The 110,468-nt window shown below is 42.1% G+C and overlaps 10 protein-coding genes and 6 non-coding genes across 17 annotated transcripts; 9 read left to right on the top strand and 7 right to left on the bottom strand.

Moving 5' to 3' along the window:
* Positions 1–4,508: 4,508 nt before the first annotated feature.
* Positions 4,509–6,733, bottom strand: LOC118796057 (sialic acid-binding Ig-like lectin 14). Its single transcript, XM_036554891.1, has 4 exons — positions 6,403–6,733; positions 5,163–5,471; positions 4,873–4,995; positions 4,509–4,639 (listed from the first exon to the last, which is right to left on the bottom strand). Exons 1-4 carry the CDS (start codon positions 6,731–6,733, stop codon positions 4,509–4,511), a joined length of 894 nt encoding a protein of 297 aa, XP_036410784.1.
* A 5,943-nt stretch (positions 6,734–12,676) lies between these two features.
* On the bottom strand, positions 12,677–17,542 carry LOC118796037 (flap endonuclease 1-like). The gene is made up of 7 exons (XM_036554871.1): positions 17,528–17,542; positions 16,396–16,445; positions 15,810–15,876; positions 14,541–14,672; positions 13,519–13,670; positions 12,970–13,084; positions 12,677–12,754 (listed from the first exon to the last, which is right to left on the bottom strand). The coding sequence occupies exons 1-7, from the start codon at positions 17,540–17,542 to the stop codon at positions 12,677–12,679; spliced, it is 609 nt and encodes a 202-aa protein (XP_036410764.1).
* Positions 17,543–26,652: 9,110 nt separating this feature from the next.
* Positions 26,653–30,318, bottom strand: LOC118796029 (B-cell receptor CD22-like). Its single transcript, XM_036554864.1, has 7 exons — positions 30,254–30,318; positions 29,658–30,017; positions 28,494–28,802; positions 28,060–28,326; positions 27,881–27,974; positions 27,652–27,709; positions 26,653–26,925 (listed from the first exon to the last, which is right to left on the bottom strand). The coding sequence occupies exons 1-7, from the start codon at positions 30,297–30,299 to the stop codon at positions 26,653–26,655; spliced, it is 1,407 nt and encodes a 468-aa protein (XP_036410757.1). The 5' UTR covers positions 30,300–30,318.
* A 3,243-nt stretch (positions 30,319–33,561) lies between these two features.
* Positions 33,562–41,230, bottom strand: fen1 (flap structure-specific endonuclease 1). Its single transcript, XM_036521855.1, has 12 exons — positions 41,167–41,230; positions 40,278–40,371; positions 39,142–39,244; positions 38,849–38,951; positions 38,565–38,628; positions 38,348–38,457; positions 38,039–38,175; positions 37,454–37,520; positions 36,124–36,255; positions 34,962–35,113; positions 34,415–34,529; positions 33,562–34,199 (listed from the first exon to the last, which is right to left on the bottom strand). The coding sequence occupies exons 2-12, from the start codon at positions 40,357–40,359 to the stop codon at positions 34,122–34,124; spliced, it is 1,143 nt and encodes a 380-aa protein (XP_036377748.1). The 5' UTR covers positions 40,360–40,371; positions 41,167–41,230; the 3' UTR covers positions 33,562–34,121.
* A 1,333-nt stretch (positions 41,231–42,563) lies between these two features.
* LOC118773165 (transmembrane 9 superfamily member 1-like) lies at positions 42,564–50,409 on the top strand. The gene is made up of 9 exons (XM_036521964.1): positions 42,564–42,826; positions 43,542–43,762; positions 43,879–44,010; positions 44,371–44,493; positions 44,685–45,037; positions 45,165–45,319; positions 46,405–46,590; positions 46,858–47,131; positions 49,981–50,409. Exons 2-9 carry the CDS (start codon positions 43,550–43,552, stop codon positions 50,372–50,374), a joined length of 1,830 nt encoding a protein of 609 aa, XP_036377857.1. The 5' UTR covers positions 42,564–42,826; positions 43,542–43,549; the 3' UTR covers positions 50,375–50,409.
* A 2,076-nt stretch (positions 50,410–52,485) lies between these two features.
* On the bottom strand, positions 52,486–54,488 carry nanog (nanog homeobox). The gene is made up of 4 exons (XM_036554852.1): positions 54,113–54,488; positions 53,296–53,648; positions 53,076–53,192; positions 52,486–52,806 (listed from the first exon to the last, which is right to left on the bottom strand). The coding sequence occupies exons 1-4, from the start codon at positions 54,486–54,488 to the stop codon at positions 52,486–52,488; spliced, it is 1,167 nt and encodes a 388-aa protein (XP_036410745.1).
* A 3,076-nt stretch (positions 54,489–57,564) lies between these two features.
* LOC118773466 (importin-4-like) lies at positions 57,565–81,499 on the top strand. The gene is made up of 30 exons (XM_036522405.1): positions 57,565–57,630; positions 58,131–58,217; positions 58,699–58,778; positions 59,006–59,047; positions 60,189–60,318; positions 61,976–62,155; positions 62,236–62,301; positions 62,399–62,500; positions 62,623–62,706; positions 62,860–63,015; positions 74,271–74,324; positions 74,430–74,539; positions 74,765–74,873; positions 75,534–75,663; positions 75,787–75,900; positions 76,029–76,142; positions 76,282–76,405; positions 77,314–77,425; positions 77,565–77,680; positions 77,821–77,898; positions 78,025–78,082; positions 78,172–78,277; positions 78,822–79,015; positions 79,324–79,374; positions 79,462–79,587; positions 79,811–80,037; positions 80,186–80,318; positions 80,556–80,660; positions 80,805–80,874; positions 81,008–81,499. The coding sequence occupies exons 1-30, from the start codon at positions 57,565–57,567 to the stop codon at positions 81,136–81,138; spliced, it is 3,255 nt and encodes a 1,084-aa protein (XP_036378298.1). The 3' UTR covers positions 81,139–81,499.
* Positions 64,755–64,873, top strand: LOC118773876. The gene has a single exon (XR_005004786.1). It is a non-coding gene; the product is annotated as a 5S ribosomal RNA (ribosomal RNA).
* LOC118773849 lies at positions 65,896–66,059 on the top strand. The gene has a single exon (XR_005004762.1). It is a non-coding gene; the product is annotated as a U1 spliceosomal RNA (small nuclear RNA).
* On the top strand, positions 67,816–67,934 carry LOC118773847. The gene has a single exon (XR_005004760.1). It is a non-coding gene; the product is annotated as a 5S ribosomal RNA (ribosomal RNA).
* LOC118773867 lies at positions 70,674–70,792 on the top strand. The gene has a single exon (XR_005004777.1). It is a non-coding gene; the product is annotated as a 5S ribosomal RNA (ribosomal RNA).
* On the top strand, positions 71,814–71,977 carry LOC118773848. Its single transcript, XR_005004761.1, has one exon. It is a non-coding gene; the product is annotated as a U1 spliceosomal RNA (small nuclear RNA).
* Positions 72,556–72,674, top strand: LOC118773855. Its single transcript, XR_005004767.1, has one exon. It is a non-coding gene; the product is annotated as a 5S ribosomal RNA (ribosomal RNA).
* Positions 81,500–81,951: 452 nt separating the features above from the next.
* si:ch211-196f5.2 (uncharacterized protein LOC556372 homolog) lies at positions 81,952–84,441 on the bottom strand. The gene is made up of 3 exons (XM_036522780.1): positions 84,129–84,441; positions 83,371–83,600; positions 81,952–82,720 (listed from the first exon to the last, which is right to left on the bottom strand). Exons 1-3 carry the CDS (start codon positions 84,248–84,250, stop codon positions 82,629–82,631), a joined length of 444 nt encoding a protein of 147 aa, XP_036378673.1. The 5' UTR covers positions 84,251–84,441; the 3' UTR covers positions 81,952–82,628.
* A 2,998-nt stretch (positions 84,442–87,439) lies between these two features.
* On the bottom strand, positions 87,440–97,875 carry rec8b (REC8 meiotic recombination protein b). The gene is made up of 17 exons (XM_036554842.1): positions 97,820–97,875; positions 97,210–97,278; positions 96,830–96,972; positions 95,960–96,035; positions 95,412–95,532; positions 95,076–95,148; positions 94,912–94,979; positions 94,670–94,748; positions 93,848–93,926; positions 91,194–91,392; positions 90,760–90,894; positions 90,263–90,363; positions 90,032–90,111; positions 89,049–89,142; positions 88,867–88,962; positions 88,318–88,424; positions 87,440–87,447 (listed from the first exon to the last, which is right to left on the bottom strand). The coding sequence occupies exons 1-17, from the start codon at positions 97,873–97,875 to the stop codon at positions 87,440–87,442; spliced, it is 1,584 nt and encodes a 527-aa protein (XP_036410735.1).
* Positions 97,876–99,153: 1,278 nt separating this feature from the next.
* Positions 99,154–107,952, top strand: pdcd6 (programmed cell death 6). Of its 2 annotated transcripts, none has more exons than XM_036522336.1 (6): positions 99,154–99,333; positions 102,183–102,244; positions 105,279–105,323; positions 105,988–106,146; positions 106,590–106,699; positions 107,304–107,952. In XM_036522336.1, the coding sequence occupies exons 1-6, from the start codon at positions 99,251–99,253 to the stop codon at positions 107,400–107,402; spliced, it is 558 nt and encodes a 185-aa protein (XP_036378229.1). In that variant the 5' UTR covers positions 99,154–99,250; the 3' UTR covers positions 107,403–107,952. The 2 variants fall into 2 exon arrangements, with proteins under 2 accessions (XP_036378229.1, XP_036378228.1); XM_036522335.1 differs by having other exon boundaries at positions 105,988–106,155.
* The last annotated feature ends 2,516 nt before the right edge of the window (positions 107,953–110,468 follow it).

Below are 110,468 nucleotides of genomic sequence, written 5' to 3'. Positions count from 1 at the left end.
TGTCAGATCTTCTTTGTCACACAAGTCAGACATTAAGAGGGAGTTTGTGACAACATCAGCTACCTAGTCAAACAGAAAGAACAATCGATAACAGAAGAACAAGATAACAGAAAATTTTTTCTGAATACTCCCATTTTTGTTCAGAATTTAGGCTACTTGTTTTATATTAGGATCATATTTTCATAATCATTAATGAATTGTTCTGTCTTTGTTTTTACAGTTCCTCAGTCTGAAAGGAGGCTAATTACACCATATGCTTGGCCTGCGCCCGATCATATAAAAAATAAATGTCAAGTACTTGTGTTAACTAGTAACATTTTTATTTGCTTCTATTTTATCTGAAACAATCTACAATAATTAATTTGACAAAAAGCTCTGTCTTCACTATGCTCATCAGTACAGACAGCAGGACCATGGTTCAAAAAGATCAACACCAATGCACAATTAATTGACATTACTCACCTGGTGTTTTCGAGTAAATAGTTTAATGTTTTTGTGCTACACCCCTACTGAAGAAAGTCTAGAAGTCATTGCCAAATTGTCCGACAGACAGAACACAAACCCATATTTACATTTCATGAATGAGGCTGCTATTCTCACAACATCAAGGTGGCAATTCCAACCCTTTTGCAATCAATTTATAGTGATTTAGCAAAGGATCATCCACAGCTTTGTCTCTCTCTGTCTCTTAGTCTCCGTCGTTTCAATGATGTTCACAGTTGCAATGAACAATTGACACAAAACCCCATTTAGACATATTTTATCTGTATGATCAAAACTCACTTTCAGATTTCTGTTAATCTGTGTCACTGTTTTAAACGCTATCGTTCAGATGTGTTTCTAGAGGCCACTGTTTTTGCTCTTTCCACTTTTTACTTTTTTTCTTGGAGTTGCTTTTGTTCGTACGGCAACATGGCCATGAGTCAGGGTGCTGGAATGAAATCAACAGAATTTGTCCTGAATGCACTTGGAAATAATACCATTATCTACAAGGTTTATCCATACTTTGCACAACCTGTCTAAATACTTTTTATTTACTTTCTATTTGCACCACTTCAGCTCCCCACTGACTTTCTACTAGGTGCAGGTGCCCCTGAAAGTGCATCGGGTCCCTTGGAGGAGTGGATATGCAGACACACGGAGTGGCTTCAGACAGCGTGTGACACAGCAAAGAGTAACCTGGAGAGGGCAGCAGAGCAGAGGAGACAGGCTCACAATGAGCTGGTGCGGGACCCCAGCCTGACTTCAGGTCAGTTTGTTTACATGGAACAGGTTAGGTGCAGGCCCAGAATGAAATCCAGGATGAGTGGGCCCCAGCCCTGCATAAATGCATGAACACACCTGCAGAAAGGGCTGGAGTCTGTGTAGTTGTTCCAATCACTGGTGCCGAGGAGACACGACTAGTACACAGGTGTGAGATGAGGACTATGAATTTTCCAACCAGCCCAGCAGGGGGGACAGAGCCATTAGAACACTTTTTAGCATGCACTAACCTCACAAATGGTTAACAGTGCAACGGTCCTCATTGAATTTCATACATTGCTGGTGTATTATTGGTAGGCTTGCAGTGATATTACTGGTGTACATGTGGCATGCTTTCTCACTTCCTCCCTCTTCTCCATCTCTCTCTCTCCGCTACTTGTGGTTTGGGGGCAGGGTCACATGTAGTCCAGTATCACAGGCTTGTGCCCTTTCTGGAATCTAGAAGCTGCTTTTTGTAACTGTCTTCATATTTTACAAAAAAACCTTTAACAATCATGCCAGCACTAAGCCTTTGAACTTGAAGCAAGTGACAACATGAAATCAGAAAAGTGAGGTGGGAAGGGGTGTAACTTCACTACATTTAGGGAGATTGTAGACAAGTCATGCAGCTGCATTCTTAGTTGTAGGGCTTTGATGGTACATGCAGGCAGGCACAGACAAGCAAAGAGGGAGTTACAGTAGTCCAGGCATGAGAGGACCAGGGCCAGAACTAAGAGCTGTGTAAAATACATAGCGATGTAGGGACAGATACTTCAGATGTTGCACAAAAAGAATCTGCACACTGGCTCACCCCTGCAAAATGAGAGAAGGACAGTTGGCTATCAGCTATTACGCCAAGGCTTTTGACAGCGCTATTGGTAAAAGAGCTTGTAGAGTGTAGGCTGAAGGAGGGGTCTTGAAATGGGGAGGACCTGGACAGGATGAAAAGCATCTCAGTCTTCGCCGGGTTAAGCTTTAGGTGGCGGTCCACCATCCACTGTGAAATTTCTTTCAGGCAAGACCTGTGTGTCAAATGCTTGTGCCAAAGTGTCTTAGCAGTGCATAAGCAGAATTAAATGCAGTGGTCATTTCAACTCTTTCCTGACTTTTCTGGTTTTGCCAGCATTAAACCTAAAAGTAAAAGTAGTTTTTTGTTCAGATGTTTCGTCCATGCTGGGAATTTGACCATAATAACAACAGCCTTAAAATAACAACAGCAATGCTTCAAGCTGCCTTAAGAGCAGAGCCAGAGCAAGGCCTATTTATGGTAACTACAGGTAACTAGTTTTGTGAAAATGGCAAAATGTATATGAAATAATTGATTCATTGATTAATTACTCTGTTATTCTGCTTGCTTAGTTTGTGTGACCAAAATTTGTTGTAGTAAATCTATTTCAATAATAATTTTAATGGCAAACATATTTTTGAAAGCATTCATTCACTGATTTAATTCATGCAGAAAAACACTTTCCAATAACAAAAGTATTTTATTTTTTTAGTTAGTAATATCATATCATATATCATTGTGCTCTTAGCCATTTATCTGTAGGACCTATACAACCAATTGCAGCAGTATATTGAAAAAAAAAAAGAATCTGGTGGTCTTATCAGCAAGAGGTGAGTATGAGCAACTCTTGAACTGAAGCTGGAAAATTAGGGCATATTTTAGTCATTTATTCTTCATGTAAATTGAGTGAGACATATCGAACAGAGCAAGAACAGTTACTGTCTGTTCTTAGTTCCCATGCTCTCACACCTTTCTCTCTGGGAGAAAAGCAACAGAATGAAGGACATTCTCATGGACATGTGACTGTGCAGGTCTCAGTGCGTACTGAGTGCATATTTCAGGGTGGTCTTAGTCCATTAGAAACCTCATACAAATGAAAGAAAAACATTACCTCTCAGTCCAGTCATAAATATACTATAATATTTTACGAAAAAGTTTGAATTACGTTTGTGAGACTTTTAAGCTTACTCATATGCTAGTAACAAAGCCGATACAGCAGGGAAAAAACTAATGGTGTTGATTGTACAATAATTTGTCAAAGCTGTTGACAAATTATTGTACAATATAATGCCATAATATGAGGAAAGAACATTAGCGATGGTGCTTTGGATTAACCTGTGTGTAAAGCTCCTCTAACTGCCTGTTGTGGTTACTGTCGCTTTCTCACTGAAACTCTGACCTCGGTGTAAACAGACTCCTGTCCCACTCCCTCCTCCTGGCCTCTTTTCACTTTGGCCTGCAGCTGGGAAAAACCACCCTACTGGACTTCTCCCAGCTCACTTTCCAGGACCTCTGCTTTCTCCCCAGTCTTCATGGCTTCGTTGGTGTCCAAAGACTCATTGTTCTGCAATGTGTGTCAGCAGAGAACAAACTTTTGTTTTCTCATCCAGGTTCCATACAGACTCAAAAACCTATGAATTATACATTTTACATAGACATTACATGATGAAAATGTCATGAAAGACCCAAAAGTTGGTCTTTGAGGGTGAAGAGCAATATAGACAGTGAATTAATGTGTGCAGTTATGCAGCTCATAAAAAGAACCTTGCAGCTCTTTTCATGCAGTGTCTTTGTGTGTTTTTTTCAGTAACAGTTGTATAGCACTTAAGTGCTTCTGCCATATTTCATTTTTAGAGCTCTATAAAAACTGCTGTTCAACTCTGTTCCATACATGCAGTTCTGTTTAGGTAGAGCAGAAGAGCAAGGAAATGACATACAGTGTGTGACAACTGAGGTTAAATGTGGGTTGGACTTGGTGTGTCCTTCATCACTGTCAAAAATAGAATGCATTTGCAAGACTGAGCAACATAAAGCCATAAACATTAATTTGGAGTGTGATGAGACTGTAACTGCCTTTAATGAAATTGGTTGTGTGTGTAGGTCCCTCATGTTGCCTTGATTTGCCATTTTAAATACGCAGGGGAAATGCAACTTACAGTGGCATTTCCACTAACCCATATCTTTAATCAAGAAGCAACTGCATACTTCAGTGATATACAGTGGGTCCTCTGGACCAGGGGTGAGAATCCCTGATCTAGAATTGTATGAGGCACAAGAATGCTTTTACCTGCCGCACTGTGTCCTGTGTCTTCATACTGACATTTGACTCTCCAGATTTTCTCTGCCTGAAAAACAAGTCAGATTGTAATTACAAAATGTATAATAATACTGTATACTAATAGCACAATTACGATTCGAATGATATTAACACATGGAAAACCTATTGAGAAAATCTGATGTGTGTTTTGAAAGGTCTGTGTTACATGCAGGCATTGAAATATCTGGAACAACATAACCTCCAGAGAAACAGCAGCAGGATGGTTAGCAACAGCATGCCTATGGCTCCTAGGGCTCCTCCAATCACTTTGACGACAGATGGCTTCTCTGGGTCTGCAAGAAAAAGAGAGAGAGAGAGATCTAAACATTAGATAGAATTGCTAAGTTGCTGGTTCCTCTTTTGTCCTTGATGAAACACCCACCAATCACAGTCAGCAGCACATTTGCCGATCTCTCTCTTCCATGTTGATTTTTAGCTTCACAGTAGTACCAGCCTCCATCACTGTCAGTTACATTGAAGGTGAGAGTCTGTCCAGAGCCTCTCTCTGTGGCCTCATTTCCTGTACCTCTAAACCAGGTGAAACTCTTCACTGGAGGGCTGGCCTCGCTGCTGCAGTAGAGGGTCACAGAGTCGCCCTTTTTCACTGAATCAGATGGACCAACTGAGGCTGTTGTGTTCTTTGGAGAGACTAAGGAGGAGAACAATGTTAGCAGAGATCACAGGCAAAAAACCATTTTGGTCAGCCTGTGCCCTGAATGTACAATTGTTGCAGCACTATGATTAAATTCTTCACAGGGCCATATGTATATCTAACGGACCAAAGAACAGAATGAGAGTCAGTCAGAGCTGTCTTACACAGAACACTGAGAGTCCTAGTCTCCTCCACACTCTTACTGCTGGTCTTCTCTTGCAGTGGGTATACTGCAGTGCAGGTGATGGTCTTCCCGTGATGGAGGTGGGAAGCACTGAAGGTCAGGACAGATGAAACAGATTTGGTTTCGTCTGCATTTTCACACAGCTGATCCAGGTGGTCCCCAAGCTGGGGGGTCCATGTCAGGACAGGGGGGTGTGTGTGACAGGGGGCTGCAGCAGTGCAGGTCAGATTCACCGGAGTATTTTCCAGCACTTCTGTTATTCCGGTCATCTTGGGTTTCTGTGGAGAATCTACAAGACACACAGGTACTTTTTCATGAAAAAAATTATCCTTCATTCTTCAATGTGACTGTCTAAAAGGCAGAAAATATTTTCCACTTGGATTCAATTCTTTAAATTCCATTAACATAATCAAATGACAGGATTCTAAATGGCAAATAATTAGGAACACATTTCTTCACACATCCCATTAGAACACTTACATTATTGAGTTGGGGCAACTCAGTTCCATTTTTTCCAGATTAATTATTTCCACTAAATTCTAATCCAATTGTGTTACTTAAATGCAATAGAGCCTACTAAGTTCGATTTTGATTCCTTTTGATAAAGATCATCAAAAATAAAAAAAGACAACTCAGATTCACGAAATGTGTTGACTTTCTTTTAAAAGTAATTCTTAAAATATGTTTCTCTGTGATACTTGCTGCTATGAAGGTCACAATGCCATGGTGCAATCATTGATCATAACCTCACCTAGTGCAGCAAGTGCTGCTTCATAGATCACGGTTTGTGTGCTGTTTTATTCATCCTTTCATCTCTCTATGTTTCAGAATCTGAGAGAGTTTACTAGGTACTGTCAATTGCTGAGGTTTCTTTGATTGGTCATCAGAAGACCATTGTAAGACTTGACAAGATGCTGCATTGATAGAAGGTATATTTTATTTTCCTGTGGACTGGCATCCAGGCATTTGGCTGAAGTGAACAACTTTCTTCCTCAAAATATTTTATTCTATATTATGCAAAGCAAAATTCACTGTATTAAAATTTTGAATGCCTGTTTGCTCATTGCACTTGATTGCACATTGTGAGTAAGCATGATAATTATAAGACCGGTGATTTTATGGCTTTTGAAACATTAAGTTGATTCTTACATCAATAATTTTTAAAAATGCAGTGGACTAAAATCTGGAGAAAGTCATAGTGATGTGATGTATGTCTGTACCTTTGACATTAATGTTGACTGGTGAGTTTGGAAATGTTACACGGAAACGTCCAGTCTCAATTCTGAAGAAGTATTTATCTGTAAAGCTTTGTGGTATGTTGTCCAGCACTGAAGTACAGTTTTTCTGAATCAAATCTCCAAGTATCTCCCCTCCAAGTTTGTTCTTAGTGTTGCTGCTGTTAAACACAACAGTGCCTTCAGTCGCGAATTGTGCTGCATGTTTAATCCACACTCCATTGGCTGGTTTACTCAGGCTTTCATCTTCAGGGATCTTGAATTTGCATGGAATCAGCACACAGGAGCCACTAAGTGCTGTTATGTGCTGAGGCATCCAGGCTGTCCACTCACCACAAACAGCACCTGAAAAAATCAGAATGATGTGGATTTAAGTCATAGATATGTGTCTGCCCATACAGAATAACACATGAAATATTTACTTGCTGTAAAAATAATAAATAAATAATATGTGTCTCTACAGCAGATCTCAGTCCACACTGAGAACAGTGGTCCCACGCTGATCTCACATCACAGCTAATCCTTGGTCACTAACAGTCTGTATAGCTCAGTGCTGCATGTAGTGCCGGCAGAGACCCACCTGGCAACAGGCAGAAAATGAAAAACAGGCTCTTAATTCCAGCCATGTCCTCCAATTCAGTGCAGAAATGCAGCACAGAGGCAGTGAAAGGAGGTCACCTAAAAACACAGCAAACAGAGACCTTATGAGAGATTTATTACCTTCTGTGGAATCTGTGGAAAACAACATAAATATTAGTGATTAGAAGATAAAACATTCTGGCAATGACTTTCCCCTTCACAGGTCCAGCAGTGAACTACAGAGCAGTAGATATTAGTTTCAGGACACGTGCTACTTAACATTATCCAAGCACCTTGCACATGGTAAGTAGCCTAGCCCTCCTAGTGGAATGAAGCCAATTTATTCTCCTGTTCTGACCTTCAGGTCACTGTCAGCAGATAGCAGGGGTGGTTTTGAGCCTGCGCCATAGGGTTCAGTTCATGATTGGAACAATTTCCTTTACCCTTTGAACCATTCAAGAGGTCTACAGTTGGAAATTCCTCTAGAATTTTTTTTTTAAATTTTCCCCTACAGCAAACATGAATCAGTACCTTGAACAGAATATCACGTGCAAACCATCTAAGGCTTTCATGATCAGTTTCTCAGACCAGCATTGCTCTGCATTCACAGAGTCCCATTACTTCCTGCCATAGATTATCTACAGTACTTCTAAATTGATGAAACTCAGATTGTCTTGACATGACTTCCTCTTATACAGACTTTCTCACAATGACTTCAGTACCCCTCAAAATTCTACTTTGTGTACGCAACTGCTTTGACCACTGAGTCAACCTACGACTTGGCCCTGCTCTTGGTTTGAGCTCCTCTAATGCTATATTGTTCCTTCGACACCACTCTCTGTATTTGAGTTGACTGCTCTGAAAGACAACAAATTCTCACTTCAGCCGTTGTCAGACACCTTTTTCATTGGCACACATCTGTTGCAATGCCTAATGAAACATCTAACCACCACCAGTTCCTTTCATGTTCCTTTCAAAACCCTTACTTTTGTGCCCAGCTACTTTGACCACACAGTAAACCTACTTTCATGGCTCCATGGTAGAGTTCCTCTACTGCTATATTTTTATTTCTACCCCACTCTGTATTTGAGTTAAAAGATAAGATGAAGACTGAAGATTCTCACTTTGTTTGATGCCAGATACCGTTTTAATTTTAACCCATGTGTTGCAGTCCCTAATGCACTATGTGAGCCACCCACTAACAGTCACAAGTTCCTTTCACATGTGATAAACTGTGTACAGAAACCCCACTTGAATTAGCACCAATGATACTTGAAGAATTAAATCTTCTAAAAGAATATCTTTTGTTAATAAAAAAAAAAAAGTTAGGAAAAACTTTTTAGTTTATTGTGCATACCTTCAATGTTTCTTTAACTTTGCAGGTCATCTAGTAGTATATCAGTGATACAACATTACACTTCTTTGCATATTCTTTCCATGATAGGTTACACAAAAATAAACCCTATGAATTACATCTGGTGCGCAAAATAATGGACATGAAAAAGGGCTCATATTTTATGGTAGCTGAATCACAATTAAACAGTTAATCAAACTACATTTGTGTTTCATGTTAATGTTAATATTAATTCCAGCCATGCCTCTGCCATTTTAAAAGATGTTTTAATCAACACTTTTAAATGTGGGTTTCTTAACTAACATGAGAAATCTAAAAGATTTTGGAGGAGATCAAACAGTTATTGCCCAAATTGCAGGTGCATCAGTCAAGGCAAAATGATTAATTTAATGTGTCCAGAGAACACTGTCATAAATTATGACAGCACACTCCAAACAAGGAAAAACTGCATCACAAAACAGGAACAGAGTTTACAGGTTGAAGCTCAGTAACAGGGATAGATGGATACTTAACAGGGCAGACAAAAAAAACACAAAAACTGTCTCAAAATGACCACAGAACTGAATCTACACCTTTGTGACTCAATCTCAGCAAATACTTTATTTTGTGAGTTTCTCAAGGCTGATATTTATGGTAGCGCTGCAATTCAGCCTCATAGCATGGTGTAATGAGCACAAAACCTAGATGTCTGAGTAGTGGAAGAAAGTAATATGGTCTGATGAGTCACATGTCACTCTTTTTCCAGCATCTGGATGGATGTGTGTTGGGAGAAACCCATATTGCCTGTTTCCAACCATTAAACATGGTGATGGATCTGTTGTGGTATGGTAAACCATCTCATGGGAGTCATTTGGTCCGATTATTGCTCTACATCACAGGATTATGACAAAGGAAACCATTTTAGGTCAATTGGTGCACCCTCACATTGTTTGCTGAAGACGTTCCTATTTTCTGAGATGGTGAGACCCCCTTACACACTGCTAAATGGATTGAGTGTTTTAATGAGTACCAGGGTAAAGTCAAACACCATCCTTGCCCTCCCCAATCACCAGATCTAAACATTGAATCTTTATGGGTAGAAGTTCTGAAACGTAGAGCAGAGAGCAGATTTATACCTCCGTTTCTCAAAGAACTGGAGGCTTTCCGTCTCAAAGAACAGGCCAATATCCCTCTAGAAACAGTTCAGAACTCGTAGTAATAGCATTCTAAGAAAAGCTGAAGATGTTCTAAAGGCAACTTATTTGTTAATAAATATTCTTGCATAGTTTGGCGTTTCCATTTTGTTGGAATTAGCTTACCCTGAATCATGGCACAAACAGCAATATAGATCTATTAAAACTCATAGAAAAAATGAATACTTGCCTTCTCCTCAGCAGGCTGTCATAACTCCACGCCCGAGTTGAATGTGTGTGTGAAAAGCAGAAAGATACTACACTGCAGGCACACCACAGCGAACACTGTAATGATGCAATCAAGCATTGCAGCACTTGTCACATGAATGACATCCCCAACCCGAAACCATGACGAAGTTATAAATATGGCTGTGACTGTGCCAATGGACAGATATAATCAGAATGCAATTTTTGTGCGGCAAGTTCATTTTTAAATCAAGTCAATCATTTTTATATACACAGGAACAGTGGAATAAGTGAGTTACTATAATGTTAATTGACATCTTATTACACTAAGACCATATTAATTTAACTAGAGTATCAAAACCTGGTAGACATCAGCTGATAAACCATGAATCATCTATACAGTCTCTGGTACACTGAAAACCAGTTTTACCTTGCTTGTTCCACATATGCACAGGAAATATACTAACCACACTTTTGTTCAAATTCATATGTAGCACAACTGTTGACATGTCAAACACCTCCCACAGAACAGGGCAATGGTTTAGTATGATATATTAATGAAAGCGTGTGGGTCAATGGTTTATGTTATCTTGTAAGCAATTGTTAACTAAGCCCGATTTGCAGAAGCCGTTCAGTTTCCTCTGACTGGTGACCAAAATAACATTTGTATCTTAAATTTAAAAAAGAATGAAAGTATGAATTACATGTGGTGCGTAAAATAATAGAAACAGCAAATGAAGAAGGGCTCATATTTTATAGTAGCTGAATCACAGTTAAACAGGAGTCTACACTTGTGTTTCATATTAATGTCAATATTAGTTACAAATATGCTCTTGCTATAATATATGTTTTCATTAAGACTTTAATATGTGAGGTTCTAACAACATGTGAGATCTAACAGATTTTGGAAGAGATCAAACAGTTAGGCAAAATGAGTAATTTAATGTGTCCAGAGAACAGTGTCATAAATTATGACAACACACTCCAAACAAGAAAAAAACTGCAGAAGAAAAAAGGAACAGCGGTTACATGTTGAAGTTCACCAACAGGGATAGATAGATACTTAACTTCAAAAACAGAACTGAATCTATACCTTTATGACCCAGTCTCAGCAAACACTTTACTTTGTGAGTTTCACAAGGCTGATATTTATGGTAGCGCTGAAATTCAGCCTCATAGCATGGTGTAATGAACACAAAACCTAGATGTCTGAGCAGCACATGTCACTCTTTTTCCTGCATCTGGATGGATGTGTGTTGGGAGAAACCCATATTGCCTGTTTCCAACTGTTAAACATGGAGATGGATCTGTTGTGGTATGGTAAACCATTTCATGAGAGCCATTTGGTCCGATTATTGCTCTACATCACAGGATTACGACAAAGGAAGCCATTTTAGGTCAATTGGTGCACCCTCACATTGTTTCCTGAAGACGTTCCTTTTTTCAAAGATGTTAAGACCCCCTTACACACTGTTACTTGGATTGAGTGTTTGAATGAACAACAGGGTGAAGTCAAACACCATCCTTGCCCTTCCCAATCACCAGACCTAAATACTGAATCTTACAGGTAAAAGTTCTGGAACGTAGAGCAGAGAGCAGATTTATACCTCTGTTTCTCAAAGAACTGGAGGCTTTCCGTCTCAAAGAACAGGCCAATATCCCTCTAGAAACAGTTCAGAACTTGCAGTAATAGCATTCTAAGAAGAGCTGAAGCTGTTCTGAAGGCAACGAGCAGCCAGACTTCTTAGTTAATAAATCTTCTTGCATAGTTTGGCGTTTCCATTATTTTGTTGGAACCAGCTCATCCTGAACCTGGCACAAACAGCAATATAGATCTATTAAAACTCATAGAAAAAATGAATACTTGCCTTCTCCTCAGCAGGATCTCATAACTCCACACCCGAGTTGAATGTGTGTGAAAAGCAGAAAGATACTACACTGCAGGCACACCACAGCGAACACTGTAATGATGCAATCAAGCGGTGAATGACATGAATGACATCCCCAACCTGAAACCATGACGAAGTTATAAATATGGCTGTGACTGTGCCAATGGACAGATATAATCAGAATGCAATTTTTGTGTGGCAAGTTCATTTTTAAATCAAGTCAATCATTTTATCAAACAAAGGGACAGTGGAATAAGTGAGTTACTATAATGTTATTAGACATCTTATTACACTAAGACCATATTAATGTCATTAATATCAAGACATCAGCTGATAAACCATGAATCATCTATACAGTCTCTGGTACACTGAAAACCAGTTTTACCTTGCTTGTTCCACATTTGCACAGGAAATATACTAACCACACTTTTGTTCAAATTCATATGTAGCACAACTGTTGACATGTCAAACACCTCCCACAGAACAGGGCAATGGTGTAGTATGATATATTCATGAAAGTCATTGGTTAATGTTACCTTGCCAGCAACTGTTTACTGAGCCTGAATTTGCAGGAGCTGTGCAAATTTGTACCTTAAATTTTACAAAATGAAAGTACATTTAATGAGAAAAAAATCAGAATTGTCCTGTCTTGGGGAAACTGCAGTGAAAAAGCAGATGACAGCAACCAGAAATGTCAGTACTGACTATTGTTTCCCATTTGTAAGAATATTTCACTGTTACACAATTCATGTAGCAACAGCATTAATGACTATCATGACCAGAATATCACAGACCAACCATACATTTTTATTAAAGGAACAAACAAGAAAAAAAGATAAGGCATAATTGAAATTGGTCCTGCTGCAATTATTATTACTAAATAATAATAATAATAATTGCTAAAATATCCACACTATTCTCAAGTTGAATGTTTTGAACAGATAACGTCCATACTGTGCTTTCTTTAATATGAGGAAGTGACCATGAGAAAGCAGAGATGAATGTAAATGGAAGATGAGTGCTGCCCCCTTCCTCCATTCTTTAACTTCCTCTTGATCTTGTTCATGTCATCTTTTTCTCTATTTGGCTTTTTTGAATTTTCCTGGAGTTGCAGTTGTTTTCAATTTCTCCTTTGCTGACCCCTTTGAGTCCAGTTCCTAAGAAAAATAACAGACACAGTCAAGAGTAAGAACAGAGTTCAAAGAAACAGGTAGTTGAAATGCAGGGCACAGACATTGTAACACTAAAACAGACCCCAAAATCTTTCCCAACACAGTTTACACAGCATGATCATCCCCAAGAACGTGAGGTTGAAATGAATTACAGATTAGTTCACAGGCAAGCACACATGCACGCATGCTGTCTCATGTACCTTGCGTTTGGATGACAGTGAGCCTGTGACAGTGAAGAAGGAGTCCAGCCTGCCCTGGGTGCTGCCCTGTCTGCTTTTCATGATCTTCTTACAGCCATTCCTAATGCGCTCCTCACTGCAGGTGCATCGATTAGAGCACAGAGTCAAAATATGAGCCACACTGTACATTTCATAGGGGTCCCCCTTTAAAACAAGCAGCAACTGGTCTCACTCCTTTCAAATGAGACAAAACAAATCACTTCACCATTCAATTAAGAGATTAAAGTACAGATTATTTAATATAGGGTCACAGACTCCCCACAGGGTAAACCTTGACCAAATCAACTTTCTGAATGAGTGGAAATTTCATTTTAAAATTTGCACCACAGTAATTTCTCCCTCGCATTTTTTAAATTCTGAATTATAATTCGTACAGTGAAATCAGACATGAAAATTATCACCAATGCTGGAAACCTTATTGTATGTACGTAATTGCTAATTAGTTTGTATGATTTTTATCCAGTGTTTGACACAGTTTCTAATTCACAGCACCGAGATATGCAGTGATACCTGAACTGTTTCTCAGCACACATGAACTGGACCAGTCCCTCTTCATCAGGATCAGTCCACTTCAGCTCTACAGAATCACTGTCCACCACCTCTGGCTCCAGGAAGAGCCGGCGGGCCTCTTTATACAGCCAGTCCTCTGGAGCCGGGTGTTTCTGTAAGGGACAGTTCAGTACAGTGTCAGTGCTGATTATTACGGTCTCATTAACAGACACTGTCCAAAAAAAGACAGTTCCAGTCCAAAGAATACTGACACATTTAACTACTTGCTCTGAAGGTTTCTGCATTTTGTATTTTGTATAGACACTGTGCAAAACAGGCATTTCCTGAAATTTCATGCCTACAAACCTCGAAACAGGCTCGAGATCTACTGACACTGGTGATTATAAAAAACCCGGTAGCATTCAATTCACAACTGCTAAAGAAAGCTCTCTGGTCCACACAACAATACAAAGGGGGACTACTCTGGCATTTTACCATTGCCCCATTCAGCCCCTGCCAGTCCATTTTGTGTATGCCATTTCCTGTAGCATTAGACATTGTCACCACACATTAGTGAAATGTACACATTACCATTAAGCTCTCTGTGTCACTACAGTCAAGTTATGTGATTTCCAAGTTGCCAACTTAAATACAATTACACAGAATATTAATAGCTAACTAACATTAATTAGGCAGCAGCAATGACAGACAAAATGCCTGTCATCGCTGCATGTGAAATTAGTCGCAAGCTGAACCGTTTTTATTGCTGTCAGTTTCCATGTTTCCATTCAACTGCGTTACATTTTTCAGGCTACTGCTCAATGTGTGAAAAGTGTGAAAGGAGCAACACAGCATTTTTATAGCGATGAAGCCATTTTGTCTGAGGACTGAACTTCAAAGGATACTTCCATCCATTCTCTCAGAGTGTACAGAAATTCCAATGCGAAGAAATCACAAACCAAAACCACTGCAAATGAAGCATCCTTAGAAACAGGAAAAACATCCCACAGCAGAACTGTAAGCAGGCATACAAACAGACTTACAGCAGGATCGATGTTGTCCAGGATCTCCTCAATGGAGCCATGCTGCTTAATGAGATCGATGGCTCGCTTGGGTCCAATTCCTTTTATTGTGCCACAGTAATCGCAGCCAAGCAAGATGCAGAGGTCTATGAACTGAGAGAGAGAGGGATACTTACACTTACAAATACACCTATTTAGAACATTAAAAAGAATCAGGCACTGTACAAAAACATACATTCTGTACAAGGTTTACATCAGAAGAACTTCAGATTTCGAATCTATGCGGTTTGACCTTCACATTGAGTAACAATGTAGGACACTGATTCTCGATCCTGCTCCTGGGGGCCCCCTGCTCTGCACGCTTTCCATCTTTCCCTGCTCTACCCACCTGACTGAACTCATCAGTCGCACTTTTGATTATCTGAGCACACCTGATTTAATCGAGAGCATGTTAGTCATTTCAATCAGGTGTGTTTGGAGCAAAGATAGATGGAAGATATGCAGGACAGGGGGGCTCCAGGAGTAGGACTGAGAAACACTGACGTAGGACATTTCCATTTTTGGCATTCAATTGGTAGCCCTCCACCACCTGATGTATCACCTATGAATAAGAATAATTATAAGAAATCTTTTTTTTTTTTAGTTTTGGTGTTACAAGAGAGACACTTGATATGGTTCACATATTGTACTGTAGTTCACAGAGGACAAAAATCTTGCTCAAAATCAAATTGGTCCTATGTAATATACCTCTCATTGAGCCATGCAGCTTATATGGTCTATGGTACGGACTATATGGGTGAGAAAGAGGAACTGCAAAAACACGATTTCCTGTGGCCGCAGTGTGAAGTAGTTGCGAACAGTAAGGCTCCCAACTCAAATGTTACTGGTTTGATTCCCATGTTGGGGTACTGTCGTAGCGGTCTCAACTTAGGCAACATGCTAAACCAGAAATGCCCCAGCAAATGCTCAGATAAAGTGTAAACATTTCACACCAAACAAGCTGCTCTGGATCTAAGCATCTGCTCAGCAACTCGAGGTTTCAAAAGAGAAACGCATGAATCCTGCTACCTTTGCTGGAAAAGCAGGAATCGTAAACACTAAAAGGTGGCAGAAAACATCTAACGAACTTTTGAATTTTTCTGGCTCAGTTGCCTGAGTACAGATGCAGACTTTTCTCAAAGAACTTTCTTTCAGGCGAGACAACAAATGAGTTCACTGCTGGGAAAAGCAGATTATATAATCATGAAATGGTTACACCCACACTGTGAAAACAGCAGTGAACACAGGTACCTGCTGGTGGGTCAGACCGGTTTCCTGCAAAATGCGACTGAAATGGAATTCCTGAATGGGAAGTTTCCTTCGAGAGGAGAGAGAGAGAGAGAGAAATGTGACTCTAATAAGTGGCTAGAAAATATATCACAACAGAATTGCTGGTAGAGCTGTGGTCTTTCCTCTCCACTTTGGCTGAAGTGAGGATAAAAGAAAGAGGATAAAGATACGAGGAAGAAACTACACAGTAAATGTTTGTCAATTCAACACAGTGAAATGAAATTGCTACTTTATATACTGTACTCAGTAAATAAACATCACATGAAACCACAAGATGGCACTGTGTGTTCACTTATTTACACATCTACATCTTTCAATCACTATAAAAGTCTGCTTGAGCTGGTTCCAAGTGCCTTGAGGAGAAAACAGAAAAAAAAGCAAAAAAGACAAAATATATTGAAATTACGTTTTATATTTGTCAAATATCAATTTTGCTCCTCTGCATTAATAAATGCAGAAAAATTCTGAGGTAGTCACACTCTGCATCTGTAATGGGCTACATGTGTATGAACAGTGGTATATAGTGGGGAGGCTGTCCAGGCAGTACTTGGCTTCACTAGCAGTAAGGTGTCTCAGCAGGACCCCTGTCCCAAACCCCTTTCCCAACACAGTTTACACAGCATGATCATCCCCAAGAACGTGAGGTTGAGATGAATTACAGATTAGTTCACAAACAAGCACACATGCACGCACACTGAGTCATGTACCTTACTTTGACAGTTGACAGATGACAGTTTCTCAGACACGATCTCTGTCTGTAGGCCTACTGGTCCCTCAGTGGTGGAATGAACTCCCCACAGGGGTTGGGACAGTGGAATCACTAGCAATCTTCTGACACAGCCTGAAGACCCACCTCTCTGTTCCACTTCTATCCCCACCCCCTAACACCTGCTACTTCTTGCATTTGATGTTATTTTTATGTTTAGCATTATGATGTATTGCGAATTTGTGATCTAGGGACTGTTGTCTTGTAGTATACTTGGCTTTTGTCAGAGTGCACAAGTTAACTTGTGGTAGGGCTTGAATAGTGTTATGCTTGTGAATAGCGTTATGCAGAGCTGAAGTGAGTAGCTTGTGTGAGCCCTGCGTAAAGCCTGTGGGGAAGTGGGTAGGAGGTAGCCGAGCGGTTGCAGTGGTTACGTCACTCCCTGAGACCTGGTTAACTAGCGTTGTTGCCGACAGGCTTGGGGCAAAAATGCCTTTAGCTCAACTGGCAATGACAACAACGCTGGCCGTAAGGGGGTGGTAGTGAGCAGTAAGAACCCAGGTTCAAAACTCGCTTGCTCACTGACCCCTGTAATACACAATGCACATACACCCCTTACATTCACATTCACTGGTCTGGAAGTGTTTTGAGCCTGGTCTGATGCGGTTGCTCGTTTAAACTGAATGGATACACTTATGTTCTCTTATGTTCCCACTTATTTCATAGGGGTCCCCCTTTAAAACAACAAGCAACTGGCCTCACTCCTTTCAAATAAGACAAAACAAATCACTTCACCATTCAATTAAGAGATTAAAGTACAGAATATTTAATACAGGATCACAGACTCCCCACAGGGTAAACCTTGACCAAATCAACTTTCTGAATGAGTGGAAATTTCATTTCAAAATTTGCACCACATTAATTTCTCCCTTGCATTTTTTTTATAAAATTCAGATTGAACTATAATTCATACAGTGATATCAGACATGCAAATTATCACCAATACTGGAAACCTTATTGTATGTACGTAATTGCTAATTAGTTTGTGTGATTTTTATCCAGTGTTCAACACAGTTTCTAGTTCACAGCACCCAGATATGCAGTGATACCTGAACTGTTTCTCAGCACACATGAACTGGACCAGTCCCTCTTCATCAGGATCCGTCCACTTCAGCTTTACAGAATCACTGTCCACCACCTCTGGCTCCAGGAAGAGCCGGCGGGCCTCTTTATACAGCCAGTCCTCTGGAGCCGGGTGTTTCTGTAAGGGACAGTGTCAGTGCTGATTATTACAGTCTCATTAACAGACACTGTCCTATATTTATATTTTTCAGGCTACTACTCAATGTGTGAAAAGTGTGAGAGGAGCAACACAGCATTTTTATAGCGATGAAGCCATTTTGTCAGAGGGCTGAACTTCAAAGGATACTTCCATCCATTCTCCCAGAATGTACAGAAATTCCAATGCGAAGAAATCACAAACCAAAACCACTGCAAATGAAGCATCCTTAGAAACAGGAAAAACATCCCACAGCAGAACTGTAAGCAGGCATACAAACAGACTTACAGCAGGATCGATGCTGTCCAGGATCTCCTCAATGGAGCCATGCTGCTTAATGAGATCGATGGCTCGCTTGGGTCCAATTCCTTTTATTGTGCCACAGTAATTGCAGCCAAGCAAGATGCAGGGGTCTACGAACTGAGAGAGAGAGGGATACAACCTTGTACAAACACATACATTCTGTGCAAGGTTTACATCAGAAGAACTTTAGATGTAAAATCTGTGTGATTTGACCTTAACTTTGAGTAACAATGTAACATTTGGCCACCTAAAACTGACCTACCTGCACTGTATGTTAGATATTAGAACTACGGTAGCCAACTCTGTTGACCCTGCTTTGATTTCATTGAACAACAACAACCCATCACTTGAGGGTGGGAGTTAGGATGAGTGGATGAGAACAGAATGACAAAAGGGAGAGTTATAAAAAAGAGAGCATGTGCTCAGAGAAAGAATACGCACAGACTCTGAGCCTTAAGTCCTCTCCTGTTTCATGCTGTAGATTGCAGGAATCTGATCCGGTGGTGCCTTCAGAAGGATCCCAGCAAACGGCCAGTCCTGGAGCAGATACTCCAGCATGATTGGATGAGGTTTTAGAGGTGAGTGGAGATCCAGAACTATGTAAGAAGCCTATATGGATATATCTAAAAAGCAAACAAAAAAAACAATAACTGAGGCCAAGCACCAGTCACATGTTGAATGTATTTGCTAAAACATGTAACTCACATTAGCCTTCTGTCACACTGGTCTGAAATGCATTTATTATCTTCTTAGGTCATGTAACACAATTCAATTCATGCACAAATTTAGGCTGCATTTTCTTTATAATACAAATGTTCAGATTAATGCTACCACTCCATTACCTTAATAGGGAGAGAGAGGCTAGAATCTGACTGATTGGTTTCTGAGTTGCTTTACAGATGTCGTTTATGTTTCCCTGGGTTTCTGTTTCTTCGCTATATATTTTCACTGCTGGTGCCATGCATGGCTGAGTAAACAATTCCTAGTGAAATACAGAGCAGCAGACTTTGATATATCTACAGGGAGAACAGACCTGTTCTGAATATATGGCACTTCTTAGCTGCCATATGTCAGATCTTCTTTGTCACACAAGTCAGACATTAAGAGGGAGTTTGTGACAACATCAGCTACCTAGTCAAACAGAAAGAACAATCGATAACAGAAGAACAAGATAACAGAAAATTTTTTCTGAATACTCCCATTTTTGTTCAGAATTTAGGCTACTTGTTTTATATTAGGATCATATTTTCATAATCATTAATGAATTGTTCTGTCTTTGTTTTTACAGTTCCTCAGTCTGAAAGGAGGCTAATTATACTATATGCTTGCCCTGCGCCCGATCATAAAAAATAAATGTCAAGTACTTGTGTTAACTAGTAACATTTTTATTTGCTTCTATTTTATCTGAAACAATCTACAATAATTAATTTGACAAAAAGCTCTGTCTTCACTATGCTCATCAGTACAGACAGCAGGACCATGGTTCAAAAAGATCAACACCAATGCACAATTAATTGACATTACTCACCTGGTGTTTTCAAGTAAATAGTTTAATATGTTTTTGTGCTACACCCCTACTGAAGAAAGTCTAGAAGTCATTGCCAAATTGTCCGACAGACAGAACACAAACCCATATTTACATTTCATGAATGAGGCTGCTATTCTCACAACATCAAGGTGGCAATTCCAACCCTTTTGCAATCAATTTATAGTGATTTAGCAAAGGATCATCCACAGCTTAGTCTCTGTCTCTTAGTCTCCGTCATTTCAATGATGTTCACAGTTGCAATGAACAATTGACACAAAACCCCATTTAGACATATTTTATCTGTATGATCAAAACTCACTTTCAGATTTCTGTTAATCTGTGTCACTGTTTTAAACGCTATCGTTCAGATGTGTTTCTAGAGGCCACTGTTTTTGCTCTTTCCACTTTTTACTTTTTTTCTTGGAGTTGCTTTTGTTCGTACGGCAACATGGCCATGAGTCAGGGTGCTGGAATGAAATCAACAGAATTTGTCCTGAATGCACTTGGAAATAATACCATTATCTACAAGGTTTATCTATACTTTGCACAACCTGTCTAAATACTTTTTATTTACTTTCTATTTGCACCACTTCAGCTCCCCACTGACTTTCTACTAGGTGCAGGTGCCCCTGAAAGTGCATCGGGTCCCTTGGAGGAGTGGATATGCAGACACATGGAGTGGCTTCAGACAGCGTGTGACACAGCAAAGAGTAACCTGGAGAGGGCAGCAGAGCAGAGGAGACAGTCTCACAATGAGCTGGTGTGGAAGCCCAGCCTGACTTCAGGTCAGTTTGTTTACATGGAACAGGTTAGGTGCAGGCCCAGACTGAAATCCAGGATCAGTGGGCCCCAGCCCTGCATAAATGCATGAACACACCTGCAGAAAGGGCTGGAGTCTGTGTAGTTGTTCCAGTCACTGGTGCCGAGGAGACACGACTAGTACACAGGTGTGAGATGAAGACTGTGAATTTTCCAACCAGCCCAGCAGGGGGGACAGAGCCATTAGAACACTTTTTAGCATGCACTAACCTCACAAATGGTTAACAGTGCAACGGTCCTCATTGAATTTCATACATTGCTGGTGTATTATTGGTAGGCTTGCAGTGATATTACTGGTGTACATGTGGCATGCTTTCTCACTTCCTCCCTCTTCTCTGTCTCTCTCTCTCCGCTACTTGTGGTTTGGGGGCAGGGTCACATGTAGTCCAGTATCACAGGCTTGTGCCCTTTCTGGAATCTAGAAGCTGCTTTTTTGTAACTGTTTTCATATTTTACAAAAAAACAATCATTGTGATTCATGTCTCAGTGTGCCACTTTCAAAACAAATTATTTCTGCTCCTGGGTCACCACACATGATTCTTGATTTTTTTTTTTTTAACACAAAGGGCTTAACCATTTTTGCATCTTTTTGCCAAGGTTAACCCTATCGCACGGAACTTATTTTTATGCTATGTTGCACGCGTCTTACGTTACATGGTTTGTAATGTTTTCATTAGCGTTATTAAGCTTCTCATAGTTTTCAGTTAGCATTTGCTATATTTTTTAATGTTAAATTGCTGTTTCCTCAAAGATAAAATTAGCTAGAATTTTTCCAATCTAGTGTTCTAATCGCACCAGATTTAGCATACACGTTAAATGGCAAATCACACCGGTGTGACCATACGCGCGAAAGGGTTAATAATGTTGCATCAGCCTGGGTCTCCTGTTAGAATTAGTTCACCCCCAGGATTCCAATGTGTTGAAAGCTGAAGAGAAGCAAATCTTACAGGGGGAACCACAACTGACGCAACACTGGCATTGCTGTTACCACATTTTCCGAATAGCGGCATTACAAACCAGGAAACACCGTTCACCTACACTGTTGTAATTGTAAGGCAAGGGGAATTACGTACATTTGTAGGTAGGTTGCTTAAAGTAGGTAAATTTGTAGGTAGGTTGCTTAAAGATTAACACTCATTCTAGATAGTTTTCCATAGTGGCAGAACACACGGTTTGAAGGCTGATTGTAGGCATGCAGGTGCTCTCCCATTCATTGTCCTGTATGCCAGCACTAAGCTTTTGAACTTGAAGCAAGTGACATGAAATCAGAAAAGTGAGGTGAGAATGGGGTGTAACTTCACTACATTTAGAGAGATTGTAGACAAGTCATGCAGCTGCATTCTTAGTTGTAGGGCTTTGATGGCACATGCAGGCAGGCACAGACAAGCAAAGAGGGAGTTACAGTAGTCCAGGCATGAGAGGACCAGGGCCAGAACTAAGAGCTGTGTAAAATACATAGCGATGTAGGGGCAGATACTTCAGATGTTGCACAAAAAGAATCTGCACACTGACTCAGCCCTGCAAAATGAGAGAAGGACAGTTGGCTATCAGCTATTACGCCAAGGCTTTTGACAGCGCTATTGGTAAAAGAGCTTGTAGAGTCTAGGCTGAAGGAGGGGTCTTGAAATGGGGAGGACCTGGATAGGATGAAAAGCATCTCAGTCTTCGCCGGGTTAAGCTTTAGGTGGCGGTCCACCATCCACTGTGAAACGTCTTTCAAGCGAGCTGAGATGTGCACAGACACCTGTGTGTCAGATGGTGGAAAAGACAAGAAAAACTGAGTGTCGTCCGCACAGAAGTGGTATGAAAAGTCATGAGTGGAAATTACAGAGCCAAGAGAGTCCGTTTCTTCAGCAGGGGCATGAGTCGTGTCTACTTGAAGGTTGCAGGCACACAGCTGGTGAAGAGTGACAAATTCATCAGAGCAGAGATGAATGGTAGAAGGCTGGGAATGGCAGTCTGCGGGTAAGGTGAGGGATCGGGATCCACGGCACAGGATGTGATGTAAGGACATGAGAAGTGACGTCAACATCTGAGAGAGGAGGGGTGGAGAGTGGGGTGGAGGAAAAAGAGGAAGAGACAAGAGATGAAGACTGTGGTCACTGGAGGGAGTTGTGTCTAACCTCTTGGTTGAAGTGACCTGCGAAGTCATCCGCAGAAAGATCAGAGGAAGGTGGGCGAGAGGGGGATTGAGGAAGGAAGAGAAGGTAGAAAATAGGCCATGTGGGTTAGAAAGTGAGTTTTGAATCTTGAATTCATAAAAGGAAGCCTTAGCACGAGTCACACTTGCAGAGAGGTGTGTTAGATAGTTCAGCATATCTACATACAAAAATATGTCAATCTTCTCATGCTTGTAAGTACTTTTAACAATAGTATATACATTTCCCAAGGATTGACAATGATTAATAAGAGTAATAGCAGAGTAATAGCAATAGCAAGAGTAATAATATCATCAATTTTGTTCATCAAGAATGCTGTTAATGTGATATTTCCTCCACATGAGTTATGCCAGTTGAAGGGGTCTGTTAGTTTTTCACAGGAAGTAATGTTCTGTCTAGAATGGCAGGAAATCAATCTAAAAGATGCAACATTTTTCAGGCGAGGACATTTGAACATTAATAAAATCACTGAGGCCTTCAGTAAAAACGGGCAAACATAAAAAAACTACTTTTTATGTCTAGGTTTAATGCTGGCAAAGCCAGAAAAGTCAGGAACGTCATGAAATTACCTTTACATTTAAATTCTGCCTATGCACTGCTAAGACTTTTAGGCACAATCATTTGATACATGCTATGATACTTTAGCTGTATTGGGTTACTTCATGCAGCAGGTACTCACCTCTAGGCAAAATTTTGAAGATGTTAAGGAGAATCTTGAGAGTCTACCGAGTTGTTCCAGCAGATGGTAAAACTGTTCTTTTTGACAGTGGTAAGAAAATGATGTGTCCATTTGACTCATCTCAAACAGCAAAGTATATAGTTTTCAGAGGACTAAAGAGAATAACCATGTACAGTGCCCTCAAAAAGTATGTTAACAGTAGAACGGAATGTGTAATTTTGGCCATTAACTTTTATTCAATGGTCTTCACATATATTTGACCTTTTTAGAGAAATGGCTGTTTTTGTGTTGAGTGCCCCCATTTTCAGGTGTGCAAAAGTAAGTTAACAAATGACTGACAGGTGTAACTTGTTCCTCAGGTGTTTCCTTTTGCATGGATTGTTCACACATAAAAAGGCAGTGGGTGTCTAGCCTTGATTTCAGCCTGTCTTCTCATCTGTGGAGATTGCATTTGGAGCAAGAAGGCATACATCAGCATGAATACCAGAGAACTGACTATGGCAGAAAAACAGCTAATCTGTAAGAAGAGAGAACAAAAAAAGTCATTAAGAACCATAGCAAAGGAAATGGCTATATAAAGTACAGTAGTTTGGAAAGTTCTGAAAAAAAGAAACCACTGGTGGACTTCAAAATAAACACAGAGCAGGTCACCCACGGAAAACAGCTGCAGTTGATGACCGAAAAAATCCTAAGAGCTGTGAAGAAAAACCCTAAAACATCGGTCAGTGACATCACCGTCAGTCTACAAAGTGCAGTTCTAAAAGTATCACAATCCACTATTCGCAGAAGACTTCAACAGCAAAATTATAGAGGGTATACTGCAAGATGCAAAACTCTTATCAGCACCAAGAATCGAAAGGCTAGATTAGAATTCGCCAAAAAATACAGAGACGAACCAGAAGAGCTCAGGAGCAAGGTTTTATGGACAGATGAGACCAGAATAAACCTTCACCAAAGTGATGGAAAGCCAAAAGTTTGGAGAAAGATGGCAACTGCCCATGATCCAGACTTATTCCACCTCATCTGTGAAGCATGGAGGAGGTAATGTCATGGCCTGGGCATGTATGGCTGCTTCTGGAACTGGCTCACTCATCTTTATTCATGATGTAACAGATAATGGCAGCAGCAGGATGAATTCAGATGTGTACAGACGGATTTTGTTTGGTTATGTACAAAGCAATTCCTCCAATCTCATTGGCCGGCACTTCGTTCTGCAACAAGACAATGACCCCAAACACACTGCCTGTGCAACCAAAGCTTTTGCCAATGACAAAAAGTGAAAAGTTTTCGACTGGCCAAGTCAACCACCAGATCTAAATCCAATTGAGCATGCATTTTACTTGCTGAAGATGAGATTGAAGACAGAGATCCCCCATAACAAACATCAACTGAAAGCAGCTGCAGTGAAGGCCTGGAAGAGCATTTCCAAAGAAGATACCACACGCTCGGTAACGTCAATGGGTCATAGACTTGATGCAGTCATTGCATCAAAGGGCTATGCAACTAAATATTAGACCTTATTGCTTTGATTTGTTTTGAAATTCATCTGTTCACTTACTTTTACACACCTGAAAAAAGGGAACTCAACATTAAAATGGCTCTTTCTATAAAATGATAAAAACATATGTGCACGTAAATAGCATAAAATAAAAGCTAAAAGCTAGTCTCTACTTTAGTCTCATAGTCATTTGTTGTTCTCAAATGCAAAGGTCTAAAGTAGCAAAAATATCAAATTCCAATCTACTGTGAACATATTTTTGGAGGGCACCGTATAGACAAGGATATAGACCACAGATAGAGGTCTGAATTTAGGACAAGTTAGTTAACTATGAAAAAGCTGCTGTCATGTGAACCAAAGCACTGGAAGCACAATATGGAAAGTACACTGAAAAAGACATTCACAAAAGGCGTAAAAATCATTTTAACAGCTGCCATGATACTTGAAACCATGATAGAAAAAAAGCAGCTGAAACACTTGAGACAGTCCTGAAGAGTAACTACATGTGACTGACAAGTTACCTTGTAAAGCAAGGTATTTAAAAATTCATTCTTCTTAGACATTGATTGATTCATGAAAGTTGTTACATAGACTTGAGCAATTCTGTGTACTGTTACTTTCTAGTATGTGACTGTTTGATTTTCTACATAAAAACATACTTGGCCATTCTCCAGGATTACTTCGGGACTGAAGTTCACTTTGAATGAAAATCTCCATCAAAAATTATATATAGACAAGGATATGGACCACAGAGAGAGGTCTGAATTTAGGGCAAGTTATTTAACTTGAAGAAGCTGCTGTCATGTGAAGTAAAGCACTGGAAGCACAAAATGGACAGTAAACTGAAAAAGCCATCCACAAAAGGCATAGAGTTATTTTAACAGCTGCCATGGTATTGTGGAAACCATGATAGAAAAAAGCAGCTGAAACACTGATGTGTACATTGATGTGTATCTGTAAATGAAAGACAAGTTGCCTTGTAGAGCAGGGTATTTATTTCATTCTCCAGTTCATTTCGTAATCAACTTGACAAATCAACTGATGTAAGTTAGGATGCACTGCTGATTGCCTTTGCGCAGTACAGAGAGATTGCTGTTGCAACACTGACTCCCAGGGTCTCAAAGTTCACAAGTGAGAGACAAGGTCAAGTTAGTCAAGTTATATTAGAATATGCGAAAATATTTTTAACGTTAATAGTAAGGTACCTTGTAGTTTTAAGTATTTTGCACTGCACTTAAAGATTGACACTTGTATACACTAGTTATCTCTGCACTGTTAAGGGGAGTATACATGCCCAAAAAAAAGAAATGTGGTGGTCTAATCACCAAGACATGAGTATGAGCTACTAATGAACAAAAATTGGAATTTAAGGCACATTTTAGGCACTTGTTTTTTATGTAAATTGGGTGAGATAGACTGTTCAGAAACAGACAGTTACTGCCTGTTCTTAGTTCCTATGCTCTCACACCCTTCTCTCTGGAAGAAAAGCAGCAGAATGAAGAACATTCTCATGTCCATGTGACTATGCAGGTTTCAGTGCACTCTCAGTCCATATCTCATGGTTTGAAACAGCTTTGTGAGGTCTTAGTCCATTAGAAACCTCATACAAATGAAAGAGAAACATTACCTTTTGGTCCAGTCATAAATATACTATAACATACATAAATATAGGATAATATTTTTATCAAAAAAATTTGAATTACATTTGTGAGACATTTAAACTTACTTACATACTCGTAACAAAGCCAGTACATCAGGGAAAAAACTGATGAAAAAAGCAATTACATTACTATACAATATACTGCCAGAATATGAAGAAAGAAGATGTTTGTATTAGCGACGGTGCTTTGGATTAACCTGTGCGTAAAGCTCCTCTATCCCATGAATTGCCTGTTGTGGCTCCTGTCGCTGTCTCTCTGAAACTCTGACCTCGGTGTAAACAGACTCCTGTCCCACTCCCTCCTCCTGGCCTCTTCTCACACAGTCTTTGGCCCGCAGCTGGGAAAAATCAAGTTCACCATACTGGACCTCTCCCAGCTCACTTTCCAGGACCTCTGCTTTCTCCCCAGTCTTCATGGCTTCGTTGGTGTCCAAAGACTCATTGTTCTGCAATGTGTGTCAGCAGAGAACAAACTTTTGTTTTCTCATCCAGGTTCCATACAGACTCAAAAACCTATGAATTATACATTTTACATAGACATTACATGATGAAAATGTCATGAAAGACCCAAAAGTTGGTCTTTGAGGGTGAAGAGCAATATAGACAGTGAATTAATGTGTGCAGTTATGCAGTTCATAAAAAGAACCTTGCAGCTCTTTTCATGCAGTGTCTTTGTGTGTTTTTTTCAGTAACAGTTGTATAGCACTTAAGTGCTTCTGCCATATTTCATTTTTAGAGCTCTATAAAAACTGCTGTTCAACTCTATTCCACACATGCAGTTCTGTTTATGTAGGAGACCAGAAGGGCAAGGAAATGACATACAGTGTGTGACAACTGAGGTTAAATGTGGGTTGGACTTGGTGTGTCCTTCATCACTGTCAAAAATAGAATGCATTTGCAAGACTGAGCAATGTGAAGCAATGAACATTAATTTGGAGTGTGATGAGACTGTAACTGCCTTTAATGAAATTGGTTGTGTGTGTAGGTCCCTCATGTTGCCTTGATTTGCCATTTTAAATACGCAGGGGAAATGTAACTCACAGTGGCATTTCCACTAACCCATATCTTTAATCAAGAAGCAACTGCATACTTCAGTGATATACAGTGGGTCCTCTGGACCAGGGGTGAGAATCCCTGATCTAGAATTGTATGAGGCACAAGAATGCTTTTACCTGCCGCACTGTGTCCTGTGTCTTCATACTGACATTTGACTCTCCAGATTTTCTCTGCCTGAAAAACAATTCAGATTGTAATTACAAAATATATAATAATAATGTATACTAATAGCACAATTACGATTCGAATGATATTAACACATGGAAAACCTATTGAGAAAATCTGATGTGAGTTTTGAAAGGTCTGTGTTACATGCAGGCATTGAAATATCTGGAACAACATAACCTCCACAGAAACAGCAGCAGGATGGTTAGCAACAGCATGCCTATGGCCCCTAGGGCTCCTCCAATCACTTTGACGACAGATGGCTTCTCTGGGTCTGCAAGAAAAAGAGAGATCTAAACATTAGATGGTAATTGCTAAGTTGCTGGTTCCTCTTTTGTCCTTGATGAAACAACACCCACCAGTCACAGTCAGCAGCACATTTGCCGATCTCTCTCTTCCATGTTGATTTTTAGCTTCACAGTAGTACCAGCCTCCATCACTGTCAGTTACATTGAAGGTGAGAGTCTGTCCAGAGCCTCTCTCTGTGGCCTCATTTCCTGTGCCTCTAAACCAGGTGAAATTCTTCACTGGAGGGTTGGCCTCGCTGCTGCAGTAGAGGGTCACAGAGTTGCCCTTTTTCACTGAATCAGCTGGACTGACTGAGGCTGTTGTGTTCTTTGGAGAGACTAAGGAGGAGAATAATGTTAGCAGATATCATAGGCAAAAAACCATTTTGGTCAGCCTGTGCCCTGAATGTACAATTGTTGCAGCACTATGATTAAATTCTTCACAGGGCCATATGTATATCTAACAGACCAAAGAACAGAATGAGAGTCAGTCAGAGCTGTCTTACACAGAACACTGAGAGTCCTAGTCTCCTCCACACTCTTGCTGCTGGTCTTCTCTTGCAGTGGGTATACTGAAGTGCAGGTGATGGTCTTCCCGTGATGGAGGTGGGAAGCACTGAAGGTCAGGACAGATGAAACAGATTTGGTTTTGTCTGAATTTTCACACAGCTGATCCAGGTGGTCCCCAAGCTGGGGGGTCCATGTCAGGACAGGGGGGTGTGTGTGACAGGGGGCTGCAGCAGTGCAGGTCAGATTCACCGGAGTATTTTCCAGCACTTCTGTTATTCCGGTCATCTTGGGTTTCTGTGGAGAATCTACAAGACACACAGGTACTTTTTCATGAAAAAAATTATCCTTCATTCTTCAATGTGACTGTCTAAAAGGCAGAAAATATTTTCCACTTGGATTCTATTCTTTAAATTCCATTAACACAATCAAATGAATCAAATTTTTTCCAGATTATTTCCACTAAATTCTAATCCAATTGTGTTACTTAAATGCAATAGAGCCTACTAAGTTCGATTTTGATTCCTTTTGATAAAAATCATCAGCAATAGCCAAGACAACTCAGATTCGTGTAATGTGCTGACTTTCTTTTTAAAGTAATTATTCTTCAAGTATGTGTCTATGTGCTAATTGCCACAATGAAGGTCACAATGCCATGGTGCAATCATTGATCATAACCTCACCTAGTGTAGCAAGTGCTGCTTTGTAGATTCCTTATCGGTTCACCTTTGTTTGCTGTTTTATTCATCCTTTCATCTCTCTATGTCTTAGAATCTGAGAGAGTTTACTAGGTACTGTCAATTGCTGAGGTTTCTTTGATTGGTCATCAGAAGACCATTGTAAGACTTGACAAGATGCTGCATTGATAGAAGGTATATTTTATTTTCCTGTGGACTGGCATCCAGGCATTTGGCTGAAGTGAACAACTTTCTTCCTCAAAATATTTTGTTCTATATTGTGCAAAGCAAAATTCACTGTATTAAAATTTTGAATGCCTGTTTGCTCATTGCACTTGATTGCACATTGTGAGTAAGCATGATAATTATAAGACCGGTGATTTTATGGCTTTTGAAACATTAAGTTGATTCTTACATCAATAATTCTTAGAAATGTAGTGGACTAAAATCTGGAGAAAGTCATAGTGATGTGATGTATGTCTGTACCTTTGACATTAATGTTGACTGGTGAGTTTGGAAATGTTGCACGGAAACGTCCAGTCTCAATTCTGAAGAAGTATTTATCTGTAAAGCTTTGTGGTATGTTGTCCAGCACTGAGGTACAGTTTTTCTGAATCAAATCTCCAAGTATCTCCCCTCCAAGTTTGTTCTTAGTGTTGCTGCTGTTAAACACAACCATGCCTGCATCTTTGAATTGTGATGCATGTTTAATCCACACTCCATTGGCTGGTTTACTCAGGCTTTCATCTTCAGGGATCTTGAATTTGCATGGAATCAGCACACAGGAGCCACTCAGTGCTGTTATTTGCTGAGGCATCTGGGCTGTCCACTCACCACAAACAGCACCTGAAAAAATTTAGAATGATGTGGATTTAAGTCATAGATATGTGTCTGCCCATACAGAATAACACATGAAATATTTACTTGCTGTAAAAATAATAAATAAATAATATGTGTCTCTACAGCAGATCTCAGTCCACACTGAGAACAGTGGTCCCACGCTGATCTCACATCACAGCTAATCCTTGGTCACTAACAGTCTGTATAGCTCAGTGCTGCATGTAGTGCAGGCAGAGACCCACCTTGCAACAGGTAGAAAATAAAAAACAGGCTCTTAATTCCAGCCATGCCCCTGATTCAGTGCAGAAATGCAGCACAGAGGCAGTGAAAGGAGGTCACCTAAAAACACAGCAAACAGAGACCTTATGAGAGATTTATTGCCTTCTGTGGAATCTGTGGAAAACAACATAAATATTAGTGATTAGAAGATAAAACATTCTGGCGATGACTTTCCCCTTCACAGGTCCAGCAGTGAACTACAGAGCAGTAGATATTAGTTTCAGGACACGTGCTACTTAACATTATCCAAGCACCTTGCACACGGTAAGTAGCCTAGCCCTCCTAGTGGAATGAAGCCAATTTATTCTCCTGTTCTGACCTTCAGGTCACTGTCAGCAGATAGCAGGGGTGGTTTTGAGCCCGGGCCATAGGGTTCAGTTCATGATTGGAACAATTTCCTTTACCCTTTGAACCATTCAAGAGGTCTACAGTTGGAAATTCCTCTAGAATTTTTTTTTTTAATTTTCCCCTACAGCAAACATGAATCAGTACCTTGAACAGAATATCACATGCAAACCATCTAAGGCTTTCATGATCAGTTTCTCAGACCAGCATTGCTCTGCATTCACAGAGCCCCATTACTTCCTGCCATAGATTATCTACGGTACTTCTAAATTGATGAAACTCAGATTGTCTTGACCTAACATGACTTCCTCTTATAAAGACTTTCTCACAATGACTTCAGTACCCCTCAAAATTCTACTTCAAGTACACAACTGCTTTAACCATGGAGCCGACCTACTTTCTTGGCCCCACTCTTTGTCTTAGTTCCTCTAATACTATATTCTTCCTTCTACACCACTCTCTATATTTGAGTTGACTGCTCTGAAAGGCAACAAATTCTCACTTCAGCCATTGTCAGACACCTTTTTCATTGGCACACATCTGTTGCAATGCCTAATGAAACAGCTTCTAACCACCACCAGTTTCTTTCATGTTCCTTTCAAAACCCTTACTTTTTGTGCTCACCTACTTTGGCCACACAGTAAACCTACTTTCATGGCCCTGTTTTTGAAGGTCTGAGTTCCTCTACTGCTATATTTTTTTATTTCTACCCCACTCTGTATTTGAGTTGAAAGATAAGATGAAGACCGAAGATTCTCACTTTGTTTGATGCCAGATACCGTTTTAATTTTAACCCATGTGTTGCAGTCCCCAATGCATTATGTGAGCCACTCACTAACAGTCACAAGTTCCTTTCACATGTGATAAGCTGTGTACAGGATCTCCACTTCAATTAGCACAGATGATACTTGAAGAATTAAATCTTCTAAAAGAATATCTTTTGTTAATAAAAAAAAAAAAGTTAGGAAAAACTTTTTAGTTTATTGTGCATACCTTCAATGTTTCTTTAACTTTGCAGGTCATCTAGTAGTATATCAGTGATACAACATTACACTTCTTTGCATATTCTTTCCATGATAGGTTACACAAAAATAAACCCTATGAATTACATCTGGTGCGCAAAATAATGGACATGAAAAAGGGCTCATATTTTATGGTAGCTGAATCACAATTAAACAGTTAATCAAACTACATTTGTGTTTCATGTTAATGTTAATATTAATTCCAGCCATGCCTCTGCCATTTTAAAAGATGTTTTAATCAACACTTTTAAATGTGGGTTTCTTAACTAACATGAGAAATCTAAAAGATTTTGGAGGAGATCAAACAGTTATTGCCCAAATTGCAGGTGCATCAGTCAAGGCAAAATGATTAATTTAATGTGTCCAGAGAACACTGTCATAAATTATGACAGCACACTCCAAACAAGGAAAAACTGCATCACAAAACAGGAACAGAGTTTACAGGTTGAAGCTCAGTAACAGGGATAGATGGATACTTAACAGGGCAGACAAAAAAAACACAAAAACTGTCTCAAAATGACCACAGAACTGAATCTACACCTTTGTGACTCAATCTCAGCAAATACTTTATTTTGTGAGTTTCTCAAGGCTGATATTTATGGTAGCGCTGCAATTCAGCCTCATAGCATGGTGTAATGAGCACAAAACCTAGATGTCTGAGTAGTGGAAGAAAGTAATATGGTCTGATGAGTCACATGTCACTCTTTTTCCAGCATCTGGATGGATGTGTGTTGGGAGAAACCCATATTGCCTGTTTCCAACCATTAAACATGGTGATGGATCTGTTGTGGTATGGTAAACCATCTCATGGGAGTCATTTGGTCCGATTATTGCTCTACATCACAGGATTATGACAAAGGAAACCATTTTAGGTCAATTGGTGCACCCTCACATTGTTTGCTGAAGACGTTCCTATTTTCTGAGATGGTGAGACCCCCTTACACACTGCTAAATGGATTGAGTGTTTTAATGAGTACCAGGGTAAAGTCAAACACCATCCTTGCCCTCCCCAATCACCAGATCTAAACATTGAATCTTTATGGGTAGAAGTTCTGAAACGTAGAGCAGAGAGCAGATTTATACCTCCGTTTCTCAAAGAACTGGAGGCTTTCCGTCTCAAAGAACAGGCCAATATCCCTCTAGAAACAGTTCAGAACTCGTAGTAATAGCATTCTAAGAAAAGCTGAAGATGTTCTAAAGGCAACTTATTTGTTAATAAATATTCTTGCATAGTTTGGCGTTTCCATTTTGTTGGAATTAGCTTACCCTGAATCATGGCACAAACAGCAATATAGATCTATTAAAACTCATAGAAAAAATGAATACTTGCCTTCTCCTCAGCAGGCTGTCATAACTCCACGCCCGAGTTGAATGTGTGTGTGAAAAGCAGAAAGATACTACACTGCAGGCACACCACAGCGAACACTGTAATGATGCAATCAAGCATTGCAGCACTTGTCACATGAATGACATCCCCAACCCGAAACCATGACGAAGTTATAAATATGGCTGTGACTGTGCCAATGGACAGATATAATCAGAATGCAATTTTTGTGCGGCAAGTTCATTTTTAAATCAAGTGAAATCATTTTTATATACACAGGAACAGTGGAATAAGTGAGTTACTATAATGTTAATTGACATCTTATTACACTAAGACCATATTAATTTAACTAGAGTATCAAAACCTGGTAGACATCAGCTGATAAACCATGAATCATCTATACAGTCTCTGGTACACTGAAAACCAGTTTTACCTTGCTTGTTCCACATATGCACAGGAAATATACTAACCACACTTTTGTTCAAATTCATATGTAGCACAACTGTTGACATGTCAAACACCTCCCACAGAACAGGGCAATGGTTTAGTATGATATATTAATGAAAGCGTGTGGGTCAATGGTTTATGTTATCTTGTAAGCAATTGTTAACTAAGCCCGATTTGCAGAAGCCGTTCAGTTTCCTCTGACTGGTGACCAAAATAACATTTGTATCTTAAATTTAAAAAAGAATGAAAGTAGATTCTCTGTAAAAGTCAGAACTGTCCTCTCTGGGGAAAGTTTAATGAAAAAGCAGATGACAGTAAAGAGGAAATGTCAGTACTGACACTCTTTCCCATTTTTATGAATCTTCCATTGTTACACAATGCATGTAGCAACAGCATTAATCACTATCATGAACAGAATACCAGCGACCAACCACACATTTTTATTTAAGGAACAAACAAGAAAAAAGACAAGGCATAATCATTAAAACTGGTCCTGCTGCAATTATTTTATTGCTAAAATATCCACACTATTCTCAAGTTGAATGTTTTGTACAGATAACGTCCATACTGTGCTTTCTTTAATATGAGGAAGTGACCATGAGAAAGCAGAGATGAATGTAAATGGAAGATGAGTGCTGCCCCCTTCCTCCATTCTTTAACTTCCTCTTGATCTTGTTCACTTCATCTTTTTCTCTATTTGGCTTTTTTGAATTTTCCTGGAGTTGCAGTTGTTTTCAACTTCTTCTTTGCTGACCCCTTTGAGTCCAGTTCCTAAGAAAAATAACAGACATAGTCGAAGGTAAGAACAGAGCTCAACGGAACAGGTAGTTGAAATGCAGGGCACAGACATTGTAACACTAAAACAGACCCCAAAATCTTTCCCAACACAGTTTACACAGTATGATCATCCCCAAGAACGTGAGATTGAAATGAATTACAGATTAGTTCACAGGCAAGCACACATGCACGCATGCTGTCTCATGTACCTTGCGTTTGGATGACAGTGAGCCTGTGACAGTGAAGAAGGAGTCCAGCCTGCCCTGGGTGCTGCCCTGTCTGCTTTTCATGATCTTCTTACAGCCATTCCTAATGCGCTCCTCACTGCAGGTGCATCGATTAGAGCACAGAGTCAAAATATGAGCCACACTGTACATTTCATAGGGGTCCCCCTTTAAAACAAGCAGCAACTGGTCTCACTCCTTTCAAATGAGAAAACAAATCACTTCACCATTCAATTAAGAGATTAAAGTACAGATTATTTAATATAGGGTCACAGACTCCCCACAGGGTAAACCTTGACCAAATCAACTTTCTGAATGAGTGGAAATTTCATTTTAAAATTTGCACCACAGTAATTTCTCCCTCGCATTTTTTAAATTCTGAATTATAATTCGTACAGTGAAATCAGACATGAAAATTATCACCAATACTGGAAACCTTATTGTATGTACGTAATTGCTAATTAGTTTGTATGATTTTTATCCAGTGTTCGACACAGTTTCTAGTTCACAGCACCGAGATATGCAGTGATACCTGAACTGTTTCTCAGCACACATGAACTGGACCAGTCCCTCTTCATCAGGATCAGTCCACTTCAGCTCTACAGAATCACTGTCCACCACCTCTGGCTCCAGGAAGAGCCGGCGGGCCTCTTTATACAGCCAGTCCTCTGGAGCCGGGTGTTTCTGTAAGGGACAGTTCAGTACAGTGTCAGTGCTGATTATTACGGTCTCATTAATAGACACTGTCCAAAAAAAGAACAGTTTTTACTACACAGGGGTAATAAGTACACTACAACTGTATTCCAAATTTTAATACGAAATCATTGAAAAACCTACAATAAGCACAATGTGTGTTTGCATATTTGTAACATAGTGTCACAGCATTGTTAAACAAAAATGGTTCCAGTCCAAAGAATACTGACACATTTAACTACTTGCTCTGAAGGTTTCTGCATTTTGTATTTTGTATAGATGCTGTGCAAAACAGGCATTTCCTGAAATTTCATGCCTACAAACCTCGAAACAGACTCGAGATCTACTGACACTGGTGATTATAAAAAACCCGGTAGCATTCAATTCACAACTGCTGAAGAAAGCTCTCTGGTCCACACAACAATACAAAGGGGGACTACTCTGGCATTTTACCATTGCCCCATTCAGCCCCTGCCAGTCCATTTTGTGTATGCCATTTCCTGTAGCATTAGACATTGTCACCACACATTAGTGAAATGTACACATTACCATTAAGCTCTCTGTGTCACTACAGTCAAGTTATGTGATTTCCAAGTTGCCAACTTAAATACAATTACACAGAATATTAATAGCCAACTAACATTAATTAGGCAGCAGCAATGACAGACAAAATGCCTGTCATCGCTGCATGTGAAATTAGTCGCAAGCTGAACCGTTTTTATTGCTGTCAGTTTCCATGTTTCCATTCAACTGCGTTACATTTTTCAGGCTACTGCTCAATGTGTGAAAAGTGTGAGAGGAGCAACACAGCATTTTTATAGCGATGAAGCCATTTTGTCAGAGGGCTGAACTTCAAAGGATACTTCCATCCATTCTCCCAGAATGTACAGAAATTCCAATGCGAAGAAATCACAAACCAAAACCACTGCAAATGAAGCATCCTTAGAAACAGGAAAAACATCCCACAGCAGAACTGTAAGCAGGCATACAAACAGACTTACAGCAGGATCGATGCTGTCCAGGATCTCCTCAATGGAGCCATGCTGCTTAATGAGATCGATGGCTCGCTTGGGTCCAATTCCTTTTATTGTGCCACAGTAATCGCAGCCAAGCAAGATGCAGAGGTCTATGAACTGAGAGAGAGAGGGATACTTACACTTACAAATACACCTATTTAGAACATTAAAAAGAATCAGGCACTGTACAAAAACATACATTCTGTACAAGGTTTACATCAGAAGAACTTCAGATTTCGAATCTATGCGGTTTGACCTTCACATTGAGTAACAATGTAGGACACTGATTCTCGATCCTGCTCCTGGGGGCCCCCTGCTCTGCACGCTTTCCATCTTTCCCTGCTCTACCTACCTGACTGAACTCATCAGTCGCACTTTTGATTATCTGAGCACACCTGATTTAATCGAGAGCATGTTAGTCATTTCAATCAGGTGTGTTTGGAGCAAAGATAGATGGAAGATATGCAGGACAGGGGGGCTCCAGGAGTAGGACTGAGAAACACTGACGTAGGACATTTCCATTTTTGGCATTCAATTGGTAGCCCTCCACCACCTGATGTATCACCTATGAATAAGAATAATTATAAGAAATCTTTTTTTTTTTTTTAGTTTTGGTGTTACAAGAGAGACACTTGATATGGTTCACATATTGTACTGTAGTTCACAGAGGACAAAAATCTTGCTCAAAATCAAATTGGTCCTATGTAATATACCTCTCATTGAGCCATGCAGCTTATATGGTCTATGGTACGGACTATATGGGTGAGAAAGAGGAACTGCAAAAACACGATTTCCTGTGGCCGCAGTGTGAAGTAGTTGCGAACAGTAAGGCTCCCAACTCAAATGTTACTGGTTTGATTCCCATGTTGGGGTACTGTCGTAGCGGTCTCAACTTAGGCAACATGCTAAACCAGAAATGCCCCAGCAAATGCTCAGATAAAGTGTAAACATTTCACACCAAACAAGCTGCTCTGGATCTAAGCATCTGCTCAGCAACTCGAGGTTTCAAAAGAGAAACGCATGAATCCTGCTACCTTTGCTGGAAAAGCAGGGATCGTAAACACTAAAAGGTGGCAGAAAACGTCTAACGAACTTTTGAATTTTTCTGGCTCAGTTGCCTGAGTACAGATGCAGACTTTTCTCAAAGAACTTTCTTTCAGGCAAGATGTTTTGGCCCGTCAATCAACAAATGAGTTCACTGCTGGGAAAAGCAGGAAACTTTTATATATAAAGATATATATAAAGATTATATAAAGATTATATAATCATGAAATGGTTACACCCACACTGTGAAAACAGCAGTGAACACAGGTACCTGCTGGTGGGTCAGACCGGTTTCCTGCAAAATGCGACTGAAATGGAATTCCTGAATGGGAAGTTTCCTTCGAGAGGAGAGAGAGAGAGAGAGAAATGTGACTCTAATAAGTGGCTAGAAAATATATCACAACAGAATTGCTGGTAGAGCTGTGGTCTTTCCTCTCCACTTTGGCTGAAGTGAGGATAAAAGAAAGAGGATAAAGATACGAGGAAGAAACTACACAGTAAATGTTTGTCAATTCAACACAGTGAAATGAAATTGCTACTTTATATACTGTACTCAGTAAATAAACATCACATGAAACCACAAGATGGCACTGTGTGTTCACTTATTTACACGTCTACATCTTTCAATCACTATAAAAGTCTGCTTGAGCTGGTTCCAAGTGCCTTGAGGAGAAAACAGAAAAAAAGCAAAAAATACTAAATATATTGAAATTATGTTTTATATTTGTCAAATATCAATTTTGCTCCTCTGCATTAATAAATGCAGAAGAATTCTGAGGTAGTCACACTCTGCATCTGTAATGGGCTACATGTGTATGAACAGTGGTATATAGTGGGGAGGCTGTCCAGGCAGTACTTGGCTTCACTAGCAGTAAGGTGTCTCAGCAGGACCCCTGTCCCAAACGTCAAGCCATCCATGTCCTCGGTTGCCGTGGCGAAGACCTTGCCTGCCTTCACTAACGCCGCGCAGCTGGCCTCTGCTTCACACGGAGCCTGTAGCGAGAGTCGACTTTCAGCACACATGCTTCCTGTGTTGACTCCAGCACACACAATGCAACGTGGCTCAAGAAGGCAAGGACAATCAAGGAAACAAGAGTGAAAAGACTCATGAAAAATTAGTGGGAAGCCACCGCCTCCAGGGTATGAGGCTGAGGCTCAGGCTTACTTCGATGTAAGGGACTCCCATCAGCGTCAGCAATTTCTTGCACTCGTCATTGTGTTGCTTGGTGACTTTCACAAGCCGCTTGCTGAACTTGTCGATATTCTCCTGCTCCCCTGAAAGACAAAAGACAGTACTGTCTCCTCATCTCCACAGTTAGAGGTAACTGTCACGCAGCGAGGGGAAGCAGCATGTGTTTAAATAACCGTAACTCTGTCTGCACCTGCTTCCTGCGCCTGTGCCAGAAGCTTCTCTGCTTCTGCTCTCCTCTCTCCTCTCTTCTCCAGCTGTAGAGAGGGGGATGATGGGAAGGGTGTCAGACTATACAGACAGCTCAAACGACAGCTTACACTTCCCTCAATACAATGCGAACTACAGCCCTTGGGATTTACATATGAACAGACCTGACAGTTCAATGTCCAATATGACAGTGAGATTATAAAAATGCCCCAAAGAATGAAGAAATCCAAAAAGCTGTGACACGCCCAGCGCAGAGGCGGTAAGTACCTCGCCTGACTTCAGCTGTGGGGGTTTGCCATCAAACACGTAGACAGGTTTGATTCCACTCTCCAGCATGCGTATCGTCCTGTAGAACATGCCCATCAGGTGGCTGAGGCCATGAGGGAAGAGGCATTGAGAAAGGGTGAGACAATGTTATAAACACTGGTAAACAGAGACTTAATCAAACGAGAATGTAGGCACCTTGCAGGTGAATGTACAAATTCAGCCCGCTTTTTAACAGAAGGGCAATAGAGTGGGTAGGTGGAGACTGAAATAACTGCGTAGGTGTCAGGAAATACCTGGTTGTCTCTCCATCCTCATTTTGTAGAACATTGCCATCCTGCCTGACTGCAATCAGGAACTGATAAATACTCATGGATGCATCTATTGCTATCTTTCGCCCTGAGAAACAGAAAGGTGAGAAATGATTACAATGTGGCAAGTTGTTTTGAAACATGTCATAACACTCAAAGACACCGTTGCAAATAGAGACAACTGTGTAGACAGTAGATAGATTCTTTGTGTACTGTACCAGGCCACAGTTCTCCCTCGACTGGACTATTGCAATGCTCTCCGCGCAGGCCTCCCAGCCTGTACCACCCAGCCTCTCCAGCTCATCCAGAATGCAGCTGCCCGACTAATCTTCAACCTCCCCAAATTCTCCCATGTTACTCCCCTGCTTAAATCCCTCCACTGGCTTCCTGTCGCTGCCAGGATCAGATTCAAGACCCTGACCCTCGCCTTCTCTGCAATCAACAAGACAGCCCCTGCCTACCTCCAAGAACTCATCCAGCCCTACCCCTGCGCTCAGCAGCAACTGGACGCCTCGCTCCTTGCATGGTCAAGGCAGGAGGTGCACGTTCTGCCAGACATTGGCGTTTCACCTACATCGCTCCCCAGCGGTGGAACGAACTCCCTGTCTTGCTACGGACAGCTCCTTCACCCCATTCTTCAGACGGGGCCGGAAGACGCACCTCTTCAGAGTCTACCTGGACTGACCCAGCACACAATAGCTGCCCCCTCCCCAATCAGTGCTGGCATAAATTGCTGTGCTTTTAAAATTGTTTCTTGTTGCCGCCTTTACCCTGACGCTCATTGCACCGTTTGAAGTTGTTGAAGTTTGCTGTTTGAAGGTGTATCGTATTAGTTGCCCTATAGGCTGTAATTGTACAAATCTGATAGTATTGTGTCCACGAACAGACCTTGCTCTCAGCTGAGAACTGTCTCATTATGGAACTGTACACTTCCTGTCCCCGTACTGTCGCTATACTTACTGTATGCACTTTTGTAAGTCGCTTTGGATAAAAGCGTCTGCTAAATAAATAAATGTAAATGTACTTCACCCATCCTGACACAGTAATGTAGAGTACCACAACGATAGGAGGCGACTGCAAGTTTACATGCAATAAGAGACATAAAATCAGATCCACCTTACCAAAGTAGCTTTTGATGTCGTGTTCTTTGATGGCTGAGGGAGCCTGGTCCGCAATTAACTTGGCAAGTCCGTGAATTCCCATGGCCACAGCGTACTGTGCTCAACATGCATGACACCAAAGTACACAAAAGACCAGTTGGTTACGTGCTCGATTCACCAGCCCGTGTGAACTGCTGCAATAAGCCTTGAAAGTTTACTGATGCCATCTCGCACTGGCACTGGCGCAGAAAAAAGGTAGCTAGCTAACCGACCATGTTCGGTTTCGCTAGCAGATCGAACCACCCAGCAAAAACTGTCTAGGGAGCCAATATTTATTAGCTATCAAGGCCACAGCCACCAGCCGCACTGTCATACACTGCAGACTGCGGTAAAGCTACTGACAACATTTGAGAGTAGTTACACACAATACAGCTAGCTGGCCAGTTACCTAACTATTAACAGACGCAAATGGTCAGTAGTTAGGTAGGTAGCTATACTTTTAGCCATAGACTATATCTTGCTGATTATGGTGTGGTTAGCTAACGGCTAGCTATCTTACATTGATATTACAAAGATGTAGCTAACAAGCTAAACACACATCGTCGAGATGGCATGCCTAAAAAACAAAACTCTCCAGATAGCTTGCTACTTCTAAACTAGTTGGTGCTAGGTACGACTGTTACAATAAACAAGTCACTTAACACGTAACACGAGATGATATTACGAAAACACCAATGGATTAGCCAGGCAAGATACCTAGTCGATTAGATAACTAACATATCTGAAGACGATTTTACCTCCCGTGGCTAACTAGGTAGGTTACCCATTACATGTAACTTAGTTAAACACACTGTTGTCTTATTTATTTTGTACTTCAAGACCTCTTAGAGTTAGCGACTTGACCACTTACCAAAAACAGGATTAGCCAAACACGACTCTGCTCAGCCCTAGACTTTTGAGCGCGCCAACTGGATTTGTTTCGCGCGAAGCCTCGCGACTAGGCATTACTAGTGGCTAAAGTGTTTCGATCGCGTGGGGATGTCATAGATCAAGCCACAGCGGGTAACGCGATCAAATACATCGCTGTGAAAATGCTACAAATCGGTATTCGATTATTTAAAATCTCTGAAGGCACCCAATGCCTCACTCATTACGTTCATGCTTGTAAATATCACTACATCTTACAAAACTACAGACTGATCCAGCACCACTGCACCCATCAAAAGCGTTTTGACAGTTTATGCTCAGAAAGCTTTGACTACCTTGCCTTGCTCTTTGTACCATGTTTTGGTTTATTAAGAACGAGCTAAACCTAGCTAAACCCAGCCATATCCAATTAAGTTATTGAACACTATTTATCTATATACAGCATACACTGCTTGATCATGCTCAGAGTTGGCACATTCATTGTTCATTGTGTCTAGAAAAACTCTTAGCCAAAATTAGCCGAGAAAATTAGCCATGCCCATTATGGCCAGCAAGCAAATTTTTCATGTTAGTAACTTTTGATAACATTAATCATTAATTTCTCATTTGGTTAAATTAATCAGGAACGGATATGTGCAAATTGCTGGTCACGGTTTCTGAACCTTGGCCATACCTAGTATGGAGAATGTTGCTACAAAGGTTACCTTTTATAATCAGAATTATTTCCACATTTTTCAAATGCTTATAGATACACTCTTGATTTTAGTTCACATAAGCCACAAGCCATTCAGTTTTAAAATCTTGTGGTTGACATCCATTTCAGATGACTGACTTCTGAACCAAAAAAAAAAAAAAAAACATCACCAGAATGCTAAAGTTTCAAGGAGGGGAGAGGGAATATTACATCAGCATTTCAGAAACATGGTCCTGGGAGCACTCTGTGCTTGTTTGTATTTCTTGTTTTAGATGCTTCTAATAAATTTGGTATGATTCTGCTGCTAACTAAATACTGCTCTGAATTTGACATCACCTGATCGTTACCTGCTTTCAGTGCTTGAAGACAGAAAAAAAGCACTTATTCAGCTGGAATGTGACCTGTACCAAAGTTAGTGCAGCACATCATGAAATTTCAAATCTATATGAATATTAAATTAACAACTCACTCGAATTTAACTACCAGCCCATTCTGGCATAAATTCAACACACACATAATTCCCCCAGGACCAGGGTTGGGAAATATCTTATGTAATATAAGATCCAGTAATTCATTTTCAGATCCCCAGAGCATTTCGTTCTGTACGTCCGAATCCAATCAGTACCCACACCGCATGGAGGCGTGTTACCTCACCCCGCCCACCCCGGAAAAGTCCATCGCTACTCTTTACGGTGACGTGGTGAACGGGTAGCTGACCCGAATTTGCCTGATCTCCGTATTTTTGAAGTCCCTTTCAAATAATGATATAGGGCACAGCATATTTATTTTTTAAATGTATTTTCATTATACTCACGAAGATGACACAAAACGTTTAAACGAAGTCCTGGAAGAAAGAGACCGAGGAAGCAAAAGTGTAGAGGAGCGAAGTGGTACCGGGCCTGGAAGCGCTACACAGACTGACTTGGGAGGCTGCAAAGGGGAAACTGCGGTAATGTGGCTGGCTAATATAATTATTAAGTAACTAGGCAACACTGACATAATCTGAACATAATTATGCGTTAATGGTACATGTGCATACAGTTAACACTCACAAACGTATATATGCTTTTGAAGACAATGTTAGAATAGAAGAAGTATACGGACGATGTTGAAGTTGTCACTGAAAAAACTATTTTGAGAAAGAAGAGCTGCATTAGCTAGCTACAACAACAAAAACAGCCAACCTAACTAGCCATCTAAAACAAGTATAGGGAAGCAATTGTCATTGTGCGGCTGCAATGCTTAGTGTCAGCTAGCTAACGTTAGCTAATGAATCGATCTCGAACTCGCAACAGACCAGAATAGCTCGCTAATTTACAGTTAGCTAACCAGCTAATAAAAAGAGGGACACCTCCGATCATTGATACTGACTTAAGCTAGCTGTCTTTACACAGCTCACGGAGGCAGCCGCTCCGTGAACAACTGAAAACAAACTGAAAGTTATCTTGGTGAAAAATTTTTAGCTATCGAATGCCCTTTGAGCTGTAATGGACGTGTAAGATCTGAGTTAGAGTCTAATTGCAGATGTAAATACAGTATTTTCCTCACTTCATAGGTTGCATATTTTGCAAAAATTGCAGAATATTTAATCTGTGTCAGGTCTATTGAATATGTGAAGAATCATGTTTAAAATGTAATCTTTTAAAAATATGTTTTATCATTAGGGGTTGTCATGACCACAAGCTGGGGGCTTCCAACTCTGCGGTTTGTTGGTGGGAGGTTTGGAGTGTGCATACTGGCCCTGTTAGTCCTGCCCCAGGCAGGATGGGCAGTGAGCTACAAGCCTGGGGAGGCTGTGACTTTGTATGTCAACAAGGTCGGTCCCTACCATAATCCCCAGGAGACCTACCATTACTACACCTTACCTGTCTGCAGGCCCAAAGAGGTCAGTGAGCTAGAGGTGGTCCGCAAGTAAATTGTGTGTGACCCTGTGTGATAATGTGTAGCCACTGTGTGATCCGGTGTCACTATACGTGATTATGTGTCATAATTCGTTCTCAGGTGCGGCACAAGGCCTTAAGTCTTGGAGAGGTGCTCGACGGAGACAGGATGGCGGAGTCCCTGTATGAGATCCGCTTCAGGGAGAACACAGAGCGGCAGACCCTGTGTGAACTGACCCTCAGTGAGAAAGAGGTAGCTGCAGTGCATTCTGGGATGACCAGTAATTAGAAGGAGTGATTAATTTAACTGGTGCTTTAAGATGTGAACTGAATTTAAAAAAAAAAAAAACAGAACTTTTTTTTTTTTTTTTTTTACATCAATGCTCTGAACACAAGGAAAATAGACAATTTGGTGTTAATGCTAAATTCTAAAGAGAAAATCGATGTAAAAATTATTGCTATAAGAGAATATGACTGTAATCCTTTTCTTTTGTATATATTCAGTCACTGTGGATGGATTTGGTCGGGAATAGGATCCGATAGTATGTTTTTTTTTCTGTCACCATGGCAGAGACTAGCAGTCAGCCATAGGGTTATTTTTTCTCTCTCCCAGGTGGAACAGCTGCGAGACGCAGTGGAGGAGCTGTATTATTTTGAGTTTGTCCTAGATGACATTCCCATATGGGGCTTTGTGGGATACATGGAGGAGAGCGGCTTCCTGCCTCACAGCCATAAGGTCTCTTTCTCTTTCTTTCTCTCTTCTCATCATCGTCATAATCTCTTATCTGTCAGTGTCTTTTCTGTCTTGCTGGCTGTATGAGTATGCCTCTCCCCACTGTCCAGCGGTGTAATTTTACACTTTAGCCACTATGTCTAAACATCTACTTTTTCACCCTCATCTCTCCATTGTACCCTCTCTTCCCTCAGGTAGGACTGTGGACACACCTGGATTTCAACATTGAGTACAATGGGGACTCTGTGATCTTCGCCAATGTGTCTATGAAGGACGTGAAGCCTGTGCCACTGGATGGGGGTGGTGGGGTGGTGCCCGGAGCAGGGGCCGGGGGGGGCTTGGCAGTGACCCATACCTACAGCGTTCGCTGGTTCGAGAGCCCCCTGCCCCATGGACGACGGGCAGAGCGGCTGCGGGACTATTCCTTCTTCCCTAAAACTCTGGAAATCCATTGGCTGTCCATCATCAACTCCTTGGTGCTGGTGGTCCTGCTGCTGGGCTTTGTCATCATCATCCTCATGAGGGTGCTGAAGAATGACTTTGCAAGGTGAGAGGGACTGTGGCTGTAGACCCAGGGTGGAGGGAGAGACAGAGGTGGGGGTGTGGGGGGGTAAGAAGGTGTAGGAGTATTTCGTCACTGTCCCTCATCCTTCTTTGTGATCTGCTTCCCTCAGGTACAATGTAGAGGAGGAGGGGGGCTGTGATGACTTAGACCAAGGGGACAATGGCTGGAAGATCATCCACACTGACGTCTTTCGGTTCCCCCCCTACAAGAGCCTGCTATGTGCTGTTCTGGGGGTGGGCGCACAGTTTCTCACGCTAGCCACAGGTGAGTACCTCATAATATTCTGCTATCTTGTTCACGACGGAGCCTGCGTGTCACTACCACACATCTCACACTTTGCTCACTATCCACACTTACTGAGGCGTATTCTTGTTTTGTTCCTAAATCCTGTAGGTGCCAATTTACTTTTGCAGTCACCCAGTTATCCTGTCTTTAATCCAGTTTTAATTTTGCGAGTAATATATGCTAATATTATGATTGTGATAAGCCAAATCGAACTGCTGCAATGGAATTTTTACCATCAATGACTTGGCTTGTGTGACAACAGGCTAATAATGTGTTCACACACTGTCACTTTCAGTAAGTGTCTGAAGAAGGCAACAAAACTGCCATTTGTTAAATAAGCAAAACGCAAGTCTCCTGGGAGGAAGTAAAGTGAATTGTTAAGGTTAATGTTATGATTTTAAGTTGACAGCAGAGTGCATTATTACTTGGCAAAATATTTGTATTCACATGAAAAAGATGACAAGAAGATGCAACCACTAAAAGGGTTTACCTGTGTTTGTGTGCAAAAAAATTGGTGTCATTCAATATCGTTGAAAAACTTGGCCCCTATTAGCTACTACAGTGACAGTCACGGAGTAATATGCTTAAAATGTATCAGCAGTTTACAATGAAAGCTTCTGTTCCACACTTTGTCCTTTACTTCTGACACTCCGCTGGCTTCTGACATGATAATAATCACAGGAGATAAAATGGAAACAATTATTGTGGTGATGGTGACTCTGCTGTTTCAGATTTCTTTAACCTGAGAACATTAAACATGTTCTTTTTAATACTTCACGTTTTGTTCACATTAGGCAGAGGTTCTGGTTATTTTGAAATGACTGAACTTGACTGTAGAGGCCACACCATCTAGCATAACCTTAGAATGTATCTTTAAAAAATCAGCTGTGACAGTTCTAATGGCCGTTGGCATGTTTATTTCTCCTCCAGTGCAGATTGGCTTAAGTGGAGCTCCAGACTGAAGTGACATAGTGTGCTGTCAAATTGTCCTTCAAATACACAAGCGTGTACAAAAATATAATCCCGCTGCACGTGTGTAACCCCGCTGCTCCTCTCTGCATCAGGAATCATTGTCATGGCGTTACTGGGGATGTTCAATGTGCATCGCCACGGTGCCATCAACTCGGCAGCAATCGTTCTGTACGCGCTGACCAGCTGCGTCTCGGGTTACTGCTCCTGCCGCTTCTACACCCAGATCCACGGCCAGCGCTGGGTATGGAACATCATCCTCACTTCCACGCTCTTCTCAGGTAAGCGCATGCTTCTGTGTAATTCTGAGATATTAAAGGCATTGTTATATTGTCGTTGGTAGTGTCGTTACTATTCAGATACTAGTGTAACTACTCATTACTATTCAGATTATACATTAACCATGCAGCAAAAGCAGATATTTTGTGTCACGTCAGCGGTCAGATGAGTTTTGTCTGTGCGTGTGCTTTTACGCACCCTGTAAAGGATGGAAAGGTCCAGTAGTGAAGTGTGTAGCGCTAGTGCCCAGTGTTATCCCTCCTGTGCAGCGCCCCTGTTCCTCACATGGAGCGTGGTGAACTCTGTGCACTGGTGGAGCGGGTCGACCCAGGCCCTGCCCGCCTCCACGGTGCTGCTGCTGCTGGGCGCCTGGGTGCTGGTGGGCTTCCCCCTCACCGTCATCGGGGGCATCGTGGGCAAGAACCGGGCAGGCAGCTTTCAGGCGCCCTGCCGCACCCGCAACATCCCGCGGCAGATACCTCCGCAGCCCTGGTACAAGCACACCGCGGTGCACATGGCCATCGGAGGCTTCCTGCCCTTCAGGTAGGTGGGGCTGCCGCACGCGATGCAGGAGGGGCTTGAGGGCTCCCTACCCCTCTCTTCACCTCTCTCTCTCTCGCCTTCAGGTTTAAACCTGCCTAATCTTTCTCTGCTTTCAAGGATAACATTTGCTTTATTCATGCACTGTACATCACACAGACTCTCTTTCAGTCAGAGTGTCGCTCACTCTGTCAGCATCTCTGTAAATTTGTTTATCTTGTGTGTCAGTGCAGCATGTCCTCTGCTGTGCAGTGGCAGTAAGCCTTGTTTGTGTCTCAGCTCATGTCAGAGACTGTCACCTTATATCAGTGCCGAGTCAGCTGAACTCCCTCTTCCTGTCAGTGCAAGATAACTATGGGCACTTTCACAGTAATTGATTGGGCCTCCATTTGCGCCTAGTGCACAAATACTGGCACCTCAGTGAAACCTGAGAGAATCTCAGGCATTCTGTCTCAAGCCCCCTTCTACAGGGTGGATTTTGCACCAGAATTTATATATTCTGTAAAAGTGCAGACCAGGCAGGAAGTAGCCTGAACATAAACTACTTGTCAGCAAAAAAAAAACATGAATAATTTCACATGTGCATTTTATCAATATAAGGAATTGATAACATCAGTTGATATCAAGAGGAACACCAAAGAGTTTCTCAGTGGTGCGGTAGCTAGCTTTAAATTCAGTTGGCTTTCTGAAATTTTCTCAGCGAACTGATGTGACTTTAAATGTGATTCTAAAGAGAAGGAAACTGTCACATCTCTATGACAAAATCCAAAACTGTCCACATCTTGCCCTTGTGCCTGTGCCTGTTTGCCCACTATATGCACTTTTGTACGTCGCTTTCGATAAAAGCGTCTGCTAAATGAATAAATGTACATGTAATGTAAAACTAATCTATGAGTATCAAACCTTATTTCACTACTAACTTAAACGGCATCAAGAAAAAGTCTAACCATTGCATGCCATATGGCAGTCCATAGTTTTTCTTTGTCTCCCAGCGCAGTGTCAGTAAATCTCTGTCTCCTAGTGCAGTATCAGTGCCTCTCGCTGTCTCCAGGAGTGGACAAATCTTGAATTCCTGTGGGTGTCCACTGGGCAACCAACACCCCTAATCTGGTTGCCCAGGTTCACTCTTTGGTTGCACAGATTTTTGTAAATTATTTTAGTTATGTACTAGTGACTAGTATGAAAATAACAAAAAGGAATACAACTTAGAATATGAAACAGATGTTGCAATTTATTGCAAATGTGTATGCCTGTACATTTTCATAAACATCAGCTCTCAGTGGAGAGATAAAGGCTGTGTGCATGGCTAGTAAGATGCTATTTGCATTAGTGTTTTTCAGATCTTGTAGGCTAACTAATTTAGTTACAGGTGCCTGTATTTCATTGGTGTACCTGGAGAAAATATATGTCAGTGGATGAGTCTACTAGAATGCACACAGATCTAAGCTTGCTGTATTTCCTCTTGCAGATTGATTTGCATGTTCGGGCAACACATTCAAACTGAATACCAGATTTTCTTAACAGATAGTTGCTTCCCAGTTCAGGTCCATTCTTTTTCTGCACTATATACAATAGCTCATAATCAGTGAGAGGTTTTGATTTTTTTGCACATGTAAAGCCAGTGTTGAACAGTCGTCTCATTTTAGACCGCTGACTCTCTGATATCACCAGAATACATCTGCCAGTTGGCATGTCCTTTGTAATATTTATGGGTGGAGCATTCTCACATGCTTGACACTCTTTGTGTCTATTGTCATTATATTTTTTAAGTACACCTTTCCTACACGTTTCCTAAAACAGCCGGAGCCTGCAGGCAGACTTATCAGCAATTTCTGGGAGTTTTCTGCACACATAGCAGTACCTTTCCACTTTGTCCCTGTCATCACTTTGCGGGATCCAATCCAGTGTAATATCCAATCCAAACAATCTGCGCCAGTGTGGTCGGAATGTTGGTGTATGTTTGTTTCTGCCGTACTGCTGATCATTACTTATGTCCATCCTGAGATTCTGTCTTGTGGGGGGAGGGGAGGGGGTTGCTCCATGTCTTCAGATGGAAATTGGCTGCTGTCAGTCGGGGTTGGCTGCTTATCCTCGCAGTCACAGCCCCTCCTCTTGCCAACCACAGGCCTTCTCTTGCCGGGGATTGGCAAATTTGAAGATTGGTGTGTTCATCTGTAATGCCTGGCTGAGCCTTGAACTTGAGCCTAAAATGTCCTCAGGTAGAAAAGTTAGGCTAACATCGTATTCTCTTATTTTTTTTTTGTACACTTAGCTAAGTTTAAAGTCATGACCAACTAACATTAGCTAACCAACCTCAACAAGCTAGCTAAGCTAGCCCAATGACTGATGATCCCCCCAAAAGCTCAGCCTACCCTTGTCTTCTAGTTTAGCCATGCAAAATTATTGCTAATATTATTGAAGTGTTTAGCTGTACTACATGGTCAGTATGTTCTTACCATTTTAATAAATTCTTTGATATCTACTTAGATGTAGCTGTCGCTGGTAAGAAATTTTCCAGCAATTTTCACATGTGCAGGTATGAACAGTAAGACAGGGTGACAGCAGACAGCCAATGAAAATTCACATGTAATACTGCTGACAAATATTAATTTAGAACTGGACATCTTGAACCACTACACTTACTTTCAACTAGTTGAGCTGGATTCTGGGGAGGGAAAGATGAAATTGGAAGAAAACTTGACTATTTTTTGCTGGTTGTCTACTGGGCAAACAGATGTCAAGTGTTTGTTGTCCAGGACTAAAAAGTGGTTGTCCCGGGCAACTGATTTGTCCTCATCAAGTCTCTCTCTGTCAGTGCAGTGTCGATAAGTCTGCCTGTCCCTCTCCCCCAGCGCCATCTCGGTGGAGCTGTACTACATCTTCGCGACGGTGTGGGGCCGCGAGCACTACACGCTGTACGGCATCCTGCTGTGCGTCTTCGCCATCCTGCTGTCGGTGGGCGCCTGCATCTCGGTGGCGCTGACCTACTTCCTGCTGTCGGGGGAGGACTACCGCTGGTGGTGGCGCAGCGTGCTGAGCACCGGCTCCACGGGCCTCTTCATCTTCGTCTACTCCGTCTTCTACTACCGCAACCGCTCCGCCATGAGCGGCCTGGTGCAGAGCGCCGAGTTCTTCGGCTACTCGCTGCTCACCGCCCTCGTCTTCTCCCTCATGCTGGGCACCGTGTCCTTCTGCGCCTCGCTGGCCTTCATCCGCTACATCTACCGCAGCCTCAAGATGGACTGAGAGGGAGGCCGGCGCCTGCCGCGTCCGCGTCGGCCCCCCCCGCGGAGGACCTGAGAGGGAGGGAGAGGAGACGGACACGGGTACCCCGACGTGGGAAAACTCTCTCAAAGTGATCTGAGAGAGAGAGGAACTGGAGTATTTATATGAAGACACGAAATTGGAAAAAGGGAATGTGAGAAAATGTGTGTGTCTAACAGTATGTGTGGTGTGCGCTTGTGATACTGTGTGTGAGATGCGTGTGTGGAGTATGGGTGGGACAGAGTGAAAAACATCTTGCACATTGCTTCTAAAAGTTTGTCATTGTATAACATAGGTAAAGGGAGCAATATCATGTATTACAGTCACCGCTGACTGTGATTCCAGTTCTTATGTAAATATACAAACTTTTCAATAAAGTCACTTTTTATTGTAGCAAACTGGTAGCTTGGTGCTATGCACAAATTACACATTACACATTAAAGCTGGGTGGGTTTAGAGCAACTTGAGGCTGCCTTCAAGCTTATATTGCTGGTGTGCAATGCGGTCTGTGTCACCAGGAATGTGTGTTTGAAGTGGTTTTTATGTTGTCTTCTGTATTCCCAGTCATACAGTTGCTAAAATGCTACCGCATTTATTCTCAATATTATGGTGCTGAGGTAAATTATGATTCAGTTATGTTCAGAATTGTTTTAAGGATGTTTATTTGAATGGCGTTAACATTTGAAATGGGTTAGGTAACTCTACACACTAACCATTAACTGAGCTCCTGGTGTCAGCTCTTTTAAAGCCACCAACTGGCCCTCTCCAAACTAGATCGGTAGCTATTAAAAAGTAAATCACCCACTGGCCTTAGTGATGACTGAAGACCGTGACACACTAGCAACAGACAACTACAGGACATGTTAGAAGGGATTTATTATGAAAACCATTGCATTTCAGAATGTGCAGTCATTTACATATTTACACATGAAGCAACATATGCATTTCCAATAAAATAACGCCTGTATAAAAGGCATCCACATTTTGGTTTAACAGAACTATTGCAGTAAATATTGTGAGTTGCTTTACCTTTCTGCAGCAAAATGCACAAATCATGATCTATGTACCACCATTACTTAAGCAAGATGAAGCACCAAATGTCAAATAGTGCATCACCACAACATAATACTCACAAATGCACTTCTGAGCAAAAAGCCGTACATTCTGGACAGCTGTGCATTAAACCAGGACCACAGACAGCCACAAAAACATTGCTGTAACAGTAGCACATAAGGCTGGAGTTGACATACAATCGAAATAGAACAAATAATGACAATTCAGTGCAGCAATACAAACTTCCATTTGCTTGAGTATTCAGTTGCAGTGCCTTGTAAAAAAACTTGTAAAAAATTAAATAAGGCTATTGGGAGTTTTTCCAGAACCCTGAAGTGGCTCAAGACTGTAGAAAAACTGAAGTGTCAATCAAAGATGTATAATAGTCTAGGAATTTTGGACTTGTATAAAATAATCAGTCTTAAAAAGGGTTAAAAAGCAGCAGTCAATAAAAACAAAAAATCAAGCAGTCAATGTTCATTATTCAATAAATGTCTAGCACATGTGTGGGAGGGTCATAATTCATCACAGCCCTCTGCAAAGCATTATAGTCAGTCAGAATTGAGTCACTGTGATCTGTCAATACTGCGTATCAGTCAGAGAAGCTATATATACACACACAATGGAAAAAAATTGATTTGCAAACCAATTCTTTAGAAGCTAGAGGGACTCCACTGCTGATACTTTACCTTAAAGACAGTTTAATTCATACATTAATGCTTCCTCTACATGTCCTCAGCTGGCCCCTGTTACCAGACACACTGAAACAGATACACAGTTGAAGATATCTTTGATCTGGTTCATGTCAAGTTCCCAACCTCCCTGCCCTCTGCACAGCTAAAGGTTAAGGAAAGATCAGTGCAGTTTTGGTAGGTTTTCCCTACCCCTGAGCAAAATGGTCAATCCAAGGATGAGATTTGGTTCTGGACTGAAAGGGTGGACTATAAAATGTTCACTTTGGTCATTTTGAATGGTAATGATCATTTCAAATGATCCTTCAGTGGAGTCCCAGTCTTGGCTTCTCACCTCAGTGCAATGATTTATGTCGACCATTGAGTGCCACTCTGCACCACTGCCATGCGACTTGGACTTTCAATCGCATCCACTGGCGTTCCGTCGTCACTGTTGATGCTATTGTTGCCATTCACGCCACTGTAATTGTTGGTGTTGTATTCATAGTGGGCAACAGGGGGCAGGCTCCATCCACTCTGTACTCGTGTTGGGGGTTGTTGGGGTGAAGGTGGGCGGGGGTAGTTGTGATAGTAAGTTGGAGTTTGGGGAGGAGTCTTCTTGAAAACAGCCTCTCTGAACTGTGTGTTGGAGTACTGGTCCTGGGGCATTGCGGAGGAGTCTGTCTGGAACTGAGCAGTACACGGAGAGTCAATATTGCACACAACACAGACTATAGAATGGTTACGAATGCTTGTGAGTGTACCACCCTGCCTTTAAGACAATGTCCAGGCTATGGACAAGCCTCCTGTTTGGGTGGGTCATTCTGTGTCCTGACCAACTGCCCCTCTTGACACTAACAGAGAGAGGGACGCACTGACTGGACACATACAAAATGTGGTATAAATTAGCCAAAAACAAAAAAAACCAAAGATACATTTTAAATGGTGTGGTTACATACCTGAGAGTGCAGGGGCATGTTGGGATAGCCAGAGTTGGGATACCTTTCAGATACCCAGCTGTTGTCTTTCTGGTGTCTCTTCAACTTCATCCTGCGGTTCTGGAACCAAGTCTTCACCTGGGGAAAAGAAACATGTGTTGATACCTCTCATGGCAAAACCACAGACAAATTTTCAGATTTACTCACAACAACACGACAAAGTTAATGTTGCTGTTCTTACCTGTTTGTAAGTAAGGCCTGTTATGCCTGCAAGAGTCTTCATCTCCGCTGGAGTAAGATACCTTTGAACACTAAACCGATGGGTCAGGGCGATCATCTGGTCCTCCGAAAAAGCTGTGCGTGCCTTGGCCTTCCGGGGTTGAGGTGGAGCTTTTTGGGAGGTCAGCTGGGTCTGCTCCTCTCCTTCCACTGTAACATGAGGTGTCTCCTCATCTCTTACAGTCAGAGAGCTGGAAACGTGTCCGCTGCTGTCGGGACTTCCACTATCTACTTCCTCCTCCTCTCTCTCTCCCCAGGAGGATGTGGCAGCACGTGTGGGGCACCCTTCCCTGCTACTCCCCGAACTCCAGGAATCTGAAACGGAAAAAGTTCAATTCATCGATCTGAGGAATCACGATCTCTGTCAGCTCCCAACCACTAGTCGGCGCTACTGGATCCTAATATATCATTCAAGTTTACGTGGAACGTTAAATGAGCTATTACGCATAAATCCTATGTCTACTAACGACGCAACCTAAGGATTAACCGACGGTTGTGGTGTTTTTAGCGAATCCAAAAACCACTGAGTTACTAGTCAATGAAAATGGCGGCTTTCTTTGGCACATGCTCCATTTCTGAAGAGGAGATCGTCAGATTCATCCAAGACCCAAATAATGCAAGTATATCCACCGTGCATACGATTAGCTGCTCAGTTAAGAAGCGCAATTTCCCCTAGCATTCAAACACAGAGCCACTGAGCCAATTTGAATTTAGAACACTGTGTGCTTTTAAAAAGAATGTCGCTATAGTCATCTTGATGGCAGGCGGTAGCCATTTACCTGGCGTGTGAGCCTCAGAGTCGCTTGGAGTGTCGCTGCTTGCCCGCTCGCTCTCCCTTGGTCGTTGGTTGAACTCAGGTTGATGATGGGAAAGGAAAAGGCGACCATTCTGGGTGTGCGAGTCGCCGAAATACAGAACAGAACTAGGAAAGTGTGAATTAGCTGTGTGGTTATCTTCCGAATTCCGTGGTGGCGACTGATGCGGCGGCGGCGTAGAGTAATAACCTCCACCGACTCCCGGGTGATTGTAGGCGGCCTCTGCCCAGCTCAAGTTTTGATGGTTTTGCTCAGGCCCGTGTGGGTACATGAGCCCGTAAGCGTATGCATGATACGACGGGTTGAAGTTGTAAGCCATGGGCAGTTTCCAGTCTGCCATTCCTCTGATGTTTTCAGTTTCCAGTTTAACGTAACTATTCTGTATGTCTGTAACCTCCCAGAGTTGTAGGGCTATTGAAAAGACCTGAATCCAAGCATTAATGCAAACAGGCTCTACAGGCAGTAATTCAGAAGACCATTAAAAAGTTTGCCACTTCGTTTTTGGGGGGCTGTACGTATATAGCGGTGGGGTGTGTGGGTGTGGATATGGACGTAGGTGTGTGAAAACGTAGCAGCCAATCACCCAGGTGTGTCGAACTTTGAAAGGGTGTGTGATGTGATCACCGTGGCCACACCCTTGCACAGAGTGTTAACGTTAGAAACCTTTGATACTTCCATCCATGTGAAATAAGATATTTCCAAGTAACCCCAAGTCAGGATTATACAAAATACTATATTAGGCACCATCGTTGTACCATTTTAAAATGAGAAAGATTTCCATGGAAAATAAATGGCGTATTGAAGATAAAAGGTTGGAAAAAAAACATGTAAACTCGAGTCATTCACGTTTGAAACTCTTCTCATTGTCAGGGAGTCATTTCTAGAACACTAGTCATTGCCATTTATGACAATTGTCCAAGAGTGTTGGAAGGCTCATTATTTACAGCAGAATCATGTTTGCAACCTGGCCATTGTGATTTGTTCCTTTGAAACAAACGATGAGTTTTGACTCATCGTTTGTTTAGCTTTTTCGTTGCCCTCATATTTTATTTTTTCTCATATTTATTTTTACGAACGTAGTTGCATCAAGGTGATTTTGCAAACCAGGTGACCATTTTGCAGTAGTATATATGCCCTCTCACACAATCATGCAATACCCAGGGGTGTAAAATTACGTCTAAACCAGCCCCAAGAGAACGTGATAGTACTTCTGTGTTATCAAATTTAGTTCGTTCGTAATTATCATTACTTGACTTATGAGGCAGTATGTTACCCCAAGGCAATAGCATCCGATTAGCACCCTGCTTTGGAATGTGCTTTGCGTTGATTAAGATGGTAACAAGATCCTCCCCTGTTTTGCAGTAGGTTCACATCAATAAGGAACAAATGAAGACTGCGCCATCTGCTTTTTTCTGTAAAATTCAGCTCAGTCATTCATTAGAACGGCAATAATGAATAGGGTTTGTCCAAGTATTACCAACAAAATTCCTTTCTTTGTGCCGCACCTCTTTACTTGTATTAAAATGGTAATCATTCCGTTAAAGGTGGTAATGATGTGTCTATGGCACATTACCACTCACTGGTCTGTTTTAGGCTGTGAGGGGTGGGGTTGGGCAAGGTAGTGATGTTTTGCCAAAGAGCAGGGAGGGAGGTACACCACGGACACGGAAGTAGATATTGTGTTAACGGTTAATTATAAAGTACAAAGACACGCATGTAGCAGAAGAATGAAAGTGCATGTGTTGAACAAATATACGAAACATGCACTTAGGCCATGATCGTGACAATTCAGATATCTGCCATAGACAGTTGTATGATTGTTTTAGGGAGATTCATTAATGTATTTGTTTGTTAGTCACACTCATTTTGGGGTGACTTGAAAGAATTGTAAGAGTGTGGCACAAATATAATAAAGCCTGCAGTTTTACTGTTAATAAAGACACAACATAAGTCCAACATAAAACAATTGCATATTTATCTGTCAATGATATTTTAAGTAATTACACTATGTTTTGGTAGGTGTGACAACGGTTTGAAGCCTGTTTCCCTGGAAAATAAATAGGGGAAACTGCTTGCAAACAGATTGAGTCGTGGTAAAAAACCATCAGTCTGTGATCTTTGTGCTGCACACAGCTGGCTAGCGCAGGCACGAGCTCGTCAAGAATACCTTTGTTTTTCGATTAGTGGGATCTTTTGTCATACATGAGACCGCCAGGGTCTTATTATTCTGCCGAATCAAGGCACAAATAGTCCATTAGCACCCCCGCCCCCTCAGCTAAAGGGAAAATCGCAACATGATCAGCCTCAGCAATCGGACAATATTTTTACCACTGGCCATGCATAACAAAACTCTTGCACATTTAAACTATTGGGCAAGGGCGGGCTTGAAGTAAAATGTCAAAAATAATCTGCTAAAGCAACATTGTAAGTGTACAACAAATTATAATGATTGAACTTGACAACGCCTAAAATTAACTGATAATTTTGACTCATTTAAATCATATGAAATGACAGACTTAAGGACGTATTATTTCACTTGTGGAATCAAATAATTGTCGTGGAACACGCCTCTTTGATTGACTGTTTTATTTTAGGACACCTCTCGATTCTTTCATGCCAATGTACTCTATTTAAGTATGCACAGTGCATATATTTTAGGCATGCACGTATTTTACAATCAATGCGACCAGCGTCTTTTGGGACTGCATACGTTTAATTTTAACATCGTTTGAAAACATGTTTTACATCGTTAGTTACAGTTACAAATGGGCCACAATTTGTAAACATATTTTGTTAGAATTTTAGCACCAATAACTAATGTTTCTGTCCCTCAAACTATTTCACCAGGTTGCCATTTTGATAATATGTAGTGTTTATCACACATAATCAGTAAACTTACAAATAGGTCTAATAGTGTTGCTTATTTAGCTGGCTGGTTAAGTTGACAATGTTGTCATGTGATGCTGTATTTGTACTCGGCCTGTTTGTACTTGGCCTGTTTGCATCTACTTATATTAGCTGATCTTCGTGGCATGGATTGGCTAATGTAGAGAGGCTGAATGAATATGAGCGAACCATCCATGACTCTTAATAATATTGAACCCGCGCAGAATTTTCATGGCTCATGCTAAACTCTTGGGCTGCTTAGGCTGGTTTTCTGCAGTCTGTGGATCAACGTTTCTGCCTCGCGTGGCAATATTTCATACTGATCAAGACTCGAATTTCAACCGCCGCAGCTGACCGTGCGGTGTGGGGCTGTTGTCTGCGGCGCTGATTTCTTGTTTGCTCTGTACTCAGTTTAAACGCACCCATCTCAGGTTTACTCAGTCCCGTCAATATTGACAATAGTTGCTAGACAGCATAGTCTTTCGCGGACATCACTGAAAACAACACGTTAAATTTGGAGGACAGACAGGATGACGAAAGACGTGGAAAGCATTTTGACCCGGCTCAAGCAGCCTGACAACGCCGTTGTAAAGCAGGTAGCTAGATAACATAGCCAGCTAAACCAACTGTCCCAGCAGTTTGTCGCCTTTATAATCTATAGACTGATCTTTATAAATGGACTCTAGCTGTTGTTATGTACAACATTTGCATGTGAAACTTTTACAGCTTGCTAGCTAGCCAACGTTTAGTCCGAGTGACCAACTTTAAATTACAGGTGATTAACTTGTAACGTTAGCTATATTCCAATCAGTGCGTAGTGTCTAATTCAATGAATATTCTCTGGCAACAGAGGTATTGTTGCTAGGCTGAGTAGCTGGCTAGGTTATATAATTGATATCCGTCTTAGCCTTATTGATATACTGTAATTTATAACAATTTAGCCAATCTGCCTGTCTTATTGCACAACAACCTAAAACGCTAAATGTTGCCCTTAATGCCCTAAATCACCACTTCTGCAATAAAATATTTTTATACATTGGATGAAATCCTTTGCAAATCAGTGTTGGTTGATGATGTTTTGTCATTTTATCTCGAGGCCACCACTGAGCTGAAACTGGCTTTCAGAGACCCAGCGGTGATTCCAACGCTGTGTTTGGTCATGACTGATTCCCAAAAAACAGAGGTAATTTTTTGCCTTATGCTAGCTCGTTAACATAATTTTAAAGAACATAATTCAGCAATAGATACAGATGGGGCTGTTCTTCTCACACTTAAGTGGTTATGAATAGGTGTAATGAAATGGGATATGGATATGTGCAAGTCATAAAATTACTATCTCTTCTGTACTGCTAGAGGCAAACTCCATTAATACAGGAATTGTGTACTTCAATCCTTCAGTTGCATTTCCAGCTGATTGGTTTATGGTGTAGGCTCCCGCTTGGTATGCTAAAGAAATAGACTTGGAACGGATTGAGCTTCCAGTGTGCGTGAGCCTCCATTTTCCCCTCAGTGTAACCGATTCAATTCAAACTGATTCAGTTCAAACTAATTTGAAAGGTTGAACGTTTCTTTTGTCTCTCAAGTCTTATAACTCCAACACACAGTAGCACGTGTCACCTACATGTTGTCTGGTTTGTTTTTTAATTTACTTGTTTGTTGCTCAGGTCCGCCAGTCAGCCGCAGTGCTGTTGAGGATGAGGGTGACAAAGCACTGGAAGAAAATCAGCCCTGAGCACCGAGAGAGGTTGTCACTCAGACTCCAGCACAGATTATAATGCTTATACTCGGTGTCCACTGCCTTTTGAAGCAGTGAAGTTTTTACGTTTAGTCCTCATCCAAGGCAGGACAATTAAGTCATGTTCTGTGATTCCCAGAAGAATGTATGCAAATTTAATGTGAACATTTTTAAATTATTGCAAGCAATCTCATTTCTGTCAGTGTGTGGTAACTTGTTGAAATTTTTTTCTTTAGTCTGAAGGTTGTGGTCTTACAAGCTTTCCAACAAGAGACAGAGTAAGTACTTGATATCTTGATGACAGTTTGCCATTTTCACTAGGTCTAAAACTACACTTTACAGTGTAATTTAAACTACTGAAAAACTGTAAATGTATCTGAGTCCTTTCCTCTACCCTTCTGTTACTTCAGTTGAGTCTGGTTAATTTAATTGACTATTCCACACATAGGTTAGAAATTGAAATGCCTGTTAGGCTAAAACACAAGCAAAGCCAGACACACAATGTATTGTTGTACTATTACCATGTACCAGTTTTTGTCACAGCATCATGGATCCTCTCACAGTTGACAGTTGTCTCAGAATTCTATGAAACAGAATTCTAGGGTCAGGCCATTGTAAGGGCTTGCACATTGTGTAATTTCAGATGTCATTAATTAACTTGCCATTAATTTGGTAAAAAAAAAAAAAAAAAAAACATAGCATTCAGTTGTCATGGTGATGAGAGGAAGGAATTTATGTGGGCTGGATTGGAAGTGAGGCCATTTTATTAAATCCAGGAAAGAAAAGACTGAAATTATTACAGTGGATGATGCATGATATTGCAATATCATGGAGTCACAAAAGACAATAAAACAAAGAAAATAATTTGTGACTGGTACCTAATACAGTGATGGCTAACATACAGACTGAAAATATGAGACTTGTAGAATATTTCATTCTTCCTGAGACAAAGACAGAAACAAGAACAACATGTGTCAGCACTACAACCATCCTTTGACACTGAGGACAGCTGTAGTGTGGAAATGTATTTTTTCATCTTCTTGTCTCTGTCATACAAAAAAAAATCCATGATAAAAATAAGGTCTTAATTTTTCATTGGGTGTGTGGGTAGGTTGCATAGTGACAGAAATAACATGGTCTAGACAGACACTACTTAGTTTTTACAGTAGACGCTGTTGAAATCAGCAGTTTGTTGGCCAAATTGGGTAGTTGCACTGTGATTATGCTACTTCAGGGCCTTACTGATGCCCTACAAAATTGTTGAAATTTTTGTAGGCACATCAGCAGGTCACTGGGACAGTTATTTCCACTACGTGGTAAGGCAAGAAAAGAGACATGGGGATGATATGTCCTGATTACATTATTTGGGTAGGTCCCTGTTGATGCATTTATGGTTGACTCTGCTTCCCTCTTTCGTAGACACACAGTGCGTCACTCTATCTCTCAGCTGGGTGCAGCACTGGTCAGACATGAGACTCCTGACCGCTGGCCCGCCCTCCTGACACTGCTCAGCCAATCCTCTACAAGCACTAGCTCGCAGGAGAGACAGGTACTCCAGCCATGGCTGTGCCTCTGCATTTACCCCAGTTAGGAATTTTTAGCAGTGATTTGAGTTGTAGGGCCACATGTATCAACGGTGCGTACACACTAAAATCGTGCTGAGCACTTTCCTACATATAAAACGGTATTTATGAAAAGATACTTCCCGGGAAAACATGCGTACCTCTGCGCATGGTCTCGAGGTGGCGTACGCATAAAATTTGTAATTTGCAGATTGGTGACACCAAGAGGAACTAACGGTGATGCAAGTAAACAAGTCTTGTGTCAATCAGTGATGAGTGTTATCGCGCCAGGTCCTGGCGCCAGGATGAAGTGACTGAGGGGGCAGTTAAAAATGGTGAGGGGGCAAATCTTTTTAAATAGTAAAACAGTAGATTATCATCCTGCTATGCCTATTTCTGCATTTTTTTCATCCAGCGGGTGGCAACATAGTGGCATTTTTACTAGATGTGAATAATTCCCTACCTTACCTTTTCCATGTGTTTGTGCATCATGGCCATAATATGAAATAGGAATATTTGGGGCAGATTGCCAGGTCACCACCTAAAATTGGTCTGGTGGTAGGTTTAATGAAATTCATTGATTTAACCATGCAGTATCGTCCGAAAGGCAAAATAACAACAACACAAGACTACTGTTTCAAAATCAAATAATACATTTATTTCACAGCAGTGGTGTAGCCAGTATTAAAAGAGAGCCCAAAAAACAAATAAGCGCACACAGGACCAGCGTGCCCCCCCGTTTAAGTCTTATGTATGTAGTGAGAGACAGAGCGAGAGAGCTGCATGGCATGAGCAGAAAGACAGACAAAACGATCTGATTATCTTTGTTTTTTTTTTCTTAATGACCCTGACAGCATTGGCTATTATTTTGTTGATTTCAGCAGTCGTCTCTCAGTGATTACAATCGTTCATAAATTCTATTATTTTGCATCTTGTAGACCTACGTTCCGAGTGCTCCGATTCCCTAAATGGTGCGAGGACACTCAGGTTTAAAATCTGACCGCTTCTTTTTCACCTCCTCCACGGTACACACCTCTGGTGAAACTGCATTCATGGCAGTCACCACTTTGAGCCACTCCACATTTTTCTGTCGATTTGAAATGCCTCTAGTCTGGCCTCTTCTCTCCACCTCATCAATCATCACCTCTATCTCCGTGTCCGAATAATTTCTTCTCTTAGATCCTGCCATTGATCCTCAACATCAATCTCTGCATTTCACTCAGATTTACCTGGGATCTTTAATATGCTAATTCGACTAATTAAAGGCGTGTCTCGGTCCATATGAGAACAATTGTGGGAGTGGACGTTAAGCGCATTCATGTGCGCACATAATCTCACGCTGATTTGATTTACGCTCTGATTTATAAAGACAATCAGGTGTACGTGGTGTTTGATAACTCTGACGAAAAACCTCCGTACACAAATCGTGGGATTCTGCGTACGCATGTTCCTACGGCAAGTTGTACACAAAGATTGATACATATGGCCCATAGAGTTACTTGGTAAGGTTGTTCAGGAAGAGCAGTTGATGTGAAAATGACACAGAGTTGAGGTTGAGACAAAGCACAGATTGGGTGGCTAAGTTCACAGAGGCAGACTGATTTACAGACACTATCTTATGCCCTCTGTTCCTGTCACATTCAGATGGGCATGCTGCTGCTTAGTGGAGTCGTGGGGTCGAACCCAGAGACCTTCAGACCTCACTATTGCCAGCTGTTGAGGCTGTTCAGAAGTGTGCTGGAAGACTTGAGCAATCCTACTGCCCTGTACTACTGCATAAACACCCTCACCGCCATCACCTCCTACTTTGGCACTGAGGAGATGGTGAGTCCCTAACACGCTGCCCGTGAATAAGCTTTGCTATATGTGTAGCATAGCATATTGTCCCTGTGTTTACCTTGCAGAACCTGATGCGCCCCATCATTCCAAGGCTGATTACTGCCATCCAGCGGCTCATCAAGTCAGATCAAGTGGGTCACTAATGACTGACACTTAAGGACTTTGTAATTACAGATGGTAGTGTTGCTGTTTTTAGGCCTGAGAATTTTCACTGTGCGTCATTTACAGGATCAGGCCAGCGAGGCGATGGAGGTGTTTGACGAGCTGATGGAAAGTGATGTTTCCATCATCCGCCCTCATATTGCAGAGATAGTTCACTTCTGTGTGGAGGTTAGTGCACTATCCTTTGAGGATATTCATATTTGATGGCATATTCAGCGCAGAAAAGTGCATATTTAGCATTGTTTTAATAATTAACGCTGTATGTGCCATACATGTGTGTGTGGTGTTAGGTCAGTGCAGACACCTCTCTCAGTGCCTCCCTGCGCGTGAAGACATTCTCACCCATCACCTCCCTCATTAAACTTAAAAGCAAGGTAATTCAGGTTTAAGTTCCTTGGCCTCTCTTTGCTGAAGTAAGTGCATTGCAGAGATTGGCTTTTTTTCCCTTTGAGATATACAGACCTATTCCCTTTTATTCCATCCATGTAACAACAATAACATGTCACCCCTTCGTTTTGGTCTTAAAGGCAATTTTAATGCAGAAGCTGCTGAGTCCCATCTTGCAGACCGTGTTCAGTGTGATGAGCGCAGCGCCCCCTCCTGGCCAAGAGGATGCCACAGACGAGAAGCAGGATGCACTGGACAGTGATGATGACGCGAGTCTCAGGCACCATGCTGCTCAGGTAGGACTGCTTGCCAGAGTCACTAAATGTGAGTTTTTTGTGGCCTGTTTATTCCTAACATGCTGGTGATGTCCTTACCCCTTGGAGGTTCATTCTCTTTCTCTGTGGGTTAGTTAGCTTCAGAGTCAGCTAACTGAGGGGGATGTGTTTGGAACTCAGCTGTTGGGTTTGAAGTGCCTTAAAATGCAATGAGTTATGGGGACTTGATTTTAGATACACCAATGCATCTGTTGGTGGGTGAGGAATGCCTTGTCATCCCTGGTGATGCTAAGGTTGGTCTCTGCTCCTGTGGTGATTGGGGGAGATTCTGCCAAGTGCTGCATCCTTTAGGTCCCGGGGTGAATGTCTGGACTCCCTCCTGGCTGAGGTGTATGTGGTCGTAAAGGTGATCATGAGTTATAGTGGGGTGGTGGGCGATGTTGACATTAGTCAGAGAGGTACAGTCTTTTGTGATTTTCCTGTTGATTTTTTGATTTGCTAGGCGCAATGATTCCTTTGCAGTAGGGTGGAGACTCTGATGTTCTGGGGAATTCTGTTTGAGCCTTTTTCACCACCCTGTCTTTTCACCACTGACTCAGACACCTTTTCCCCCTTAGAGCTCAGGTCATTTGTGCAAATGTGGATTATGATGTTTCCAGGGTTGTCAAGGTTGGCCTGACAGAGCAGTTGGAGTGCTTCGTCTGCGGTCACCCCCAGACACCAGAACCTTTGCAACACGATGCCATGGGAACAGCTTTCTATGATTCAGGAAGCTGTTCTAGGTGGCTGACGTGGTGGACTTTGTCCCAGTGTGGCTGTGGAGGCGGCTGCACAGGGGCTGGCTGCGTGTCTGGTGGGGGTGTCAGGCTGTGGAGCAGTAAGGATAGGGTCCAGGCCTGTCCCAGGTCTGCCTGGCTGCTCGCAGTCTGAGAGCCAGTGCTTGTAGTCTGGCTGAGTGGTTGGCTCTACTGCTGCTGCTGCTAACGATGTCACTCTGAGCAGCTGCTGGCTGGGAGTGTGGATGTGATTCTCTCTCTGCTTCATCTCCTCTCTCATTCTGGATAAATCATCCTTTAGAGTGTTGAATTTTGGGGTCGTATTGAGATATTATTGTCTCGTCATTTTATTACCAGCCATTTTCAGCTCTTTACTGAAGTCTGCCCTTCAAATCTCTGGGAATTCCCTGAGTTGCAGCTTTGATGTTTTGTGATTTAGTTATTCCTTTTATATGGTTTTGTAGTAGCTTCATGCTTCCTATAAGGTTGTTCAGCACATTGGCATGTTGAATTTATTTCGTTTTAAAGTTGTATGTTATTATACTAAATTAGATCTTTTTGTCAGGAGCTCATTCTTGTTGCTGCTGTTGGTGTTGCTCTCTCTCCCTTTCTTTTTCAAATAACAATTTGTCTTTTTTGTTGTTGTGAATCTCGCCATCGTATAGGGTGTCCATTCATAGTTCTGACATTTGTTTGTATGTTAAGAGCGTTGCTTTTGTAAAATATACTAATAATATCCGGAAGGATGAAGATGCAGAGTGAGTGAATGTCAGCCTGAATGGCAGCAACATTAAAAAACAGTCCTCAAAGAAACACACTAGACTGTGTCTTTAGGCTGTCTGCGAAAGTACTGTATCAAGAGTCTGTGCTGTGTTGTTCCAGGGTTCAGTTCACTTCTAGGGCAGAGTTACATCAGGAACGTTAAGGGAAGCTGATTCTCTGGTTCACTAAGCTATGAAAGCACAGTTTGCCGCCGTAGCCTTTGCTTACGGCCATACCACCCTGAACACGCCCGATCTCGTCCGATCTCGGAAGCTAAGCAGGGTCGGGCCTGGTTAGTACTTGGATGGGAGACCGCCTGGGAATACCCGGTGCTGTAAGCTTTTACGCCATTTTCACAGAGGGAGGCGCTGTTTCGTTATTTACAAAAGCAACCAATCCTCTTTAAACTTTTACGTTTGAATAACGTGAACAAAACGCTTGAAAGAGCCGTGGCTAACCAGCTATCCCCCTTTCGTGCCTGGAGTATGTTGAACGATTTTAAAGACAGGAATTCTATTTTACCTTCCTGAATGAAGCTTTTTTTCAGATCACAGTGCCAGTGTTCGCGTACTTATTAAACGTCTTTCTTGTATTTTCTTTCTTATAATGATGATTGTTGGGCGAAGCACCAATAGCTGTTTTCAACTGCGAAGCAAACTGGAAGCATATCCCTTTTTTTCATTATGTTTATTATCCATGCACACTGTGTAAATCTTTCAGGAAGAATTGTTTCACTCAACCAGAGGGAGGCTCAGTTCTTGTACTCCGGCAGTTATGACGGTGTCATTCAAAAAAGTTGCTCCTTCCACTTAAAATCGTAGTGGCGAGCTGTAAAGACAGCAGGTTAGTGGTGTTTTTCAGTGACGCTACCTCGGCGAATGGATTCGAGTTGATTTTACATTGCAGTGTTGTAGTTGAGCCTCGCATACTGTAGATGGAAGTGATGCGCCGAATTAGCCAAAAATCCTGCCAGGCACGTCGAAGAGCCGTGAAACATTGCAAACATGAAAAAACAAGTATGAATGTTTTGCAGAAAATAAAGGATGGCTTCGCTGTTTTTGTCAGTGTGACGTGTTTTTTCCCCCTCATGCTGTCATGCAGGACTTTAGGTCTCCTTGATCGCTTTGATATTATTGATTATGAAAATATGCTCCCGTGGCATTGTGGGAAATATCAGCAACGTTAAATTTAAACGTTGTCCGAGATTAAAATGTTGCTGTATTAGAGCGCACCGTTAGACCGAGTAAGGGAAGCAGGTTGTTTTTCCGCAGATCAGGCAGCGGAGCGTGTGGAAAGATGTGGTAACCGTGTATGTGAAGGTTATTGTGTGGAATGAGGTCGGGTTGAGGGAGATGTACAATTCATACTTACCTGGCAGGGGAGATACCATGATCAAGAAGGTGGTTCACCCAGGGCGAGGCTCAGTCATTGCACTCCGGCTGTGCTGACCCCTGCGAATTCCCCAAATGTGGGAATCTCGACTGCATAATTTCTGGTAGTGGGGGACTGCGTTCGCGCTCTCCCCTGATATTCTTGTGAAAAATAAGACTAAGACATATTTGGTTGGTAGTGGTTGTGGTGCGTTTTTGAAACTTTATTATAAGTAGTTTTGGATGTTCGGCGCTAGTTTAGCCGACGTGTGGGGTATCCATGGTTTCATAGTTATAACAGACTATGTTAGAAGTATCGGTGTTTTAAAATATACACTGACAATATAACTGAACAGCGAGGAATCGAATTGAATTAATATCAGTTTGAACGGAAGCATCATCCAAAATAGTCTTGAAGGAAACGCAATACGCTGTCGTCAGCCGATTTCCATCAGTTTGCATTATACCGGGTTCAGACTACAAGATTTTGTCGTAGTTGAGAAATTTCCAGCGTCGGGCCCGAATGTGAACATCGAGAACGACGCCGAACGACGAAAGGGTCTTGTAATGTGACGAAATCGACAAACAGTCGAACAGTCGTCTTTCATGTCAGAATTTTTTTAGAATCTCCTACGACGTGCTCCGAAGTTGACCAGAAGGATGACAGAGTGCTCTCTGCAAACATGGAAATTAGCAATAGTAACAGCGTATTATCGTTAACCGTCAGTAGCTAATATTATTGTGGTTACACATAAAGTGTTACAGTAACTGTCACTTGCATGGTGTTACAGCAATAACAGTAATCAGTAATATTATTATCATATTTGTTAACCTTACAACTATATTTACACTAGGTGTAGAAATCGTGTACTAGAGACAACGAGACACATTCTGTATCTGCGATTTAGGAGCTGATAGAAAATTCTCCCGTGTAACGTTAATGCCTGAACTCGGCAGCAACAACACACAACGCTCTCCAGCAGTTAACGTCACCAGGACAGCGATGTCAACGATAGAGAAACAAGCCACATTAAAACCATATTCATCTGGGCACAGGATTGCTGTGAATGATCTCCTGTTACACTTTATATTCAATGTCACTAACAATTTATTGATCAATAGAAAATTTATTTCAAAATAGAAAACCTTACACTTCTTAACATATTATTGTATGCATAACATGAGGTATGGACTGGGTCCAGATTGACTTGCCGTTCGGTCTGGATGCGGATCGAGGTCTGGACTTTGAGAAGCCCTCCCTAGGGCTATGTGACGTTTGTATGTAAACTGAACGCGTATGCTGTCATTTCAGGTGGTGGTCAATGAAAGGAACTGGAGCTGTATTTACTGTTTTCTCTATTTCAGTTATAATTATTGTGCAACCACCTGATATTAAAACATATCTTTGTATCTTCTTTTACCAGAGAGAGTATACAGTTGCCAAAACCCAATCCTTTTTCCTCCATGAGACCATCTGTGTACAGCGAACGTTGGTTGGTTGGGGTCAGTTTTGTATTGTTGACAGTCTTCCGACCAATATGCGGCAAGATTTTGTGGTACTATGACTGCCTAGTCTGACATGGTGACCATCGTGAAAGACAAAAAATCATGTAGTCTGAACCCGGCATTAGTCTGTTTTTTTTTAACTTTTGTGGATATACTCTCTCGACCACTAGAAAGTATTGTTCCAGGATCCCGCGCTGTATTGTACCGTGGTTAAATTCACGTCTAAGGCAGAGTTAACGAGATCGGGTGTGTGCAGTGTGGTATGGCCGTAAGTACAGGCTATAGCGGCAAACTGTGCTTTCATAGCTTAGTGAACCAAAAATTCAGTCGCTGATATCAGTGTTGTATCAGCGACTGAATTTTTGGTTCACGAAGCTATGAAAGCACAGTTTGCCGCTCCAGCCTTTGCTTACGGCCATACCACCCTGAACACGCCCGATCTCGTCCGATCTCGGAAGCTAAGCAGGGTCGGGCCTGGTTAGTACTTGGATGGGAGACCGCCTGGGAATACCAGGTGCTGTAAGCTTTTACGCCATTTTCTCAAATGGAGGCGCTGTTTCTCAGTGTATGAAGTAGAAACGAATGTTGTGTTTTTACCTTATGAAATCTCCCAAGTCCAAGTATTTTGTTTGCAAAAAGATCTTACATTCTGAGACATTTTGAAGATTTAATGTAAGTAAAGTAATGATGGAGCACAATGGCTTCTCCATTCTGAGGTAAATTTCAGTATGCAATGTCTGTAGTCAGATAATTTCACATTATTTTTTCATCCATTTGTATTTTCATCGATTGGTTGTCAGCCTGTGGAGGAGTAGTTTTTTTGGTATTCAGAGGCTCAATAATCCCAGACAGCAAATAGGTGTTAGAATGAGAAAAAAGTTTAACAGCCAAGTCTTTTCAGTTTTTAGGGATGTATAACCATCCTTTTGATTCTGCAGCGCAGCTCAGATACAGACACAGACACAGCTCAGCTCAGATACAGACACAGACACAGACACAGCTCAGCTCAGATACAGACACAGCACAGCTCAGAAACAGATACAGACACAGCACAGCTCAGATACAGACAGTGCAGCTCAGATACAGATACAGATACAGACACAGCACAGCTCAGATACAGACAGTGCAGCTCAGATACAGATACAGATACAGACACAGTGCAGCTCATATACAGATACAGACACAACTCAGATACAGATACAGACACAGCGCAGCTCAGATACAGATACAGATACAGCTCAGATACAGATACAGACACAGCGCAGCTCAGATACAGATACAGATACAGACACAGTGCAGCTCAGATACAGATACAGACACAGCGCAGCTCATATACAGACACAGCGCAGCTCAGATACAGTTACAGACACAGCGCAGCTCATATACAGATACAGACACAGCGCAGCTCATATACAGACACAGCGCAGCTCAGATACAGATACAGATACAGCTCAGATACAGATACAGACACAGCGCAGCTCAGATACAGATACATATACAGCTCAGATACAGATACAGACACAGCGCAGCTCAGATACAGATACAGATACAGACACAGTGCAGCTCAGATACAGATACAGACACAGCGCAGCTCATATACAGACACAGCGCAGCTCAGATACAGATACAGACTCAGTGCAGCTCAGATACAGATACAGACACAGCACAGCTCAGATACAGACACAGTGCAGCTCAGATACAGATACAGACACAGCGCAGCTCAGATACAGATACAGACACAGCGCAGCTCATATACAGACACAGCGCAGCTCAGATACAGATACAGCTCAGATACAGACACAGCGCAGCTCAGATACAGACACAGCACAGCTCAGATACAGATACAGATACAGACACAGCTCAGATACAGATACAGATACAGACACAGTGCAGCTCAGATACAGACACAGCGCAGCTCAGAAACATACAGACACAGCGCGGCTCAGATACAGACACAGACACAGTGCAGCTCAAATACAGACACAGACACAGCATGGATGTCACTCTGATCAGCTGCTGGCGGAGAGTGTGGATGTGTTCCTCTCTCTGCTCCATCTCCTCTATCATTCAGGATAAATCATCCTTTAGTGTCCTGTTAGCCTGACGCAGATCACTGACACGTATTCCTAGTTGTCCAGTTGTGATCCTGCAGTCCTCTTTAAATTGTTTGACTTCCTCTTTAAGTTGCTAGATAGTGTAAGTGTCCATGAGTTTATTTTGTTTAAATTCAGTGATCTCCACCTCTAAAAGTGGGAGACAGGCCTGGATGTGTTGCAAAGACAGCAGTGTTCTGGGGGTCTGGGGGGTGGGGGGGCTGCATCTACATTAGGGGAGTGTGTGACAGTGACACTCTAGACTGGGGCTCAGGCTGTGTGTGTGTGTGTGTGTGACTGTTGGGGTCAGGGTGTGTTCTTTCTCTCAACAAGAGCTTTTCAAACTGCTCTAGCCTTGCTTTGATCCCCAAATCATAACTGTGCCATTATTATAGATGTTTATGTTGAATTTTGGGGTCATATTGAGATATTATTGTCTCGTCACTTTATTACCAGCCATTTTCAGCTCTTTACTGGCCATGCAGAGAGATGTATATCAGGCCGTTGGATATTCTGTGTAGAAGAGCAGGTCTGCTTTAATTTCTCTGTCTTTAAGCTGGATGAAGTCTGCCCTTAAAATCTCTGGGAATTCTCTCAGTTGAAACTTTGATATCCTGCCATTTAGTTATTCCTTTTATATGGTTTTGTAGTAGCTTCTTGCTTCCTGTAAGGTTGTTCAGCACATTGGCATGTTGATTTCATTTAGTTTTAGAGCTGTATGTTATTATACTAAATTAGATCTTTTTGTCAGGAGCTCATTCTTGTTGCTGCTGTTGGTGTTGCTCTCTCTCCCTTTCTTTTTCAAATAACAATTGTCTTTTTTGTTGTTGTTGTGAATCTCGCCATTGTATAGGGTGTCCATTCATAGTTCTGACATTTGTTTGTATGTTAAGAGCGTTGCTTTTGTAAAATATACTAATAATATCCGGAAGGATGAAGATGCAGAGTGAGTGAATGTCAGCCTGAATGGCAGCAACATTAAAAAACAGTCCTCAAAGAAACACACTAGACTGTGTCTTTAGCCAGTTTGTGAAAGTACTGTATCAAAAGCCAGTGCTGTGTTGTTCCAGGGTTCAGTTCAATTCTAGGGCAGAGTTACATCAGGAACGTTAAGGGAAGCTGATTCTCTGGTTCACTAAGCTATGAAAGCACAGTTTGCCGCCGTAGCCTTTGCTTACGGCCATACCACCCTGAACACGCCCGATCTCGTCCGATCTCGGAAGCTAAGCAGGGTCGGGCCTGGTTAGTACTTGGATGGGAGACCGCCTGGGAATACCCGGTGCTGTAAGCTTTTACGCCATTTTCACAGAGGGAGGCGCTGTTTCGTTATTTACAAAAGCAACCAATCCTCTTTAAACTTTTACGTTTGAATAACGTGAACAAAACGCTTGAAAGAGCCGTGGCTAACCAGCTATCCCCCTTTCGTGCCTGGAGTATGTAGAACGATTTTAAAGACAGGAATTTTATTTTACCTTCCTGAATGAAGCTTTTTTTCAGATCACAGTGCCAGTGTTCGCGTACTTATTAAACGTCTTTCTTGTATTTTCTTTCTTATAATGATGATTGTTGGGCGAAGCACCAATAGCTGTTTTCAACTGCGAAGCAAACTGGAAGCATATCCCTTTTTTTCATTATGTTTATTATCCATGCACACTGTGTAAATCTTTTAGGAAGAATTGGTCCACTCAACCAGAGGGAGGCTCAGTTCTTGTACTCCGGCAGTTATGACGGTGTCATTCAAAAAAGTTGCTCCTTCCACTTAAAATCGTAGTGGCGAGCTGTAAAGACAGCAGGTTAGTGGTGTTTTTCAGTGACGCTACCTCGGCGAATGGGTTCAAGTTGATTTTACATTGCAGTGTTGTAGTTGAGCCTCGCATACTGTAGATGGAAGTGATGCGCCGAATTAGCCAGAAATCCTGCCAGGCACGTCGAAGAGCCATGAAACATTGCAAACATGAAAAAACAAGTATGAATGTTTTGCAGAAAATAAAGGATGGCTTCGATGTTTTTGTCAGTGTGACGTGTTTTTTCCCCTCATGCTGTCATGCAGGACTTTAGGTCTCCTTGATCGCTTTGATATTATTGATTATGAAAATATGCTCCCGTGGCATTGTGGGAAATATCAGCAACGTGAAATTTAAACGTTGTCCGAGATTAAAATGTTGCTGTATTAGAGCGCACCGTTAGACCGAGTAAGGAAAGCAGGTTGTTTTTCCGCAGATCAGGCAGCGGAGCGTGTGGAAAGATGTGGTAACCGTGTATGTGAAGGTTATTGTGTGGAATGAGGTCGGGTTGAGGGAGATGTACAATTCATACTTACCTGGCAGGGGAGATACCATGATCAAGAAGGTGGTTCACCCAGGGCGAGGCTCAGTCATTGCACTCCGGCTGTGCTGACCCCTGCGAATTCCCCAAATGTGGGAATCTCGACTGCATAATTTCTGGTAGTGGGGGACTGCGTTCGCGCTCTCCCCTGACATTCTTGTGAAACAAAAGACTAAGACATATTGGGTTGTTCGTCGCTGGTGGTTGTTGGTGCTTTGTTGTTTTCGTAATGTTCACTACGAAAAGCGCACGAGTAGTTTTTAAGCTTTTGATTGTTAATAATATCCTGCCTTTGGTTGTTCGGCGCTAGTTTAGCCGACATGGGGGGTGTCCATGGTTTCATAGTTCTGACAGACTTGTATGTTAGAAGTATCGGTGTTTTCAAATATACACTGACAATATAACTGAACAGCGAGGAATCGAACTGAATGAATATCAGTTTGAACGGAAGCATCATCCAAAATAGTCTTGAAGAAAACACAATACGCTTATATATTATTGCGTTAGTTTTTTTTTTTTTTAACTTTTGTGGATATACTCTCTCGGCCACAAGAAAGTATTGTTCCAGGATCCCGCGCTGTATTGTACCGTGGTCAAATTCACGTCTAAGGCAGAGTTAACGAGATCGGGTGTGTGCAGTGTGATTCAGTCGCTGATATCAGTGTTGTATCAGCGACTGAATTTTTTGGTCACTAAGCTATGAAAGCACAGTTTGCCGCCGTAGCCTTTGCTTACGGCCATACCACCCTGAACACGCCCGATCTCGTCCGATCTCGGAAGCTAAGCAGGGTCGGGCCTGGTTAGTACTTGGATGGGAGACCGCCTGGGAATACCCGGTGCTGTAAGCTTTTACGCCATTTTTACAAACGGAGGCGCTGTTTCGTTGTTTACAATTTTTTTAATTTCTTGAGCATAACAGTACAAACCACAGCTGTACAAGATCCAGAATGTTGTAAAATATAAAATATGACAATATTTGTGCAACTAAGTATACAACATTGAATATAAACAAACACAACAATATAGAGCCAGGGGAATAAACAGATCATACAACAAATCATATAGTTAGTTTAAAAGAAGAAGATACAGCAAGAGGTACAACTGCTGTTCAAATATTGTACAAACTTCTGTTTAAAAACAAAGAGAAAAGGGCGTTTGCAAGAAAACTTACATATGTGAATGTAGAACTTGGCTAAATGAGTAAAAGATTAATAACAAAATGTTGAGTCTCTTTGCCTTTAGTTACATTATAAAATCCAAACAATACATCTTAGTACAATAAAGCCAAATCTTCATATACATTCTGCTTTATAAATTAACAGAAGTTCTTCCAAAGCATAGTAGTATGGGGGCAACTCCAAAATAAATGTAAAGCAGTTTCATTTTCAGTCCTACAAAAGGAGCAATCAATGCTGATATCCTTTAAACTTTTTTAAAAAATGTTTAGTGGGATAGACTATGCAGCAATTTGTAGCCAATTTCTCTAACTTTATTTGTAATTAAATATTTTAGTGGGATAGTCCAAACCTTTTTCCATTGAATGTCTTCTACAAAGTTTTTCCAATAAGGTGTTATATATGAAGTGATTATAATGTGTATTTGAAAGAGAGTTCTAATTTTCTGATCTCTGATACAAGGGCCAGATAAAAAGCAAACTTTCCCTACTGCAGTATGAAGGGGGTCTAAAGCAAAGGGTTGGATGTTTGATCCACAAGTACCTTTCAAAAGCATGATGGCACCCTCGGGACGATATAACTGAACAGCGAGGAATCAAAGTGAATGAATATCAGTTTGAACGGAAGCATCATCCAAAATAGTCTTGAAGAAAACGCAATACGCTGTCTTCAGCCGATTTGCAACAGTTTGGTTTGTCTGTTTTTTAACTTTTTTGGATATACTTTCTCGACCACAAGAAAGTATTGTTCCGAGATCCCGTGCTGTATTGTACCAGGGTTAAAGTCGCTGCTAAGGCAGTTTTACATCAGAGACTTTAAGGAAAGCTTAATCTCTGGTTCACTAACCTGTTGAAGCACAGTTTGCTGCTTTTGCTAAAGCACAGTTTGCTTTTGCTGCTAATTGCTAAGATAATTTCACATTATTTTTTCATCCATTTGTATTTTCATAGAATGGTTGTCAGCACAGAGTTGTTAGAATGAGAAATAAGTTTAACAGCCAAGTCTTTTCAGTTTTTAGTGATGTATAATCATCCTTTACATTTTTGCCTTTAGTGTAAAATCCTTATCCTTATGTCTTTGGGTACCTCAAGAAAAGTACGAGCTGTCAGTAGCAGCTGTGGAGAAAAGGCATTTAGTCTTATTCAGTTTAAGATCTATATTTTATTGTGCTTCAATCAAAAATAACTAAATTTGATATTTTGATCAGAAGTTCATTCTTATTGCTGCTGCTTGTTCCTCTCTCTGTCTCTCTCCCTCTCTCTTTCTCAGGTTATTGATACCATGGCACTTCACATGCCGCCTGAATTACTCTTAGACCAGCTGGTGAGTCAGATCAGGAAGCATCTGTAATAGTTGCAATTAATATTAGAAGCATGTTTCTGCAGCCAAAACATTTTGCTGACGTTTGTTATGAATCCTCTCTACCAGATGCCCCTGACAGAGTTGTGCTTGGCCAGCGAGAAGCCCTGTGAGAGAAAGGCTGGGTTGATGAGCCTTGCTATGTTGGCTGAAGGCTGCTCTGCCCATATCCAATCCAAGTGAGCACATTGGCGCTGACCGCAAAACATGCAGTCTCTCACTGTGCATATACACCATTGCTTGATCTCGTTCTCTGTATACATTTATCCGTGCTATGTTAAGGCACTGTACTGTCAGTTGATCAGTGTATGCTTTACTTACTGTATTACACCTCACAGTGTTGTGTATAGTGTATTATTCCTTCATTCTGTGCACAGTGTATTAATTAAATGTGCCTCTGCCAGGATGTTGTCCTCTGTGCTGCAGGTGGTGTATCAGAGTCTGTCAGACAGTAGTCAGATGGTACATAGTGCTGGTCTTTTTGCCTTGGGACAGTTCTCTGAGCACCTGCAGGTAAGTTCCTAGGTATTCATGCATGTGGGTCGTCATTGATATGTACTTATGTAACTATTTGATATTGGAGCAGTTAAATACTTGGCATTCATTTTGTGCAACCTCACTCTTTAACATATTTCCTACTGTTTTTGAGCAGCTAGTGAACAGTGAAAAAATGAAGCTGAGTATTACATGTGCTTAGATCTGCTTCTTCTGAGTATTAGAGCTGCTTCTGTTATATGTTGTCTAAGCTATAGAAAGCTAAGGTCTATAAGATGTAATTGATGTAACTGTTTATAGTTTATATAACAGTGCATGCAAAAGTTAAAGGAAATAAACTCTTTTCTTCTGAAACTCAAAAGTCTTCTCAGAAGAAACCTTGACACTAATTTAGTTATCTAGTGTTGTATTATTTTATGAATCCATAAGTGTATTTGTCTGTGTTTTTATGTGGTAAATTTGTGAGTTCCCTTTTCCATTTGTGAAGTTTTCATTATCAGTGTATCTATCTTTTCACATGTCCTTCTGTAGAGTTTTCCTGGTTCATGTGTGTGCAGAGTTTTCCTGGTTCATGTGTGTGCATGCTTGTGTTTATAGCTATGCACTTATTTTAACAGCCTCTATGCTGCAATGGTGTCTCTGTTAATATCTCACTCATCCATGGTCTCTCCCTCTTAGCCTGAGATCAGTAAATACAGTGCTGAATTGATTCCACTTTTGCTGGGATACATTTCTGGTCCGGACCAAGCCAAGACCGTTCATATCTCCAAGGTCGTCTATGCTCTGGAGAACTTCCTGGAGAACCTGGGTCAGAATCTGCATAATGTCTCTGTTTACTATGAGTAGTGTCCACGTTTTTCACCACTGCCTTCTACGTGCTGCGCTCTGTGTGTGGTCAGTGTCTGTCCACTAACCCTTTTCCCACTCGTAGGTGAGGGGATCCAGCCCTATCTGCCAACTTTGATGGAGACCATGCTTGCTACCCTGAGCAGCTCTGACAGTCTGAAGATGAAAGTGCTCTCAGTCAGTGCCATCGGAGCCATTGGTAACCGTGACTTACAGCATTAAGGGTCATTTCAGTTCTGTCGGTCTGAATGGCCGATTCTGTCTGTTTCGCTGTTACTGTGCATCTTTGTGATCTTTGCCTTAATCCTGCCCCTGTGTGCATGTTAGCCAATGCGGCGAAGGAGATGCTGGTGCCATACTTCCCCACAGTGATTGACAGTCTCAGGGGCTTCCTGATGGACACGCAGGAGGAAGTGAGGTCACTGCAGATGCAGGCTCTGGGTATGAATATGAGCGCCAGTCTGTCAGTGTCAAAGATTTTGCCATGTTTTTTTGTGGCATTTGCAGTGAGGTTCCCCCCTGTTCTGATGGCCTCCCCGTGTATTGTGAATGACCGTGAGTGCCCCCTCTCCCTGTGCAGACACTCTGTCAGTGCTGGCTCGCACTGTAGGGGAGGATGTGTTCAGGCCCCTGGCAGCCGAGTGTGTGCAGCTGGGTCTCAGACTGACTGACTCTGTGGATGATCCTGACCTGCGGCGCTGCACGTACGGGCCCGAGCTGCGCTGTGTCTGTATCTGTTTCCTGTGTCTGAGCTGTGCTGTGTCTGTACCTGTATCTGACCCGCACTGTGTCTGTATCTGTATCTGACCCGCACTGTGTCTGTATCTGTATCTGACCCGCACTGTGTCTGTATCTGTATCTGAGCTGTGCTGTGTCTGTACCTGTATCTGACCCGCACTGTGTCTGTATCTGTATCTGACCCGCACTGTGTCTGTATCTGTATCTGAGCTGCGCTGTGTCTGTATCTGTATCTGTATCTGAGCTGCGCTGTGTCTGTATCTGTATCTGACCCGCACTGTGTCTGTATCTGTATCTGAGCTGCGCTGTGTCTGTATCTGTATCTGTATCTGAGCTGCGCTGTGTCTGTATCTGTATCTGAGCTGCGCTGTGTCTGTATCTGTATCTGAGCTGCACTGTGTCTGTATCTGAGCTGTGCTGTGTCTGTATCTGTATCTGAGCTGTGCTGTGTCTGTATCTGTGTCTGAGCTGCACTGTATCTGTATCTGTCTCTGAGCTGCACTGTATCTGTATCTGTATCTGAGCTGTGCTGTGTCTGTATCTGTGTCTGAGCTGCACTGTATCTGTATCTGAGCTGCGCTGTGTCTGTATCTGAGCTGCGCTGTGTCTGTATCTGAGCTGTGCTGTGTCTGTATCTGTATCTGAGCTGTGTCTGTATCTGTATCTGTATCTGTGCTGTATCTGTATCTGTATCTGAGCTGCACTGTCTGTTCGTGTATCTGAGCTACATTGTGTCTCTGTCTGTATCTGATATATACTGTTTCATCCAGTTTTTAATGGTTGTTTGCCTCTGTTGGTTGTGCAGAGTGAAAACATTGCTCTGTCCTTTGTGGTTGTTTTGTGAATGTATCTGAGCAGTGGTCTCCCTTTCTAGTTACAGCCTGTTCTCTGCAGTGTCCTCAGTGAGCCCTGACAGTCTAACCCCTCACCTCACTGCCATCACCACCATGATGCAGCTGTCCCTCAAGTCCACAGATGGAGTCACGGTCAGTGAAGAATCCAGCCGTTCTCTACGTAGAGGACAGCGTCACACTCCAGATGCCTTCAGTTCGTATCTTTTGCACTTCAGCCCAAAAATATAAACAGGACATACCTCGGTTATTCTTTTTGTTGCATATCATTCAGACCTACCTTGAAGAAGATGAGCAGTTTACCCAGCTGGATGATGATGAAGACGATGAGGGAGAAACAGTTTTGGAAGGAGAGGGAGAAAACGAGGCAGGGAACAGAGGCGTTGCTGGGTTTGTTTCCACCTGTCCGTACCATCAGTCGCTCCACGGCTGGAATAGTTTGCGATTGCTTACTCAAATTTCCTCCGGGATTAATAAAGTATTTGTTATTCTTATTCTTATTCTTACCTCTGCTGTCTTTCTCTTACCAGGTTCAGCGTGGAGAACTCCTACATCAATGAAAAAGAGGATGCTTGCAAGGCTTTGGGAGAGATCTCCTTCAATACTGGGTACAGAGACACAGATAATGTATAACGCTCCAATAACAGGTACTGAGCGGACAGGCACACCCCGCTGATGCTCTTCACACACACGCACTGATGTCCCTTCTCTGCCATGTCTCTCTACCATGTCAGCACTGCGTTCCTGCCCTTCCTGGAGTCCAGTTTCAGGCACGTCTATGAGCTGCACGATGTGAGTCACGCTGCTGCTGGAGGTAATGTGTCGGCCCTCGTGTTCCCCTTTAATGTAACGGCCTTTAAGGGTTGTTTGTTTCCTCTCAGTTCCCCCACGAGGACATTCGCAAAGCCGCCTTTGCAGCCATGGGGCAGTTCTGCAGGGCTCAGCACAGCATCTGGCGGAAGAATCCAACCGAGATCCACCACCAGGGTACCTCTGTGTCCGCGTTTTACAGCCTTTCATTTCGACATCTGTGTTTACACTCTGTGTTTAAGAGTGACTTTTTCATCTCAGCTTGTGGTATTTGACCGGGGTACATCGTGCTGTTATTTTGTACAAGGAACATCAATGCTAGTTGGTGAGAAAGAAATACATTTGCCTATAAACATATGATTGTTCTGTCTTTGAGTATTTTTTGTAATTGACGTAGTTTGCCAGTGTTAGTGAGGATCACCCACCCATAATATATTCACGTTTCGTCATTTAGCAGATGCTCTTATCCAGAACAAAGTGCATGTAATAAAGTGGCATGCAAGATGGTACAAACAGGACACAGCTGACCGCTTTGTGATATTTAACTTATTATCACTCAATGTTTTTAACTGTAAAGTGACAGTGAAAAATAATTTCACGACAGTTATAAGTTTAAAGGTACTGTGTGTTTTCGTCCTCCCCTTGTTCTTGCCCGAAGGCCGCCACTGTAAAACCTCTCTGGCTGCCTCTCAGCTCTCTCTGTAAGAGTGCCCTCTGTCAGCCCTACAGAAGCTCTTGTCTGTGGTGCTGCCCACCTTCTTGGAGGCCGTGAGGCAGGAGCCTGAGAGGCAGGTGGTCATGGCTGTGCTGGAGTCCCTGAACGCTGTGATCAGGTCTTGCCAGGGGGAGGCGCTGCACACACCCAGTCGGCTGGCGGAGGTCTTCCAGGCCATCCGGGACGTGCTCAAGAAAAAGGTGAGCTGCTTATCAGTTTTCAGACGTTCCGCCACCAGTAAGGGACAGTTCTGTGTCCACATGCTTCAATGAAGAATAATGGTAGGTTGGCAAGCCTGAAAAAAAAAAAAACACCGTCTCAGTCAAGCTGCCGTAAGGAAACGATGACCCATCTAACTCGTAACGTTCCTGTCTCGCTGTAGCAATGTTATGCCGGCGCATTTCAACTACAGCATAACGCGTGTTAGGCGGGGATAGATGTGCGGCCCGTGCAAGTCAAAGGCGGCAAGCGGTGATCTCGTTCTTTCTCTGCTTCCCTCTCTCCACAGACGGCATGCCAGGATGGAGGAGGGGACGAAGACGATGCTAACGAGCAGCAGGTAGCATCTGTTTGTGAGCCGCCTGTGGCGGCGGGGTGATCTTCCGTGATTTGACGATGTGTGATAACGCGATGTGCTGTGCTGGAGGCGGAGCGTGACGCCATGCTGCAGGAGTTTGCCGGCGAGGGGATCCCCCTGCTGGCGTCGGCTGTCCCTGCCGAGACGTTCTTCCCCTTCCTCACCGAGCTGCTGCCCCTCGTCATGAGCAAGGCTGTGAGTCCACACCTGCCCCCACGCACCTTTGTTCCCATGTGCAGAACGCAGCCTTCCATCAGCAATAACATAGTATTGCATTACAGCAATAACACAGCAGATTACTACAGAAATACGGTAAAGTACAGGGGACATACCCATATCCGTTATTGACATGATAAAAGCATTTTTGTGTTGCTAACCAACAGCAATTAAGATTTTTTTTTTTTTGCCATCACTGTAGAACTCGTCCTCCCCGGTGGCAGACCGCTCCTTCTCTGTGGGCACACTTGGCGAGACCCTGCAGTTGCTAGGGGGTGTGGCAGGGGGCAGGGCAGTCGTCGGGCAGCTGTCCAATCAGGTGCTGCCGGTGCTAGTAGGCGGAGTTGAGGACAGTGACGCGGAGGTGCGCAGTAACAGTGTGTTCGGACTGGGGGTTCTGGCTGAAACTGCTGGACCTTTCATTACAAAGTATCCTCATCAATAACTATGTGACATATGTGAGTTTTATCATGTATGCGCAGGTTTGGTTGTACCATGTGTAGGTGGCGTGGGTGCCGAGAGTGTAATTTTGAGCAGCTTCAACTGTCTCCGGCTCTCCCTTGACTTTGTGTCTCAGAGACTATCCCATGCTGCTCTTCCTCTTCTCCTCACTCCTGTCCAAAGAGTCGGACAGGAGGGTCATTGACAACCTGTGCGCTGCCCTCTGCAGAATGATCATGAGCAGCGCTGAGAATGTACCGCTGGATCAGGTACAGCTGCTGCACACTGTGTCTACCCACGCTTTCTGATGTTTGGCCTCTGTGTCTGTATGTGTCTTTATTAGGTTTGCATTTTTGTACATCTGTGTATCATGCAATTTTGACTCTCAGTATAGAAGATCAAAATGTGTACATATACCATTGTCTTAGTGAGTGTAACATGAGTGTGACGTTAGTGACCTATATGAGCCAATGAGGGTCAGGTCTTGAAGCTGTTCCTCCTCTCAGGTATTTCCTGCCCTTCTGTCATGTCTTCCTCTAAAAGAAGACGTAGAAGAGAACAAGACTGTGTTCAACTGCCTGGGCTTCCTGTACAACCACAAGCCCTCACTGGTAGGCGCCCTCTCTCTCTGTCTCTTAGCCTTCTGAATGCAACCGCAGCAGATCAACATGACTCAGTGCAATGTAGCACAGATACAGCCTGAGAGACCACTGATTGTCACTTGTCATGTATAATAATTTGCCATTTTTTTGTAGGTTGTGAGTCATATGAAAGACATAGTGTCTGCATCCAGCCATGTTCTAGCAAACAAGAATATTGATGCAGGTGAGAATGCCCAAGAAGAACAGACCTTTTTTTTTTAAATACACACTTTATTAAACCTGATTGTGTCAATTTCTGGTGTACCACAGCTACTGAGTATAGCAAGTCACTAATTAAGCTGTTTTTTGTCTCACAGATACCCAGAGCACCTTGCTTTTGTTGTTGAGAGACCTGGCCCAGCATCATACTCAAGCATTTGAGGGGGCTATGTTGTCACTTCCCATTGAACAGAGGGCCACATTTACCACGGCCGTGTCTCAGTCATAGACCCGCACGCTTACCGATTACACTGTTCTGAGAAGTTTTCTTTCTTTATAGCATCTGTGTTCAGAGAAGTTAGCTTTTGCATTTTGTCATTTATCATTACATGGCCACTCTCTAGTTTTTGCAAAGCCGGTTTGAGAGTTTTGAATAGAATTTAGAAGAAAAGATAGCTGTGTTTTCATTAGATTTTTTAGTGCTGTAGAATGGCATTATTCTCTCTGTTTCATTTGTGTCTTCCTGTTAGTTACAGAATTTCCAGTTTTGGTAAGGTTTCTGAGTATGAACCGATGAACTGAACTTTGAAAAAGTACATGCCTGCACTCTGTGTGGATGCTGTCATTCTAAATGGCCTCAAGTCTTTATCAGCACCTACTGTATCCTCCAAAACACCACTATGGTTCCCTTCTTTTTATTTGTGTAAAGTATATTCTTCAAGTCCAGGGATCATTTCTGTTTGTCCTGTCTTCAAAGTCTCGTTTACCCTCTCTTGCATTGCACTCTCTGTCCTTGACTGATCTCATATCTAGCGTCAGTCAGTTATGGAAGATGGCCAGCTAGAGTTATGGAAGTTGCAGAGCTCACATCTAGCCTCAGTCAGTTATGGAAGATGGCCAGCTAGAGTTATGGAAGTTGCAGAGCTCACATCTAGCCTCAGTCAGTTATGGAAGATGTGTGCGTTGGGACACATATACACTGGACCAATTTGAAGGAAATGGAAGCTATAGATACAAAGAACAGCATGACTGTTTATTACATTTGCACACATCTACATCACAGCAGAGCTTCATTGTTAGCCTTAGGACTGCTTAGGCTGTGTTGTTTCATTAGACATGAAATATACAAATCGCTTTCTCCATTTACATATCAGCATAAAGGTCCAGGTGGGTATGCTGGGATCCCTGTATGCTGAAGAATACATTTTCTGCTGAAAGTAATGTTCTGAGAACATTCCATTGGATGCTTAGACACAGAGAAACGCCGGAGTCATTACAACAACTGCCCTGAATTCTACAAGCTTTAGCGAAGAGTTAAAAGTAAAATGTTGTCATCGTGATCCACTTCTTTTAGCTTGTGGACATAGAGTACGAATGCATTAAGATAAAAAACCATTATGTAGCGTATGTATGTGCTACATATGTCCCATACACAGGGGTTTCACCGTATTCATCCTCCAGTGGTTCAAACTGCTGTACAGCCGGCCTTAAAATCTACCCTCACTTTCATGAATTTAAGCAAAAATGCAGAAGGTCCTCACTCTGAATGCAAAATACCTCAAAGCAAAACAAAACAAAACATAATTTATGGCTGTTGCACAAGTACAACACAGAAACCACAAAAACTGGAGAAGTGTGCTACATCAGAACATGCATATGAATGATGCTTGGCCTTTTCTCTAAAAAGGTTTAAAAATGTCAGTCTAAGGCTACACTTTTGCTTGGATAGATTACAGTATTGAAACTGAATTATGGTCCAGTTTCGCGTTTCCTCACTCTTCAAACGTCAAGCTTCTCCTCAGTTTTCTGCCATTTCGGCTGTACCTCTGTGTCCAAGGCAACAGTTATCTCCACTGGCTGGGAATCAATCTCTGGAGGGGAGAGAGAGAGCGTGAAAGATATAAATACAGAAACTGATGTAAATACTAAGCAATGCACAGAGAGGTGGTACATGCACTACAGTAACACATTTTTTGAAAGAGGTAATGTGCGAGGTAACTGACAGACAATTGATGATGGATTAACGTGATGTAATTTCTATTACGGACATGGAGGAATTGCACGCTGAGGTGACAAAGTGATGCAGTGTTATGAGAATTTGAAGTTGTGGGATATTTCGTCAGGATACTTGGCTCGGAGAATGCGACAGTCAGCCCGTCTCAGCTTCTCATGTCTCTAGAGGGAATCTAGGGGCTTTAGTCTCAAAAGATGCCGGAATTTTACTATAAATATTGGTCTAAATATCAGAATGCGTAAACTAGTAAATGAGATAACCAGCATTGACTTTGTAGACCCAGTTACGATAGCCAGATACTAGACAGCCAGTACAGTGAATGTATCTCAGATGAATAGCTAGTACAGAGTGATAACAGCCATAATGAGTTTGAGTGAAATAGCCAGAGTGACAGAGTGAGATTATTCCTGTGGGTTAGCCAGCACAGAGTGGGTTTATTCTTAGTGGGTTAGCCAGCGTGGAGTAAGCTTGTCCAGTAGCCAGTGCAGATAGGGGCTATACCCTTACCTGGGTGTGTGTGTTTCCAGGGCAGGACAGCCACAGAGCTGCAGCAGTAGGAGCGGTCAGTGTGGGTCTCAGTGCTGTACAGAACCTCCTGGGTCTCAGGTTCCCCAGGTTGCTGGGCCTTGACCCGTACCTCTAAAACAATGACCTCCTTCTCCTTGAGCTTGCCCGACTTGTTCCGGACCCGGGTGCGTTTGGTGTCCACCCATACTACCCGCTCCTTCACCGCTGAACTGCATGCAGACAACACAACACACAGTCTACTGATCCCCCTGGATGATCGTAGTCTCTGCACCCACACAGTACACCACAGTGGATGGAAATATAGTGGTTCTACAGTACTGCACATTAACACACACACAGACATTGACACACACAAAGTCTCATTTCACACAGCACTGACTGTGGTGATATTACACCATGCATAACGCAAGGGTGGGGAGTGTGCACTCTCCACCAACCTACTCGCAAATTTTGGCACATGCATCCTTTGTTAAGACATACAGACAGACATGCTGAATGAGTGTTTTAAACTATCACCTACCTCACACACAAGCTCTATAATCCGTACACTTTGTCCTTAACTTTGAGAAAGGAACGGTATCTTAAATGAAAGTATTACTTGTTTCTACTCCTACACATCACACGTTCAGTGGGCACTGAAATTCATGAAAAACACAGAACTGAAGAAAGGAATCCTTGCCCAAAGTACCATATCAGTCAGAATGTAGCTATAAACACTCATCGTATGGTAGGCTTACTGTTCAATGCCCAGGTCGGCCAGCGTGGTGTCCAAGAAAGGGAAAGCCTGCTCTGGGCTCAGGATCTCGATGGGCAAAGACACGCACATGGGCACCTCCAGCTGCAGCTCGGCACGAACCATTTTGCCCTGGCCGATGAGAGTCTGTAGGGTTGCCTGCTTCTCTATACCACTGTTCTTCCAACAGTCTGGAGTCCTTGGAATCAACTACCTTGTCTGTCTATCTGTTTGCTACCCTGAAAGATCAGGTAGCCAATATCTGTTTACCTCCCGCGTGCCCCTGGCTCTTGTCGCTCGACTGGCTCACTGTGTTGTTGGAAACTGTCCGGCTTACTGCGCTAGTAGTGCAAAGTACAAAGGGTATGTTTCCAGTGTGTTTCCAGTGCTCCTCTGTTCGTGTTGAACGTAGGTACTGTGTTGGTCAAATGGTACCGCCGAGACCACTGAGTGAATCGCTCTGTCCCTCTCCGGTGGATTTAAATGCTCCGTGTGAATGTGTGTAATGTGTCACTCAGTCGTGAGTTTATTAGACTGTCAGGGTCTGATGAACTGACTTGTTGTGTTCATTGCCAAGGGTTCCTCCTCACCTCCTCTACGCATTTTTGTTGTCCTGGTGTTTCTACTATGATCGCATGAAAGTGTGACCAGTATAAATCCGTAGTAATAGAAGCCAAAATTACATTTTGGTTTGTAATGTTATAAATACGCCTAGGACTGAAACTCTCTTCCTCTAAATTAAATACCAAATAAATGTGTTTAATATTGGTATTTAAATGTTAGCATCCATGTACTTCAAAAAATTAACTGTTATTTAATTATTTTATGTTTCACTTGGATGTATGTTTGGTCAAAGGTGACTCTCACACCTGGTTGAAGAAGGCCCTTATCGAATAAAATGAGTGTTTAGGACAGTGAAATTTTCTGCATAATTTAGGGCATGTTAAATGTAACTAGTAATAATAGCAACTGTACTGATACTAATAAGTATTATTATAATAAAGTTTGTATTATTTTGGTTGGACACTGAAATTTTGTCATGCAAAAAGAAGAGTAGAATTGAAAAGTACATAATAATAATAATAATAATGATTTATTTATGAAGAACATATAATCTCAAAGTGCTGCACATGGTGTTCATTGAAAAACAAATAAATGAACAACAATGAGCAGTCCTATAAAATGAATGATAATGGTTAAGACAACAATGTAATGATGGGGAGTAGATCAATATGCGGCTGTAGGCAGATGTGTGTGCGAATCTTTGCAGAGTGTGTATGTGTTCATTACCAGTCTGTTTATGATCAGTTCATCATTTGGGGCATGGCAGCATGCCACAATGTTTTGTGGGTAAAAATAATTCTGGTGGCATTGTAAGGCTTCCTTCGGTGATGTTTCATGTTTCTGTGTATAAGGACGCAGTATTGACAGTGACTGGAAAGTGAAACTGGGGATTCATGTAGGTGTATGTTTGCCCATGTGTGCCACTTCAGGTTTTATTTCAGCAAAACCCTTTCGAGCTGCTTTGTGTAGTTTGATTAATAATATGAATTTACAACAGTTCACTTCCCTCAGAAATATTACAGCCGTAATAAAAGATTTAGCAGTAGGTTTCCTTTTCTCTCTCTCTTGTCTCTGACAGCTCAGTGTACAAGTACTGACTGATTTATTGATTTTTCACAGTCGGGTGCGACATTTTAAACATTCAGAAAATCTGTTCAGCTAATAACCCTTACAGCCCTCTGCTGTCCATTTGTCCAACTGGCACGTGCCTAGCCTATGTCCACAGAGCCCCCCTACCCGTAGTGTCTGCGTCAGTGCACGCTAACACAGACGCTCTGGCCACACCATGTAACGCAACACGCCAGAAGCCCAATTCCTCTTATCAAAAAAAACTAATGCAACACAGATTTAGGCAGACCGTCATCGGTTGCGTTTTCAAAAGAACGGCCCCAAATTTATCAGATGCAAGGTTAACACTTCACATAAATGCCTTTCAAGTGTACTGTGTATCAATCAAATTTTATTTTTAGAGGGAATTTGCATGAGTGAATTATCACAAAGTGCTGAATGTTCTACTGAGGGAGTTGAAAACCCACAAACCCAGGACCCACTGGGAAAAGCTGGAAAATTTCCCTGCAAAAAGGTATTTACCATCTGAGGTTCCTTTAAATAGTGTGGCACTTTTTTGTTTAGTATATTCTTTATGACTTTATTATCCATGTGTGGAATTCCCAACTGTGTCACATTAGGCTAGGAGAAGAGCCGATTGTGTTCCACTGTTGCAAACTCCCAGACTTTGCCAGGAAATTACATAACTTGACCTTGAACCTGGGTCTGGGTTGTATTTGGGACGACGGTGGTAGAGTACAAAATTAATACATACATAGATACCATAGTGGTAAGGCTTGGTTATTCTCTATTTGCTAGTGTGTAAGGATGTGACACATTAGCTCCCCATTGAATGGATGCCTGCCTATTGACATATTCATTACATGCTGCTGTGAAAGTGCATCAGTGTTGCCTTAATATACTACACCTATCAGTAACTACTCTTTGTGGATAAAACTGACCATAAGAGTATAGTTGTATTAATATCTCACAATTAATTACCACCTTTTCTTTCTCAAGATATTTAGTCCATGACTTACATCAAATAGTGTTACATCAAAGTTGCTTAACAGACACCAGCAACGTTTGGGTTACGAGCCTTGTTCCTTCCCGCTGTGCCACATGGATGCCCATATAAAGAGATGTGACAGGATAATGTCCTGTACCACAGAGCTGCAAGTGATCTGTCACTGCTTAGTGACAGTACATCAGCCCTCTTTCTGGGCAGTGGTAATAGATGGAATGTCATCTGTCTGCGTGTGCAAGTAATGCTTCAGCTCTGAGAACACGTTCACACTCTCACTCTGTGTTCTACGGAGAAATTTTCTGAGGTCATTAAGTACAGTAACAGAGTGTACCATACATTGACCGACTGCCTTCTGTTTATCTGAGTTTTCTGTTGCAGACTGGTGCCACATTTCGGCCAGCTGACTCACCTCTCTCCTTAGCCCGCCGATTCCAGTGTGAATGTATTGAGTAATTCAGCCATGAGATCAGATATATCCCCCAGCAAGGCAGCGTTACGTCAAGGGAGAGGCATGATGTCACAATCCACTCTATTCGGCAGCTGTACTACGGATTCTCTACTGCCCCCTGTAGGCCCATCTTGGACTGACACATGGATCAGCTGGAGCAATTCTTAGTGCAGCCCCCAAGATTAAATGAATATGTATTTGTGTGGAAAGGCCTACTTAATCTGCTAGGTCATATCCCTGCAGAAACAGGGAGTGGACCACATCACCATGGAGACTGTCGCTCTGTGTCAGTCGGTTGTGGTTCTGTAGGATGCAGCAGTGTTGTAGCATCTGAATATTCATACTCAGAAAAGTTTGCTTTGATTTAAAAAGAACTTTAATTTTTCAATATCCAATGACAAAAAGAATGCCATCCATTAAATACCATTGAAATACCACTGAAAAATAAATAAAACATTTCAAATTTTTATTGCATTCCCCTCAATAATTTTCATTAAAATGTGTTTATTATTACAAAGAGTTTAAAAGGTAAAAACGTAACAGCAGTGAGTGAAATGTCTCACATCATCACCATTACCTGTAACACAGCTGTGGGAATATGAGCTGCTCTGTACAATCACGTTTGGATATCCATTTCTCATCACTGACACCAGTATGGGTATCGGTGTGTGTGCGCTGCATCCCTGTGCTTAAAGTCAGAACACCTGAACTGCTAATCTGTGCATAGGGAGAATCAGTGGACATCACAGTGTGTCAGTGTCTGTATGTCAGAGAATGACGGGCCCTTAGGCCCCTGCATACAGCTCTCCAGCAGAGATAGTAATGGAACTGTATGGTTCCCTTTGAATCACGCCGAGTTTCCTCACAGACGCCAACTCTGCAAGAACACGGGGTTATAACATCACCATACTGCTAAAACATGACAGTGGGACACATCTGAACAGTGTAAATCACACCCACACTACGGATAAGATAAATCGGTACGAGTTTTGAAACATGCAAATACAGTGCAGACGCACACTGCTGCTTGACGCAAACACCCTGCACACATTAAGGCAAAACATGCGCACGTACTCATTGTGCTGTGAACAGAACATCTTCCCTTACCGAGCAGTTTGCAGAAGACACGAGCTGCAATACTCCGGTTGGCCTTGGGGTGCAGCAGAGAGTCAAATGATATTTCCCCAAAGCGCTTGAGGTAAAGGGACACCAGTCTGCGGGATCAGATAATAGTACAGAAATGAATAAACTGAAGAGAAACTAACAGACTGGCTGGTACGGGTGTAACTGTCACATGCTGTAACTGAATTTAAATAAGAGACAGACCCCTAATTTATAGGTTTCTTATACCATAATGTGTATCCAATGTTTGCCAGAACAAAAGCTTGGGAGCAAAAATGATAACAATTAATTTTTATGCATAAAATTCACGATCTCAAATGTCAATAAGGGAAGAGTAAAATAAAACTAGATATGAATATTTTACTGTGATTTTTGTCTTTAATATAATAGTGTTTTCCTATTTTAAAAGTCCAATTTCCACATTCCTGTGGCAGCGGATGGCATTAAGATTCCTTTGTGGAAGAAGACTTATTGATTATGGACACACGGACTCCCGAAACGAAAGAGGTACAGCGAAACACAAAACAGAGTTACCCCAGCAGACTCTCCACGGTCACCTCTCCCTCGGGCAGCTCCACCCGCTCCTCTGGGATTTCCTCCATGGGAACGGGAGCCGCCTCTATGGGCGACCTTCAGAAGCACAGACACAGAGTAAGACACGCGGGGAACACCTTAAAGAGGCTCACGCAGGCCCTCTGATCCTCTTTCTCTCTCACCATCGTTTCGTGGGGGTGATATGGTCCCGGGACCCGTCCTCCTTGGACACCTCCAGCAGCACCTCAGATGCAGCTGAAACCATGACCGCAGAACCTTCCTCAGAGAGCGCTCACTTTCCAAACAAATATATACCACGTAACACCGCACTGCACAGTGTGCAGTTCACACAGGGTTCCTCTGCATTCAAACACCACGTGTTAGCGTTTCACTTAGCACTTCAGTGCCTGTGTGGATGTGACAGGGAGTTGAGCCCCTGCTGACTGCCACATGTCAACTGTAGTAATACAGCACTACTACTTCCACCAGGAACTGCAAATGTGTAATTCTAAATACAAATTAACAAAGCATCTCACCTGATACTTCAGATGCCAGGCCTGACTCCAGTATCTCTCTTGATAGCTGTTGATGCAGAGAAGCAAAGACAACATGACTCAGAGGAAGGAAGAGAGGTAAGCCCAACGGCACTGTGACAGAGACCAATGAGTTTATACAAGGTGATCGCTCGTGTAGGCCTACATTTTTTAGCCTATTGACAGATTCCCTTTAAACACTGAAGTAATGGTTCCATGTGTGCAGGTCTTTGCAGTACACTTTTTATTTCCAATAATGATTCATAATTGTCAGTGCCTTCAAAACCGTACCATATCTGACGGCTATCGTAGCATTATTTTCATGCCTTATATGGATTTAATGTGTGATGGGTGTCTCTGGACCTCACATGCACAATACAAAATCTTACATTCATTACTAATTATGTCAGTACTGCAGACTTTAATGAAATAAGATCATATAAAAATCACATAAAGACTATGATTAATGAAAACAGCTCCAATCTCCAAACAAAACACTCAGTGATTTATCTCTCGTTACTGTACTACCTGCTACACCCACGATAGAAATAAATGACAGCAGATTCAGAACAGCTGGGTTCTGGTGTTAGACTGCGCATCCACCTCTCTGATGCTGGAGCTCCTTTGCCTACTTCCGCCTTCCGTCTCCTCCCTTGCCACCTCGATCTCCCTCTCTGACTCCAGCTCCGCGTTCGTCACCCCCGGCCTTTGTCTCCCAGCAGAGGGAGGAGGTAGGGGCGGGGGAACGGCGCACCGTTTCCACAGGGACGTTACGTCAGGGTGGAGATGAGCTGGAGAGAAAGGAAGCAGGCCGACCGGGCGGCGTGACGTCGCAGGACTCTTACATTCGTACTGAATGGTACCTGTGGGAGAGGAAGGCGGGAAACTCACAGCAGCAGGCGGCGCTGAGGAGCTCTGCAGGTTGGACCCTGAGCTGGGACGGGCTCCCCAGCAGCACCTGGGACTAAGAGAGACACCTCACTATGACTACACTTGCACAGCACCCATTTTGGATATCCACTTTGACTGGATATCCTACTTCAAACAACTTCCTCTGGAAAAAAACATAATGACCTGAAGGCATAATTACCCTACTTTCCAACAAACCCTGTCAGACCCAATTCCCATTTAAAAAACCAGCGTGATTGTGCACGAAAAAGCTTAAGGGGTTAGCCCCAAATCTGGAACGCGCTGAGAATGTTGATCTCCGGGAAAATGAACGTGTGAAGTCGACTGCCAGATCAGCCTCCATTGATGTCCGAATAGCCTAACTGACACGCTAACCACACAATCAACAGCCTGTGTCTGTTGGTGTGGATGCGTGAGCCGTCAGTAACCACACAGTAACAGTCTGTCGTACCAGGGGCACAGTCTCGGCCAGGTTGTCCTGTATTTGCGCCTGCATCTCATCCTGGGGGATCTGCATTTGTGGGTCTATGAAGAGCAGCTGCCGTCTGCGCCCCTGTTGCTTTGGGGGAATGTCGCCATGGAGGATCTGTAACAGTAGATAGATGTGGACAGATGTGGGAAGAGAGAAAGTAGAGAATGAAAAAGGAGAGAGAGAGAGAGAGGAAGATGGAAAGAGATAGAAACTCTTGGTGAATGACATCTAGAACATTTCCTGGGCTTTGCAGATGTTGAACAGGCTACATACTTGTACAGCAGCCTGCTGTTTTAAAGAAGAGAATAGCAATACTTGTTTTTTACAAATGACAACTGGGCCTCTCCCTCGGTGACTCCTTAATGGATGAAGTCACAGAACCTAGCTCCCCCTCAGGAAACTGGGACACGCACCTCACTGCTAGAGCCCTCCCTGCCTCTCTCTCGTTCTTTCTCAGGCTCCTCCATACTTTCTCTAGAAGGAGGAGCTACAGGCACGGAAACAGGAGAGGGGGTCTTCTCCATCCGGACCCCTGTCAACGGGACCTCAACAGGGCGGCCGGTCTCCTCATCCAGCAGCCACATACTGTCCTCCAAAGTGGTCAGCTTCAGCCTGTGAGCGGGAGTGGGAGGAGCTCATAGCTCAGACAGACTGCAGAGGGAAACTGACCTTCCTGCACACTATTTTCAACACATTCTGAGCGAATGTGTAGGTTTGATTTTGACACAAGCACACATATTTCTGGGGCTTGGCCAGTAGCACAATTACTTGTGCACTCCATGTCACAGGGAGGAAACAACCCACGGAGAAAAGAAGTGACAAAACTGTCAAGACGTATACATACCAGGGTTCAACATTAACAGTTGCCTGATTGCCCAGGGCAAGTAAACCTGCTTGGTGACTTGCTCAATTGGGACGATTCAAAGCAAATTCAGTATTTCAGCTTGCAAATTCCATGATTTCTGCCCGCTGTCAGGCTAGCACATCAGCAGCAGTGTGTTTTTGTGTAAAAAAGGAATGAAGCAGGGCACATCCTTATACCTCATACTTTAGTTGACAAATAACTGGCTGACTTGGCCAGTGGAATCGGACTACATCGACCACCTAGTGTCAGAGTCCTGTAAGGCCCAGTTTGTGTTGCACACTTTTCACGGTTGCTTACAAGAGAAAACACCCTCTGTTAATGTTTACAATGCAGGAATAAAGTTTCAATCAAGTGACCAATCAGCAGTGACATCTACTGTTGCGTCACAAGACTGGATTGACTTACAGAAGGTTACAGGTGTAACGAACCACCTAGGTAATTTTTTTAGCTAGCTCGTTATTATTACTTAGTTAGCTCAGAGAGTTAATACAGATCACTTTCAGAAGTTTAACTGACTGCCATTCACGTAGAGCCAAGTTCTGCAATCACAGACACTGCTCATTGAGGCACCCAATGTAGTTTCCAACAATCGTTAAGTTTTTCCAAGTTGTATTTTTTTGCACACTTTTGCAACATCTAAAAATGAACTGTCACTGCCTGATCTGAACTGACCAGTCCGCATGACTTGCCTGTGTCATGCTGCAGTAAATTAGTGCTGACGTCAGCTTCAGCTCTGTATTTATAACATACGAAATCACTAGTAAATATGTCTGAAAGAATAACTATCTAGCTGGCAAATGTGACCTCAATTGATAACATTAGCTGTAGGCTAAATTAGTTTCCTGCATCAGTCATCTTGCCTTAGCTAACCAGCTAGCCTGCTAGTTATCCAGCCAGTTATAGCTATAGTAGCTAATGTTATTTTTCCTATCTGAAAAGGTAAGGTTTGTACACTATGTATATTTCTCACACCTGCTGAAGCAGCATGATGTAGCCAGGTCAGGGAGATGGTGTCAGGGCTCCGCCCCCTTAAGCCGTGGTGTTTTTGTTTCTCCCCGTCCCTGTGCTTTTGTTTTCCTTGTGTTTCAGCCCCGCCCCACTCCCTGCCTGGTCTACGCCCACCTGATCTCCTCATTACCTGCACTTGCCTGCCTGCTCACCTGCATCCCATTGCCTCGTCACCCCAGCCCTATATCTTCCCTGTGTGTCTCTGTCTTGTTGCTAGTTCGTTTCAGTGATTTTTCCTGTCTCGTTCCCGCATTTAGTTCCCGTGATTTGCTTGCTGTCGCCGTTCCTGCCTGATTCCTGACTTCGTTTTTTGCCTGCCGATTCGGATTTGTTTGACGCCACTCGCCTGCCTGGTTCCTGACTCTGCCCGCCTCGACTGCCGTTTCTGGATCTGCCCCCGGACTGCTTCCCCGTGTTTTCGAACCCTGCCTGTCCCTGTACCACGAACTGCCTACCGATTACGATTAAAACGCTTGGAACCGTTTACCCTGTGGTCCGCGTTTGTGTCCCGATCTCCGATCCTGACAGATGGGACAGTGACAACCGCTTAATTAAGATGATATGAAACTCAAGGTCTCCAGTTTGGAACCAGACATCCCCTTGCTCATGTTACATAAACTGGAAGAGGATGGGGTGAATGCGGTGACAAATATCCAATGGATCTCTGCATGTGGAGAATAAATTACAATGCAAATGCACTGATGATTACACTTATGACAACCATCATTTTTACACGCTTTAAATTGTAGCTAAACTATGCCATATCTGGGTGAGTAGAAATTCAGTTTGGTCCAGAAAATTTCTGATCAGTCTGCCTGACCGGACAAGTGAGAAGAAACCTTAATGTTGAACCCTGCATACCCATTTTTTAAAGACACTGTGCCAAAGCACACCAGTGCAAAGTGCAGAGAAAATGTCCCAGCCATTGTTTCAGTTGCATATTACTTTGATCTTTTTGTCATAAAATGAGGGCGTTTCTCTTATGAAGGCATGTCTTTTGCTTGCAGAGGAAAAGGAAATGGTCACAGCTACGAAGAAGCATCTGATGGCCGGATTAACACGACTAAAAAAACATGAATGTGATAACGTCCTCCGACGTTACTCTATCCACATTTGTGAAAGGGCAGCTAGAGTCCGAGATGCTAAGACTGAGACTTTCAAAGGACTGAGGAGCCCCGAGTTGGTGTAACTCACTGTTCAATGGAGACTGTGGCTCCTGTTAGGGCTGTTCTCTCTCCGTCAGCCACCCTCTCTCTCTCCCTCTCCTCCAGCTCTGAGGGACAGATGCGGGAATGCAGTTACGAAGCATGGCAAAACCGCGCACCAAAAACACACAGGCGGCGGCGGTCAAAAGACGTTTCTGGGCAGAAGTACCATAGTGCAATATGTTAATTCAGCAAATGGGAATTTACTTAATTATTGCTAAACAAACACTTCGAGGGCAATAAATGGCTGTGGATTCCTGCACCTTTCGATTATGATAAGATCGAATCCAGAGAAAACCTATCCCTCCATATCACATTGCTTTGTTTTCTGTGTTACCATACTCTTAAATGCTGATCAATAAATGCATGCTTATGTTTGCTACATATGTGTAAAATGCCATTTTGTTTGTTTAAAGGACCAGTTCATACTCTTACACAACATCTCATATGCTAATACAAATTGTATTTGTATGTTTACTACAAATGTGCTTTTAGCAATTTGAATCTTTTTCATGTACAGTTTAGCTCAAGGCAATATTGAACACCTGCTTTTCATAGGCCTAAAAATAAGCTCACAGCTGTTAATATGGCTTAGTACTTTCAGTAAAGGTAACTGTTACAGTTTCCTTACATGTCCCTGTGCACTCACATTGGACCAGCCAGAACTGAAAGACGCAAAATCACATACAGTATAGGCTGATCCCATACAGTATGTTCCTCTTCCCTTCCCTGCCTTTCACAGTACCTATTCTCTTCCTTTTAGCCCTCAGTGCTTGATTCTGCTAATTACATCTCTGCCCAACACACATACCGACATTGAACTGATCCTGCTGCTCCATCAGCATGTCAATCTCTTTGACTGTGACCTCTGGTAGCTCCTCCCCCTCAAACTGAGTAGCCATAGGAAGAGAGTGAAGGTGATGGTGAGATATGTGCAATGTAGAAACTGTAAACATCCTATAACTAGGCATTTCCATAAAGAACTGTGTGCGAATAAGACGATTCCCTGACACAAAACGGTCAATAAAACAATTTTTCAGGTTTCACAGAGACCTCCGTAGAAGGAATGACGGCTGGCTCCTTCTCTTTCATGGTGATGGCATCAGGAGAAGCAGTGAGGCCTGGAGAGAGAAAAAGCATGTCTTTTGAGCCTTTTGATATGATCATAAATGATGACAGTGATCAACTTCATTTGAGCCATTCTTTCCCTAACTCACCTTCCTCTGGTGCAGATGTGCGATTCCCCACCTGGGGGTGCTGTGGAGTAACAGCTTCTATGTCATGCCAGGCCTGAGAATTAGCAGCAAGCATAAAGACACGGTCAACAGCGTGTGTTGTGTCTTCAGCACCAAAGAGGATCTCGCTGCCTCTCTCTCTCATCAGGTTATTAAGTATGGCAGTTTTGGAAATCTGTTTCTTCCATTTACTCTCATTTGATATCTGGCTCAGATACGCTCCTGTCAGACTGATGGTATTAGCATGCAGTTTTAGCTATCTGATCTTGTGCTTACCTGTGCTAGTCTATAAAGTCTCTATAGATGTGTGTATGATACCTGCATTAGTCTGTATGGACTGGGCAGATTTTGCTCAATCCCCATCACTCCAAAGAAGGGGTCCTGTGCCCCCTCTGCCTCCTCCAGGAGAAACAGGGAGTCTGGTAGATTCAGGGTCCGCCTGGGAGATAACACTGTTACTGTTTACATCATTACCAGCAGAATCAGAAGCGGGACTATTACAGACACTGGCAGAAAAAGTAATAATAAAGACAATACCACAGGTGTTCTACACATGGACCAGATGTTTAATGTCTGTGGTTAACACCGAAGGGTCTCTTTCTAATTGTGGAAGCTGTAAGTGTTCCGATTTGCTGGCTTGTTAGAAACATCCATGTAAGGGTGTGGTCTAAAATGGAACACCCATGGCTAGCATGAAAACAGACAGCACAGGAAGCTTCTGTTATCAAAGGGAACCTCCTATGAGGAAGGCAGGCAGAAAGAACACAGCAGCTCAATATGGTCGTAATATAAAACCGTTCTAAAAACACAATTTGGGAGGACGGCTTTGAGAAACGGACGCCCGCAATGATAATTGTGACCCTGACCTGTCAGGCTCCATCAAGTCAATGCGTGTGTGTCTCTCCGAGCGAAGCAGGCGCTCGATGGTCTGCTGGACCTCGCCTGGAATCACACGGCCAACGTACAGGTGCATTCAAACTCATCACACAAAATATGGCCTTGCCCACCGCTATGCGCTTTCAGCTCTTACAATGCTTATAAATAATAATGCTTATGATGTCAAGACCAACACGTGAAATGAACCAAACAGATAAAGTGTTGCTCTATGTTTACGTGAAAACAAAAACAACAAAAAACAGACAAATGAAACACGTATGTGCACAGAATAAATTTGTTATGCAAAAAACAAAGCAGCCTGGTGCCGAGCTTGTTTTTGAACGGTCCATTTATTTGCAATAGAGGCCAGACTCTCAACAGTCAGATAGTTAAAGACCTCCACGCTGTGATTCCTTGGGGTTGACAGACTTTTGCTCCCTCCTTCTAGATAAAATATTCATGCGGTGACAGGTTAGCTGGCCATTGTACATGTTGTAGCACTCCCTAATACTCCCTGCTATTGCTGCAGTACTGTGGGGTCAAGGGCATGAGCACATTTCACTTATTCTGCACAGCTGTAATACTTTACAATAAGACATTAGTCTGTGTTCATGAGCCATTCAGCCTGAGTTAATGCACAGAAGTCTAGGGCTACCTGCTTCTCCGATAGCGCAGCATGACAGTGAAGCAGGGTCTAGATAGTACTCATACTGTGTTAAACCCAGATTGCTCTCTCCGGAGCAATTTTTCCTCAACTGAAGTGTCAGTAAATCTTCACACACAGTATTACCCCGCCCTCTTGTAGGGGTTTTTATGTGTTAAAGTGTGTCTGAGCCGTATAGAGCTCCTCCCTCTCTCACCCTGAAGGATGGCACACTGCTGGTGGTAGACGATAATGACACCGTACTGCAGCTGGGAGGACAGGTAGAGGGAGAAGCGGGGGCGGGGCAGGCCCGGGCAGAGGGGTGGGGCCTGCGCCAGAACATAATCCATGATGTCCTCACTGTAAACAGACACGGTCAGTGTCACCATTGAATCATGACCGATAGGCGATTTCACACACAAACACACACATACATGCACACTGCAGAGCAGTAAAATATCATATTAAAGTATCATAGTAAAATACTTTGCTTGTTCTAGGTGGAACGGCATATATATTTTCACATAGGAACAAAGACAAAAACAGTAAGACCACTGATTAACCACTACTCTGAGACGCAATAATACAGACGGTTACCATGTACGCTCTACATTGACCTTCAGGAAATCTCGGCGAGTGATCTTGATCCCTTTAGTGGCTGCCAACCTGACCAACAACAGCAACATATCATTAAAGGCCACAAATTTAGAACAATGCACATTTATTGCACCCCCCATCCATCAGATAGAATGACAAGACTCCTAATGCCATGGTGATTTACTGCATATAATCACCTTGTGCGTATGTAATGTTATCTGGCACCTCACAACAACACCAACATTTCTAGGTTCTCAATTTTACATTTAAAGTTATTCTTGCTTATTATTGATTATTGTTTATTATTAATTTAATTTAATACATTTTGTGACTTCTCAACTTTTGATGTAAAAATGTATTTCCTTTCTACCTTGGTGTGTCCTTTAAAGGTTTTATTATTAATTATTGTACTATGTTTATAATATATAATTATTTTGTCTATTGTATCAGATATCCAAATAGTAAGCCTGCTTATATTTTGATAAATTTAACAATTAATGTAGTGTCGACAACATCGATCTGATCAAGTTGTTCATCAACGACAACTACAGCCACCTTGCAAGTAACTTAGTTAACCCCCTTGCCACATAGAGAACACAAATAAACTCACCATATTGTAGAGAAGCAGCCGGTGTGGCGTTGCAAAACATAGGGATAGTAAAACATCTTTTTTCAGCTCGCTTGCAAAGCGAGTAGAATGGAAAGCTCGTCAGAAAGCTACCTATACTGTACCGTTAGTTATTTTACAGAGACTAGACTTTGACTGTAAATTTCAATACGAAGCTCTTTCTTGTCACAGTGACATATATTATTGGTTCAATAGATTTGGTTGTTATACCGATTATTAGATATTTATTCAAGGGCAAATCAGGCTTTGATTTACCTAAGTTTAAAAAGTAGCCAGCTAATCAACTATCCATAATTTGCCTAGCGAACATTGCTGACTTGTACTTAACAAGGATGGGAATTCCCGCCAAACATCCCATACCCTTTTTCACACATGTACGATGTGCAGTCAGGCAACCAATGAGATGTGAAATTTACATTTGGATTGTCCAATTGCCGGGTTCAAAATTCGACGTTCTACAGAGTGTTAGCATACAAAATGAGCACTTTTAGTTTTTTTTTATGCGGTAAGTGTTTTTCGGTGTTTCTGGTGTAAAACCATATTGGCCTATACACAATTAAATATAATCGTGACGTGAAAGGGATGTCCCATACACCGCATTCAACTGATCAAATATTGTATTTTACTTCAATGAGTAATGATCATATCTACAGGCCTTGAGTTACGCGTTAGAATAGCTGGAGAACTACCTTGCTAACTGCCCTATGTAGTGTCCAGCTGCAAAACATACCTACTTGCTCCCATTAGACCAGGAGATAAGCAAAGTAATCATGCACTTTGAAAGCATGAAAACTGGAATGCCTGTGTAATTCCTGAAGCCTGACAATATCTATTATTGGTCAAATTGATAAGGAGCCTTATAAATATTTACTCTAGTTTTTAGTCATATAAGTATCCAAAAATGCTATTAACATAACTAAGACAGGTGAAAACTCATCCAGTGAAAACAAATGCACTTTCTATACGAAAACATATACATTATTATATAATAATAATTAGTAGTAGTGGTAGTATTGAAATAATACCTATACCACTACTACAACTACCAATCAGAGCTAAAACATTTATAAATAAAGCTCGCTACAAATGTACAACTAATGTAGAATAAATTAACAAAGACCAAAATAGTTTTAAAAAATCAAGTGTTAAATATATGTAATAAATTTATATCGCTGTCAGTTTTGGAGCTCGTTAATCCTCGTATCCCCTCGAGCATGAGTCGGTGAAATACGACAAAAGGGGGCGTGGCGTTCATTTTCGAGCGTTGGGTGGATGACGTCGCTGAAATGCGTACGGGAAGTGGTGACATACGCCGCGCCTCTGCAAAGAGGGAAAGTGTCAGCTCTGAGCAGGATCAGAAAATAAGTGCCTGTCCTTTCACAGCACAAATCACAGATTCTCGGAGGTCCAAGAATGGCATATCACAATCAGTACAGACCACCTCAATATAACAACGCTCCTCCCGATCAAGGTTTTCTGTGGAATATATTCCAGAGGTGAGTAGACGAAAGACTGAAGTTCCGCATTGATTTTTTTTTAACGTTAGCGAGTCAGCTATAGTGCTAAATGGTAACGTTAGCTAGCTAGGTGGCTACGTAGCGACACTAATTGAATTGCGGTTGACACATGACAAACGTGACTTCACTACATCTTCGTAGGTCATAACGGAGCTGAATCCACAGGTTTTATAATCTATTACGTGTTTAATTAGTCATCTTGTTGGTTGGCTTGTAGGTATTTTTTTAGTTTGTGGAAGTAGTCATTAGCTGGCGGTCAGCTCCTGGTACAGCTGGTTTAGCCGCTTATTTAAATTTAAATCTATGGGGGTTGACATAGCTACAGTAACATAGGAAATTATATAGGTTACCAGCTCACTGTTTTACCTTTCGAGCTGTATTACACGGAATTGTTCACTACCAACGCACTAGCTAATGTGCTAGCTGCCAGAAGAAATGACATTGTAAATGTTCTGATTTACTTGGTTTCCTGATTTCATGTAACTATTACATTTCCGTTTTTAACTGACAGAAGGCCTTGTGGTTTTGTAACGTTAACCTATCGTATGATGCAGCGGGATGTTGCTCTTATATATGCCAGCCAGCCAGCTAGCTGTCTAGTGCGGGTAATGTTGGGCTTTATGGCCGCTGGCAGTAATGCGGTATGGAGGCATACAAATTTCACATTATGAGTGAAATCAGGCGGCTGATTGGCTGAGCACCTGAGTTTTTCCACGTCGTGGAAATGAGTTATGTAACAGTGCTGTAGACTTACTGAGCCTGCTCGCAAAATTTGAAAGTCGCAGGCTTGACTCCTACGAAAAAGTCCTTAGGGGAAAAATTAAAATGCATCCCTCGATATTGCTTGTTTGCTACACGTGATCAGGACATCTAGGCCTATTCTGCTACTGCAATTCTGGTGCCTACGTTCAGGAAACACATGGCTATTGGAATTCCCTTGGTCATATGACTTTGTTTGGTCAAAGGTGAGCCTGAATGAGTCACTGACCCACTGCCTTGTCTTGGGTTGGGAAATTGAATGACTTGAGTCATAAATGTTTGCCTTCTGGGTACATGATTCTGAGTTTCCATTACAAACAGTTTCTTTGTGACATAGTGGATGCAAATGATCTGTTTTGCTTTGCTTCATGGCAGCACTTATACAGTAAGGTGGAGTTCACATACCTGTAGCAACAGAGGAAAAATAGCATTAAAAAGACCATAAAGGAAATTATAGCCTATGTTAGTTATTATAAATGCATTGTGTTTAAAGATATACTAGCTGTCATATTTATAAACTAAACCAACTGAAAAATTCAAACAATGCAGTAGTTTCAATCAGTGAAAAAACCTCTGTACAGTTGGGAAAAATGAGCCTTGTTAAGCGACCTGATTTAATTCAGGAACAGATGTGCTTATACATGTAATGTAGGCAATGTCTGTATGTACAGCTATTTTAAATTTGTTCCAAAGTGCCAGTGTTATTTTAGGTGAGGAGAAAATATTTTATTCTCTTTTATATCTCTGCTTGTAATGAGAAGTTGCTCTTTGTTTGGTTTTTGTGTAATGTTGCCATGACAGTTTCTTGTTCTATGCTATTCAGCTGCGGAGGTTGTTTTGGGTAGGCAGGGCAGGCTTAGTTTCCAAGGGAACATGTTAGTCATCGCTGGATTCCACCACTTTTTTTAGAGAGGAGGCCATTTTTGAACGTCTACAGCGAAGTTATTGCTTAACTCACATGGAATGAAATGTATCCTTTCAAATAGTGTTCATTCTAATTCCTCCCCATTATTGATTTTTCAAAAACATGATTAAATTTGTTTTTGACTTGTTTAGCTTCTGATTGGAAATCCTGGGAGTAAAGATTAGACCGTTTGTGAATAGTGGCTAGTGACTAATAGTGTGCTTTGTGCAAAGTAACTTTGAAGGGACACTACAATAGCGGAACAAATTCAAGTTCCTTATTTGATAGTTGGATGTTGAGAGGTGTAAGCCACAGTACAACATGATACAGGCTCAACTTGCACACATTTCTCCATGCATCACTTTTTGGGCAAAAGACCCAATTTGAAAGAATGGGATATAGCAAAAAACACCAATCAGTGAACAGACAATTCAGTTTTCTTACAAGTATGTACTATAGAAGAAATATACTAATTAAATACTGTACAGAATACAGAAAAGGAAGAAAGAGAAAAGGGCAGAATGGCAAATAACGTCAGTGAGCAACGTTTTATAGAATTGTATATATGTTTTGGCTGTAAATAGGTATGGTAGACCTACAGCTGTCAGAATTGGCTGTAGTGCTTTAATTTGGGACACTTTCAAAAGCTCATCCACACTATATTGTGAGACAGCTTTTCCATTAAGTGCCATAATCACACAATGGGAAATGTTACCGTGTGGTCTGACCAATTTTTAATATGCCGGTTAAACAGATGACAGAAAAACATTGTTTACAGGAAGGATTTCACCGCAACATTGCTTCTTGGTGACTGTAACTCAAGATTGTTGCTATTATTGAGTGTTTTGATCATTGATTTTCAATTACTGTTAAACAATGTTTCAAAAGACCCAGACAGGAATGTCCTGTAGCCTGTTGTTTTCACTAAATGCCATGTTGAATGACACAGAGGAGTGTTTGAACTGCATTTCTCAGTTTTGATAGCTGCAGCTAACAGCATTATACATACCCATGCTGTAGCCCAGTGTCTCATTATTGTTTCAACTGTTGTTATATTTTATTCCTGCCAGAATTCATTTATTTGCTACTGATTCCTGTTTGTGCTTAATGACTCTGTTCATATAGGTACAAAGAAGTGTTCAAGTTGTCTTTGTTTCTCCCCTAGAGTGGACAAGGACAGGAGCGGCTCAATATCAGACTCGGAGCTTCAGCAAGCCCTATCGAACGGTACGGTCACGCTGCAGTTTTGCCTATGATTTGCCTCCTTTCTCGTGTCCTTACAGAACCTGCTAAAACTATTTTTCCAACACGTGGCAGTGAGGTTCAGGGCCTGGCTGCTAGTATTTTCTACATGTTGAGCATCAGGGGGCAGGGCCAGATTGGTGGTCTGAAGTGCAGAGGTTGTGTTCCATTTTTAGCCTTGAATCTCTCTCACAAGTGAGGACAGGAGGCCTCTATATTGGTAGAGTGAAACAGGAAGAGCACTTCCTGGAGGTGCAGTATAGGGCAGTTCTCTCTATGTCAGCTGATAGTCAAATCAACCCCTGAGGGGACCTGGCAAGCATTTCCGTTACGACAGAAACACCTCTTTATTTGCTCTGGGGCTGGTCTTTCTTATTCGTCTTTCCAATTGTTTGTCCACGCATTGAGCATTGCCTCTATGGGAAGTGGTAGATCGTGTCCATAGAGTACAGTCATTAGTAAGGACCTTAGACCTTCCCCAGCCCCGCACCTGTTTCCTTAACAACTGAAAATGTTACACACTGACAACATTTGAACACACTGAAAACATTATTATTGAATTATCGTCCCTGCAGTCAGTTTAATTGTGATTAAATTACAACTTCAACCACCAAAGGAAACAACAAACTGGCAAGTATCAGAGAGCTTTGATAAAATCATGGAAGGGTTAAAATGCTAGCACGAAAACAGACAGTTGAGTGGAGGCGTTGCTTGAATCCCGCGGTCTCCTCGTGTGCCGCAGTGGGTCGGTCGTGTGGAGCCTCTGCTATCCCCCGGCTGCACTGTTTGTCCTGTGTGCTCACTGACCCTGTTGGTGCTGTCAGCAGTTCTCCTCTGCCACAGCAGCGTCCCCTGTTCTCTCGGAAACGGTGCTCAGACGTTCAGGGAGCGGCATGCTGACGTCTCTCCACGGAGCCTCTCTTTCGTTACACAGAAGGTCAATGGAGCTTGTGATGTGGAATTAAAAACCGGGCAGGGCTTATGCCGCTGTCCGTAACACCATGAAATCTGTTATTCGGGGTATCATTGAAGCAAACCCTCCATTTTGTGTTTATGTGTCCAAAATATTGTGATAACAATATTTAACTCCTTTAGGGACATAGCTTAAAAAAAACTGCCAGCCTGGTACTCTACAAACTGAAGTGCATTTCATAGGTCATACCTAATTTGTAATGCTTTAACATTTGGTATTAATTGGTCAGAGATTTTGTTAGGCAGAAGATAGATTTTTCCAAGTTTTAATGGTGAGTCACTTTCATTGGACTGTGAGCACTGTTTCACTGTGGCTGCCAGCGGAGAAAGGGGAAAAACAGCCAAAGCTAATCTGGAGCTGTTCTGCTGTGCTGCCTCAGCACGTCTCAGTGCCACTCATTAGCAGAACACACCTTAAATGGCACATCTTTTACGTTAATTATCCATATATGTCAAAACAATGCCGGTTTTTGGTTTGATCAATCCTAATACAAAGGACTTATCTGAAGAGCGTTCAGATAGATTCAATGGTCAATCAGACATACTCTGTTTAACCATTTAATTAGTAACCAGCTCAGGAACTCAGATGTACTAATGACTTAATAATTCACCGTGTCACAGTTCTAAGTGCAGCGGCCTTATGCTGTATTTCCCTGCGACTCGGCGGAAGTTGAAAGTCGAAAAGTGGCAGCACTCTGCATTTTAAAACGCAATAAAGAACGATTTAAAAGAGATTGCAATCCTCAAAAAAGTTTCGGATCGTTTGGGGAATTCTTTCAGAGTCTCCCAGAGGCCTTACGCATTGGCTGAACCCAAGTGCAAACTGTGTAATTACTTTTATGGTGTGTACCCAGCTGAACTAACCCTGAGTTTTCCTCAGCATACAGATGAGGGAAATTGGGCCTTAGAAATCAACACATGTTCTTTAGCTCTGCGGAGATCTGACACTTTATGCAGCGCTGCATTTTCATTGAGGGGGTGGTTTCATAGTCAGGACAGAGCCCCTGAACGGCTGGCCGAAGCAAACACTGCCTAAGAGGTGGGCTAGCCCAGGCCTGGGAAAGCACTTGTATTGTGAATGGTGGGGGATGTGCTGCCTTTGAGCATTGAGTGGAGTCTTAGCCTCAGATGCTTTAGAGCAGCAGCGTTAGCAACAAGTGACCTGTTTTCCATGACCAGCACTGGTGAGGGCAGAGCTGTGACAGAGCTCACTGTGCGAGGCACACAGAGTGCCATTGTCCCGCCGGCTGCGGCAGGGGAGCTCCAGATCCTTCCAAGTGCCCACATCAACCTCACCTCATCACACACACACACACACACACACACACACACACACACACTCCTAGACACACAGACAAGCACACATACTGCTGCACACCAGACCTGGGCTGCCCGTCTTGGCCTAAAAGCTGCTTCACCACAGCTCTCAACCAGCGGATGACTCCCATTTCTAACACCAGTAGTCAGCGCTGACCTCACAGCTAGTGGGAGTCTGGACCGAGCCGCGAAAATGACACAGCTGCCAAGCTACAGCCAGTGCAGCCCTGCTGCCAGTCCCACCCAGCAGTGAAACTGGGCAGGACTGGAAAAAGAGAGAAATTTCCCGTTCACTTAGCTTGTCTCGGCAGGAAAATTCTTGAATGAATGCAGAGGAAGGGAATAAAACCCTGTTTGGACAAATGTGAGGCCTTCCTCCTAATTTATTCCAGATCCCGGCAAGTGAAATGTCGAGTCAAACTTGACGGAGCATGCCAGTTTCTGTTTTCTTACTTTACTATGTTTTTGTATCACAGACAAGACCTCCCAATGTCAGAATGCGCTCACAATGAAAACTGCTGTGAAATTAAAGCCGTTGTCAACATAGAATGTGTCCTTTTTAAGTATTTAATTTTTCTTGGCTGGGCTTTCTTCCCTGAACTTCATACAAAGTATAAACCTTGTTTAGCCTGCCCTAATGCTAAAATCTACTTAATATTTGTTTTGCATACCTGAGGGAAAAAACTGTTCACTAGTATGTTTGTGATAATTCATTTACTTTCATCTACAGGCACGTGGACACCTTTTAATCCAGTCACCGTTCGGTCAATCATATGTAAGTTTGCTGTGTTCTCTGAATATACATCTGATATCTAAACACTAGCTGACACTGTGTAGGATTTGCACAACAGTTTTATTTCATAGTGTAGCAGCAGTGCTGCTGTTTGTATTTTTCTATCCATAGTAACAATTTCATTCATTTTGTGGCATTAAACCTGCATGTGACAGAAGAGCCAATGTTGCTGTGGTTCTGTTAAATGGGAGCATGCGGCTGTCAGTCTGGGGAGGTTAGCACAGAACAAAGGGACTCTTTCATAACTCGCGTCTTTTTTTCAGTACCGATTTGTTCTCACACGTTTCCTAGCCAGGGCTGAGAATTACAATGCAACTAATTTAGCCTAAGCCACTGATGGGAGGTTCAGAGTCAGTGGGTGTGGTGTGTTCAAATGAGGAAAAAAAACTTCATCTCCCATCAGTGCTTAACGTTTTGAAATGTTCGGCCAACTGAACTCACCTCTGGTGTTTGTAAAAACTCATGCCACTGATTTATACTGACTGAAATTACCTGGAAGCAATACCAGTTTCATATTTACAGTACACACCACTGACTTACTGTGTAGAGTAGAATCAGTAAACAATGCTTACTGATTGTACAACCTCCCATGAGTGGGGATGTGTCATCTGCTGAACTCATCCTTACCTATCTCACCCTTACGTAGCCATGTTTGACAGAGACAACAAAGGAGGAGTGAACTTCAATGAGTTTGCGGGTGTGTGGAAGTATATCACAGACTGGCAGAACATCTTCCGCACCTACGATAGAGACAACTCCGGCTTCATCGACAAGAACGAGCTCAAGCAGGCTCTGACTGGGTTTGGTGAGCAATGTATGCCTCCCTTATTGTCAGTGATTGTATACAGTGGAGTTCCACATCATCTGGTGGACTAACATTACTGTGTTTAGAGTGGTCAGCCTAGGTTCCTCTGCTGTAAGTAATGACTGCATGAATTCATGTGCTTGATGAAGCACATGCAAAATATGTGATCCAGCTCATCTTAATTCACAGATAAGGGTGAAATGAATGGATTCTTACATTAGTCTTGCATGATGTGTACTTGTGAGGTCATAGTGTATTTCCAAAATTTCTGTGACAGCCACAAAGAGTGGTCATTGAAACAAATTCATGGAACCCAAAGGATATAGTATTTAACCTTAAATTAAGGTTAACATTGTTGCCTAGTATAAAGAGACTAAAGTGTCACAGCAGTGAAAAATGCGAAGTGTTAATATGTTAATTATTTCTGTCTGCTACTGTTTCAGGCTACCGGCTTTCAGATCAGTTCTACGGCACCCTCATTGAGAAATTTGACAGACAGAGAAAGGGTCAGGTGGCCTTTGATGACTTTATCCAGTGTTGTATTGTACTACAGGTAAAACTTCTCCTCTAGGCTTGTTAAAATGCACCTAAGGCAGTTTTATTATACACACACATATATATATATAATGTATACACGTCTGTGTAAAAGAGGTTAAAAGAGGTATGTATTTTAAAATGAACCTCATTTCCAGCATTCAGCTGGATATCCCAAGCATACAACACATAAAACAGCATCCCAGTCCACCCCCTGTACCCTGACTGGTTGACTTTCCTTGCCAGGAATGCACTTCCTGCTATATTGTGTAATCACCTAATACCGTAGGAGAAGAATCAGACGGGAAGTGATGTGTTGTGCTCTCAACTGCCCTTTTTGAGCCAGTCTGCAAAAAAAGTCATTTTGTACTCAGTTGTAACATGCAACACGATATTCAACCTAGTGAGATGGCGTGGAGATGGCACGCAATAAATGAAAAAAGCCATTCATTTGAACACGCTGAACCCTTAAAGTTTAAAAACCAGGCCATAGGACATGCAGGGCCGCACATCTTCAGTGAAAATCCGCAGTGTCCGTCCAAGCAATTGCTCTAGGTTTTCCCTGGTAATGAAACGGTGAATAGAATGTGGAATTAACCAAATATGTTATTGCTCTTCCTCAGAGGCTGACGGATGTCTTCAGGAGGTATGACACTGATCAAGATGGATGGATTCAAGTGTCATACGAGCAGTATCTATCCATGGTCTTCAATGTCGTATAGTGACATGAGCACATAACTGGACGCTACTGTGCCAAATGCCAAAACCTCCGCAAACGTCTTCCATGTTAACATGACCAAACACAGCCAGATTGCTATCGTGGTATGGAAAACGGGGAGAAGTGGCTCTTCTATTCTGGATCATTGATCAATATGTTTATTATGTAAATCATAATAATGTTAAAACCATATATGTTAAGGTAAATTTGGGTTGTAAATATTGTGTCTATGGTAAATTGCATGTTTCAAAAGCGCAAATATGGGTGACCTCTCATAATGTTAAAGCATGAAATATTAATCTAAAATATATTTTGCTGATGCAATGTTTACAAACACTGTGAAAAGCAGGACGTGTTTAGACTTTTTGTATTTAATGGTATGTCTGTTCTGCCATATTTATATTTACACATACTTTTAACCAGCAATGCCATTAAGTACATAAGTGCGCATTATCATAGGCACAGTAGAAGGAACATGCTTTTGTATAGCTTCTGCATGGTGCCTTAAACTGTACAATTGCAAAAATTTTTTATTAAAAAATTTGTTTGAAAAAGCTGAAATTGAGTGCATTTTCTTTTTGATATTCATGATGGGCAAGTCAGCACAGAATAATAAAATGGTAAATCTGTGGTTCTTCACCTCAGAATTGGTTCCAGCTATGATAGTACATGACAAAAAATGTGAAACAAGTGACTTGCAGGACAAGTGAGTAATCGAGTGTGCAATTTTACTGTCTCTGTGTCTGGATTTTACCAATGTGCATCATTTTGAGGACATTAGGTCTTCAAAACTGAAAATTTAAAAATCTAATATTTAAATACAACGAGAAACAAAAAATACAACAAATTAAAGTGTGTGACTTTGAGTCCACTCCAGAACATATGCTTAACATTCATAAAAGGATGAAAAATGGTTGTCATTGGACATTTCCTTACATTTTATTGGTTTTCCACTTATTTCAGATTAATGTGTGTAGCTATATGAATATACAGTGCTGGCCAAAAGTATTGGCACCCCTGCAATTCTGTCAGATAATGCTCAATTTCTCCCAGAAAATGATTGCAATTACAAATGTTTTGGTAGTAATATCTTCATTTATTTTGCTTGCAATGAAAAAACACAAAAGACAATGAAAAAAAAATTAAATCAATTATCATTTTACACAAAACTCCAAAAATGGACCGGACAAAAGTATTGGCACCCTCAGCCTAATACTTGGTAGCACAACCTTTGGACAAAATAACTGCGAACAACCGCTTCCGGTATCCATCAATGAGTTTCTTACAATGCTCTGCTGGAATTTTAGACCATTCTTCTTTGGCAAACTGCTCCAGCTCCCTGAGATTTGAAGGGTGCCTTCTCCAAACTGCCATTTTCAGATCTCTCCACAAGTGTTCTATGGGATTCAGGTCTGGACTCATTGCTGGCCACTTTAGAAGTCTCCAGTGCTTTCCCTCAAACCATTTTCTAGTGCTTTTTGAAGTGTGCTTTGGGTCATTGTCCTGCTGGAAGACCCATGACCTCTGAGGGAGACCCAGCTTTCTCACACTGGGCCCTACATTACGCTGCAAAATTTGTTGGTAGTCTTCAGACTTCATAATGCCATGCACACGGTCAAGCAGTCCAATGCCAGAGGCAGCAAAGCAACCCCAAAACATCAGGGAACCTCCGCCATGTTTGACTGTGGGGACCGTGTTCTTTTCTTTGAAGGCCTCGTTTTTTTTCCTGTAAACTCTATGTTGATGCCTTTTCCCAAAAAGCTCTACTTTTGTCTCATCTGACCAGAGAACATTCTTCCAAAATGTTTTTGGCTTTCTCAGGAAAGTTTTAGCAAACTCCAGCCTGGCTTTTTTATGTCTCTGGGTCAGAAGTGGAGTCTTCCTGGGTATCCTACCATAGAGTCCCTTTTCATTCAGACACCGACGGATAGTACGGGTTGACACTGTTGTACCCTCGGACTGCAGGACAGCTTGAACTTGTCTGGATGTTAGTCGAGGTTCTTTATCCACCATCCGCACAATCTTTCGTTGAAATCTCTCGTCAATTTTTCTTTTCCGTCCACATCTAGGGAGGTTAGCCACAGTGCCATGGGCTTTAAACCTATTGATGACACTGCGCACGGTAGACACAGGAACATTCAGGTCTTTGGAGATGGACTTGTAGCCTTGAGATTGCCCATGCTTCCTCACAATTTTGCTTCTCAAGTCCTCAGACAGTTCTTTGGTCTTCTTTCTTTTCTCCATACTCAATGTGGTACACACAAGGACACAGGACAGAGGTTGAGTCAACTTTAATCCATTTTAACTGGCTGCAAGTGTGATTTAGTGATTGCCACCACCTGTTATGTGTCACAGGTAAGTAACAGGTGCTGTTAATTACACAAATTAGAGAAGCATCACATGATTTTTCAAAGGGTGCCAATACTTTTGTCCGGCCCATTTTTGGAGTTTTGTGTAAATTGATACTTGATTTGACTTTTTTTTCTTTCTCTTTTGTGTTTTTTTATTGCAAGCAAAATAAATGAAGATATTACTACCAAAACATTTGTAATTGCAATCATTTTCTGGGAGAAATTGAGCATTATCTGACAGAATTGCAGGGGTGCCAATACTTTTGGCCAGCACTGTATAAGTCACACAAATTCATTTTAAATAAAAATATCCATATCACGGTTGTCTTTCGGCGAAGCCTTTCCCTTGTCGCCAGATTAAGATCATGCGTACCTTTCTTTGGTGTAAGAATGGGTTATTGGATTGAATGGCAGTGTATTTACTACCAGTTAAGGAGGTGTATGTTATGTAGGACATAAACTAATTATGTCCACGTATTATTGTGAAAACTCTTCAGACACATTCGTTTGTTTGTCACGTGATCAAAATCGGCCTCTGTCTTGGTGACACCGAATGATGTTTGATGGAACCTTTGCATAAGGACACAACTTTATTCATTCAAAAGTTTTGTTATCCATGCGACTTAATACTATCGTAATATATCTCTGTGCATTTGCAGACCGTAAGGCGATGCCAGATCAATTTATTTGTTGTTCTATATTTTATCATGGTTTAACAC

This window comes from Megalops cyprinoides, chromosome 2 (genome assembly GCF_013368585.1).
Source record: "Megalops cyprinoides isolate fMegCyp1 chromosome 2, fMegCyp1.pri, whole genome shotgun sequence".
Lineage (NCBI taxonomy): Eukaryota > Metazoa > Chordata > Actinopteri > Elopiformes > Megalopidae > Megalops > Megalops cyprinoides.
The sequence above is the reverse complement of the archived record's forward strand: the minus strand, read 5'-3'. Positions and strand labels throughout refer to the sequence as shown.

Bases quoted from the DNA above. Each gene is read 5' to 3' on its own strand.
- pdcd6 (XM_036522335.1), top strand. From the start codon at position 99,251: ATGGCATATCACAATCAGTACAGACCACCTCAATATAACAACGCTCCT. The intron at 106,156-106,589 runs GTATGCCTCCCT...CTACTGTTTCAG, and splicing joins GACTGGGTTTGGTGAGCAAT to GCTACCGGCTTTCAGATCAG. The intron at 106,700-107,303 runs GTAAAACTTCTC...GCTCTTCCTCAG, and splicing joins AGTGTTGTATTGTACTACAG to AGGCTGACGGATGTCTTCAG.
- fen1 (XM_036521855.1), bottom strand. From the start codon at position 40,359: ATGGGAATTCACGGACTTGCCAAGTTAATTGCGGACCAGGCTCCCTCA. The intron at 38,629-38,848 runs GTACTTACCGCC...CCCTCTCTACAG, and splicing joins CACAGCTGAAGTCAGGCGAG to CTGGAGAAGAGAGGAGAGAG. The intron at 35,114-36,123 runs GTAAGTCTGTTT...TGTCCCTTACAG, and splicing joins TGGACAGCATCGATCCTGCT to AAACACCCGGCTCCAGAGGA.
- LOC118796057 (XM_036554891.1), bottom strand. From the start codon at position 6,733: ATGCCTCAGCACATAACAGCACTTAGTGGCTCCTGTGTGCTGATTCCA. The intron at 4,996-5,162 runs GTAAGACAGCTC...TCTCCTCCTTAG, and splicing joins TAGGACTCTCAGTGTTCTGT to TCTCTCCAAAGAACACAACA. The intron at 4,640-4,872 runs GTACAGGAAATG...TTTTTCTTGCAG, and splicing joins GAGTTTCACCTGGTTTAGAG to ACCCAGAGAAGCCATCTGTC.
- si:ch211-196f5.2 (XM_036522780.1), bottom strand. From the start codon at position 84,250: ATGGTTCGTGCCGAGCTGCAGCTGGAGGTGCCCATGTGCGTGTCTTTG. The intron at 83,601-84,128 runs GTAAGCCTACCA...GTCTGCATGCAG, and splicing joins GCCGACCTGGGCATTGAACA to TTCAGCGGTGAAGGAGCGGG. The intron at 82,721-83,370 runs GTAAGGGTATAG...TCTCCCCTCCAG, and splicing joins CTGGAAACACACACACCCAG to AGATTGATTCCCAGCCAGTG.
- LOC118796037 (XM_036554871.1), bottom strand. The intron at 15,877-16,395 runs GTACTGCCTGGA...CTCCTCTCGAAG, and splicing joins CTTACTGCTAGTGAAGCCAA to GAAACTTCCCATTCAGGAAT. The intron at 12,755-12,969 runs GTACATGAGACA...TATTTTTCTTAG, and splicing joins CACTGTCATCCAAACGCAAG to GAACTGGACTCAAAGGGGTC.
- rec8b (XM_036554842.1), bottom strand. From the start codon at position 97,875: ATGTTTTACTATCCCTATGTTTTGCAACGCCACACCGGCTGCTTCTCT. The intron at 90,364-90,759 runs GTACGACAGACT...TGTCTCTCTTAG, and splicing joins TGGCCGAGACTGTGCCCCTG to TCCCAGGTGCTGCTGGGGAG. The intron at 88,425-88,866 runs GTAACTCTGTTT...CTGATCCCGCAG, and splicing joins ACCGTGGAGAGTCTGCTGGG to ACTGGTGTCCCTTTACCTCA.
- LOC118773165 (XM_036521964.1), top strand. From the start codon at position 43,550: ATGACCACAAGCTGGGGGCTTCCAACTCTGCGGTTTGTTGGTGGGAGG. The intron at 43,763-43,878 runs GTCAGTGAGCTA...ATTCGTTCTCAG, and splicing joins CTGTCTGCAGGCCCAAAGAG to GTGCGGCACAAGGCCTTAAG. The intron at 45,320-46,404 runs GTGAGTACCTCA...TCTCTGCATCAG, and splicing joins GTTTCTCACGCTAGCCACAG to GAATCATTGTCATGGCGTTA.
- LOC118773466 (XM_036522405.1), top strand. From the start codon at position 57,565: ATGACGAAAGACGTGGAAAGCATTTTGACCCGGCTCAAGCAGCCTGAC. The intron at 79,375-79,461 runs GTAGCATCTGTT...GCTGTGCTGGAG, and splicing joins ACGATGCTAACGAGCAGCAG to GCGGAGCGTGACGCCATGCT. The intron at 80,038-80,185 runs GTATCCTCATCA...TTTGTGTCTCAG, and splicing joins GCTGGACCTTTCATTACAAA to AGACTATCCCATGCTGCTCT.
- LOC118796029 (XM_036554864.1), bottom strand. From the start codon at position 30,299: ATGGCTGGAATTAAGAGCCTGTTTTTTATTTTCTACCTGTTGCAAG. The intron at 30,018-30,253 runs GTGGGTCTCTGC...AAATTTTTTCAG, and splicing joins TATTTTCTACCTGTTGCAAG to GTGCTGTTTGTGGTGAGTGG. The intron at 28,327-28,493 runs GTAAGACAGCTC...TCTCCTCCTTAG, and splicing joins TAGGACTCTCAGTGTTCTGT to TCTCTCCAAAGAACACAACA.
- nanog (XM_036554852.1), bottom strand. From the start codon at position 54,488: ATGGCAGACTGGAAACTGCCCATGGCTTACAACTTCAACCCGTCGTAT. The intron at 53,649-54,112 runs GTAAATGGCTAC...TTTCCGTTTCAG, and splicing joins CTCTGAGGCTCACACGCCAG to ATTCCTGGAGTTCGGGGAGT. The intron at 53,193-53,295 runs GTAAGAACAGCA...TCTTTTCCCCAG, and splicing joins CAGGCCTTACTTACAAACAG to GTGAAGACTTGGTTCCAGAA.